Below are 143,605 nucleotides of genomic sequence, written 5' to 3' on the forward strand. Positions count from 1 at the left end.
TGCCCCAGGACACACAGCGGACCAGAAAGCAGATCTGCCCAGGTCTTGTTGTGCAGGACTGCGGGATTGACCGCTGGCGCACCGGGTCCCTAACCCACCCACGCATTCCTGAAGAGACAGGACAAGAACCCCCAGGCAGCATGATGAAGACACTCCGGGCACGGTTCAAGAAGACAGAGGTGAGTCTGCAGGCCTGGGGGAGGGGGTGAGCCCACCGCTCTCGCTTCCCGTTCGAACCCCCCCCCCACTGCAGCTCAGAACCCGTAGGCTCGTGGCTCCGCCTTCAGGTTCCACCGTATTCTTGCTGCCCCCTCTGGCCCCAGCTGCCCCCGCGGCTTCGTGGTCCAAGCATGCACGTGGGTCCACTGACCCCCACTACGGCCCAGGTCTGCTCTCCTTCCCCCATTCCGGGTCACAGTGGTCACCATGGCCTCCTCCCCTCCCCCAGGGATGGAAGCTGGGCCTTTGCACATGCTGGCAAGGTGTCCCCGAGATGCTCCCCAGCTCTCCACGCCACTGCGTTCATTCTATTCCCTCCAAATTCAGCGATTCCAGGATTCCAGAGCGATTCCCAAGTGTTCTGCGCTGTGAGCCCTGGTCTCGCGATCACGAATTCTTCAAGGAATAGACTTATATTGTCTGCATTTGACTTATATTGTTGCTTTTCTTTTTTCCTTTTTCTCTTTTTTCCAGACAGGGTTTCCCTGAGTAGCCTTGGCTGTCCTAGACTCACTTTGTAGACCAGGCTGGCCTTGAACTCACAGCGATCCACCTGCCTCTGCCTCCCAAGGGCTGGGATTAAAGACATGTGCCACCTGGCTTAAAAGTATATAATTTATTATTTAATGGATGTGAGAGTGTTGCCAGTGTGTCTGTGCTTATGGATGCAGTACCAACAGAGGCCAGCAGGGGGCTCTGATCCACATGCAGTTGGAGTCACAGGCAGTTGTGCACCCACCTTTGGGTGCTGGGAACCTAACCCGAGCCTGTAAGGGAGCAGCCAGTGCTCTAACAGTTGTGCCATCTCTCTTGAGTTTGATTCCCAGAACCCACAGGGTAGAAGGAGAAAAATGATTTCATAACGTTGTCCCCTGGCCTCTGCCTCCCTGCACGTGTGCACGGATACACACAAATATAATTTTTGTTTGTTTGTTTTTTTGTTTTTCGAGACAGGGTTTCTCAGTGTAGCCTTGGCCATCTTGGACTCACTTTGTAGACCAGGCTGGCCTCGAACTCCCAGCGATCCACCTGCCTCTGCCTCCTGAGTGCTGGGATTAAAGGCGTGCGCCACCACGCCCGGCACGCAAATGTAATTTCTAAATTAAATGATATTTTTCTGAGAAGCTGAATTAGGCTAGCTGTGATGGCTAAAGCCTATAATCCCAGCACTCGGGAGGCAGAGGCAGGAGGATCTCTGCGTTAGAGGTTAGCCTGGTCTACAGAGTGAGTTCCGGGACAGACAGGGCTATACAGAGAAACCCTATCTCGAAAAAGATCCATCTACTTAAAGAGATTAATTAGTTCAAAATCTTGCAGCCTATCCCTAGCAAGAGACGCCTAGCTTAGGACGTGGGTGTGTTTCTGTAAGGCACTGAATGGGCAGCGAGGTGGGGAGGGGCGGGGACGCTGGCGCTGGGCCAGCCTGGGCAGCAGATGGGAGCTCTGGATTTCCCATTCCTGCTGCACAAGCCTGCGCCCCCCCTTCGCCACCCCCCCCCCTGCTCCGCCACCGCCTGCCCTTCTCCAGTTTCCCCACAGCAGGCAGGGTGAAGCTGGCTTTTGTCGCCCTAGCCCCTAGGGAAGAAAGCAAACACCATGGCTGCCTGGAAGCCTCCATGATGCCCTGGGGCCCTGGGTCTCCTCCTGTAGTGGCCAAGCGCCAGGCCGCATCCCAGCAAATGTTAGCTTAGGTTCCGGTTCCCAGGCTCTCCTCCGAGACTCTAGCAGGGGCGAAGTAGGCTGTGGGCCTCAGTCTCCCTTGTATGCAATGGGAATTATCTTATTAGGGGCGCCCATGCCGGCTGGCCTTCGGATCCTATTTGAGAAAAATCCCCCCAGGGCAACGGCGGAGCCTCGTAAAGATTCCGAGGTGGTAACCGTCTATCCCTGGCCTTGAACTCACAATCCTACCACCTCAGCCTCCAGAGTGCTTGGATCAAGGCTGGACTGGCTGGGAGCATTTCCACTCCCTCTCTCTCCCTCTCTCCCTCCCTCCTCCTCCTCTTCTTCTTTCTCTTTCTTTCTTTCTTTCTTTCTTTCTTTCTCACAGGGTTTCTCTGTGGCCTTGGCCGGGAACTCACAGAGAGCCTCCTGCCTCTGTCTCTCGAATTCTGGGATTTAAGATATGCAGTACCACACCCAACTCAGTATTCTCTTTTTAAAAAGTTGGTGTGTGTGTGCGCGCGTGTGTGCGCGTGTGTGCATGTGTGCAAGGTGACCGAGTGAGCTCCTCACTTCACCGCAAGTTCTGCCTCTCTGGGAATTCCCATCCCACAGCTCCTGGCATGTGTCACTGTCCCCAAAGGAGCTTCTAAAGTGCCAACTACATGTGCAGAAGCCGTAGAGCCAGAAAGGCATCACTCACTCACTCACTAATGCTGAACAGGGTGGCAACACGGTGCCAACTACCCTGCCCTCCGTGCAGAGTGTCAGGCCATGGCCCAGGGATGCTTCCGTGGGTCTGCTGTGGAGGGCTCTAATTGCAGCCAAGGTGGGGAAAGTGCTCACAGACCCTGGAGACAGGAACGCGGGCTGCACCTCTCTCTTCAGTCGGTCTAGTGATGTCTGGTTCCCGCCATCCTGCCTGGGAGCTGTGCTCAGGTCCCTTGAGTGACGAGCAGCCTTTTATTGTATGCCAGGCCTGTACAGGGAGGCGCGTCCTGCGCAGGTTCAGCTGGGCCCTCTAGAGCTGTGTCCCGCAAATCTATAAGAACCCCACTGCGCACGTGAGGGGGGCGAGGGGGGGGTGGCCCGCAGGTGAGGTCTAGGTCAGTCCCAGAGGTGGATTGTGGCAGGCCTGGGGTTAAAGCTCAGAGTGTCTTGACAGCCACTGGATGGGGGTGGGAGGGTGGAGGGAGAGGGGTCCGCGGGGGGCGGGGGGAGTGAATGAATGAGAGGATGCGTGAGTGCGTGAAGGAATGAGTGAGCCAATGCATCTGCCAATGAAAAGACGGGTGAGGAAATTAGAGAGTGAACGGGTGAATGGAAACATTAGCACGTGCGTGAATGAGTGTGGGAGGGAATGAACGTGAGCAACGATGGGTGAACGTAAGGGTGGATGAAGATGACGGGCCACTTGCCAGGGACGAGCTTGAGGTGAGGAGCTGGCGGCTGACACTGGCTGGGGACCACGCCGGAGGAGCGGGGGGCGGGGCCTGAAGGTAGTGTAGGGATGGGATGGGGGTGGGCAGTGGGGGGTGTGGTGGGGAGAGCGGGTTACACGCGGGAGGGAGGGCCTGGAACAAGGAATGGATGTGGGCGGGGCCTGTGCCTGGGGAGTCGGTTAGGGGTTGGGGGGGACGGTGTTGAGCCTTGGGGAGAGGTGGGAGGGGCCTGGTGTGCCAGAGGGTGAGGGCGGGGCCCCGAGTGTGGGGGGGAGGGGCGTAGTGGGCGTGGTCTGCTCGGGGCCCGCCCTCCTCCCCATTCGCCATGAAGCAGCTGTGCCTGTGTGCAGCTGCCTCCTTCGCGGTAGGCGTTTGGGTCCTTCTGCGACTTCCCCTGATTCCTGGGAAGATGCTCGGCGGGGGCGGGGCACCTGCTGGGAGGGCGGCGCCGCGGGGAGTGTGTGCGGGGCGCAGGGTCTGCAGAGCACTGCGGGATGCAGGTCGTGGAGGGCACTTCGGACAGTGACTTGGGAACAGTCAGTGCTCCTGGGCGGGGAGCGCTAGCGGGCGATGGCAGGGCTTTGGCGGAGCAGTTGTGAGGGACAGGGAGGCGAGGTCCTGGGGTCAGTGGGCGCTGGAGGAAGATTTGGAAAAGGCCAGTCATCCCAGAATTCGGAGGCTGAGGCAGGGGGATCTTTAATTTGAGTCACATAGTGACACCCTGTCTCATAAAACTAAAAGACAGTAAAATACATAAGTGTGAGCGAGGAGCTTGGTTCAGTGGGCAGAGTTTAGCATCCACTGAGCCTTGGCTTCCACCCCCAGCACTTCCTAAAGCAGGTGTGATGGTCCACCTCTGTTATCCTAGCCCTGCGTAGGAGGAGGCCGGAGGATCAGGAATTCAAGGTCACCCTTGACTCACAGGGAGGCCAACCTGGGCCACATGAGACTCAAAAGCAAAAACAAACAAAGAAAAAAACCAGAGCTAGGGCATTGGGGACCTCGCTTTTAATCCCAGCACTTTGGGATAGAGGGGGTAGAGGCCGGCCTATCTCTTGAGTTTCGGGCTAGCCTGGTCTACAAAAGAGAGATGCTGCTTTTTTTTTTTTAAAGGTGGGACACTGACTTTGGATTAAGGCACACTGAGGGGAGGTGGTTTGAGGGTTGGTATTTGGAAACCACCCTGGTGGTGGGCCTGGAGACACATGCTGGGGGATGCAGGTTTCAGAGACGCTGTCTCGAAGCCCCCAGCCCAGGACCACCTACCCCACAGCTCCGGCTCAGCCCCACCGACCTCGGCTCCTGCCCGCCCTGTGGCCCATGCCCTATCCCGAAACCCGCAGCCAGAGGCAGGCGCCAGGCAAGTGCCCAGGGATGGGTGGGGGAGAGCCTGGAGCAACTGCCCCTGTTCCTTGTGGGGAGGGGACAGTGACCCACTCAGTCCCTTGCACTTCTGGGTGTGCCACCGCAGGGCCAAGACTGGGGCAAAAGTGACCAGCGCCTGCTCCAGGCTGTGGAGAACAATGATGTGGCCAGAGTGGCCTCGTTGATCGCCCATAAGGGGCTGGTGCCCACAAAACTGGACCCCGAGGGCAAGTCTGCGTGAGTGTCCAAGCCGTGGGGGCTGGGGTGGCTTTGAACACTCTTCTGGGAATGACCCCTGGACTCATGTCTCTAGGTTCCACTTGGCTGCCATGAAGGGCGCAGAGGGCTGTCTGGAGGTGATGCTGGCTCAAGGTGCTGATGTCATGAGCGCGGATGGAGCAGGTACTTTCAGACACACCCCTGGGTGGACCGCAGAGTTGTATCAGCTGCCCAGAGCAGGGACCACAGGTCAGAATGTAAGATCTCACTGTCCTTGCTGCGGCTGCCGCTCAGTAGGTCGGTTGGACAGATTCCAAACATAAGGGAAGTCCTGAGGTCTGTCCTCCCCACCTGTCATCCCCACCCTCGTGAGGAGGCACGAGGATCCGGAGTTCAAGGTGATCCTCAACTACTTAACGAACTGGAGGCTAACCTGGGCTCTATGAGACTGGATCAAAAATAAAAATAAAATACAACCTTCAATCGCAGCACCCAGGTGGCAGAGGCTGGCTGATGCCTGTGATTTCCAGACTCATCTTACGACACTGTCTCAAAAACAAAGAAAGAGGGGCTGGAGAGATGGCTCAGAGCTTAAGATCACTGACTTCTCTCCAGAGGACCTGAGTTCAATTCCCAGCAACCACGTATATAATGTGATCTAATGCCCTCTTCTGGTGTGCAGACGTACATGCCGGCAGAGCACTGTATATCTAATAAATAAATAAATCTTAAAAAACAAAACAACACAACAACAAAAAAACAAAACAAAGAAAGACAGCAAAAAAACAAACAGAGCAATAGAAAGGCCTATGAGAACAGACTGGTTTTGAGACGCAGCTGCATGTGGAAGTTCAGGCTCCGGAGGCAGCTGCTCACAGCTGGAGGACACTGCCCTCCTCTTTTTTTTCCCCCCTCAGGTTACAATGCGCTTCACCTGGCAGCCAAGTATGGGCACCCTGAATGCCTGAAGCAGCTTTTGGAGGTCCTGATGCCCACCCATCCTCTGTCCACATGGAATTCTAGCTACTCCCCCAGACCCCAGCTACTCCTGGCCCCCCGCCCTGCCCTGTTTGTTACTGTCATCAGAGAAGGGTCACCTGGAGGGGCTGGAACTTGGATTCTCAGGGAAGGGAGGTGGGGGAAAGGAGAAAGGAACCCGAGGGGCTGGAGAGTCAGCTCAGTGGTTAGAGCACTGGCGGCTCTTGGCCAGGACCAGGATGTGATTCCCAGCACCTTCATGGTGCCTCACAACCATCTGTAACCTCAGTTCCAGGCGATCTGGTGCCCCCTTCTGGTTATCTCAGGCACTGCACTCATACACACAATTTCAAATAGATCTTAAAACACGACTCTCTGGGTCAGTGAGAGATGTCTCAGCAGGGAGAAGCCTTTGTCCCGAGCCTGATGATCCAATTTTGTTCCCAGGGAACCACATGGAAGGGAAGAACTTGTTACCTTCCCCTCTGCGAAAAATGCTGTGCCCCGTGTGGGCATGCACACACACACAGGAACAAAGGCGAAACATGCTGTGCCCCCGTGTGGGCATGCACACACACAGGAACGAAGGCAGCAGAGATTTAAAGAAACGAACCTGAGATAACAGCAGAGCCCAAGGGAGCAGGGGAGGACTGGAGAAGTCAGTCATTCAGGAAATAAAGATGACATCACCTTTCACTCCTCCTCAGGCGTCCTGCGTGGTGGACATTGAAGACAGCAGTGGGTGGACAGCCCTGCACCATGCAGGTGGGTACAGCCAGGCCTCCCCAAATCCAGGGAAGGCTCTCTGCCAGTGGGCCACATCCCCCGCCCCTCACTGGGGGGTTCTAGGTTTACTTTGGGGGTGTCAGTGCCCAGAGGCACTCTAGGGGACTTTTAAAAATTAAATTGCATTTATTCATTTATCATGGGGGTAGGGACATTCGTGTCATGGCAGTCGGAAGACAAGTTTTAGGAGTTGGTTTTCTCTCCTACCAGGTGGATCTTGGAGAGGGAACTCAGGCTATCTGACAGCATGTTTACCCAACTGAGCTGTCTTTCTGATCCAGTTCTTTTTCTTTCTTTCTTTTGGTTTGCTTTGAAATTCTTGTTCGTTTGTTTGTTTTTCCGAGACAGGGTCTCTCTGTGTAGCCTTGGCTGTCCTGGACTTGCTTTGTAGACCAGAATGGCCTCGAACTCACAGTGATCTGCCTGCCTCTGCCTCCCAAGTGCTGGAAACAAAGGCGTGCGCCACCACGTCCGGCTCTTGGTTTTAAATTCTTGTAAGAAATACATTTTAAATTCTTTTATGTGTGTGAGCGTGTTTTGCTTGCATGTATGGCCGTGCTCCACTTAAGTGCCTGGTGCCATCAGAGGCCAGAAGGGGACATCGGATCTCCTGGAACTGGAGTGACAGAGGGTTGTGAGCTGTCATGTGGGTCTCTGCAGGAGCAGCCCGTGCTCTGGCTCTAACCACTGAACATTCGCTCCAGCTCTGAGGTTTTAGTTGAGGCGTGGTCTCACCCCATAGCCCAGGCTGGCCCTGAACATGCAGCCCACCTCCAGTCTAGCCCTCCCAGCTGCTGGGATGACCGGTGTTAGCTGCCATGCCACACTGTGAGTTCTAGGCCGGCCTTAGCTACAGACTGAGACTCCGTCTCAGCAATAAACACCATGGTGTTCCGGCCTGGCAGCTGCCTCTCCCACACGCTCTTCTCTCTCATCTTTCCCAGCGGCTGGTGGTTGTCTGTCCTGCTCGAAGCTGCTCTGTTCCTTTAAGGCACATATGAACCCCCGGGACCGGGTGAGCTGCTGGGATCTCATGGGGGCGTGTAACAATATATCTGTGGTAGGTTCCCACCATGGGCGTCATCCCAGTCATAAACTGCAAAGCGCGGGAGAGATTCTAGGGCAGCCATCACTCATGCCATGTCATCCTCCCTACCAGTCGGGCGCCACGCCCCTCATCATAGCGGCTCAGATGTGTCACACAGATCTGTGCCGCCTCCTCCTACAGCAGGGGGCTGCCATAAATGACCAGGACCTGCAAGGCAGGTGAGCACCTCCCCTCCTGACCTTTCCGTCATATGCTGTGTGACTTGGGGCAAGTATGTGGACCTCTCCGAGCTGGTGACTTAGTTGCCTTTTCTTCCTGGCCTGGGTGAGGAGATGGGTGTGGAGGGGGTTGGCAACCCCTTTGCCTCCTCAGCAGCCTCTCTACCCCACAGGACAGCCTTGATGTTGGCATGTGAGGGGGCCAGCCCCGAGACCGTTGAAGTACTCCTGCAGGGTGGAGCCCAGCTGGGTATCACCGATGCACTGGGCCAGGACGCCACTCACTACGGAGCCCTGACGGGGGACAAACTCATCTTGCAGCTTTTACAGGCGTCTGCACAGCGTCCTTCACCTCTCAGTGGTGTGCAAGCCCTGTCCCTGCTACCCTGGGCGGTTTCTAGTTATTCTCTTAATTGCTTGTCACTGACAGTTTTGAGGTACCCCAATCTACTGAGTCTGAACATTTTTCATGTTTCCCCTGCTCAGGGCACTTTCAAGGAGACCCAGTGGTCGGAGGATCCACTGTGATTTTTTTTTTTTTTTTTGGGTCGCCCTGAGTATAGAGACTTTTGTGTAAAAGGTGGCAGCCTCCTCTCGCCTCTCAACCCGGAATCTCCACTGCCCTCAAGTCTCTGGGAGTTTCAAGGCTTTCCCTACCCAGGGTACCGCCCATGTAGGGTGCCTGACTCAGAGGCTGACTTTTGTGGTGCCCAGCTATTAGATCTGAGTTTGAGCTGGCCTGGGCTACAGAGTGAGACAGACTCCCAGTCTGAACAAGAACAAACCCACTAATGCTTGGGAAGCTGTGAGAGCTGTCTGAGTACCCTGGGCTGGCCAGGGGCCTTCCTGGAGCCGAGAGCGCAGGGCTGGTTCCTGACTGCATCTCCCCTCTCTCCACAGCCTCTTTAGAGGATGACTCTGGAGAGGCCTCGTCTCAGGTAGGAATCCAGACGGTGTGACTGTGACAGCCACCCCCCCCCCCCCCCACCGCCCTGTGCACACACTCACTGCACCCTGCCCTAAAGGAAGGGACAGACCCGCATGTACAGCAGTTCCATCACGGCTCTCTCTGGAGAGAATTCCACTGCAGTGGTGGTCACGTGAATACCAGCAGCAATCCTTCACACTGGGGACCGTGGGGCTGGGCTGGGTGACAGGGGACAGGGGTTGCTAAGGGCTGATTTAGGCACAGGAAGAGGCCTGCCCGGCCACTTTCCCACTCCCCTGTGCACCCCCCCCCCACATCCCCCTTCTGTATCATAGGCTTCACAGGGAACGGATAGGGCTGGGGAAAGGGCACGCAGCTAGTGGTGGGGTCTGGGTTGAGTGGGGAGGGCACAGGGTCCATCACAGTTTACAGGAAGCCGGGCAGCTGGGGCTGCTGATGGCTGGGGCTCGTCACATTGCAACTCCTGTGTCCATCCTGGGTTGGGCCTTTTGTCCTACCTCCCCCTGTGCCCACACCAGAACTCAGTGTCCAGCCATGAGAAGCGAGGGGCTCCCAAGAAGAGGAAGGCACCCCAGCCTCCGGCCAGCACACCTGTTCCTGTGAGAGATGGGGGGGGGTAGCCTGGGGGGTAGGGTGGGGCTCCGCTTCACAGGGAGGACGGTGTAGCCCTAGGGACCTCACCTAAAGTGCTGTCCCCTGGTGGGGAGGGGACAGGACGATCGGGATGCTTATGAGGAGATTGTGCGCCTGAGGCAAGAGAGAGGCCGTCTCCTGCAGAAGATCAGGGGCCTGGAACAGCACAAGGAACGGAGGCGCAGGGAGGTTAGGAGGCTGCAGGGCCTGAGGTCTGGGTGGGGGAGCCATTCTCCGGGAAACTATACCACCTACCTTCCTGTCCTTCCTTCTCCCTCTCTTCCCCACTCTCCCTTTGCTCCTGACACTTGGCCACCTCACTGGCCTTCCAGCGGTCCAGGCTTCCGTCCTGCCCCAGGGCCTTTGCCTCTGCTGTTTGCGGTACAGATCTGCTGTCCCTCCAGCTGTCCCCCAAGGCTCCCTTCCTCATATCCTCTGCTCTTTACTGACCTATATCTCCCCTGCCCACCTTACTTAAAAATCGTACCCTCGTCTAAAGCTTCTTTCACCGCCACCATAGTGCTCTACCACTCAAAGGTACCCCCACGAGGGCAGGCCCAGGCTTGGGGGGAGTACCGAGTGCAGAGTGGATGAGTACCAGATGAATGACTGGCCCACGGCGAGGAGTGAATGCACGAATGGGTGGGCCTGGAACAGGATCTGCTACGGAGCAGGCCCTGGCCCAAAGCGCCTCGAGTGAAAAGAACAGAATGGGGTCTGGCGCACGGCGTGGATGCTCAGCGTGACACACAGTAGGTGCTCAGTGTACGTGGAGGATAGAGACCTGGCTGCCAGACACTAGGTGTCACATGGCTGTCCAGCCAGCCCCAACCGCTTCTACCCACAGCCCTTGGAGGCAGAGGCCAGCTCAGTGCACAGCTTGGAGAGACAGGTAGGTGAGGTGGGGAGGGCACAGCCAGTGGGGTCCTTGGATCCCAGAGTCCAGAATCCTCAGGTCCAGGGTCCTGAGGTGTTGACCTCGCCTCTGCAGGTGCAGGAGCTGCAACAGCTGCTAGCGGAGAGGCAGGAGGAGAAGGAGAGCCTGGGCCGGGAGGTAGAGAGCCTGCAGAGCCGCCTGTCCCTGCTGGAGGTAGGTGGGCCTAGGAGTAGTCTCAGAAGGAGGGGCCTGGGGGATTAGGGTGCTGCTGTGGAGGCGGGGCAAGAGCTGGGTGAGTTAGAGCCTGGGTTGGGGATAGAGGTGTAGGGAAAAGTCTGAGGCCCTGGAGAGGGCAGGGACAGGGACATGGTCAGAGTGTGGTGCCAGTGCTGGGAGCGGCAAGGCGCTGGGTCACTGCATAGGGCTGGGACAGAGAAATGAGACCAGGCTGGCCTCAAACTCACAGAGATCTGCCTGCCTCTGCCTCCCCGAGTCCTGGGATTACAGGCGTGTGCGCCGCCACCATGCCCAGTTAGGAGGTGGAAGGGCATTTTGGATGCTCAGTGAATTCAGCCACAGCCAGCTGGGAGCCCCCACGGTGTTGTGTAGATATATGGACCCTCGAGCCGGGCGTGGTGGCGCACGCCTTTAATCCCAGCACTCGGGAGGCAGAGGCAGGCGGATCGCTGTGAGTTTGAGGCCAGCCCTGGTCTACAAAGTGAGTCCAGGATGGCCAAGGCTACACAGAGAGACCCTGTCTCGAAAAACCAAAAAGAAAAAAAAAAAAAAAAAAAAAAGAAAAAAAAAGAAAAAAAAAAAAAGATATATGGACCTCACAGTCCGTTGTCAGTTTGGGAGGTAATGGGGGTACCAAGGGGTAAGACTTGAAGGTCAACTTTGTACCTCACCCCTAGAATGAGAGAGAAAACACCAGCTACGACATAGCTACCCTGCAGGATGAAGAGGGTGAGATGCCGGACTTTCCACGTGAGTTTTCACCACCTCCATCACACCCTCACTGCTGCCCACCTGGGATTCTGACGGGTGGATGGCTGAGTGGGTACAGAGACACGACCATAGCCTCCTGTGGAGGTGGAGCGTGATGCCAGGAGAGGGGCACGTGTACTGAGTGCCCCCCCCCACCTGCCTGAGGCAATGCTAGGTCCCCCCACCCCAGTGGCTCCTGACCATTGCCCTGATGGTGTGTGTGTGTCCCCAGCCTGACTCAGGGCTCTTCCCGACCCTGTCAGGAGCTGATGCACTGCTGTCAAAGAGTCTGAGTCCATCAGCTGAGGAGATAGTAGCCTCCCTACAGGAGCAGGTGGCTCAGCTCACCAGGCAGAACCAGGAGCTGCTCGAGAAGGTCCAGGTGGGGAAACTGAGGCAGTGGGCAGCTCTAGGGACCTAGGGGTGGGCAGGGAACATGGTGAGGCTGCCTCTTAGTCCACCCCCCCCCCGCCCTCTGCACTCCCAGATCCTTGAGGAGTTTGAGAAGGACGAGGCCCAGATGGCGGAAGACGGTCAGCCCGAGGTGGTCCCCCTGGTCTTGTATGACTCCTTGCGGGCGGAGCTTGAGCAGCTCCGGAGGCAGCACGCAGAGGCGATGGAGGCACTGCGGCGGCAGCGGCAGCAGCAGGAGCCGCCCAGGGCCCAGGGAGAAGAGACAGCACAGAAGGAAAGAAAGGACAAGGGGGTCACCATCCAGAACGGACACAGTGTCCCGGGGCTCAATGGTGCCACGTATCCAGAACCCACAGCAAATGGAATGGAACCCCACACAGGCGCCTCCGTGGGCACCGAGAACAGCGACGCCGGGGCTTCAAAAGCGGCACCCAGAGAGCCCGAGGCTGCAGCTTCACAGGCCACGGGGAAAGATGGAGCGGCAACCGAGGCCGTGGACACTAGAGCCACTGTGGCTGAGGCCCTAGATGTGAAAGCTGTAGGCGACAACCCTGAAAGTGAGCCGGTGGCGGTGGAAGCCACTGGAGGGAAAGATAATGTGGGACTGAAGGCGGACGGAGAGGATGTGGTGCAGCCAGGGCTCACAGGACCAGGGAGTGGACAGGACATGGAGGCCCCGGGAGTGCGGGATATGGCAGTTCAGGCCACAGGAGCAGAGGCCACGGCAGTGAAGACCACGGGAGTGCAGGCCACAGTGGCGGAGGTCATAGGAGTGAAAGTCACAGGGGTGCAGGCCACGGCAACGGAAGCCACTGGAATCAAGGCCATCACCCTGGAGGCCACAGGAGCCGAAGCCACGGAGGAGGCAGAAAGCCCAGGAGCGCAGGCCACGGAGGCAAACGCCACAGGAGCGCAGGCCACAGCCATGGAGGCCACGGGCACACAGGGCGGTGTGACAGAGGCCACGGGCACCCAGGCCACTGTGACAGAGGCCACGGAAGCCGAGGCCACCGGCATGGAGGGGCCCTGCGCTGCTGCGGTCCTGCACCCGGGGGAGGCGGCGGCGGCGCTGCAGACCGAGCTGGAGACCCGGATCCGCGGCCTGGAGGAGGCGCTGCGCCAGCGGGAGCGCGAGGCGGCGGCGGAGCTGGAGGCAGCCCGGGGTCGGTTTGCGGAGGCCGAGGCGGAGGCGGAGGAGGCGGCGCGAGGACGCAGCCGCGAGCTGGAGGCGCTTCGGGAACTGCTGGCCACGGCCACGGCCACGGGGGAGCGCGCACGCGCGGAAGCGGCGGAGCTGCGCGGGGCGCTGTCCGCCTCCGAGGCGCGGGTGGCGGAGCTGACCTCCGCCCAGGACGCGGCCCGCGAGGAGCTGGAGCGCGTGCGCGGGGCGTCGGTGCCCGCAGACGAGCACGAGCACGCCCTGGGGGCGCTGCGCGACCAGGTGACCCGGCTGCAGGCGCAGCTCGCCGAGCTGGCGCGCAGGCACGAGAGGACGAGCGCAGAGGTGTTCCAGGTGAGCGCCTGCGCCCGGGCTGCCCTAGCCGTGCTGTAGTTCCCGCGTGGGCGTGCGCGTGTGTCCGCGTGCCCGTTCTGTGCGCACACGAGCAGCGCCCTCGAGGCCAGGAGAGGGCGTCCGAGTCACGGAAACGTGGATTTACAGACGTGAGCCGCCGCGTGGATGCTGGAAACCGAACCGACGTCTTCTGCAAGAGCAGACAGTGCTCTAACCCCTTCCCCGTGTCTCCAGCCCCTAATATTTCTATTTAGATTTAAATTGTTATTCTTTTTTATGTGTGTGCACACAGACGGTATGTTGGGAAAGCCTGTGGGACCCAGTCCTCTCTTTCCACCATGTCCTGAGGACCAAACCAGGGCTGTCAGGCTTGAGTGCAAGCGCCTGTACCCGCTGAAGCATTGCCTAAGCCCTGGTCTTTTTCTCCTCTTTTATTTTTTGTTTTTTGCATTTTGTTTTGTTTTGGTTTTATAACAGGCTGTTGGGTTCCAGGCTGACCTCGAACACATGACCTTCTTGCCTCTACCTCCCGATTAGAAGGATGGCAGGGGTCCCCACTAAGACCTGTTTACCCAGAGGCCTGGTGCATGCTGGGCCAGCTCTCTACCCACTGAGTCCCATTGAGAACATTGATACAGCTGACTTGGTGATGCGCAGCTGCACATTGAGGCCCTGCCTCAACAAAACAAAAAGCAAACGAACAAACGCCCTTACAAGGGATTGTGTGAGTGTGTGTGTTTTGAGACAGAGACTCTCTGAGTACCTGGGCTAGCCTTGGATTCACACTGTAGCCCTCGAACTCCTGAGTCCCCTGTCTCAGCTCCCTGAGTACCTGGCTCACACAGGCTTGCTCCACCAAGTGAGGAGGCCAGGGCACAGAGCGGCCTAACTACCTGCCCGGGGACACACAGCTAGCAGCCAGTGGTTCTTGACAGGACCAGAATGTTCCTAGGGTCGGGTGGGACTCTAGAACCTTCCCTGAGGTGGACCAGCATCAGCTCAGCATGTAAGGGTGGCATGAGCCCCAGGATCCAAGCCTCTTTGGTGTCTAAGTGTCCCGAGAGTCACTTGTGGGCTTGGGCCACAGGTGCAGCGTGAGGCTTTGTTTATGAAGAGCGAGAGGCACGCAGCCGAGGCCCAGCTGGCCACGGCCGAGCAGCAGCTCCGCGGGCTTCGTACAGAGGCTGAGAGGGCGCGCCAGGCCCAGAGCCGAGCCCAAGAGGCCCTGGACAAGGCCAAGGAGAAGGACAAGAAGGTGGGTTCCCTCCTTGCTCGCTGTTGGCGCCCGCTGAGCAGAGATTAAGTACCGGCTGGGAAGGTCTTGTGTGAATTCAGCCCGTTTATCACATGGGAAACTGAGTCACAGAGAAGGAAGAAAATCTCAGCTAGAGCCACTCTGGGTGTGGATGCTCCAGCTGGCTATCGTCTCCATGGTAACAGATGTCCAGACCTTTCTGCTCTCCCTAACTGTCCCCATTGGGAGTAGCAAGCGCAGGGAGGTGATGTCACTCACACAAAGTCGCACAGTTAATACTTGGGATCATAAGGCAGGATTTGGGTCCAAGTTTCACATCTGTATATTAAGATTTTTTAAATTACTTGTACCTTACTTCTGTTGGGAAGGGGGCATGCGTGGGTGGAGGTCAGGGGAATCGTGCCTGAATTCGTCTTTCTCCTTCGACCACGTGGCTCCCAGAGATTAGACCGAGGCAGAGAGACAGGCTTAGTAGCATGTGAGCCTTCTCACTAGTCCCCAGTTGTGTCTTTTTGTGCCCTTTGTGTGCATGTGCATGTGTGGAGGTTACAGGTCAACCTTGGGCACCCCATAAAAGGGGATAAAAATCCTAATTTGGGTTTATATGTTACCGAGCATGTTCAGACAGTTCCAGAGTCTAGTTTTTCCTGAGAGGTGCCAACACCGACCCTAAGATCAGGGGAGGCAGGGTGTTTATTTTAATTTTATTTATTTTTGTTTTTCTTTTTTAAAGATCTGTTTATTATTATGTATACAATGGTCTGTTCGCATGTACACCTGCAGGCCAGAAGAGGGCATCAGATCACATCACAGATAGTTGTGAGCCACCGTGTGGTTGCTGGGAATTGAGCTCAGGACCTCTGGAAGAGCAGTCAGCGCTCTCAACCTCCGGGCCATTTCTCCAGCCTCTATTTAAAAATTTTTTTTTTATGAAGAAGAAAAAAAAACCCAAATCCAAACAAAACAAACAACCCCCCCAAAACAAAAGAAACCCCCAGTATTTATTGCCCTGTGGGCCACACAGTGTGTGGTTCCTGCTGTGAGCAGACAGGATCATGTCAGGATAAAACCTTATCGATAAATGTCACACTGTGTTTGGAATCCCTTCAAGGGTCACAAAATAGATTAAAAAAATAATAATTATTTTCTTCTCTCCAAACATTTAAAAATGTGAGAAGTGTTTTCAGCCCTGGGCTGTACAAGTTCGAGTTTGAGGTCATCAGCTCAGCCTTTAGCCTGAAACAGTGACTCTGTACCAAGCTGCCCAGGAAAGCTGCAGAGGCCCCCGGGTTTCTGCCTGCCTCAGAGTGGCCGCTCACGGAGCCCCCTCCCACGTACCCATCCCAGATCACAGATCTGTCCAAAGAAGTCTTCGCGCTGAAGGAGGCTCTGAAAGCGCAGCAGGCAGCCCCAGCCAGCTCCAGGGAGGAGGAGGAGGAGGCCCTGCGCAGCCAGGTGACGGCCTTGCAGCAGCAGATGGAGGTACTGGCTGTGTGTAGAGTCAGGGGTACAGGTGGGAAGGCCAGCAGGATGCAGGTGGGGCAGGGGACTTCACAGCCACCAGCAGCTGAGCCTGGGGTGTTGAAGACTTAGGGTGTGTCTCACTGTAGGTGGGCCTCCCCTCCCCTCTCCTTCCAAATCCCCTTTGATGCTCCCCTCCCCTACTTGGTCCCTTCCCCCCTCCACCCCTTTCTTTTGAGGCAGGGTCTCCTGTAGCCCAGTTGACCTCACACTCACTATGTAGACAAGGATGACCTTGTCCTCTGATCCCCTCCCACGTGTCCACAGGAGGAGGCCCGGGAGCATGGCGCTGTGGTGGCTTTTATACCGAACCCATCTCCTGTGTGCCATCCAGGTGAGTCCCCTGCCTCCTGCCTCCATCCCAGGGTGCCCACCCGGCTTCATCACTCCTCTGCCACTGCCTGGGCCTCAGCTTCTCCTGTTCAGAGCCAACCTGGGGCTTCTGGGAACAGGCCTGTGCTGGGACCTACCAGCATCAACTTGCAATGGGGCGGGGGCGGGGGAAAGGGGACAACACCCAGCAGGTGCAGCAGTGTGTGACTCTGCCTCTGTCTCCTCCCACCTCACCAGGGACAGATGGACGAGGACGTACAGTGCATTCTCAGCCAGATCCTGCAGATGCAGCGGCTGCAGGCGCAGGGCCGCTGAGGACAGAGCTCAGCTGTTCAGTCTCCATTTGTCACCTCTGCAAGCTGAAGCCCCAGACACCGGCATCCTCAGACCCCAGGGGGACGAACAGGACTGGACACACAGTGGGAGACCAGCCTGGGGCCTTAGCAAAGGTGCCCAGCTCACCCATCAGCCCACAGCTCCCTACACTCAGGTCCTCTTATGCCCATCACTACCCACATGATGTGTTCTGACTTCCGGTATGCCACTTACATCACAAACAACTACCCAGGTGTACAAGCTCAGAGGAGGAGAGAGAGAGAAAGAGAGAGAGAGCGCAGTGTGGGACACTGGGTGAGGGCATGCTTTGGGCACGGGGAATCAGAACACAATTTGAACTTCTGGATCCATTAACACAAGTCTGCAATAAATATGAGTGCAATGCAGTGTTTAAAGTTGTGCCTCAGGGGTGGAGACCCCACCTAGAACCCCCAGGAAGGGATGGGGGTGCGGTCAGTGGGGAGCCGTGTGACCACTCTGGAGGTGATGGGATCTGGCACAATGGCATTGATAATTAAGGCTGACTGGACTTTCATGCCATAACCAGCTTTATTCAGAGCCCCAGACTGTCTGTGCTCTGAGTTTTAAGAAAGGTTGCATGAGGACAGCCAGGGCTACACAAAGATATATTGTCTCCAAAAACCAGAAATAAAGATTAAAAAAAGAAAAAGACCCCTGTTCCACCCCTCCCCCCAACACCCCCCCCCCCCCCCATGGAAGAAGCATAAACATTTGTCTGAAGAACAGCAGCAAGCAATAGTGAGTAACGTGAACTAAACTCACTCCTTCCCAATAAAGCAGGAGGCGCATGAAAACACTCGGGTCACATCACTCTTGTTGTCGTGGAGTGTGCCCACAGGTTTTCAGGAGTCTCCTAAAATGACGCAATTCCTGGATCTTGTTCTGACGAGCAGGGGCCGGATCAGCTTATGCAAGACCTACTGATGCCAAACTTCCCCCCCTGACCCCACCCTCGGAGACTGGGTTTCCCGGTAGCTCTGCCTGTCCTGCAACTCCCTCTGTAGACCAGGCTGGCGTCCTGAATGCTGGCATCAAAGGGGTGCGCCACCACTAGCTGCCCATGACAACCCTTTATCTTTTCATCCCAGATCCTCACCCTGAAACCTCACCTTTTGGGACCCTAATTGCTTGGTCTCGGACCAAGCTGGTTTAAGCTTTTGATGTCCCGGCTCCTCCCCGCAAAGGCTGGCATGATAGGCCAGCGGCACCACAGAAGGCCGGGAAAGTGTTAATGTTTAGCTAATATTGTGCAGCTGAGAGAGCTGTGAGCCGTCCTAGGTGTGCCTCACTGCAGTTGCTGATGGGTGGTGCATTGTCAATCAGGTTGTTTAAATTTGACATGAATGGGTTGGAAGTCGTGGGTTCAGTTGTGAGGCAGGGGGATCACACAGTCCATTCAGTAATCGTTGTATGCTAGAGACCCTGCGCCTACACGGAGAAGCGCCTGCTGAGCGCAGGAAAAGTGCAGGACGACTTTGCAGTGCAGGCGCAAGTTCTACCGCGATGTCCAACTCCGCAGGTCTGGGCAGCTCTGTGCCTGAGGGGGAGGAAGCCAGGGCTGGGAACCGCTGTGCAGTGACTCTGTCCCTAAGGGAGCTGCTCCTGTCACTCAGGCCTCACTAGCCAATCAGGACCTCGAGGCGGACTGTCAGTCAGAATGGGGGCGGGCACTTCCGGTCCGCCAGGCTGTAACCTGGGCTGTGTCCGCCGAGCCTCTCGGATTCCGCGTGCCGCGCCGTGACCCGCTGCCGGGAGCTGTGAGGAGAGCGGGCCGAGCTCGGGATCCGCGCCATGGTGAGCGGGGCCGCCGTCCCCACGCGGGGAGGAGCCGCGGGAGCGCGCGTGGGGTTCGTCCCGGGGTGCGGGACGGCGGCGGCGGCGACTGCAGCGCCCGAAGTGACGCGGTTTGTCCCCCGCAGCTCCCGGGCGGAAGCGGGTCCCTCAGGGACTTAGTTCTCCCAGGTGCCGCTGCGCAGAGCGTGGGGAGCGGGAGCTGCTGCTTGGACGCTGTTCTTGTCGTCCTGCAGGGCGCGCGCATGCGCGGCTTTCATTGCCAGAGAAGGCAGATTGGCTGCCTCGCAGAGCCCTGGCTTCTCTAGTGTCTTCTAGAAGTTCGGGCGCTGGACACTTGACACTCAGGTGCAGGATCCGTGGGCAGTTGATTCCGTACAGGTGGAAAGCCTGTGTTGTGGAGGAGTTTGAATCCAGAAACATGGCTGCTGTGACAAGGGATCGCACCCCAAGACCTAGGTCTGTGTGACCTGTGTGAATGCAGACATGCCACACACCTTTAGTCCTCCTGGCTGCGTACGGACACGCCCTTAGCACACACCTTTCATCCCGACCGATGAAGGTGAATTCGTTTGCAGAAGGAAGCAGCGATGTTGGAAAGTGGTGTCTAATTGAGAAGCTGAGAGACGTGACTAATCAAAGAAAGATTTGAGAAAGTGGGCCAGAGATAGGAGACACCCACTCTCAGGAGAAGAGACAGGAGGAAGGATTTAGGAGAATAGGGGGAGGGGGAGAGGGTGGAGGCAGCTTTACTGGGACTGTTGGTTGTACAGAGACAGGAGAGACAGAGACAGAGACACAGGAGAGAGAGACAGAGAGAGACAGAGACACAGACATAGGAGAGAGAGAGACAGGAGAGAGAGAGAGAGAGAGAGACAGCGAGAGAGAGAGAGACAGAGAGAGACGCGAAGGAGAGAGAGAGAGAGAGAGGAGGAGGAGAGAGAGACAGGAGAGAGAGAGAGACAGGAGAGAGAGAGAGAGAGAGAGAGAGAGAGAGAGAGAGAGAGAGAGAGAGAGAGAAAACACGAGCCAGAGGGTGAGAAGGAGCCAGGAGATGGGGAGATTAAGTTAGTTTGAGACCCGGCAGAGCAATTCAGTCAGAAGCTGAGAGAAGCCGGATTGAATCACTCAGCTTGGAGAGGATTTTGAGCCACACATGGCTCAGTTGAACCAGCCAGCCAGAGTTTAGAAAGGGTGAGCTTATTCAGCAGTCAGCCTCAGTCTGTAAAGACTCTAGGCCTAGATTAGATTGGACCGAGACTGGAAGCTTCCAGGACTAGGCCTAGGTTAGCGGATGGAGGCGGTAAGCCTCCAAGAGGACTATTGAATCAAGCAATCAAGCAAATAAAAGATGCTATTATGGTGTGTTATTAATGCATTCTCAAGTAGATGCCAAGGTTGTCCAGCCACTGGTGTTGATAATACCAGACTTACTGTGTAAGTCTGTGGCCTTCTGTGTGAAATTTGGCCCACGATTAATTGTGGCTTTCTCTCGTAAATGATCTCTCATGTTCTGTTGATCTCTTCTATTCTTTCCCAAACAGCACAGTCTTATTGCAGGTGTGTGTGTGAGGTTCTGGAGTCAGCTGGTGTCACTGTGTGTGCTGGCTTTTCAGTCTTGTGTTGGTGTGCTTTCATTCATACGACCTTCTGGCATCAGTTTTCTTTTTTTTTTTTTTTTTTTTTTTAAAGATTTATTTATTATGTATACAGTGTTGTCTGCTTGCAGGCCAGAAGAAGGCATCAGGTTACATTATAGATGGTTGTGACCCACCATGTGGTTGCTGGGAATTGAACTCAGGACCTTTGGAAGCGCTCTTAACCACTGAGCCATCTCTCCAGCCCCTGGCATCAGTTTTCTGTTGTTCGTAGCGTACATTGTTAGACTCTTCGGTTTTTGGAGATAGAGTTTCTCTGTGTGGCTCTGGTTGTCCAGGAACTCTCTCTGTGGACCAGGGTGGACTTGAACTCATGGAGATCCGCCTGTCTCTGCCCCCAGAGTGCTGGGATTAAAGGCGTGCGCCACCGCTGTCCGGCTGTCATCATACTTTTCACTGGACTTTTGTCGACTCTATAGCTCAAAATCTGTAGTGAGATAATATTGAGGCTTCCTGTCTACAAATGTGGAACTTCTTTGATCGAGTTCCTTTATTCTTGTTGGTTTTTTGAGACAGAGTTTCTCTGTGTAACAGCTCTGGCTGTCCTGAAACTCACTCTGTAGACCAGGCTGGCCTCGAACTCACAGAGATCCACCTGCCTCTGCCTCCCGAGTGCTGGGATCAAAGGCGTGCGCCACCACTGCCTGGTTGAGTTTCTTGAATTTTTTTTTTCCTCGAATCTTTTAATTAAAAAGTTATAGTTTTGGCTATAGATATTTCATTTCTGTGTCGTTTTGGCTGTTTTGTCCACGGTGGCATATAAGAGATATGGAGGTCTGTAATTTTTAGTTTACTAAATTTATTTCATCTATATGATTCTTTTGTTTTAATGTATGTGTGTTTATCACTTGGGTGTTTGGTGCCCACAGAAGACAGAAGAATGTATCTGACGCCCTGCAACAGGATCTAAGGATAATTTTGTGCCACCATGTTAGTGCTGGGAACCAAGCCCAGGTCTTCTGCAAGAGCAGTAAGTGGGCTTTACTGCTAAGGTGCGTGTGTGTATGTGTGTGTGTGTGTATGTGTATGTGTCTCTGTGTGTTTGTGTGTCTACATGCACATGCTGAAAACTGAGTGTTAAGAGAATCGAGGTTTTTCTTAAAAATCTGTTTGGCATATTCAGTAGGTATGCTGGTTAGATTTGGTCAGCCTGACACAAGCTAGAGTAAGACTGGCCTGTGGGCAAAGGTATAGGGTGTTTTCTTGATTAATGATTGATATAATACTGCCTATTCCATGTGTTTGGTGCCACCCTGGGCAGGTAGTCTTGAGTTGTATAAGAAAACAATCTTAGGAGGCTATGAAATCAGGACGGTGTTTTAGTTGTCGTTCTATTGTTGTGAAGAGACACCATGACCACAACAATTCTTTTTTTTTTTTTGTTTGTTTCTCAAAACGGGGTCTCTCTATGTAATAGCCTTGGCTGTCCTGGACTTGCTTTGTAGACCAGGCTGGCCTCAAACTCACAGAGATCTGCCTGCCTCTGCCTCCCGAGTGCTGGGATTTAAGACATGCGCCACCACCACCTGGCCCCAGCAATTCTTATAGAGGAAAGCATTTAATTAGGGCTTGCTTACAGTTTCAGAGGTTTAGTTCATTGTCTTCAGGGAGGGTGTGTGTGATGGCACACGGGCAGACAAGGTGCGGGGAAGGTAGCTGAAATCTGTTACCAGATCAGCAGGCATCAAGAAAGGAGACACAGGGCCTGGCTTGAGTGTAGTGAGAATTCTGTAATTATGGTTACTTTAAAATTCACTGAAATGGGGGCTGGAGAGATGGCTCAGAGGTTAAGAGCACTGCATGCTCTTCTAAAGGTCCTGAGTTCAATTCCCAGCATCCACATGGTGGCTCACAGCCATCTATAATGAGATCTGGTGCCCTCTTCAGGTATGCAGGTGTACATGCAGACAGAACACTGTGTACATAATAAATAAATCTTTTTAAAAAAAATCACTGAAATGGCCGGGCGTGGTGGCACACGCCTTTAATCCCAGCACTGGGGAGGCAGAGGCAGGCGGATCGCTGTGAGTTCGAGGCCAGCCAAGGCTACACAGAGAAATCCTGTTTCGAAAAACCAAAAAAAAAAAAAAAAAAAAAAAAAAAAAAATCACAGAAATGTTATGGGAACATGTTTTGTTTTAATCTCAGGTGTGGGGGATATGGGGATGCTTCACAGAGGTGACTATGATTTGCCTCGTGCTCTAACAAGGACGTGATTTTGCCAGCTCCAGATAGTCTCTGTGAGTGTGTGACGTTCGAAATTGTGGGAACTTTTCAGAGAGTACATAAGTGCTAGGGCCTTGAGAAGTGTGTGGCTGGTCGGTGGTTGAATGCTGTTGGTTGCAGTCTGTCAAGAATTCCTGCACATAGAAATAAGGCAGGCTGAGAGACCCTGGGAGGCAAGCCAGTGCGCAGCACTCCTCCGCTGCGTCTGCATCGGCTCCTGCCTCCAGGTTCCTGCCCTGTTTGAGTTCCTGCCCTGACGTCCCTCAATGATGGAAGTCGGAGTGTATAATGAACAAACCCTTTCCTCTGCAGCTTCCTTCTTGCTCATGGTGTTGGATCAGTGCAACAGGAAAACTAAGACACCTGCATGACACATTGCTCTAAAAATAAACAAATGAAAAACCACTTTAGGAGAATTGAATGAAGGTCTTAATGACTCTGAAACAGTGCAGCATAGACGTGCATAGAGATTAGAGCAGTGGTCTATGTACAACAAAGAGTTAAAAGTGGCGCTGCGAGGCTGTGAGTGAGAATGACCCCCATAGGCCCATGTGTCTGAATGCCTGGTCATCAGGGAGTGGCACTGCTTGGAAAGGATTAGGAGGTGTGGCCTTGTTGGAGTAGGTGTGCTCTGAGAGGAAGTGTGTGACTGTGGACAGGATCTGAGTGTCCAGGGCCTAATCCCGGCCCATTGGCTTTCTTTCTTCCTGATGCCTCTGGATCTAGATGTAGAACTCTCAGCATCCCATCATGCACCATGTCTGCCTGGATGCTGCCATGCTCCATGCCATGGTGACAGTGGGATAAACCTCTGAAACTGCAAGCCAGCCCTAATTAAATGTTTTCCTTTCTAAGAGTTGCCATACTCATGGCGTCTCTTCCCAGCAATAGAACACTGAAGAAGACAGAAGCTGGTGCCATGAAGCAGGGTATTGCTGCGACAGGCCTGACCATGCTTTTTGGAGGAGGGGTCTTGTGTACTGTGTGTTCAAATACTGATTTTTGTGTCCTGAGATCTGTTTCAGTCAGGACATGGGCATCGTCATGAAAAGAGTGCTATGTCCTGTGTCAGTGTGGTGTAAGGAATGCTCCCAGTTATCTTTTATTGGGTAATAAAAGGCTCTCATTGGCTAATGGCTCAGCAGAGGAAAGCGGTAGGATGGGTTCTTATCCAAGCCAGGGGTCCCAGAGGGAGAGAGGAGGAAGAGGAAGAAGGGAGCCATGGCATGGAGTGAGAAAGAAGGTCATCACTAAGGCAGGATGGACCATGAAGATTCACCATGAAGACAAACATGGAGCAGAGTGAGCCAGGTCAACTCTAAGACAGGAAGTAACTTGAGGTGTGAGGCTGCAAAGTAGCAAGTGCAGCATCGAGGGTTGGGCTGCTCAGTTATTGTGCTTAAAACATGAGTGAATCTGTGTCATTATTGGGGAGCTAGCCATGATAGAAAAAGCTGCCCCTTTAAAGTTTCCTATATGCTGCTTGTAGCAGGACGTGAGCTTTGGGGCTTAGGGGCTTAGGAAAGCGGTTGAACACATTAAATAGGGGCTAATGGGCCATAATAGAAGAGGGTGGAAGACAGTAGTGCTGAGAGCTCAAGACTTTTCAGAGGAAATGTGGTGTTTTAAGTGAAAATCCTGAATGTTCTATTTTACCACTAAAGGCTCAGGAGACATGCTGGCGCGAAAACCTGCTAGCTCAGAGAGGCAGAGAAAGCACCCAGCTGACCTTCCTACTCAGCTCACATCCCAGAAGGCTCACTCTCTCAGCTGAAGAAAGGGCTAAAAAACCATAAGGCCAAAAGATTGCTAGCTCAAATTTCAAAAAGCCAAAAAGCCAAAGACCCAGGAGCGGAAGAGCTCAAAAGCTAAAGAACTAAAAGCCAAAGAACTTCTTCTTCTACACGCTGTCTTAAATACACTTCAACTCAGAGTCTCTCCTATTCTAATCCCTGTCAGCTGGTTTCTTGCTGCACCTAGGGTTAACACTATTAAATCCTGTGTACAGAAAGGTCCCAGATTAAAGGTGTGTGCTAGGGCTCAGACCCACCAAATGAGAGACAGGTTTCTTACAATTCATAATCTCAGGGATCACAGTGGCATCAGAGAGCCTGCAACAGTCATGGTGTCTCTTCATAGCAACAAAATGGTGACTGAGTGTCTTAGGGCTTCCATTGCTGTGAAGAGACACCATGCCCATGGCAACTCTCATAAAGAAAACATTTAATTGAAGCTGTTTCACAGTTTCAGAGGTTTAGTCCATTGTCATCATGACAGGAAGCATGGCAGCGTGCAGGCAGACATGGTGCTGGAGAAGAAGCTGAGAGTTCTGTCTTGATTGATCTTCAGGGAGCAGATAGGGGACTGTTTCACACTGGCCAGACTTGAACATTAAGACTAGCCTCTGCAGTGACACACTTCCTCCAGCAAGGTCGCACCTCCTAATAGTGCCACTCTCTCTGAGCCAAGCATTCACACACAGGAGTCTATGGGGGCCAAACCTAGTCTATCCACCACACTAAGCCAGATGCCAATACTTGGCTTTTAAAAGGGATGAAAATAACTAAAGAACACTTAGGTATATTGACACTAAAACAGACTAAGTTCTTTCCTGGTGGAGGGAATGCCATTAATAGGAGACCTCCCCCTGAGTGACACACTTCCTCTCCCAAGTGCAGTCTTGTCTGCATTTGGGACTATCCGAGATTAGTCCAATAATCAGTTTTAAGTGATTGATAAAGTACTGATAAATCCTGATTTTATTCCAGGTGGTGGTGGCGCACGCCTTTAACCCCAGCACTTGGGAAGCAGAGCCAGGTAGATCTCTGTGCGTTCCTGGACAGCGTGCTCTACAGAACTAGTTCCAGCAGAGGCAAGGCTAAAAGGAGAAATTCTGTCTCAAAACAAAAGCAAAGAGCAGAAGTACCCCAAAACACAAGCAAAACCCCAACTTTTAAAAAGGTCCACAGACCAGAGCAAATAAGAATATAAATAAACAAGTGAATTTCTTTTTTTTTTTTTTTTTTTCTGATCAAGCTGACAAAATTTTATTTTCTCCGTGAATTTCCTTCTTGAAACAAAATTATTGTAGTTACACTAGTTCAACCAGAACAGAAGAGCTGGACAGATTGGTGTGGCCCTGCCTAACTGACCTGTTGGTTTTCTGGCTCAACACATAGAGCCTGAGAGAAAAGGTTATCCTTGGTGTGCCCCAACATAAATTGTTAGTCCCTTGGGCACATGGGGCCATAAGGCCTTTTTCAGTGCTTTAAAATGTATTTTTGAGATCATAATTACTTCATTTGGCCTTTCCCTTGCCTCTCACGTGGCCCTCTCCTGTGGCCCTCCAGAGACTCTCTTTGCTTTTACATTCATGGCCCCCTTGCTATAATTGTTGTTCCTATTTGAATTTGACCTAAGGTTGGCTGCAGGACTTTTCAGGTCTGAAGTAAAGGGCTGGCTGCACTGGACCTTGGGGGTGTAATGGGCAGTGCACACTAGAGACCCTCGCCCAAGGACAAACATAAAGCTATCAGGGATTTCTACTGAAATGAAAACTTGTGGTATAGTTGATCTGTTTGCTTGGGAGAGAAGGTAGAGCTTGGAAGAAGCTGATGTTGTGTGATTCATTTCTCTGATCACACTGTAGGGGACTTGCTACTCTAGTGAGGCCTATGTGGCTGGGTGGCTCTTGCCAAAGAGGGTGGGTGGGCAGGCCTTGCAATGAGAGCAGCAGTACTGTGATCTTAACAACGTTCTTTTCTGAAGGCAACGGTGAGTCCACTGTGTCTCTGTGCTGCTATGTACCTGAGTATCTGGGCCACTTTCCCAGGAATCCGTGGTGTTGAGCAGGTGGATCAGGCACATTGCACCTTGTGTGTAGTAGCCTGTATGGCAGGAGGCAGGTGTTAAATTATCCTTAAGGTTGTTTTGAGTATGGGCATGTTAGAAGTAAGTTCAGCGCGGCCAAGAAAGAGACCAGCATTCCGACTGTATTGTCCGGACAAGGCAAGCTTTACTCCTGATTGAGAGGCTTTATCCCTGCCCTAGACAGAGGCGATATTTATGTTGTTGTTAATTTATAAGTAGGGCCTCATGTTTATTATTAGGCCTAGAGTTATTACGGCAGTACTTTCTAACCTGCTAGCAATCAATGAAGACCCAGACACCTGTTATATTTTAAAATAGCCTTAGTTAACCTGGGGCAGAGCAGATATCAATCCCCCAAACTACCTCCCATATTGGGGGGTGGGTATCTCATACCCTCCCTCAATCCCATGTGATCTGCTTCTAATAATTTCTATCCTTCACCCCCTGTCCACAGTCCCATATACTTGCTAATGCTGTTTGTCTCGGTTAAAGCCTCCATCTACGCCAGCCATGTACTTCTCCTCCACCTAATCCATGGCGTTGACTTTCCTTCTTCCTGCTCATCTCCTTTTTTTTTGGTCTCTCTCCCAAAAGCCTTTGAACCTCAGCCACACCTATCCCATTTACCCTGCCCAGGTGTATTGGCTTAAAAAAAAATACTTATTTTCATTTTGTGCATTGGTGTTTTGCTTGCATGTATGTCTATGCTAGGGTGTCAGATCTTGGAGTTACAGACAATTGTGAGCTGCCATGTGGGGTGCTGGGAATTGAACCCTGGTCCTCTGGAAGAAGAGTCAGTGCTCTTTACCACTGAGCCATCTCTCTGTAGCCCTGGTTGTTCTGGAACTCGCTTTGTAGACCAGGCTGACCTTGAACTCACAGCAGTCCATCTGCCTCTGCCTCCTGAGTGCTGGGATTATGTTGGCTTTTTATTGGACAATCAAGAACACGGTTTCAAGCAAGGTTACAAACATTTTGGGGTATGTGCGTCTGCTCATTTGGGCAGACCAGACCAACCTCCAACACACTTGGATTTTATTAAAAGGAAGGTGGTGGATGTATATTTTATCCTTGGCTGGTATCTGACTTCAATCTTATGTGCTTGGGTAGTCAAAAAAGTTGCTGCATAGGAAGTGAAAGAGGAAGGGGAAGAGAGGCACTGCTGTAAAGCGAAAGAGTCTCTGCTCCAGATCACTAAATTCCTAACAGGGAGAAGTGAATATTTGAGTAATCAATGGTTTAACTGGATGGGTGAAATTGAAAGGATTTGAATTCCTTGTTCCCTGAACAAGCTTAATAGTATTTGATGAAGAAGACTCATATTTGATTTTCTTTTCTTTCTTTCTTTCTTTTTCTTTCTTTCTTTTTTTTATTTTTCAAAACGGGGTTTCTCTGTGTAGCCTTGGTGTCCTGGACTCACTTTGTAGACCAGGCTGTCCTCGAACTCACAGAGATCCACCTGCCTCTGCCTCCCAAGTGCTAAGATTAAAGGTGTACGCCACCATCACCCAGCTTTGATTTTTTTGACAAATAACTTCTCTCTCTCTCTCTCTCTCTCTCTCTCTCTCTCTCTCTCTCTCTCTCTCTCTCACACACTTTTCTTCAAAGTCATTCACATCTTGGCACCTTGTCTTATATTGGAATAAGAAAATGAAATGGGCAGGGCGTGGTGGCGCACGCCTTTAATCCCAGCACTTGAGAGGCAGAGGCAGGCGGATCTCTGGAAGTTCAGGCCAGCCTGGTCTACAAAGTGAGTCCAGGACTGTCCGGGCTCTGTTAGACAGACAGAGAAACCAAAAACACCAAAAAACACAACAAAAATGGCGGGGGTGGAGAGGAGAGAGCCCCCATTTAGCATCAGTCCTCTAGTACAAAAAATAACTGTTACATCAAATCCATTAGTATGTTTTACAGTAAGCCTCCCACTTCATATGACGGGTCCTTATCACAGACACTGAACTACCTCCGTTGGAATGTTAGGCCTGTACCCAGGCTGTTGCAGGATATTTGATCACACTTCAAACCCTGAGATTGTGTTGGTCACTAGAAAAAAACCTGTTTTTAGTTGTGTGGATCAGTCCTAGCACGCACCTTTAATCCAAGACCTTTCTGCTTGGACGTTGTAAACAGCGTTCTATAAAGGCAGCCATAGGTCAGGAGGTGGAGCAAACAACCCGTTGACATAGGAACATAGGGAAAAACCATAGAGAGGAAGAGGAAGTCAGGTGGGTGGGTAGACGGATGGGGAGTTGAAGGGAGGTACACTCCGAGGGCTTTTGAGACTGCACTGGGAAGGAGGCTTTCTTCGTTTGGATGTTGGCTGAGCACAAAGGTCAGCTCGGTGCTTTCTCTGTGTCTTTGAGCTAGCAGGCTTTACACCAGCATCTGCCTTCCAAGTCTTTACTGGTAAAATTGAATGATAGAGATTTTGTTAAAAGCAACTCTTAACTATGCCCCCCACCCCCCGTGACGGGGTCTCTCTGTGTAGGCTTGGCTCTGTGGACTGGGCTTGCATCAAACTCAGAGATCCACTTGACTCTGCCTTACAAGTGCTGGCATTAAAGGTGTGTGTGTCACCACTGCCCAGCAAAATCAGTAAACATTTAATGGCTCTTAGTTAAAGAGGGTTTTGGCTCCCCCGAGGGATAGATGAGCTTCCAGTATTCTCTTTAAACATCTCCTTGACCCTCTTCTCCAAATTTATAACCCACCAATCTCTGTTACGTTCTAACTACAAGTAGAGCACAACAGAGCTCAGGCTAAAATCTCCTTTTAGAGGTGGCTTCGTAAGTGACGTTGCCTGGGTCAGAAAAGGTACAGTAGAGACAGCAACACTGCGGCTTGCACCGGTGCCCCAAGGGCCGGGGACACAGGAAGTGTCTGTACAGCACTGTGTCAGGGTGTGGCAGGAAGTGAGTTAGTAGGTGTGGAGCGATGGGAGGGTAGGGAGCCAGGAAATAGGTATGGGAGAAATGGAAGACGAAGATAAGCAGAATGTGTGCCATGAAACGAGGCAGAGCTGGAGATAAGAAGGTGGCTCCTGTTGTGTTTTCTTGGGAAATGGTGACTTACACTATCCATCAAAAGAGCCAGTGACAAACATAAGGGACAGTGGGCCTGGGTGCTCTTCCTTTGAGAAAGTCCACCACTGTGTGAGTCACCGTGACTCCCGGAGCAGCAGCTAGGCCAGGAAAAAAGGCAGTGTGTGCAGAGTGGAGAGCCACAGCTGAGTCCACATGTCCTGCTGTGTTCCCACCATTGGCCTATCTGCTAATCTCTCTAGTTGGTTGTGATGGTTCAACCATGACACTGGGCGGCTCTATGTTGAATTACAGTTTTTCTGTGCAGTGTTTAACTTTGGCAGAGATTTATTTCCTTTGAAGTCTTTGGGTTGGACAAACATTTGGAGACACCAGGTGTTAGGGTCTGAAAATCCAAAACAATTCAAGCAGACACAAGAGTCCATGCAAAGCAGGATCTTTTTTGAGTCAGGCAGCAAAACTGATCGTTCAGGGACAGCGGCACAGACTCGGGAGCTGCCTGCATCCTAAATGTTCATTTTAGTAACTGTTTAAATCACAGAGTCCACAAATATTTGGGCCAAGACAGTTACACATTTTCATCAATCAGAATCATTTGTTGTTTTGTGACTAGGACAGTCACACTTAGGGAACAAAAGAAGACTGAAGAGGGAGGTGTCAGCCATCTGGAAGGTTCCCAGCTCTCCTTGAACCTCGGAACTTGAACTGAATTTCATCTCATGATCAAAATTGACTCTGAATACAAAATGGCAGTACTCAGGGTACGTCTCATTTGTTTGGTCCCAACATTCCCTCTTTTCTTTGTACCTTATTCAAATCTTTGATTATCTTTGATTTCGGAGTAGAAGGTCCTCAGGGTCCTGAATTTAACTGTCCTTTCAGTGTTTGTGCCCTCCCCACACTTGTTTCTATGTTCCCTGCGGTTCAGACTGCGCAGCTTACTTCCTTTTCATGCAGCCACGCCACCACCGCCATGAAAGCCGCCATCCCTAGAAAATGTAAGGTAAAATATAGCAATTGCTTTTCCTTGCTAAGCTATTTTTCTAGCAGTATTATTATTATTATTATTATTATTATTATTATTATTATTATTATTATATTTGACTGATGGAATTAGCTTTTTTTTGTTGTTGTTGTTTTTTTGAGACAGGGTTTCTCTGTATACTCTCGACTGTCCTGGACTCACTTTGTAGACCAGGCTGGCCTCGAACTCACAGCGATCCGCCTGCCTCTGCCTCCCGAGTGCTGGGATTAAAGGTGTGCGCCACCACGCCTGGCTCGGAATTAGCTTTTTTGTACATGTCAAGCATTTATTCCAGTGTTGATCTTGACTCACATCGTGACTATCAAATTTTGGCCAAATGCGTTATTTCTTTTATCAGGAAAACATGCATGCATGACATTAATACTGAGTGTTCAGAACCATTGGGGTTTAACATTTTCTCCTTTTTGTGCATGCTTTTGATTTTTAGTAAATGTGCGTGAGTCTTTGGCGTATATATGTGTATGAGCACCCTTGTGGGCTCGGAATTCACTGAAGTCAGAGTGTAGTGTTGAGTTGGAGCGAATGGCTAGCTCTTTGGAGGAATTTTGAGTGAGCCCCTGAATGCTTTCTATCCCTGTTTTGTTTGTTTGTTTGTTTGAGAGGGTCTCACTATGTTACTCTGGATGTCATGGAAATCACTACATAAGACTAGGCTGACCTAGAAGTCACCAGAGATTCACCCGTCTCTGCCCTCTGAGGTCTGGGATTAAAGGTGTGCGTTACCTCGTCCATCTTGCCCATCCTTTTCTGAAGTTAGGGATTTTGATACAGTTTTTCTAGTGTATACGCTAATCTCTCTCTGCATTATCAGGTAGTAGTCATTTCTCTTGCATTGCCATGTTGAATTCATTGGGCCCATTTCCTTCTAAAATGATTTGGTGACACCATTTGGTATCTGTGATGTGGAGTGTATGTGTGGAGTTCCCAGAGATATAAACACCTTCTCAATGCAGTGTGTATGTACAGTGCAGTAAGACTCACCATTTCTTTTATGTACGTGTATGGTATATTTCAGGATGCAGTGACCTATGAGGATGTGCATGTGAACTTCTCTCAGGAAGAGTGGGCTTTGCTGGATCCTTCTCAGAAGAGTCTCTACAGAGATGTGATGCTGGAAACCTACTGGAACCTCACAGCTATAGGTAAGAGTGTTAGTTGTCCTTCACTTTCTAAAGCAGGTGACAAGCTTCTCTTGGTTATTGGTGCACTTCTGTGATCTCAGCTGTGGAAGAGGAAGAATATGGTGAATAATCAGACATGGTTCTCAGGTTCACCAAAGAGACTAACTGAAGATTTGCATAGTATTCCAATAATAGGTCATAAATTTTCTGGTTCTGTATTTTAGGCTACAAATTGGAAGACCAGAATACTGAAGAACATTGTGAAAGTTCTAGAAGACATGTAAGGTAAATTTCATGCACCCTGAAGATTTAAAGAAGCACGGCAGTGCAAATAAGCACGACTTTATGTATGTCGATGATTATTAAATTCTCACAAGACTGTATACTTCAATTTCAGGTAGCTGACCTGTGTTTGCAAGGCATTCCTCTAACAAATAAGACAAATAACAGTATTTTATAACACACGGCACTATTTTACTCATAACCATGTTGTAGAACTGTGAGTTCATCACATGGCTTACCATTCAATTAAAATAAAAGTTACACGCCCACTGATTAGGTGAGCAGTGTATGTCAAGACCTTTTTAAAATCGAATAGTCCATCAATAAGCTGTTGTTATTCATTTGGTGATAGGAACAGTTTGTGGGAGGGAAGAAGGTTGTTGTAGAGTAACCTGAATCCCTATAGCACATGTCCACGGGGAACAGAGAGTTAGCCTGTGTGGATGTGAAATGTCCTGCTTGTTATTTCTTCTTTAATAGGTATGACATCAGTTATTCTGGATACAACCCCTGTGAGCACAAGGCGTATGGAAAGAAGCCAAGTACCTTTGCACGGAACAGTTTTCTTCAGATATATGAAAGGATCCATACTGAAGAGAAACCCTATGCGTGCAAACTGTGTAGTAAACCCTTTGCAAATTTCATTAGTCTTCGAAAACATGAGAAAAATCATACTAGAGAAAAACCCTATGAATGTGATCACTGTGGTAAAGCCTTTCCGAGTCAGAGTTCTCTTCAAATACACACAAGAACTCACACGGGAGAGAGACCATATCAATGCAGCGAGTGTGGTAAAGCGTTTGCACGTCACAGTAATCTTGATATACACAAAAGAACTCATACGGGAGAGAAACCCTATGAATGTAATCTGTGTGGTAAAGGCTTTGCAACTCGCAGTCACCTTCAAATACATGAAATAATTCATACAGGAGAGAAGCCCTATGAGTGTACTCAGTGCGGTAAAGCCTTTGCGTATCGCAGTAACCTTGAAGCACATGAAAAAACACACACTGGAGAGAAACCGTACGAGTGCAATCAGTGTGGTAACGCCTATGCAACCCGTAGTAGTCTTCGAAATCATGAAAAACACCATACTGGCGAGAAGCTGTACGAATGCAGTGAATGTGGTAAAGCCTTTGCACGTCGCAGTAGCCTTGAAATACATGAAAGAACTCACACTGGAGAGAAACCTTATGGATGTAATCAATGTGGCAAAGCCTTTGCACGTCGCAGTCTTCTTCAAATACACGAAAGAAGTCACACCGGAGAGAAACCTTACGAGTGTAATCAGTGTGGTAAAGCCTTTGCAAGCCGTACTAGTCTTCAGAATCATGAGAAACATCACACTGGAGAGAAGCCCTTTGGATGCAATCAATGTAGTAAAGCCTTTGAATTAAAGTGCGATCTTCAGATACATCAGCGAGTTCACACTGGAGAGAAACCCTATGGATGTAATCAGTGTGGTAAAGCCTTTGCAAGTCGTCGTTACCTCAGAAATCATGAAAAACATCACACTCTTGAGAAACTGTATGAATGCAGTCAGTGTGGTAAATCCTTTGCATTTCACAGGTATCTTCAAAAACACAAAATAACTCATACTGGAGAGAAACCGTATGAATGCACTCACTGTGGGAAAGCCTTTGCATATCGTAGTAATCTTTACAGACATGAAAGAAGTCATACTGGAGAGAAACTGTATTAATGCAGGCAGTGTGGTAAAGCCTTTGTATATTACACTACTCATCATAATCACAGTGTCATATGGAGAAAAACCCTATGAATGTAATTGATGCAGTGAAGTTTTGGAATGCCAGTGTAATCTTCAGTACATCAGAGAGCTCATGCTGGAGATAAACCCCATGAATGTTTTCAATGTGGTAATGCCTCTGCATATTACAGTCTTCTTCAAATGCATGAAAGATTTCCTATTGGAGAGAAACACCGTGAATCTAATAAATACAGTAAAGCCTTGCACACCAAGCACTTTCTCACTGTTGTGCATATGAGATCATTAGAACCATTTCTTCATTAAAATATTGGCTTGTTTTCAAATTGTATATAAATTGTCATCCAAAGATAGAGGGACACAGAATGAATTGAATAATGAAACCTAATTTGCAAATGAAAATGTGTTTATACTACCATCCATTTTTATGGATTATATTTATTCTGAGGAATAAATCCTGTTCTTAACACTTTCTCAGAAACACAAATGAATGATGAAGAATTGTTTCAGTGGGCAAAGGTGGTTGCTGCTGAGCCTGATGACCTGAGTTTATTCTCCTAGATAATACCCACATTACTCATGCAAGTTTTTATCTGCTACACTTGGGCTGTGACATATGTACATAAACACAATAGCACATGCACATGACAGCACATACATACATACATACATATTTTTGAAACTTAAGGGCCAACGAGTTAACTCCCCCACTGAAGGCACTTGCTGCAAAACTTGAGTACTTAGGGTTGATCTCTAGAACTCACCTAGAGGAAATAGGGATGAGACACCTGTAAGTTGTCATCCTGACACACCTGTGAACACTCTGGATCAGGTGTGTACACAAAGATGAAGCAAAGAAAATAACCAAAATATTGAGAACATAAATGATTTATTGGGGTTGGAGAGATGGCTCAGAGGTTAAGAGCACTGGCTGCTCTTCCAAAGGTCCTGTGTTCAATTCCCACAACCACATGGTGGCTCATAACCATCTATAATGAGATCAGGTGCCCTCTTCTGGCCTGAGGGCACACATGCAGGATGAACATTGTATACATAATAAATAAAAATGAAAAAAAAAATGATTTACCCGTCATAATTAAGGCATTGTCGTGTTCTGGGAAATGCTCTGTTCATCAAAAGAGTGATGGTTCCATTTTAAATCTTAATTTCCTCTCATTCTCTGAATCAAAGATAAGTCATTTTAGAGACCTTTCAGCGGGGTGTGGTGGTTCATGTCTGTAATCCTAGCACAGCTTGATTTCTGGATTTGGGACGCTTTTGGACCACAGAGTGAGTTCCAGTATGGCATAGCTATGTAGAGAGACCCTGCTCGAAAAAATCGAAACAACCAACAAACCAACAAAAGCCAAAATAACAACCCCAAATCCCCAAACTAAGCAACCATATCTCCCATTATGGACCACGTCCAATGTGGTCTGGATGTAGGAGGATTTTGTAAATTTGTTTTCTTTAAAAAGAAACAGGGGTATGTTTTTGTTTTAATGTCAGGTTTTGGGCTATGGGGCTGGCTATGATTTATTTGCCTCATGCACTGCAGAGGTGTGATTTTGCCTGAGGTAGAAAGTTTCTGCAACTGTGCGACACTTGGAATTCTGGGGACTTTTCAGAATGTATATAAATGCTAAGACCCTGACAGATGGTGAGGGTTGCTGTTGGTCATGGTTTGTTACTGTCATGGTCGTGTGCAAAGAAACAACAAGAAGACATTAGATATCCTGATGATGAAGATCAAACTTGCCCCAAGGAACTCCATGCCAGCCCCTCAGCAGGCTGCAGTCCACTGATACTGTCGTCCCTTTTCCCCTGTGGAAGAAAGAAGCCACAAAGTAGCAAACACCACCTATGTCTGTACTCCTCTCTGCTTTACTGAATTTGTTGTCGTCCTCTCTTCCATTAAGAGAACCCTGTTGAGGCTGGAGAGATGATGGCTCAGTGGTTAAGAGCACTGTCTGCCATTCCAGAGGTTCTGAGTTCAATTCCTGGCAACCACATGGTGCCTCACAACCATCTATAACGTGATCTGATGCCCTCTTCTGGCTTGTAGGTGAACATACAAATAGAGCACTGACATATAAAATAAATAAGTAAATCTTAACAAAAGAGAGGACCCTGTTAAAAATGTCAGTGAGAAGCAATATGCAGAGTTCATTCACAGAGGGATAGCCATCCATTCAGTTCTTCAGTGTACCAGGACTGTCACCACTTGCAAACGAGAGAAGACAGGAGTAATGGGGCATCTTCATTTTCTGCATTATAATGACATATTTGGGGTCTGAAAAGTTGACTTCAGTAGTAATGCTCCTGTTAAGTGCTCAACCATGCTTCCTAGCACCCCCATCTGATGGCTCAAACTACCTGTAATTCCAGGTACAGAAGTTCTGATGCTCTTGGGCACCAGGTATGCAAATGTAAACTAACTAACTCTCTCTCTCTCTCTCTCTCTCTCTCTCTCTCTCTCTCTCTCTCTCTCTCACACACACACACACACACACACACACACACAGAGAACTCCATATTGTGAAATGTGCTTTTTTTTTTCCAACCATGTTTTTTTTTTTTTTTTTCTTCAGAAAATAAAACAATTTATTTCATTATTGGAACACAGTCCTGGAATACAGTCACGTGAAAAAGAATTCTGAATGCTTGTGAAAACACTCCAGGAAAACAAGAGGAGAGTCTGTGGTTTCAGATTCTGCAAATCACATGATTGCCTTTGGGCTGTTGTTTTTGTGCTCCTCTCAGGTGCAGCCGATAGGCTTGAGTGAGATTCCTCAGTATCGATTGCTGTTGTTAAATTAAAAGTTTAAGTTAGAGGCAGGCGTGGTGGCGCACGCCTTTAATCCCAGCACTCTGGGAGGCAGAGGCAGGGGGATCTCTGAGTTTGAGGCCAGCCAGGTCTACGCTGTGAGTCTAGTACAGGCAAGGTTACACAGAGAAACCCTGTCTCAAAAAGGGGGGTGGGGCTGGAGAGATGGCTCAGAGGTTAAGAGCACTGTCTGCTCTTCCAGAGGTCCTGAGCTCAATTCCCAGCACCCACATGGTGGCTCGTGACCATCTGTAATGAGATCCAGTGCCTTCTTGTGGCGGGAAGGTGCACAGGCGGGCAGAACACTGTATAAATAATAAACAAATCTTAAAAAATAAAACAATATATTTTTTAAAAAAGGTTTAAACTATGCTTTTATGGGAAAAACATTTTTATGCCACATGTGTGCCTTCCCTTGTCATTGTACACAGCTTGAATTCATGAGAACTTCACTCTAGTGATATGTTTAAAGCCTTAGAGCACAAGTTGACTCAGGCTGTGTATAGAGTTGGCTATTTCCTGAGACTTCAGTCCTTCCGTTGGCTCTGTTCTGCCAGGTTCCTCCATATCAAGAGCGGTGCCAAGAGGTGAACAGGGGCTGGAAGTGAGGAATGAGATGAGAGCGTCAGATCACATTATAGATGGTTGTGAGCCACCATGTGGTTGCTGGGAATTGAACTTAGGACCTCTTGAAGAGCAGCCAGTGCTCTTAACCGCTGAGCCATCTCTCCAGCCCTTTTTAGTTTTTTTTTTTTTTTTTTTTTTTAGACAGGGTTTCTCTGTGTAGCCTTGACTGTCCTGGACTCACTTTGTAGACCAGGTTGGCCTCGAACTCACAATGATCCTCCTGCCTCTGCCTCCCGAGTGCTGGGATTAAAGGCGTGCGCCACCATGCCCGGCTCCTTCCTCTCCCTTAACTGTCGTTTCTTTTAGACAGGGATCCTCCATTGTCTGAAAATCACTGTGAAGCATGGAGCAGGGAACTCGGTCACCACTCGGGTGCTAGGCTCCGCCCCCCGTGCCGCCCCTGCCCCGTGTCCTGACCCCCGTGTCCTGAGGGGGACTCAGGAGAGCCCGTGGAACCGCGAACTTTCCCACCTAGGCACGCAAGGCACACAAGGAGGAGGAGTTTGCTCACCACCAATTCCTTCCCTGCCATGAGCTGTACTTGATCCTTCAAGTAAATCTCAGCAAAGTCAAAGTGTTTATCACCTAATTGTGCACTAAAGCAATCGATTTGAAACATTAGAAGTGTAGATGGCATTGAACGGCCCTCACAGATGATCTTGCAAGGCAAGGGAAGAGCTACAGCTATTGGATTCAGACTAAAAGAGGCATTTGTGTATCCTGTAGATCCAAACTGCATTTAAACTTATTTTACCTATGAAACAGTTTCCTACAGGTCTCATAGTACCACATAATAAACCTTTGGAACGGATTTTTTTTTTTTTTTTAAACACAATAATGGTTAGAAAGAATTAACTGCTTGCTGAATTAGTAAGCCGGGATGGCCTGGTGCTGCCTGTCATCTCCCTGTGATTCTTGCTGCATTGTATTACCCGTAGCCAACAGTGAGTCTTTCGATGTTACACACTCTATGGATTTTCAGATTTTCATTGTGAATCACCACAGAAAGATAGGAAATCAGATAGTAAGATGTGGCATTCTTTTTTGTTTTTTGTTTTTTTATTTTTTCGAGACAAGGTTTCTCTGTGTAGCCCTGGCTATACTGGACTCCCTTTGTAGACCAGGCTGGCCTGAAACTCACAGCGATCCGCCTGCCTCTGCCTCCCGAGTGCTGGGATTAAAGGTGAGCACCACCACACCCGGCCCAGATGTGGGATTCTTGCATAGGAACTGAATTTGTGATTGCAAAAATTATCCAACCCTCTCCCATTCCACAGGCAGATACTAATTTTATTGATGGCTAATTAATGGTACAGAAGGGCTTCATGGTCCAGATATTCGTTATTCATCCATCTATTAATAGTTCTTTTTTCCAGCCCAACAGGTGGAACTGGCTGTTTTGGGTTCATCTGTTCTGGTTGATTCTGTTATGGTTAGTTAAAAAACCCTTATATATTGGTTCAGATTCTGCTTATGTTGTAGGGTTATTCCCAGCAATAGAAACTGCTTCGATTTCATCTTCACTTCCTGTTTTGCTCCCATTGCCACTGGAAATACAACATCTGGATAAAACTTGTCCACATTCTTTGCTTACTTCTCATGCACACTCTGATCTCCCTGGTTTTATTGCAGAAGGGAATGGTCCAGCTGATGTGCTAACCTGCCCTCCAGAACAGGAGCATCAACGCCTACACACTAATGCTGATAGACTTTACGCGCCACAGCCTGTTAGGATTCTGCTTCAGTCCACCTACTGGTGATGTCATTGCCTACCGGTGATGTCATTGCCTACCGGTGATGTCAGTGCCTACCGGTGATGTCAGTGCCTACCGGTGATGTCATTGCCTACCTGCCATAGGAGCGTGGCCCTTCCCAAGACTATAAAGGGCCACACACTCCTTGTGGCTCTCTCTTACCTCTCTTACTCTCTTACCTACCTCCTTTCTCTCTTCCTCTGTCTCTCTCTGTCTCTGTCTGTCTGTCTGTCTGTCTGTCTGCCTGTCTGTCTGTCTGTCTCTCTCTCTCAGGGTACCCCTCCCCCTTTCCTTCTTTCCTCATGCTCACTTAATAAACCTCATATAAATATCTGTTGCCTGTCATCTTATGATCTTATTTCTTATTATTAATGATAAAAGATCCCACTTAGACAAATGTGATAATTGTGCAGGAATGCCGTATGTGTGCTCCCTTACACGGTCACAGTCATATAGCTGGGGTTCACCCTAGAGGTAAAAATACTAATGAAGTACGGGCAAACGGACGCCGCTCAGTTGGCTCCGGTGCCACAGATGCCATCTCTGTATTTGTGCATTTTCAGTCATACATACATTTTCGGTTTTTTGTTCGTTTTTTTAGTTCTTCGGTCCTCAGAGAATGCTTCTGTAATGTGCTCTTTTCTTATACAAACTTTTGCTGTTATGGGAGTGCCCATTTTTATAAAATCCAACAATGAACCAGCTTATATTAGTAAAAAGGTTAAGTTTTAAAAACAAATGTAATATTAATGATATTACAGGCATTCCTTATAATCCAGGGCATAATTATAAGAGTACCTTGAATGTTAAAACACCAATCAACAAAAAATGAAAATGGGGGCAGGGCTGGAGAGATGGCTCAGTGGTTAAGAGCACTCACTGCTCTTCCAGAGGTTCTGAGTTCAATTCCCAGCAACCACATGGTGGCTCATAACCATCTATAATGTGATCTGATGACCTCCTCTGGCCTGCAGGGGTACATGCAGGCAGAGCACTGTACACATAATAAATAAACAAATCTTTTTTTAAAAAAGGAGAGAAAAAAAGAGGTCTCACGCATACACAGTCACTCAAAAGATAGATGAAACAAGAATTTTCAACCAAGTCCCCACAAGCTTACACAAGCAACCAAGTCCCCACAATCAACATGATGTTGATTTCAGATCGCATCTCCTCTGCAGAAAGTGCAGCAGGTACAGGGTGCCCTCAGGGAAAATCTCTTTTCTGAGCAGCTGTTATGGTGGTTTCCACAGGATCAGCACATGCGCATGCACACACAGACAAGCGATCAGACCTACAGACCTGTACATATTCATACGCATACTCAGCGGGAGACACAAAAGGCGTTCCTTACATACAGATAGACTGTTGACATACAGTCATGTAACAAAGGTACATAAAACCGATGGACTCATTCACATGCAAACATGGACGGAGCAAATCCCAGCAGGCTTCAACCACGTTTATTGTCTGGTCATAGTTTTTATACTTCCGAGACAAAGCTCTCTAGGTCAGAAAAGGAATTACATCATAGTAAAAAAGACAAGCACAAAACAGATTAACTAGAAAATACAACAAGTTACATGTGTTTTCATAAAAAACCCAATGTTTCTTAGCTTTGTATCCATTACATAAGTTCATAGTGAGTTCAGAGTGACAAAGCTTGGCAAGGTCTAAAGGTTAACAGAATCCAGGAGATTATACAGAGGTATATGTCTTTTCCAACTATCTCTTAGTTTATTGTGAGTTCAGGACAATAATTCTATCTGACTTTCATTCTGAGAGTAGAGAGGAATATTTATAATCTCCTTTTTGTAGGTGATAAATTTGAGTTTTTAAAGTTTGATGAACTCTTTCCAAAAAAGCTTGTCCTTGAGGGCTGTGGGCAATGTCCATTCCTGCCCCAGTCAATCAGCCACATTCACCCACAAATCCCTCCCCACTACTCAAGCTTTATTTTTATTTATGTATTTTAAATGAAGATTAAAAAAAAAAGGACTTATTTATTTATCACATATGAGTGCTTTATCTGCAGAAGAGGGTATCAGATTACATTATAGATGGTTGTGAGCCACCATGTGGCTGCCGGGAATTGAACTCAGGACCTCAGGAAGAACAGGTGCTCTTAACCACTGAGCCATCTCTCCGGCCCCTACTCAAGGTTTATAAATAAAGTTTGGCTGGCCTGATTGGTGGAGCACACCATTCCTCCTCCATCGTGACCATCTGAGACTCTATCTACTCTCGGGGAGAGCCGCTGCTGGATGCCCGGTGGTCACGGAGCAATGGTGGAGCTGCCTTGGCAGCCACGGGAGTATAAACTGTGGGAGGAATAATAAAATGGGTTGGAATCCTTTTTCATCTGTAAAAATGTGTCTATGTATATATGTAAATATGGTTGGAACTTGCTTCTTGGAGTGTGTATATATCTTATATATATCATATATATGTATATATACACACATATACTTGCAAATGTGTGTGTGTGTGTGTGTGTTTATGTGTCTTTGTGTGCTCTGCCTGCATATATTTCTGCAGGCCAGAAGAGGGCACCAGATCTCATCATAGATGGTTGTGAGCCACCATGTGGTTGCTGGGAATTGAACTCAGGACCTTTGGAAGAGCAGCCAGTGCTCTTAACTTCTGAGCCATCTTAACCTCCAGCTTGAGATTTTGGATTTAAAAAAAAAAAAAGCATGCATGGTTTTAGGGAAGGAGAGAGTCTTACTCTCATCCCTTTAATTTTTAATTGAATTGGGACTACCATTTAGCACTTAGGTCTATAGGGGGCAGAAACAACAAGGTGGAGGTGGGCGATACTACTTGGCCAACTAACTCCTTTTATTGTCACATTTTCTATAGATAATTTGTCTTTTTCATCAGATGTTTTATTTGTCCAGTGGTCTTTGGATTCCTTAGTTAGATATTTTTAGTCTCCTGGATGGATTAAAAACAAAACCCTGCCCCAACACTAACTCTGGAGGTTTTCTTTTCTTTTCTTTTTTGTCTTTTTGGTGGGTTGTATCTTTCCTTATGCAAAATGTATTTTCACAATAGAAAAAGTATCATCTCTCAATTGAAATCTTAAAAAATTAATTTTTCAAGTGGCTCTTAAAATTAAATTGCTGTAATTCCTATGCGCCTGCCCCAGTCCCCCAAGTGTTGAGATCAAAGGGACGTGCGTTACAAGTGCTGGGACTAAAGGTGTGAATCACCTCACCTGGATCTAAGTTTTTCTCTGCTTGGAACTTGACCTGTATTAGGCTGACCTTGAACTCAGTGATTTCCATGCTCTGTTTCCTGAGTGTTGGAATTAAGTGAATATCTCTCAAGTGCTGGGATTAAAGGTGTTGACCACCTGCACCCCTGTTGGTTGTAACTCTAGAATTTAGGAAGCAACTAACTTATAGGGCTCTGACTGTCTCTGCTAGGATTAAAGGCATGGGCTACCATTGCCTTCCTAAATGTTTTAATTTTAGGTCAGGCTTGAGTTTCAGTTCCTTAGAAAATAAAACTGCAGTTCCTGGAAAAAACCCTAAATCCTGAGCAACCAATCAGCTTCTGCCCTGACACCAGGCCTGAGTGAAAAATAATGAATTTATAACTACCCTGGAAAGTCCCTGTGTGCTGGGCCAATCCTGAGTGTCTCCGTTTCTCCTAGACCACTGCCAACCAGTCGCTGTGCCGGTTACCTAACCACCCTCTCTGTCTTTAAATTAAGCCTGTAAGCACACTTCAGGGTCACTATTTTGTGAAGGTGGTGACCCCCGGATGCGGGCAATCTCTGCAGAATAAATGCTCTTTGCTTTTGCATCCTGCCTGAGTCTGGGCTCTTCTTTCAGCAGCTCACACAGATCCCAACAAGTCTCATATGTTAGTTTGAACTGAATGACCAAGCTGTCTGATGAACTATCAGCTCTCTTCATACAGGAGATCGCTCCTATTCAAATCTAATCTTTATCAATTTGTGTCTACTAAACCTTCAATTCTGATGCTATTTATTTATATTTTTAGTTTAGGTCTCTGATAATTTACAGTAGTTTGCCAATACATTTGTTTTATGGTCTTTCTTGAACTTTTTGTTTTATCTATTGAAGCTGTTCTGTTCTTGATTACATCCGGATCAGTGCGGTTTTTAACAACAGGCACTAAATCTTTTAATTTCTCTGTGAATGAGTTTCTCCTACACTGACAGGGGATGATTGAATTGAATTGGATGTTGGGGCCTGCAGGAGGTCCCCTTCGGCATTCCCCAAAGACAATTTCTTGTTGATTTGTGCTCCTTAGTCCAATGTCTGCCTGTGCCACTCCAGAAGGCTGGGTCCCCTTTTTTGGATTATCTCTAGAAAAACCATTGTTTTTGGGAAAGCCATTCCTACCATTCTTTTTCAAATGGTCTTTCTTACCGCAATTAAAACATTTTTCATTTTAATATTTCCTGTCTTTTAGAAATTACTTCTCCTATCAGATTAACATCATAAACATGAGATCCAATATCAGTCATATGTCTAACCCATTTCTTTCCTGGTGCTGATTTTGCCTTTAAGAGTCTAAGTACTTTGCTGGGTAGTGGTGGTGGTGGCGCACACCTTTAATCCCAGCATTCGGGAGGCAGAGGCAGGTGGATCGCTGTGAGTTCAAGGCCAGCCTGGTGTACAAAGCGAGTCTAGGACAGCCAAGGCTACACAGCGAAACCCTGTCTTGAAAAAAAAAATCTAAGTACTCTTTTCAATTCTGAATTAGCATTTAAAAAAGCCAACGTTTCAACTAGCACTTTTCTGCCCACCAAATCTGATCCTATTCTACTCATAGCTGAAGTCAATCTTCGCAAAAGTTTCTTTTGGGCTTTGTGTAATTTTGGTAAATGGCGCAGCCCTCTTCCCCAATTCTTAAACCTTTTCCCCAGCACTTAAAGCTGCTATAGGTGTGACCCTCAAATTCCTACTGACTTTGTAAATCAACATATTGACCTTCACCTAGCAACTGACCCTGGGAGCTATCAATACCTCTGGCCTGATTTCATTGTTACGTGGACTTCATGTCATCTTTCCACCAAGATTGCCATTGTGACTGAGGACCAGGTTGTAATATTGCAGTTGGCAAATATTTCCTGTCTTTGAGCAAAATCTCATTCTGAGGTGATAATAAATATAACATCTGTTTAACATAGGATGAATGTATATTGTAAGAGATGATCAATTCCTTAAATCTCCTCAAATCTAACATATCTATAGGATGCCATTCAAATTTATTATAACCCTGGGGTGCCTTTCATCTCCTGGCATGTCTTGTATAGTACCTGATTATACTAAGGCCAGTTTTCTAACAACCGTAGACCTCCCCTTCCAGTTTTATTATGCTGTTGCCTGATAAGCTCTTGTTAAATTCCTCTGTGTGTATCTGACTATTTTTCTCAGGTCTTTCTCTAAGGTTTGTCTAAATTCCTGTATCTTTGTCTGAGTATTTTCCTTAATCTCATTTATAAGTCCCTTTAATTTCCCTGGTATGGCTCGTATGCACTTTGCATATTTCTCTTTTTTCCATGTATCTGTCAAGGTTAGAGAGATACAGAGATAGAAACACCTTAGAGAGGGTACGGAAAGCGGTTATGGCCATTAATCATCATAACTGGTATGGAGCCAATTTCATTTAAGTTACTTAGCTTTTCATTTAACGCTTCTACGTTTAGGCCCTCTGGAGTAGCACTGAGCAAGGTTCTACAGCCTTCTATTAAGTTCCAGCTACTTCCTTGTCAGGAGCCATAGGACCTTGCCTGACCTGCCCCAGTGGCTGAGAGGCCCTGCTGGCTGAAAGCCACAGCTGTCTGCATACTTGAGATAATTATTCTGTCTGGCAACCACAAAGATCCAGCCTGACCTAGAGAAAGAGAACATTCGGTGTATAATTCTGTATAATTGCCCCACTCCACACCTGCTGTCCTTGGGCCTGGCCCCGAAGATTTTGTCACTTTCCACTGCATTCCTTCCCACCCCGCCCTTTCAGAAGCTTACTATAAATTTGGATACCCCCTTACAATAAACGGCCCTCGATAAGCAAAGTTTTCCTGGGCTCGTGTCTCTCTTTCGTCCATTCTTTATTCACAGGTCGTGACCCTCCTCGCCACTCCACGAATAACTGAACCCGCGGGTCGGGAACACTTCCTATCCTCAACTCTCTATTTAAGGGTTTCCCAGATGACTTACCAAACCTGATGGCTTCTCAGTTTGTCTTCAGCTGGAGTGATCGCTCTGTCTGTTGAGTCATACCCAACATTGGGTACCAAAATAATAATAATAATAATAATAATAATAATAATAATAATAATAATAATAATAATAATAATAATATTATTATTATTATTATTGCTGCTGCTGCTACTACTACTATTATTATTATTAGATTTTCAAGACAGGGTTTCCCTGTGTAGCCCTGGCTGTCCTGGACTCACTTTGTAGACGAGGCTGGCCTCGAACTCACAGCGATCTGCCTGCCTCTACCTCCCAAGTGCTGGGATTAAAGGCGTGCGCCACCACTGCCTGGCTCAAAATCTTGTTTTAAATGAAAATCCCAAATGTTCTATTTTACCAATAAAGACTCAGGAGCAACATGCTGGGGCAAAAACCTGCTAGCTCAAAGACTTAGAGAAACCCATGTCCTGATGGAAGAGGCTGAAAAGGCTCACTAGCTCAGCTAACAGGCGAGTGAGAAAAGGAAAAAAAAAAAAAAACCACAAAAAACAAAACAAAACAACAACAACACTCAAGGCTAAAGTCTTCCTAATTCAAAATCCAAAGGCCAAGGAGTTGAAGAAGCTAAAGAGCTCAAGAGCTAAAAAACTCAGGGTTTTTTACTAAGGCCTACTGTTTACAATCAAATTAAAAGCAAGTAGGACTTCTGTGTCACTAGGACCAAATCCTGTTATTGCTCCCAAGTCACCCACCTCAGAGATATCCTCCCCGTCAACGTCCTTAGATACCACCTTGGCTGTCCCTCCACTAAAACCATTTCCAAATCCAAGTGCTGACCCCCTCCTCGAGTCAATATCTAACACCTTCATGGTGCTCAACGCCTCCAGACCTCATCTTACCGAGAAATGCTGGTTATGCCCTCCCGTGCTGCCCCCTTACTATGAGGCAATTGCTCCAAATGCTTCTTTTCCTCTCAACACCTCAGACCCTAAATGTTGCCGATGGCAGCAACATCACGATGCCCAGGTGTCTCTGCAATCCATTGTAGGCCAAGGTTTATGTATGGGAAAAGTGCTACCTCAACATAAGACTTTATGTTTAACAGAGCATATTCAACCTGAAAATGCCCATCCTGTTGTGTGCTACTTGCCCCCTGATCAGGCTTAGTGAGCTTGCTCTTCTGGGATGACCCCTTGTATACTCCACCACCCTGCAAGAGGACCTTTGTGTTCTGGTACAAGTGATTCCTAAGATTAACTATCACTCTTATGAGTCCCTTCTAGACACTTGGGAACCCAGAAACAGACAAGTGAAAAGAGAGGTTCTCACTGGACTAACTATTTCTCTCTTGCTAGGACTAGGCATAGCAGGAGCTGCCTCCGGAACTTCAGCTCTCATTATACAAGACAAAAGCTATCAAGGTTTAAGGACAGCCATAGATGAGGATATTAGACACCTCGAGCAGTCAATATCGCTCTAGAAGAGTCTTTCTCCTCTCTAGCCAAGGTAATCTCGCAGAACAGAAGAGGCTTAGACTTGCTATTTTTGCAGCGAGGGGGGTCTATGTGCTGCTTTCAAAGAAGAATGCTGTTTCTACACAGACCATTCTAGAGTAATTAAAGATTCCCAAACGAAAAAAGGAACGTGAGGCTTCCCAACGTTGGTTTGAATCCTGGTATAACAGTTCACCTTGGCTGACTACACTGATTTCTACCCTGATGGCCTCCTTCTCATCATTCTAATTGCTGTGACCTTCGGGCCTTATATTTTAAATCGGTTACTTGCCTTTATCAAAGAATGCATAAATACAGTATAGGTCATGATCTTAAGACAATAATATTTCAAACTTAATAATGAGGTTCATCTGAGAGAAAATGAGCTATAACTTTTGTTTCAGGATTGAAATAGTTACAATAAAAAATGGGGGAAATGGAGAGTCCAAGAAGCAATATCAATATTGAACCAAGGACAGCTAGTTTATGTTTAAAGATAATAAAAAGTCCAACATGACTCAAGGACAGCCAGCTGTGTCTAAAAATGTCCCACTGCCCCTGGAATGTACTTACCCCTCCCAGATAGCCTGATAAGTTCTGCTTTTGCAAAAAGATATAAAAAAGCACTTGCTTCTGCCTCTCAGAGTCTGCAACTCGAAAGAGCTTCACAGACCCCAACAGGTCATCTCAATAAATTCCTGTGTGTTTTGCATCAACATCAGACTGAGTCTCTCACTGAGGACTCCAGGAGTAGATTAAAGATATCTCTGGAGGTCTCAGTTTTACATGTTACGATTAAAAAATGAGATGCCATGCAAGCAATATGAATATGGAGAGATTTGTTTGGGGAGAAGGGAAATGGGGAGGAGTTGGGGCCTGAGTGGGTCTGAGGGTAGGGAGAGAGAGAGAGGGAGAGAGAGAGAGAGAGGGAGAGAGAGAGAGAGGAAGGGAGGGGCAGAGAGAGGGACGGAGGGAGAGGGAGAGACAGAGGGAGAGGGAGAGACAGAGGGAGAGAGAGAGACAGAGAGACAGAGAGAGAGAGACAGAGAGACAAAGAGAGAGAGAGACAGAGAGAGACAGAGACAGAGAGAGAGACAGAGAGAGAGAGACAGAGGGGCAGAGAGAGAGACAGAGAGAGAGAGACAGAGGGGCAGAGAGAGAGAGAAAGAGACAGAGAGAGAGACAGAGAGACAGAGAAGGAGGGGGGAGAGAGAGGCGGGGGAGACAGAGGGGCAGAGAGAGAGGGGGGAGAGAGAGAGAGAGGGAGGGGCAGAGAGACAGAGGGAGAGAGAGAGAGAGACAGAGAGACAGAGACAGAGACAGAGAGAGACAGAGAGACAGAGACAGAGGGGCAGAGAGAGACAGAGAGAGAGACAGAGGGGCAGAGAGAGAGACAGAGGGGCAGAGAGAGAGACAGAGACAGAGAGACAGAGACAGAGAGACAGAGAGAGATGGAGAAGGGGGGGGATAGAGAGGCGGGGGAGACAGAGGGGCAGAGAGAGAGAGAGAAAGAGAGGTGGGGGGGAGAGAGAGAGACAGAGACACAGAGAGAGAGACAGAGGGGCAGAGAGAGAGAGAGAGAGAGAGAGGGAGGGGCAGAGAGAGAGAGACAGAGGGAGAGACAGAGGGAGAGAGAGAGACAGACAGAGGGGCAGAGAGAGAGACACAGAGAGAGAGACAGAGAGAGAGAGACAGAGGGGCAGAGAGAGAGAGACAGAGACAGAGACAGAGAGACAGAGAGAGACAGAGAAGGAGCGGGGGAGAGAGAGAGGCGGGGGAGACAAAGGGGCAGAGAGAGAGAGAGGGGTGGGGAGAGAGAGAGACAGAGAGACAGAGAGGCGGGGGGAGAGACAGAGAGACAGAGAGAGAGAGACAGAGAGACAGAGAGAGACAGAGAAGGAGGGGGGGAAGAGAGAGAGACAGAGAGACAGAGAGAGAGACAGAGAGAGACAGAGAGACAGAGAAGGAGAGGGGAGAGAGAGAGAGACAGAGACAGAGAGAGACAGAGAAGGAGAGGGCGGCCTTAGAGAAACTGTAAGAGAGACATGCAAGTGTGTGTGAGAGAGAGAGACAAGGTGGCAGGTTGGCCCTTTTATCTTCTGTCACACACCTGGCAGCAGGTGATGAGGTCAGAGGTTGCTTGGCAGCCTAGAGGCCGCTTAGATGCCAACACATACAACAGCACTACACACATGAATGTTTTTGAGACTTTAATAAGGGCCGTGGGCTCACTCCCCCACTGAAGGCACTTGCTGCAAACCTGAGTACTTGGGGTTGATCTCTAGAACTCACCTGGAGGAAGTAGGGACGAGACACCTGTAAGTAGTCGGTGTGACACACCTGTGAACACTCTGGATCAGGTGTGTACACACAGGGGAAAATTACTAAAGCTGAAGTTAGGAAAGCCAAGAAAACAGCCAGAAGGCAAGCTAAATCGCAAAAAAGCCATCATCACCAGCAGCCTTCTTGAGGAGTTCTCCAGGAGCACTTCTCTCTCTCTCTCTGTCTTTCTCTCTGGGCTCCTGTTTATACCCTCTCAGAGTCCACACAAGGATGCGTTTCCATGGACAAAGGTCACGGGCCCTCCTCTCACCTGCCTGCATGCTGCCGCGCTTCCCACCGTGATGATGATGGACTAAGCCTCCGACATAGAGAGGCATTTGCATGTCAAGTTGGCAAAGGGTGGATCGTGATGGGGGCTTTTGGTTGTCAACTTCACTGTATCTGGAGTGAACTACATTCCAGCAATGGAGGGCACATCTGATCCGGATCTTGAGTCTGGGAGACAACATGTCTTTGATCCAGCCGTTATGTGCTGTGGATAAACTAAAGGAAGTTTTCCATTTCACACTTTTGATCAAAACAAAATATATTTATGTGACATAACCCAAACTTCCACTACATTCCTTCCATCCCCTTCTTGTTCTCTTCCCCCCTCCACCCCTTTCTTTTGAGGCAGCGTCTCATGTAGCCCATTTGACCTCAAACTCACTATGTAGACAAAGATGACCTTCAACTCTGATCACCTCCCCGTGATAGCACAGAAGAGGCAGGGAGACTCAGAACACAGTTGGATCTTCTGGATTCATAATAAAATTATGCATTAAATATGAATGCAATGCAATATTTAAAGTTGTGCCTCAGGAGTAGAGACCCCACCTAGAACTCCCAGGAAGGGATGGGGGTGTGGTCAGAGGTGGAGCCCTGTGACCACTCTAGAGAGGATGAGATCTGAAATAAGCAGTTGATAATTGAGTCTGACTGGAATCTCATGCAATCGCCAACTTTATTCAGAGCCCCAGACTGTATATGCTCTGAGGTTTAAGAAAGGGTCCATGGGGGCTGGAGAGATGGCTCAGAGGTTAAGGGTACTGACTGCTCTTCCAAAGGTCACGAGTTCAATTCCCAGCAACCGCATATTGGCTCACAACCATCTATAACGAGATCTGTATACATAATAAATAAATAAATATTAAAAAAAAAGAAAGGGTCCATGAGCACAGCCAGGCAAGAAGAAGAAGAAGAAGAAGAAAGAAGAAGGAAGAGAAGGAGAAAGAGGAGGAGGAGGAGGAGGAGGGGAAGGCGAAGGCGAGGAAGAAGAAGACGAAGAAGAAGGAGAAGAAAAAGAAGAAGAAATGTTATTTCTGACAGGCACGAACATTTCTTTGAGGAATAGCAGCAGGCAATAGTGACTAAGCGAAAGTAAACTCACTCCTTTCCAAGAACACTGGAGGAACATTAAACACTGGAGGACTCTTGTTATCTTGGTTTGTGCTCACAGGCTTTCAGGAGTCTCCAAAGAGTATGCAATTCCTGGTCCCTGTTCTGATAAGCAGGGATGAAATCATCTTACGCTTTTCTTCTATTTGAGACAGTTTCTCTGTGTAGCTCTCCCTGGACTGGAACTCTCTAGACCAGCTGGGCTTCCAACTCAGACGCCTGCTGCCTCTGCTGCCTTTAGTGCTGGGTTTAAAGGCCTGCGCCACCACCAACAGTCGATGTCAAACGTTTTTCTTTTCTTATCCCAGGTTCTCACCCTGAAATCTCCCCTTTGGGGACCCTAATTGCAGGTGTTTCCTGTCTCGGACCAATCTGGTTTAAAACTTTGGATGTCCTGTCTCCTCTTCGCAAATGTTGGGGCGGTGGCACCACAGAAGGCTGGGAAAGTGTTCGGCTCACGATGTGCAGTGAGAGAGCTGTGAGCAGTCCTGGCTTTGCCTGACTGAAATTGCTGATGGGTGGTGACTGTCAACCTGGTGGTTTAACTTTGGTGTGAATGGGCTGGACGTCACCACAGCTGAGACAGGGGGATCACGCAGGGCGCATTGAGTAATGATCTGCGGAAGTTAAGAGTCTCTGTGCCTAGATGAAAGAGAAGCGCCTGCTGAGTGCAGAATAGTGCAGGGACCACTTTCCAGTGCAGGCGCCAGTTCCACCGCAGTGCCAAACTCCGCGGGTCTTCAGAGTTCTGTTCCAGGAGCGGAAGCCAGGGCTGGAACCACACAGCACTCTGTCCCTAAGGGAGCAGCTCCTGTCACTTGGGCTCACTAGCCAATCAGGGCCTCGAGGCGGGCACTTCCGGTCCGCCAGGCTGCAGGCTCGGCTGCGTCTGTAGGAGCCTCTCGGGTTCCGCGCGCCGCGCCGTGACCCGCTGCCGGGAGCTGTGAGGAGAGCGGGGCGAGCTCGGGATCCGCGCCATGGTGAGCGGGGCCGCCGTCCCCACGCGGGGAGGAGCCGCGGGAGCGCGCGTGGGGCTCGTCCCGGGGTGCGGGAGCCGGCGGCGTCCGGTGTGATTCAGTTTCTTCACTGAGCTCCCTGCACCTCTCCGGGCTGAATCCGGACTTAGTTCTCTGTCCTGTGCGGGGCGCGCGCATGCGCGGCTTTCATTGCCAGGGAAGGCAGACTCGCTGCCTCGCAGAGCCCTGGCTTCTCTAGAGTCTTCTAGGAGTTCTGCGCTGGGCACTGGACACTCAGGTGCAGGATCCGTCTGCAGTTAATTCTGTGCAGGTGGAAAGTCTGTGTCACTAACACATTTGCATGTGGATGCCGCGGGGGTCCAGTGTGTTAGGAAGACAGGCTTCCTGCGTTTCCTGGCCGCAAGTTTAAAAATTGACCCTATATTAATTGGTTTTTCTCTCTTAAGTGATCTGTCCTGTTCTGTTGATCTCTTTATTCTTTCCCAAACAGCACAGTCTTTATTGCAGGTGTATGGGGAGTTCTGAGGTCAGGTGATTCTACTTTGTGTTCGGTTTATTCAGTCTTCTGTTGGTCGTGTTTTCAGTCATGATGACCTTTTGCCATCAGTTTTCTGATGTTCATAGCATAAATTGTTAGACTTTAAATTGGACTTTTGTTGAGCCTATAGCTCAGATTCTGTACTGAAAGAATATTGAGGCTTCCTGTCTATATGATGGTGGAACTTTTCTCCTTTGAACGACTCCCTTGTTTCTCTTAATTACAGTTATAGCTTTTACTACAGATCTTGTCACATTTGTATTCATTTCTGGCCATTGTATCCATGCTGACATATAAGAGACACGGGAGTCTGTGTTTTAATTTTAATTTCTTTCATAAGCTTGAGTGTTTTGCCTCTATGTATATGTGTTCATACCTTGGGTGTTTGGTGCCCACAGAAGACAGAAGAATGTATCAGACGTCCTGCAACAGGATCTAAGGATAATTTTGTGCCACCATGTTAGTGCTGGGAACCAAGCCCAGGTTTTCTGCAAGAGCAGTACGTGGTCTTTACTGCTAAGGCGCATGAGTGTGTGTGTGTGTGTGTGTGTGTGTGTGTGTGTGTGTATAACATGGTTTTTTTTTTCAGACAAGAATAGAAAGAACAGTGTGTACACAGCAGGGGTAAACAGGCTTTGCAGTAGCTGGGTTACAGTTGGTTCAAGTTTAAGTCAGTGAGCTGCAGGGGTCTCTGTTATATATCCTCTGATGTGGCAGGTGAGGGACTTCTGTGAACTTTCCCAGCATGCATTAATTCATACCCTATGAATGAAGGCAAACCAAATGGGTGAGTGTACAACTTGGGGAGGTTATCTCGGGCCAATGAAATTTCCAATTGGGCAACTCTCTCATATGGGTAAATACAAACCTGGTTGGCTCACTTCAGTCTGGTGAGAGGACTGAGACACACGGCATTTGGCTGTGGCCTGTCTGTCAGCATACAGCACTCAGCAGCTAACGTTTTTCACAGAGCAGGTCATACAGTCTCCTACTAATGGCGTTCCCTCTACCAGGAAAGAACTTAGTCTGTTTTAGTGTCAATATACCTAAGTGTTCTTTAGTTATTTTCATCCCTTTTAAAAGCCAAGTATTGGCATCTGGCTTAGTGTGGTGGATAGACTAGGTTTGGCCCCCATAGACTCCTGTGTGTGAATGCTTGGCTCAGAGAGAGTGTCACTATTAGGAGGTGTGGCCTTGCTGGAGGAAGTGTGGCCTTGTTCTAGAAAGTACGTCACTGTGGCGGCCAGTTTTGAGGTGTCCTGTATGTTCAAGTCTGGCCAGTGTGAGACAGTCCCCTCTTTTGCTGCCTGTAGATCATGATGCAGAGTCTCAGTTTCTCCAGTACCCTTTCTGTCTGGACGCTCCCATGTCTTTTGACATGAAGATAATGGATTGATCTTCTGAAACTGTAAGCCAACCTCAATTAAATGTTTTCTTTATAAGAGTTGCCATGTTCATGGTGTCTCTTCACAGCAGTGGAAACCCTAACTATCGCACTTAGTCATTATTTGTTTGGTTTTTGTTTCTTTTATTTTTGTTTGTTTGTTTTTCAATGAAAACACCATAGCGGCCGGGCGTGGTGGCGCATGCCTATAAACCCAGCACTCAAAAGACAGAGGCAGGTGGATCGCTGTGAGTTCGAGGCCAGCCTGGTCTACAAAGTGGGTCCAGGACAGCCAAGGCTACACAGAGAAACCCTGTCTCAGAAAACCAAAAAACAAAACAAAACAAAACAAAAAAAAAAAAAAAAAAAAAGAAAGAAAAGAAAAGAAAACACCATAGTGGAGTGATGAACAGCCAAAACTATTCTCAGTCTCCAAAGGCCCCGCCACCTCTTTTTGGCTCACATTTATACCTCCTCTCAGAATTTGTTCAAGGATGTTTTTCAGCTAGTTAATAACCAATCTCCTCCACTGCTGGTTCTGCTTCTAAGGGGATAAAAATTACCTGCTCTCTCCCAAGTCTTTTTCTCATCCCCCACTTGTGATCTAACAAAAACCATGTTTATCTCTCCTTCACACCCTGACCCTGACAGCTCTTATAATGGTAAGCATTTACGTGGGACTTGCTTACAGTTTCAGAGCTTTATTCTGTTGTTATCATGGTGAGGAGCATCGTGGCATGCAGGCACACATGGTACCAGAGAGTTCTACATCTGCTTAGCAGGCAGCAGGATGGGAGGAAGCCACTGGGCCTGCCTTGGGTCCTTGAAATCTCCAAGTTCACCCCAAGGGACACATTTTCTTATAAGAGACTACACCTCCTGATCCCCTCCAAGCAGTGCCACTCCCTCGTGACTTAGCATTCAGATCTATGACAGGAGTGTTTCTCTTTCATTCCACCACATTCCACTCCCTGGCCTGCATAGGCTTGTATCATATCAAAAGAATGTTCTTTAGGCCACTTACATTTGCCTTTGAAAACACTGGAGCCAGGTCATCCTGATCTATGTCGCTCTCAGCAGCACTGTATGCTATGCTCTTCCATGATGGCCCATAAAGCCCCATTTAAAGCACTCAATGGCTTCCCTAATCAAAAGCCCCAACGTCCACCTTCTGCCAAGAAGTGTTATGATCTGGCCTGTCAGAGAAATACTCTGCTTCCTGGTGCCAACTTTTGTCTTAGGCAGTGTTCTTTGTAAAGAGATACCATGACCATGGCAAATCCTATAAAGGAAAACCTTTGTTTGGACTTGATTACAGTTTTAGAGGTCGAGTCCATTGTCATGGCCAGCAGCATGAAGGCAGACATGTTGTTGGAGAGGTGGCTGAGAGTTCTCTATCCACAGGCAGCAGGAAGAGAGAAAGCCAGTGGGCCTGGCTTAGGCCCTTGAAGCTCAGATCATGCCCCTAGTCACACACTTCCCCTAAGACCACACCTACTCCAACAAGGCCTCCCCTCCTAGTCCTTCCACTCACAATGGGTTAGGCCCTCCCCATTAATCACTAATTAAAAAAAGCCTGCGAGGCCTGCCTACAGCCTAATCTTACAGAGGCATTTTCTGAGTTGAGGATCCCTCCTCGCAGATGACTGCACCCTGTGTCAGTTTGACACAAAACTATCCAGCATACTATGCCAGGGTTGCCTTGTACTATGTCAGTGAGAATTACTAACACCTAAACTGCCTCTGCTGCTCAGTGCTGGGATTACTGGTAGTCAAGTCAGAAAAAAGGAAAAGAGAGAGAGAGAGAGAGAGAGAGAGAGAGAGAGAGAGAGAGAGAGACGCGCGCGCAGGGGGCGTGGGGGGAGAGCCAAGACTATTATTGAGGAGATGTAGAGGGACCTGTATAAGAACTGGAGTTCATTGTCCAACTTGCTCAGTTTGTTGTCAGAGTAGAGAAAGGGAGGACACTGTAACAAGGTTGAAAGTTCATTTTTTTCCTACATTTTAGATAACCAAAGATTTCTACAGTAATCAATTTCAGGTGATTGATGAATGTACTGATAGTGTTTTAAGGGTTCACAGACCAGAGCAAACAAGAATGTGGCTAAGCAAGTGCATTTCTGTGGGCTTCCTACCTTTGTTTGGATTTATTTTTTGTTTTTGGTTTTAATTTTTATTTGAGAGAGAGGGTCTCACTATGTTACTCTGGGTGTCATGGAAGTGACTACATAGACTAGGCTGACCTAGAAGTCACAGAAATTTATCCATCTCTGCCTCCAGAGATCTGGTGTTAAGTGTGTGCCTCACCACATTCATCTTGTCCATCCGTTTTTGTCTAGGAATTTTGATTCAATTGTGCTGATAGAACTCAATAGTGTAGATCTGGGTTTCTCTTGTGTTGTCTGTTATTTGTCATGTTTCTGGCAGTGGCATATGGAATTCACTGGGCCCGGAATTGGGAGGTGTGATCCTCCTTTTCTGTTTCCTTCTAACATTTGAATTTCTGTTATCTGGAATAAATGTGTGGAACACCGTATTCTCTATGAAATGTACTTTTGTAGTGTAGTAAGTCTCACCATTTCTATTACATGAAATATGGTATATTTTAGGCTGTAGTGACCTATGAGGATGTCCATGTAAGCTTCTCTCATGAAGAGTGGGCTTTGCTGGATTCTTCCCAGAAGAGTCTCTACAAAGATGTGATGCTGGAAACCTACTGGAACCTCACAGCTATAGGTAAGAATATTAGTTTTCTTTCACCTTTTAAACAAGGAAACAAGCATTCCTTGGCTATTGATGCACTTCTGTGAATGAATAAACAGACTTGGTCTCAGGTTCACCAAAGATACTAACTTAAAATTTGCATAATATCCAATAATGTTTCATAAATTTTTTGGTACTATGTTTTAGGCTACAAATTGGAAGACCACAATATTGAAGAACATTGTCAACATTCTAGAAGACATGGAAGGTAAATGTAATGGGCAGGCTGATACAAATGTGTCACCGAAGATATTTTAATATGCCCTGATGTTTTAAAGAAAAGCAGCTGTATAAATAAGCACAGTTTTGTGTATGTTGATGATTATTAAATTCCCACAAGACCATGTACTTCAATTTCAGGTAGCTGACCTGTGTTTGGAATGTATTTTTCTTAGCAATAACAATGTTTTAACACATGACACTTTTAGTCATAGCCTGAAGAGAGCTGTGTTGTAAAAATGTCAATCCAGCTGGTTAGTGGTGGCACATGCCTTTAGTTCTGGCACTTGGGAGACCGAGGCAGGAGAATGTTTGAGTTTGATCTGGTCTACAGCATGAATTCCAGTGCCTAGACTACACAGAGAAACCCATGTTCAAAAAACCAAGAACCAAACCAGACTAAAAAACAAACAAAAAAACAAGAAAAATTCCCTAGCTTGTTAATCCATTTAGTTTCAAACCATTCAAATATCATAACAGGCATACACATTGATTAGGGCATTACTGTATGTCCAAGACTTTTTGTATCAAACAGTCCATAGAAAAACTGGTGTTACATACATATACTTTTGGGAATTTCAAAAGTTTAGTTAGAGGAACAGTTAATGAGGGTTGTAGTCATGGAGAAACCTTAACCCAATACACATGTGTATGGGAAACAAAAAGTTAACTGGTGTAAATGCAGTGTGAAAACCTTTTGTTATTTCTGTTTTAATAGGTATAACATCAGTCACTCTGTATACAAGCCTTGTGAGCATAATGGATGTGGAAAGAAGCAGTGTACCTTTAAACATAATAGTTTTCTTCAAGCATATGAAAGAATCCACACTGAAGAGAAGCCCTATAAATATAGTCAGTGCAATAAAGCCTTTGCAAATTTCAATAGTATTAGAAAACATGAAAGAAACCACACTAGAGAGAAACCCTATGAATGTAATCAATGTGGTAAAACCTTTGCAAGTTGCAAGGATCTTACAATACATAAAAGAACTCATAATAGAGAAAAGCTCCATGAATGTAATGAATGTGGTAAATCCTTTACAAGTCGCAGTTATCTTCCAATCCATAAAAGAATTCATACGGGTGAGAAACCCTATAATTGCAGTGAATGTGGTAAAGCCTTTGCATATAGCAATTCTCTTCAATTACACAAAAAAATTCATACAGGAGAGAAACCCTATAATTGCAATGAGTGTGGTAAAGCATTTGCACGTCTTGGTTCTCTTCAACTACACAAAAGATCTCATACGGGAGAAAAACCCTATTTTTGCAATGAATGTGGTAAAGCATTTGCACACCGCAGTTCTGTTCAAACGCACAAAAGAACTCATACAGGAGAGAAACCTTATAATTGTAACAAATGTGGTAAAGCATTATCAACTCGCCGTCTTCTTCAGGTACATGAAATAATGCATATGGGGGAGAAACCATATGTCTGTGATCAATGTGGTAAAGCCTTTGCTAGTCACAGTAATCTTCAAGTACATGAAATAACTCACACTGGAAGGAAGCCCTATGAATGTAATCAGTGCGGTAAAGCCTTTGCATTTCGTAGTATTCTTCAAATACATGAAAGAACTCATACTGGAGAGAAACCCTATGAATGTAATCAATGTGGAAAAGCCTTTGCATATAACAGTCGTCTTCAACTCCATGAAAAAACTCACTCTGGAGAGAAATCCTATGAATGTAATCAGTGTGGTAAAACCTTTGGAAGTCGTGCAAGTCTTCAAAATCATGAAAAGGATCATACTGGAGAGAAACGATATCGATGTAATCAGTGTGGTAAAGCCTTTGAACTGAAGTATAAACTTCACAGGCATGAAAAAATTCATACTGGAGAGAAACCCTATGGCTGTAAGCAATGTGGTAAAAACTTTGCATTAAAGTGTGATCTTCAAACACATGAGCGAATTCATACTGGAGAAAAACCCTATGCATGTAATCAATGTGGTAAAGCCTTTGCAAGTCGCAGATATCTCAGAAAACACAGACGAACTCATACCGGAGAGAAGCCATACGAATGTACTCAGTGTGGCAAAGCCTTTGCATGTCGCGGTTATCTTCATAAACACCAAATAACTCATACTAGAGAGAAACCATATGAATGTACTCAATGTGGTAAAGCCTTTGCACGCCGCTTTTGTCTTCTTATACACAAAAGATATCATACTGGAGAGAAACCGTATGAATGTACTCACTGTGGTAAAGCCTTTGCACGTTGTAGTTATCTTCATAAACACAAAAGAATTCATACCGGAGAAAGCATATGAGGACAAATTGTAGAGGCTTTGCTTGATAAAGGTCCAGAGTCCTCTGGTCAGCATGATCATTAGACATCCAGAACAGCTGTGGAGGCTTTGCTTGGCAAAGTTCCAAAGATCCCTGGCTGATCAGCACTGCCCTTAACTATTATTTATGGTCTATATCTATATATGGAATGATTTTGCCTAAAGACTAATTTGACATCTGCTTTTTCTCCTAAAACTGCCTTTCTCTCTGTTTCTCACTTACATTATGACTTTAGAACTAATGAAATTCACTGGAAAAATGTTCCCACAGACGATGAAAGGCATTGTGAACATCTAGGCAGAAACTGCTTGAAAAAAAAGTTAGTACTTTGTTTTTTTAGTTTTTGGAGACAGAGTCTCTTTGATATTACAGACCCTGGTTGGATATTGTTAGCTGTAGAAAAGTAAAACTTTTTCGTTAGAATCTGCTTTGAAAGCAATAGAAGGTGGGCTCGGAATATCATACTTTACAGGTATTTTATAACAGAGGACATCTTGGCAGTTAATTTGCAGATATTTTACAGTAGAGGACCAGTATCAGCCTAGCCTTGAATAAACATGGATAGCACACCTGTTGGTTTGGGATTGGTAGTTCTGTGGTAAGGGTATTTAGATTCAAGATATGTTGCTATGATCATGTAAACACAGTGGCTTAAGCCCAGGGAAATTTATGATTATACTTTCCCGAGTATTGTTTAAGAAATAATAATCAGGTCATGCTGACCATTGGTTGGACATTGATTGAATTTTGCTATGTTGAGTATACAGAACTGTTTGTATTTCTTTGTTAGATTGTTTTCTTGCTCTGTTAATTTTTAAATGCTCTACTGATTGTAAAAGATGAAAAAAAAAAAAAGATACGATCTGTAATGAAAAGAAATTGAACTTCACTTTAAATAAAGTACTGGGGTTAGCCCAAGGAGATGAGACAGAAAAAAGGGACAGAAGAAAAATAAAGTTCTCCTGGGCTAGAAGACCTTTCAGTTTGCACTGCAATTTAAGCCTGGGCCTTAATACTTCTTTTCTCCTCCAGTCCTCAGTCTCTCTTCAACAATTAGTTCTGCTAACTAATTGTTAACCAACAGCTGGTTGTTTTCACTGGCTGTTCACTGCCTGCTCCATTCTCCCTACCACGGAACCACCAAGACTTTCTCTTCTGTCACCCTGAAGTTGGTCAATGGGAGACTGCACTCAATGTGGTGAAGTCTTTGCATATTATGTTAGTGTTCGTAATCACAGAAAATGTCATCTCTGAGAGAAACCCTGTGGGTGTAATTGGTGCAGTAAAACATTAGCAGATCACTGTGATTTTCAGACTCATCAAAGTACTCATACTGGGAAGAAACTCTATGAATGTAATCAATATGATAATGCCTCTGCATGTTCAGGTTTCTTCAAAGGCATGAAAGAATTCCAACCAAAGAAACACAATGAATCTAATAAGTGCAGTAAAACCTTGTGCACCAAGCACATTTTCCCCCCACTGAGCCGTCTCACTGTTGCTCATGTAATATTAGTAGAACCATTTCTTCATTAAAGTATTTGTTTTGTTTTCAAATTGTATACAAATTGTCATCCAAGGATAGAGAAACACAAAATAATTTGAGTAATAAAATCTGTTTGCAAATGAAGATGATACTTGCACTGCCATCCATTTTATGGGGTATGTTATGTGGCACTTTGCTGGGCAGAGATCTGAGTCAGCTCCTATCTGGAGAAGCCAGTTTACCTGTGTGTGGAAAGAGGAAGCCCTCCCTCCTGTCTCCAGAAAGCAACCATGAGATCCCATTTGGCCTAAAGGTGGACTAACCTGGTTCTGTTTGATAAAACACTTAAAAGCTGCCTCTGAGTTACCAAGAGGACCCATAGTGGAGACAAGGCCTAGGAGATATCCTGAGCATGTCCTTTACATTTTACAGCCCAGGGCTTTAAAAATGTGGGGTCTCCATGTACGGAGCACTCTCTCATCCTTTTCTTTTGTTCTCGGCGCTTTGTCCTTGTCCTTTTTTTGATCCCTTTTTTCTTTAGCTCAGACTCTTGTTTTTAGATGGGACTATGGAACATAGTATGTGAATTAAAACCTAGGTTTTTGTTTCTTGGCTGTCACACTTTGGCGAAGCACACTCAGCTACCTAGCACTCCTTTAAGTCTCAGGTTCCCTTCCCTTGCAGGAAGAGGTGCAGAAACAGAGGCTTGTCCTGCAGAGGAAGGTGGGAACCTGGGCGCCCTCTGCTGTAGAACCCACTGATCTGCCTGCTCCTTAACCAGAGGAGCAACTGGCTTGCTGCCTCATCCCAGGCTGCAGTGTAAAGGTGCACCCATGCCCACCTCCTCCATGCAGAGCAGCCCATCCCCGGGACGACAGAGAACCAAAGAGGGAGACTGGCAAATCCAACAGTGTTAGTTTATCCTGTGAAATAAACATTTGTTCTTAACACTTTCTCAGAAACACAAATGAATGACAGGGAATTGTCTCAGTGGTAGGCCTGATGACCTGAGTTAAATGTCTGAGAAACTCATATCACTCATACAAGTTTTTTTCTGATCACTATACTTGGGTGGTAATATATGTGCACACACAACAACATAAACATATGTGCATGCATACATACATACATACATACTTACATAGTACATGTTTTAGAAACTTAAATAATGGCCAACTAGTTCACTCACCCATTGAAGGCACTTGCTGTAAACTTGACGACCTGGGTGTGATCTCTAAAACTTACCTAGAGGAAATAGGGACTAGACACCTGAAAGCTGTCATCTGACTGGCTTATGCACACTCTAGATCAGGTGATACACACTGATAAAAGTTATTAAATATGAAATTAGGAAAGAAAAGAATAACAAATATCAAGAACATAAGAAATTATTTACAGTCATTATTAATACATTATAGTATTCTAAGATGTGTTTCTGTTCATCAAAAGAATGATAGTTCTTGTTTAAATCTTACATTATACTTTCTCTAATTCAAAGATAGGTTATTTTTAAAGGAACTCAACTGGATATGGTGACTCAGGCCTGTAACTCTAGCATTTCAGAGACGAGGCAGGAGAATCTCACTGAATTTTAGTCTATCTTGGGCTACATAGTAAGTTGCAGGATAGCATAGCTATGTAGAGAGACCCTGCCTCAAAAAATGCAAACAAACAAAACTCAAAGCATCATTAAAAGCAAAAATCCCCCAAACCAAACAACCATATATCCCGTTATAGACAGTTTTCTATTAAAAGCTAAATGTAGTAAGAAATTTGTAATCTTGGATTCTTTAAAAAGGAGAAATGTTATGAGGATGTGTTTTTGCTTAAATCCAGCCGTGGAGATAAGGAAGTGCTTCACAGCAGTTGACTGTGGTCTAGCTTGTGCTCTAGCAGAGACATAATTTTCCCAGTGGCAGTTATTGCTTCTAATTATGTGATGTTTGGAAATTTGAGGAAGGACTGAAGGAACTAGAGAGGTCAAGGACAGCAGGAGAAAACCTACAAAATCAATTATCCTGGTTCCACAGGGGCTCACAGAGATTGAACCACCAACCAGAGAGCATGCCTGGGAAGACCGAGGCCCCCTACACGTATGTAGCCCATTCTCATCTTGGTCTTCATGTAGGACCTCTACCAGCAGGGGGAGGGGCTGCCTCTGACTGTGATTATTGCCTCCGGTTCCCTTTCCTCTAAGAGGATGGCCTCAGTACTAGATATTCCCAGTTGTGCTGTAATTTGGAATGCCAGGGCAAATTGATGTCCATGGGAGGCCTCCTCTTCTCTGAGGTGAAAGGTCAGGTGGATTGAGGAAAGTATGTAGGGGAAGGTCTGATTGGGATGTAAAGTAAATAATTAATGAAAATAAAATTTGTCCCACAGGCAATATATGTTCAAAATCCCAGAAACATTTGTCTACAGAGCATTCTGAACTGCCTTTAGATTGGCCTGTGTAGTTTAAACAATCTGAGACTTGGAAACCTTCTTGGCTGAAGAAAACTGTGAAGGGATATTTACTTGATATGGCAGATAGATCACTTGTGTGAAATGTATTTAAATTAGGTTAAAACGCTATAGGGGTCTTTGAATTAACTATATTATTTCACCAGAACCATTTGCTCATAATTGTCAAGAAAAGGAGCAATTTAAGAGTCCAGTTCCTGTGCCAGAGAGTCTGCTTCAAGGTGCTTTCAGTCAAGCCTTGTGACCTGAGCTCCACTTGGAATCCATAGGGACCAACTCCTGCACACTGTCCTCTGACCTCTACAGGTGCACTGTGGAATGTAGAGCCACTTTCCACCCGGCAGATGTGTGTACAAATTTATACCCACCCAGGAGAAATAATACACAAATGCATAAAAATGCAACAATATCAAGTTCTTCTCTGTGTGGTTTGGTAATGACAGAGCTCTTGTTCCTGTCAGTACTAATAGTCTTCACACACCAACGCCAAAGCACCAGGGTGAAGTGAATTCTGTTTCCATGGTTTAGAAAGGCTGGGCTCTTTCCATTCTATTTATATGTTCATTTATTTTTATGTAGGATATCGCACTGTAGTGTGCACTGGCCTGCAGCTGCTATATACCTCTGACTGGGCTGGAACTCATGGAATCCTCCTGCCTCTGCATTCTAAGTGATGAGATTGCATGAGTGAGTCAAGATGCTCAGTTTCCATCCACCACCTTGCAAGAACACTTTCGTGTTCTGGTACAACTGATTTCTAAGATTAAGTATCGCTCTTATGAGTCCCTTCTAGACACTTGGGAACCCAGAAATAGACAAGCGAAAAGAAAGGTTCTCACTGGACTGTTTCTCTCTTGCTGGGACTAGGCATAGCGGGAGCTGCCACCGGAACTTCAGCTCTCATTATACAAGACAAAAGCTATCCAGGTTTATGGGCATCCATAGAAGAGGATATTAGACACCTAGAGCAGTCAATATCACATCTAGAAGAGTCTCTTTCCTCCCTATCCGAGGTAATCTCGCAGAACAGAAGAGGCCTAGACTTGCTATTTTTGCAGCGAGGGGGTCTATGTGCTGCTTTCAAAGAAGAATGCTGTTTCTACACAGACCATTCTAGAGTAATTAAAGATTCCCAAATGAAAAAAGGAACGTGAGGCTTCCCAACGTTGGTTTGAATCCTGGTATAACAGTTCACCTTGGCTGACTACACCAATTTCTACCCTGCTTGGGCCCCCTTCTCATTATTCTAGTTGGTGTGACCTTCGGGCCTTATATTTTAAATTGGTTACTTGCCTTTATCAAAGAATGCATAAATACAGTATAGGTCATGATCTTAAGACAACAATATTTCAAACTTAATAATGAGGTTCCTCTGAGAGAAAATGAGCCGTAACTTTTGTTTCAGGATTGAAATAGTTACAATAAAAAATGGGGGAAATGGAGAGTCCAAGAAGCAATATCAATATTGAAGCAAGGTTCAATATCAGATCACTGTCTGTGTCTGGGACAGCAGGGAGAGCTACTTGGCCCCCCTTGTAGAGTCCAGCTTGTCCCAAGGACAGCTAGTTTATCTTTAAAAATAATAAAAAGTCCAACATGACTCAAGGACTGCCAGCCTGTGCTCAGGGTCTAGCTTGACGCAAGGACAGCCAGCTGTGTCTATAAATGTCCCACTGCCCCTGGAATGTACTTACCCCTCCCAGCTAGCCTGCTATATTCTGATTTTGCAAAAAGATATAAAAAAGCATTTGCTTCTACTTCTCAGAGTCTGCAGCTTGAAAGAAATTGACAGACCCCGATGGGTCATCTCAATAAATTCCTGTGTGTTTTGCATTGACATCAGACTCTGTCTCTCACTGGGGACTCCGGAAGTAGATTAGAGATCTCTCTGGAGACCTCTCTTGAGGTCTCAGTCTTACATGTTACGATTAAAAATGAGATGCCGGGGCTGGAGAGATGGCTCAGCGGTTAAGAGCACTAGCTGCTCTTCCGAAGGTCCATGAGTTCAATTCCCAGCAACCACATGGTGGCGCCCAACCATCTATAATGAGATCTGGTGCTCTGTTCTGGCTGGCAGGCACATATGCAGGCAGAGCACTGTATACATAATAAATAAAAATAAACCTTTAAAAAAAATGAGATGCCATGCAAGGAATATGAACAGGGAGAGATTTATTTGGGGAGAAGGGAATTGGGGAGGAGTTGGGGCCTGAGTGGGTCTGAGGGTAGGGAGAGAGAGAGAGAGAGGGAAAGAGAGAGACACAGAGAGAGAGAGAGAGAGACAGAGAGACACATAGAGAGAGACACAGAGAGAGAGAGACAGAGAGAGAGAGGGTAGCAGGTTGGCCCTTTTATCTATGTCACACACCTGGCAGCAGGTGATGAGGTCAGAGGTTGCTTGGCAGCCTAGAGGCCGCTTAGATGCCAACACATACAACAGCACTACACACATGAATGTTTTTGAGACTTTAATAAGGGCCCGTGGGCTCACTCCCCCACTGAAGGCACTTGCTGCAAACCTGAGTACTTGGGGTTGATCTCTAGAACTCACCTGGAGGAAGTAGGGACGAGACACCTGTAAGTTGTCGGTGTGACACGCCTGTGAACACTCTGGATCAGGTGTGTACACACGGGAAAATTACTAAAGATGAAGTTAGGAAAGCCAAAAACAAACAAACAAACAAACAGCCAGCATCAAGCTAAACCACAAACAGCAGTCAGCAGCAGCCTTCTTGAGTTCTCCAGGAGCACTTCTCTCTCTCTCTGTCTTTCTCTCTGGGCTCCTGTTTATACCCTCTCAGAGTCCACACAAGGATGTGTTTCCATGGACAAAGGTCACGGGCCCTCCTCTCACGTGCCTGCATGCTGCCGCGCTTCCCACCGTGATGATGATGGACTAAGCCTCCGACATAGAGAGGCATTTGCATGTCAAGTTGGCAAAGGGTGGATCGTGATGGGGGCTTTTGGTTGTCAACTTCACTGTATCTGGAGTGAACTACATTCCAGCAATGGAGGGCACATCTGATCCGGATCTTGAGTCTGGGAGACAACATGTCTTTGATCCAGCCGTTATGTGCTGTGGATAAACTAAAGGCAGTTTTCCATTTTACACTTTTTTTTTTTTTTTTTTTTTTGGTTTTTCGAGACAGGGTTTCTCTGTGTAGCCCTGGCTGTCCTAGACTCACTTTGTAGACCAGGCTGGCCTCGAACTCACAGCGATCCGCCTGCCTCTGCCTCCCTTGTGCTGGGATTAAAGGTGTGCGCCACCACGCCCAGCCCCCATTTCACACTTTTAATCAAAACAAAATATATTTATGTGACATAACCCGAACTTCCACTACATTCCTTCCCTCCTCCTTTCGTTCACTTCTCCCCTCCACCCCTTTCTTTTGAGGCAGGGTCTCATGTAGCTCAGTTGACCTCAAACTCACTATGTAGACAAGGATGACCTTGACCTCTGATCTTCTCCCACGTGTCCACAGGAGGAGGCCTGGGAGCATGGCGCTGTGGTGGCTTTATACCGAACCCATCTCCTGTATGCCATCCAGGTGAGTCCCCTGCCTCCTGCCTCCATCCCAGGGTGCCCACCTGGCTTCATCACTCCTCTACCACTGCCTGGGCCTCAGCTTCTCCTGTTCAGAGCCAACCTGGGGCTTCTGGGAACAGGCCTGTGCTGGGACCTACCTTATGGAGCGTTGGCTCCCTTGGGTTTGAGTAGAGACTTGCAATGGGGCGGGGGACACCCAGCAGGTGCAGCAGGGTGTGACTCTGCCTCTGTCCCCTCCCACCTCACCAGGGACAGATGGACGAGGACGTACAGTGCATTCTCAGCCAGATCCTGCAGATGCAGCGGCTGCAGGCGCAGGGCCGCTGAGGACAGAGCTCAGCTGTTCAGTCTCCATTTGTCACCTCTGCAAGCTGAAGCCCCAGACACCAGCATCCTCAGACCCCAGGGGGACGAACAGGACTGGACACACAGTGGGAGACCAGCCTGGGGCCTTAGCAAAGGTGCCCAGCTCACCCATCAGCCCACAGCTCCCTACACTCAGGTCCTCTTATGCCCATCACTACCCACATGATGTGTTCTGACTTCCGGTATGCCATTTACATCACAACTGACCACCCAGGTGTACAAGCTCAGAGGGGGGAGGGGGTGAGAGAGAAATAGGAGGGAGGGAGGGGGGGGGAGAGAGAGAGAGAGAGAGAGAGAGAGAGAGAGAGAGAGAGAGAGAGAGAGAGAGAGAGAGAGAGAGCGCTCAGTGTGGGACACTGGATAGAAGAGTCAGGGAGACTCAGACTACAGCCTGGTCTTCTGAATCCATAATACAATTACGAAATAAATATGAGTGCAATGCAGTATTTAAAGTTGTGCCTCGGGGGGTGGAGACCCCACCTAGAACCACCAGAAAGGGATGGGGGTGTGGTCAGAGGTGGAGCCATGTGACCACTCTAGTGGCGATGGGATCTGAAACAAAGGAGTTGGTAATTGAGGCCTATAATTGAGGCAGGATCTCATGCAATCGCCAACTTTATTCAGAGTCCCAGACTGTATATACTCTGAGGTTTAAGAAAGGGTCCAAGAGCACAGCCAGGCAAGAAGAAGGAAGAAGGAGAAGAAGAAGAAGGAGAAGGAGGAGGAGGAAGAAGAGGAGGAGAAGGAGGAGGAGGAGGAGGAGGAGGAGGAGACAGGCACAAACATTTCTTTGAAGAACAGGAGCAGGCAATAGTGACTAATCTAAAGTAAACTCACTCTTTTCCAAGAAAGTTGGAGGAATATGAAAAACTGAGGTCACATGACTCTTGTTATTTGGTTTGTGCTCACAGGCTTTCAGGATTCTCCTAAAATGACACAATTCCTGGTCCTTGTTCTTATAAGCAGGGGTGAAATCAGCTTCTGCAAGACCCCAACTTTTCCTTTCTTTTCTTTTCTACTGCCTTTATGCTGGGTTCAAAGGCGTGCGCCACCACCAACAGTCGATGTCAAACGTTTTCCCCAGGTTCTCACCCTGAAATCTCCCCTTTGGGGACCCTAATTGCAGATGTTTCCTGTCTCAGACCAATCTGGTTTAAAACTTTGGATGTCCTGTCTCCTCTTCGCAAATGTTGGGGCGGTGGCACCACAGAAGGCTGGGAAAGTGTTCGGCTCACGATGTGCAGTGAGAGAGCTGTGAGCAGTCCTGGCTTTGCCTGACTGAAATTGCTGATGGGTGGTGACTGTCAACCTGGTGGTTTAACTTTGGTGTGAATGGGCTGGACGTCACCACAGCTGAGACAGGGGGATCACGCAGGGCGCATTGAGTAATGATCTGCGGAAGTTAGAGTCTCTGTGCCGAGATGAAAGAGAAGCGCCTGCTGAGTGCAGAATAGTGCAGGGACCACTTTCCAGTGCAGGCGCCAGTTCCACCGCAGTGCCAAACTCCGCGGGTCTTCAGAGTTCTGTTCCAGGAGCGGAAGCCAGGGCTGGAACCACACAGTACTCTGTCCCTAAGGGAGCTGCTCCTGTCACTCAGGCCTCACTAGCCAATCAGGGCCTCGAGCTGGACTGTCAGTCAGAATGGGGCGGGCACTTCCGGTCCGTCCGGCTGCAGGCTCGGCTGCGTCTGCGTCTGCGGGAGGCTCTCGGGTTCCGTGTGCCGCGCCGTGACCCGCTTCCGGGAGCTGTGAGGAGAGCGGGGCGAGCTCGGAATCCGCGCCATGGTGAGCGGGGCCGCCGTCCCCACGCGGGGAGGAGCCGCGGGAGCGCGCGTGGGGTTCGTCCCGGGGTGCGGGAGCCGGCGGCGTCCGGTGTGATTCAGTTTCTTCACTGAGCTCCTGTCATCTCCCCGGGCTGATTCCGGACTTAGTTCTCTGGTTGCGCTTGCGCACAGCGTGGAAACCGGTAGCTGATTGATCTGTTGCTGTCATCCAGGGCGCGCGCATGCGCGGCTTTCATTGCCAGGGAAGGCAGACTCGCTGCCTCGCAGAGCCCTGGCTTCTCTAGAGTCTTCTAGGAGTTCTGCGCTGGGCACTGGACACTCAGGTGCAGGATCCGTCTGCAGTTAATTCTGTGCAGGTGGAAAGTCTGTGTCACTAACACATTAGCATGTGGATGCCGCGGGGGTCCAGTGTGTTAGGAAGACAGGCTTCCTGCGTTTCCTGGCCTCATTCGTCAGCATTGACCTAATATTAATTGTGGTTTTCTCTCTTAAGTGATCTCTCATGTTCTGTTGATCTCTTTATTCTTTCCCAAACAGCACAGACTTTATTGCAGGTGTATGGGGAGTTCTGAGGTCAGGTGATGTCACTGTGTGTGTGATTTATTCAGTCTTGTGTTGTCATGTTTTCAGTCATGATGACCTTTTGCCATCAGTTTTCTGATGTTCATAGCATAAATTGTTGGACTTTCGATTGGACTTTTGTTGAGCCTATAGCTCAGATTCTGTACTGAAAGAATATTGAGGCTTCCTTCCTATGATCGTGGGACTTTTCTCCTTTGAACGACTCCCTTGTTTCTCTTAATTACAGTTATAGCTTTTACTACAGATTTTTGTCACATTTCTATTTATTTCTGGCCGTTTTATCCATGCTGACATATAAAAGGCATGGGAGTCTGTGTTTCTAATTAAATTTTAATTTGTTTCATGTGCTTGAATGTTTTGCTTCCATGTATGTGTGTTCATCACTTCAGTGTCTGGTGCCCACAGAAGACAGAAGAATGTATCAGACGCCCTGCAACAGGATCTAAGGATAATTTTGTGCCACCATGTTAGTGCTGGGAACCAAGCCCAGGTCTTCTGCAAGAGCAGTAAATGGGCTTTACTGCTAAGGCTGTGTGTGTGTGTGTGTGTGTGTGTCTGTATCTGTGTCTGTGTGTGTCTCTGTGTATGTGTGCGTGTGTCTGTGTGTGTCTGCATGCACATGCTGAAAACTGAGTGTTAAGAGAATCAAGGTTGTATTAAAGATCTGTTTGGCATACTCAGTAGGTTCGCTGATTAGATTTGGTCAACTTGACACAAGCTAGAGTAAGACTGGCCTGTGGACAAATGTATAGGGTGTTTTCTTGATTAATGATTCCATGTGTTTGGTGCCACCCTGGGCAGGTGGTCTTGAGTTGTGTAAGAAAGCAATCTCAGCAAGCTATGAGATCAGGGCAGTGTTTAGTCAGACTTCTTTGCTATAAAGAGGCACAATGACCATGACAATTCTCATAAAGGAAATCATTCATCCAGGGCTTGCTTCCAGTTTCAGAAATTTCATTCCATTATCATCAGGGTTGGGAGTATGGTGGCTCAGAGGCAAACACAGTGCTGGAGAGGTGGCTGAGAGTTTTCAATCCAGATCAGGCAGCGGGAAGAGAGACACTAGGCCTGGCTTGAGCATTTGAAATTCCAAATCCCACCTCAAATGACACACTTCCTCTAACAAGGCAAGACCTAATCCAACATGGCTAACGGTCCTAACCCTTGTCAAGTAGGCCCACTCCCTAATGACCAAGCATTGAAATCTTTGAGTGTGTGGCACCATTCTTATTCACACCACCACAGGCGATCAGCAGCATTTCCCAGATTGACAGCCTATGTGGAGTGCATAAGCCTGTGGCGTATAGTTCTATAAGTTAGCAAACTGTTAGCCAGAGCTGGAGAGTTGTTATTATCAAGTGATTTTTATTTGCTAATCACTAAGTGTATGGTGTGATTCCACATTGGGAAGGCACATTAAATCCAGTATAGTTTCACTTCCGGGCTTTCAGAAAAAAATATATTCATGACAAAATCTTTTATGTAGACTCAGGTCGCCTCCTCCCCACTACACTGTGAAGCCACACAGGCCTTGCTGCTCTTTTGAGTCAACCTCCTCAATTCTAGGATTAAAGGTTTGTAGTACCTCAGATTTCGAAAAATATCCATTTGAGTCATTGAGTGCACTGTCCATATCAGTAACAGGAAAAGGTGTGAAGCATGGCTTCTTTTTGAGACCAGAACAGAAGGATTAGTTTCGTGTGTACACAGCAGGGGTAAACAGGCTATGCAGTAGCTGGGTTGCAGTTGGTTCAAGTTTAAGTCAGTGAGCTGCAGGGGTCTCTGTTATATATCCTCTGATGTGGCAGGTGAGTGACTTCTGTGAACTTTCCCGGCATGCATTAATTCATACCCTATGAATGAAGGCAAACCAAATGGGTGAGTGTACAACTTGGAGAGGTTACCTCGGACCAATGAAATTTCCAATTGGGCAACTCTCTCATATGGGTAAATACAAACCTGGTTGGCTCACTTCAGTCTGGTGAGACACACGGCATTTGGCTGTGGCGTGTCTGTCAGCATACAGCACTCAGCAGCTAACGTTTTACACTGGGCAGGTCATACAGTCTCCTATTAATGGCATTCCCTCTACCAGGAAAGAACTTAGTCTGTTTTAGTGTCAATATACCTGCGTTCTTTAGTTATTTTCATCCCTTTTAAAAGCCAAGTATTGGCATCTGGCTTAGTGTGGTGGATAGACTAGGTTTGGCCCCCATAGACTCCTGTGTGTGAATGCTTGGCTCAGAGAGAGTGTCACTATTAGGAGGTGTGGCCTTGCTGGAGGAAGTGTGGCCTTGTTCTAGAAAGTACGTCACTGTGGAGGCCAGTTTTGAGGTGTCTTGTATGTTCAAGTCTGGCCAGTGTGAGACAGTCCTCTCTTTGCTGCCTGCAGGTCATGATGTAGATTCTCAGTTTCTCCAGCACCCTTTCTGTCTAGACGCTGACATGTTTTTTGACATGATGATAATGGATTAACCCTCTGAAACTGTAAGCCAACCTCAATTAAATGTTTTCTTTATAAGAGTTGCCGTGTTCGTGGTGTGTCTTCACAGCAATGGAAACCCGAACTATGGCACTTAGTCATTGTTTTTTTTTTTTCCAGTGAAGAAACACCATGACCCTTATAATGGTAAGCTCACCATGAGCTCTTATAATGGTAAGCATTTACATGGGACTTGCTTACAGTTTCAGAGCTTTATTCTGTTGTCATCATGGTGAGGAGCTTGGTGGCATGCAGGCACACATGGTTCCAGAGAGTTCTACATCTGCTTATGCACGCAGCGGGATGGAGGAAAGCCACTAGGCCTGGCTTGGGTCATTAAAACCTCAGAGTTCACCCCAAAGGACACACTTTCTTGTACAAGACTACTCCTCCTGATCCCCTCCAAGCAGTGCCGTTCCCTCCTGACTTAGCATTCAGATCTATGACAGGAGCGTTTCTCTTTCATTCCGCCACATTCCACCCCCTGGCCTGCATAGGCTTGTATCATATCACAATGCCCAATGCAGCCAGTCTGATGCTAAAGCTTCTCATCATCCATCATACCTCCAACATTGTGTAAAAGTTTAAAGTTCAAAGTCTCTTCTGAGATTCATGCATTCTCTCAACTTTAATCTTATTAAATTCAAAATAAAAAGAAATCCCATACTTCTAACATACAATGGCACAGGATATACATTACTATTTCAAAATAGTAGAAAAGAACCACAGTGAGGAAATATTAGACCAAAGTAAGGACCCGAAAAGGAACTGGACAAACTCTGATCTCTGCATCTCCATTTCTGATGTCAAAGTGTAGTTCAGATCGCCAACTGCTCTCAGCTCTGTTAACTACAGCTCCCGTCTCTGTCCTGTGCTGGTTCCACTGGTTTCCTTGACTGGTAACCCATGTCTCTCGCATCTCTTACATATTCAGGGTCTCAAGACAATCCAGGGACACCCTTGACATATGCCTGTCCTCGGAGGCCTCTCTTAGTCTTCGAGAGAGATTGCATAACCCGTGTATCCTTGACTCTAAAACTAGAACCTGGGTCTAAGCTGCTGAGTCCTGATGCTGGGGCTGGAGCTTCTTTTCCTTCTTCCCCTTCAGCTTCGAAGAAAGCCTTCTTTCTTTGTTTCTTTCCCTATTTAAGATTCTCTTTAATACCTTTTCACAAACTGGAAGTTTAGCCGGTTGGGGTCTTGACCTGACGTCACCACTATCTTTATTCCATTTATCATCAGACTTTTTTTTTCTTTTATTCTTTTTTTTTCAATTTTATTTTATTTTAAATTTTTAAAAATTAATTTATTCAGAGTACATCTCAATTGTTATCCCATCACTTATATCCTCCCATTTCTCCCTCCCTCCCACTTTTACCCTATTCCCCTCCCATAGGTCTATGATCGAGGGGGACCTCCTCCACCACTTTATGGTCATAGGCTATCAAGTCTCATCTTGGTAATCTGCTTATTCTTTCTTTGAGTGTCATCAGGCCTCCTCACCAAGGGGAGGTCATCAAATATGGAGCACCAGAGCTCATGTCAAAGTCAGTCCCCGCTTTCCACCCAACTTTGGAGAATGTCCTGTCCATTGGCTAGATCTGAGTAGAGGTTCGACGTTTACTACTTGTAATGTCCTTGGTTAGTGCAATAGTTTGAGCAGACACCCTGGACCCTGAACCACCTGTCACAATGTTCTTGTAGGTTTCTAAGATCCTCTGGATCCTTCTATTTCCCATCTTCTTTATTTCTCTTACCAAGAGTCCCAGTGTGATGTCCTCACATCTTTCCCAATCTCCTGGTAAGTGAAGACTTTCATGGGACATGCCTTTTGGGCTAGTGCTCACTTATAAGTGAGTATATACCATGTGATTCTTTCTGCTTCTGGGTTAACTCACTCAGTATGATCGTTTCTAGTGGCATCCATTTGTCCACAAATCTCGGGATTTCCTTGTTTTTTAAAGCTGAGTAGTATTCCATACTGTAAATGTACCATAGTTTCTTTTTCCATTCTTCAACTGAGGGACAATTAGGCTTTTTCCAGGTTCTGACTATTATGAATAAGGCTGCTTTGAACATGGTTGAACATATGTCCCTGTTGTGTGCTGGAGCATTTTCTGGGTATATTCCAAGGAGTGGAATAGCTAGGAACATCAGACTTTTCTTTAATGTTTTAATCTTTCTGTGACATGGACTATGCTCTGTTATACACCCTGGTGTTCCTTTGCTTTTCAAATCGTATATTTTGTATTTTCCACACTCATTTTCCTTATAAATCTCCATTAGAGTAATCGCTAATAGCCATATGACAGAGTCACTGCCAGGCTGTATTGAAATCTCCTCTGCCAATGCCATTAATCCAAATTCTTCAATTTGGCCTCATGGACAGTTTTTGAACAAGGGCAGACAGCAGCCATATTATTCACCAAAATATCAAAAGAATGTTCTTTAGGCCACTTACATTCTCCTTTGAAAACACTGGAGCTGGGCCATCCTGATCTACGTCGCTGTCAGCAACACTGTATGCTATGCTCTTCCAAGATGGCCCATAAAGCCCCATTTAAAGCACTCAATGGCTTCCCTAATCAAAAGCCCCAACGTCCACCTTCTGCTTAGAAGTGTTATGGTCTGGCCTGTCAGAGAAATACTCTGCTTCCTGGTGCCAACTTTTGTTTTAGGCAGTGTTCTTTGTAAAGAGATACCATGACCATGGCAAATCCTATAAAGGAACACCTTTGTTTGGGGCTTGATTACAGTTTTAGAGGTCGAGTCCATTCTCATGGCCAGCAGCATGGCAGCATGCAGGCAGACGTGTTGTTGGAGAGGTAGCTGAGAGTTCTCCATCCACAGGCAGCAGGAAGAGAGAAAGCCAGTGGGCCTGGCTTAGGCCCTTGAAGCTCAGATCATGCCCCTAGTCACACACTTCCCCTAAGACCACACCTACTCCAACAAGGCCTCCCCTCCTAGTCCTTCCACTCACAATGGGTTAGGCCCTCCCCATTAATCACTAATTAAAAAAAAGCCTGCGAGGCCTGCCTACAGCCTAATCTTACAGAGGCATTTTCTGAGTTGAGGATCCCTCCTCGCAGATGACTGCACCCTGTGTCAGTTTGACACAAAACTATCCAGCATACTATGCCAGGGTTGCCTTGTACTATGTCAGTGAGAATTACTAACACCTAAAACTGCCTCTGCTGCTCAGTGCTGGGAATACTGGTAGTCAAGTCAGCTAAAGGAGGGGGGGGGGAAGAGAGGGACAAGCGGATGAGTGTTTTACTGGAGCTAAGACTATTATTGAGGAGATGTAGAGGGACCCATGTAAGAATTGGAGTCTATTGTGTACTTGCTGGGTCTTGTTGTCAGAGTAGAGAAAGGGAGGTCACAGTAACGAGGTTGAAAGTTTTCATTTTTCTTTGCATTTGGGATAATCAAAGATTTCTGCAGTAATCACTTTCAGGTGATTGATGAATGTGCTGATAAATGGTGTTTTAAGGGTTCACAGACCAGAGCAAACAAGAATGTGGCTAAGCAAGTGCATTCTGTGGGCTTCCTACCTTTGTTTGGTTTTGTTGCTTGTTTTGTTGTTTAGTTTTTATTTGAGAGAGGGTCTCACTATGTTACTCTGGATGTCATGGAAGTGACTACATAGACTAGGCTGACCTAGAAATCACAGAAATTTACCCATCTCTGCCTCCAGAGATCTGGGGTTAAGTGTGCATCTCACCACATTCATCTTGTCCATCTGTTTTTGTCTTTAGGGATTTTGATTCAATTGTGCTGATACAACTCAATAGTGTAGATCTGGGTCTCTCTTGTGTTGTCTGTTATTTGTCATGTCTCTGGCAGTGACATATGGAATTCACTGGGCCCGGAATTGGGAGGTGTGATCCTCCTTTTCAGTTTCCTTCTAACATGACTTTGTGACTGCATTTAAGTTTCTGTCATCTGGAATAAATATGTGGAATACCCAGAATTATGTAAATATATTCTCTATGAAATGTACTTTTGTAATGCAGTCTCTCCATTTCAGTTAAATGAAATATGGTATATTTTAGGCTGTAGTGACCTATGAGGATGTCCATGTAAGCTTCACTCATGATGAGTGGGCTTTGCTGGATCCCTCCCAGAAGAGTCTCTACAAAGATGTGATGCTGGAAACTTACTGGAACCTCACAGCTATAGGTAAGAATATTAGTTTTCCTTCACTTTTTAAACAAGGGAATAAGCATTCCTTGGCTATTTATGCACTTCTGTGAATAAGCAGACTTGGTCTCAGGTTCACCAAAGATACTAACTTAAAATTTGCATAATATCCAATAATGTTTCATAAGTTTTTTGGTACTATGTTTTAGGCTACAAATTGGAAGACCACAATATTGAAGAACATTGTCAACATTCTAGAAGACATGGAAGGTAAATTTTATGTGCTGGTTGATACAAATGTGTCACTGAAGATAATTTAATATGCCCTGATGTTTTAAAGAAAAGTAGCTGTATAAATAAGCACAGCTTTATGTATGTTGATGATTATTAAAATCCCACAAGACCATGTACTTCATTTTCAGGTCGCTGACCTGTGTTTAGAAGGCATTTTTCTTAGCAATAACAATATTTTAACACATGACACTTTTAGTCATAGCCTGGAGAGAGCTGTGTTGTAAAACTGTCAATCCAGCTGGTTAGTGGTGGCACATGCCTTTAATCCCAGCATGTGGGAGACCGAGGCAGGAGAATGTCATGAGTTTGATCTCAACCTGGTCTACAGAGTGAATTCCACGACCAACACTACAGAGAGAAACCCACTTTCAAAAAACCAAGAACCAAATCAAACTAAAAAACAAACCAACCAACAAACAAGAAAACTCCGCAGCTTGTCAATCCATTTAGTTTCAAACCATTCAGATATCATAACAGGCATACACATTGATTAGGGCATTACTGTACGTCCAAGACCTTTTATAAGCAAACAGTCGGTAGACAAGCTGGTGTTACATATACTTTTGGGGGATTTTAAAAGTTTAGTGAGAGGAACAGTTAATGGGGCTCAAGAAGGTTGTTGTCATGGAGAAACCTTAACCCGATAGCACATGCCTATGGGAAACAAAAAGTTAACTGGTGTAAATGCAGTGTGAAAACCTTTTGTTATTTCTGTTTTAATAGGTATAACATCGGTCACTCTGTATACAAGCCTTGTGAGCATAATGGATGTGGAAAGAAGCAGTGTACCTTTAAACATAATCGTTTTCTTCAAGCATATGAAAGAATCCACACTGAAGAGAAGCCCTATAAATATAGTCAGTGCAGTAAAGCCTTTGCAAATTTCAGTAGTCTTAGAATACATGAAAAAATTCATACTAGAGAGAAACCCTATGAATGTAATCAATGTGGTAAAGCCTTTGCAAGTTGCAAATATCTTACAATACATAAAAGAACTCATAATAGAGAAAAGCTCCATGAATGTAATGAATGTGGTAAATCCTTTACAAGTCGCAGTTATCTTCCAATCCATAAAAGAATTCATACGGGTGAGAAACCCTATAATTGCAGTGACTGTGGGAAAGCCTTTGCATATAATAATTGTCTTCAATTACATAAAAAAACTCATACAGGAGAGAAACCCTATAATTGCAATGAATGTGGTAAAGCATTTCCACATCACGGTTCTCTTCAAAAGCACAAAAGGTCTCATACGGGAGAGAAACCCTATTTTTGTAATGAATGTGGTAAAGCATTTGCACACCGAGGTTCTCTTCAAACACACAGAAGAACTCATACGGGAGAGAAACCTTATAATTGCAATGAATGTGGTAAAGCATTATCAACTCGCCGTCTTCTTCAGGTACATGAAATAATGCATATGGGGGAGAAACCATATGTCTGTGATCAATGTGGTAAAGCCTTTGCTAGTCACAGTAATCTTCAAGTACATGAAATAACTCACACTGGAAGGAAGCCCTATGAATGTAATCAGTGCGGTAAAGCCTTTGCATTTCGCAGTAATCTTCAAGTACATGAAAGAACTCACACTGGAGAGAAACCCTATGAATGTAATCAGTGTGGAAAAGCCTTTGCATATGAGCGTCGTCTTAAACTCCATGAAAGAACTCACACTGGAGAGAAACCCTATGAATGTAATCAATGTGGTAAAGCCTATGCAAGTCGTGCAAGTCTTCAAAATCATGAAAAACATCATACTGGAGAGAAACCCTATGGATGTAATCAGTGTGGTAAAACCTTTGCACTGAAGTATAAACTTCACAGCCATGAAAGAATTCATACTGGAGAGAAACCTTATGGCTGTAAGCAATGTGGTAAAAACTTTGCATTAAAGTGTGATCTTCAAACACATGAGCGAATTCATACTGGAGAAAAACCCTATGCATGTAATCAATGTGGTAAAGCCTTTGCTAGTTGCAGATATCTCAGAAAACACAGACGAACTCATACCGGAGAGAAACCATTTGAATGTACTCAGTGTGGCAAAGCCTTTGCACGTCGCAGTTATCTTCATGTACACAAAAGAAGTCATACTGGAGAGAAACCGTATGAATGTACTCAGTGTGGTAAAGCCTTTTCATGTCGCAATAATCTTCATAAACACAAAAGAATTCATACTCGAGACATATGAATGTTGTCACAGACATGAGGACAAGTTGTAGAGGCTTTGCTTGATAAAGGTCCAGAGTCGTGGTCAGCATGATCATTAGACATCCAGAACAACTGTTAAGGTTTTGCTTGGCAAAGTTCCAAAGACCTCTGGCTGATCAGCACTGCCCTTAACTATTATTTATGGTCTGTATCTATATATGGAATGATTTTGCCTAAAGATCAATTTGATATCTGCTTTTTCTCCTAAAACTGCCTTTCTCTCTATTTCTCACTTACATTATGACTTTAGAACTAATGAAATTCACTGGAAAAAAATTTTCCCCACCGAGAATGTTGAAATAAGGCATTGTGAGCAACCAGGCAGTAACTGCTTGAAAAGAGTTAAGGCTTTGATGTAACAGTACCTGGTTAGCTATTGTTAGCTGTAGAAAAGTAAAACTTTTTTTTTTTAGAATCTGCTTTGAAAGCAACGGAAGGAGGGCTTGGAATGTAATGCTTTATAGATATTTTATCACAGGGGATGTCTTGGCAGTTAATTTGCAGGTATTTTACAGTAGAGGACCATTATCAGTCAGCCTAGCCTTGGATAAAGATGGATAGCACACCTGTTGGTTTGAGATTGGCAGCAAGTCAAACCTTTTCTGTATTAAGGACATTTAGTTTCAAGATATGTTGCTATGATCATGAAACACAGTGGCTTAAGCCCAGGGAAATGTATGATTATCCTTTCCTGAGTATTGTTTAAGAAATAATAATCAGGTCATGCTGACCATTGGTGGGACATTGGTTGATTTTTGCTATGAACTTTATTGTTGGGTATACAGAACTGTTTTTATTTCTTTGTTAGATTGTTTTCTTGCTCTGTTAATTTTTAAATACTCTACTGATTGTAAAAGATGAAAAAAAGATACGATCTGTAATGAAAAAAAATTGAACTTCACTTTAAATAAAGTACTGTGGTTAGCCCAAGGAGATGAGACAGAAAAAAGGGACAGAAGAAAAATAAAGTTCTTTTGGGCTAGAAGACCGTTCAGTTTGCACTGCAATTTAAGCCTGGCCTTTAATATTTCTTTTCTCCTCCATTCCTCAATCTCTCTTCATAAATTAGTTCTGCTAACTAATTGTTAACCAACAGCTGGTTGTTTTCACTGGCTGTTCACTGCCTGCTCCATTCTCCCTACCACGGAACCACCAAGACTTTCTCTTCTGTCACCTGAAGCTGGTCAACGGGAGAATGTACCCAATGTGGTAAAGGCCCAGGAGAGGAATTTAAACAAAATCTATCCACAAATCCAGCCATACAGAAAACACAAGAAGAAAAACTCCATCCCAATTAGGGTAACTAGATCCAAGAAAACACAGGAAATAAGTAATTCCACACCAGCAAAAACAAAAGAAGGGAAACACACACACATACACCACCACCATTACCACCACCATCAAAATAACAGGAATTAACAGTCTTTGGTCATTAATATCTCTAGACATCAAGGGCCTTAATTCACCAATAAAAAGACACAGGCTAACAGAATGGTGTGAAAACAGGATCCATCATTCTGCTGCCTCCTAGTACCACATGTTAGCAACAAAGATAAACATTACCTCAGCGTAAAGGCCTGGAAGGCTGTTTTCTAAAGCAAACAGACACAGGAAGGAAACTGGTAAGCTATTATACTATTTAATAAAATACACTTTTAACCAGAACTAATCAAAAGGAAACAGGAGAAGACACTTCATACTCATCAAAGGAAAAATCTACCAAGATAATGTATCAATTCTGAACTTGTATGCACCAAATTCAAGGGCACACATATTCTTAAAACAAGTATTACTAAAGCTTATACCACACATTAAACACCACATCTTAATAGTAGGAGACTTCATCACTCATCTCTCATTAATAGACAGATAACTGAGACAGACGCTTAAACAGAGAAATGATGAAAGTAACCAATGTTATGAGTCAGTTGGACCTAACATATCTCTGCAGAAGATTCTATCTAAACAAAAAGAATATACCTTCACAGAACATTGTCCAAAACTGATCACATACTTGGTTACAAAGCAAGCCTCAACAGATAAAGAAAATTGAAATAACACCCATATTCTGTCAGATCACCATGGATTAAAGCTGGGCTTCAACAACAACAAAATGCCTACAAACTCATGCAAACTGATCAACTCTCTACTCAGTGATCACTGGGTCTGGAGGAAATAAATAAATAAATAAGTGAAAAAGAGGACATACCAACAGACATTGAGGAAATCCAAAGAATCATTATGTCTTACTTAAAAATCCTGTATGCCACTGAATTGCAAAATCTAAATGACATTGATGATTTTCTTGATAGATAGCACTGACCAATGTATATATAATTTTGTAATCATTCACTATGCCAAATGGATATATTGACCAATAATCCTCAAGGAAATAGAAGTGGTCATTACAAGTCTCCCAACTAAAAATAGGCTAGGGCCAGATGGTTTCAGCACAGAATTATACCAGAATTTCAAAGAAGAGGTAATACCAACACTGCTCAAATTAGTCCACGAACTAGAAACAGAAAGAATATTGCCAAACTCATTCTATAAGGCACCCTGATACTTGAATGATTCAATGACCCAGCAAAGAAAGAGTCTTTCAGATCAATTTCCCTTATGTATTGATAAAAAGAAATAGTCAATAAAATACTCACAAACAGAATCCAGGAATACATTAAACATATCATCCATCATGACCAAGTGGGCTTCATGTCAAGGATGCAGGGATGGTTCAACATGTGAAAATCCATCAATGTAGTCCACCATATAAATAAACTGAAGGGAAATAACCACACATGATCATCTCACTAGACACCATAACAGATTTTGACAAAATCCATCACTTCATGTCTAAAGTCTTGGGAAGATCAGAGATACACAGCCCATTCCTAAACACAATAAAGGCAATATACAGCAAGCCATTAGGCAACATCAAGCTAAATGGAGAGAAAATTAAAGTAATTCCACTGAAATCAGGAGGCACAAGACAAGTCTTCCCACGCTCTCCGTATCTCTTCAATATAATTCTTGAAGTCCTAGGTGGATCAATAAGACAACTAAGGAGATGGAGGGGATACAAATGGGAAAGAAAGAAGTCAAAGTATCACTATTCATAGATGATAACATAGTATACATAAGTGACCCCGGAAATTCTATGAGGGAACCCCTACAGCTGATAAGCTCCTTCAGCAAAGTGAATTGACACAAAATTCACTAAAAACAATACAAGTTAGCCATCTGATATACAAGCACTAAACGGACTGAGAAAGAAAACAGACAAACAACACCCTTCACAACAGCCATAATTAATATAAAGCATCTTAGTGTGACTCTAACCAAGCAGACGAAAGACCTGTGTGACAAGAACTTCAAGGCTCTGAAGAGAGAAATTGAAGAAGATATCAGAAGATGGAAGGATGTCCTATGCTCATGGATCATTAGGATTAACATAGTAAATTACCAAAAGCAATCTACAAATGTAGTGTAATTCCCATCAAAATACCAACACAACTCTTTACAGACTTTAAGAGAAAAATTCTCAACTTCGTATGGAAGAGCAAAAAATACAGAATAGCTAAAACGATCCTGTACAACAAAAGAACTTCTAGGGATATCTTTATCCCTGATTTCAAGCTGTATTCCAGAGCTACAGTAATAAAAACTGCCTGGTACTGGCATAGAAACAGACTTGTGAATCAATGGAATTGAATTAAGACCCAGAAATAAATCCACACACCTAGAGACCCTTGATTTTTGACAAAGAAGCCAAAACTGCACAATGGAAAAAATGATGGCATCTTCAACAAATGGTGCTCGTCTAACTGGATGTCTGCATGTAGAAAAATGTAAATCGATTTATATTTATTACCCTGCACAAAACTCATGCCCAAGTGGATTAAAGACCTCAACATAAAACCAGATATTAGAGAAAGTGGGAATCAGTCTTGAACTCATTCCCACAGGAGACAACTTCCTGAACAGAACACCAATAGCTCAGGCTCTAAGATCAAAAATTGATAAATGGGACCCCATAAAGTTTAAAAGCTTCTGTAAGGCAAAGGACACTGTCAGCAGAACAAAATGGCAGCCTACAGAATGGGAAAACATCTTCACCAACCCTCCATCTGAGAAAAGGCCAATGTCCAAAATATATAAAGAACTCAAAAAATTAAATTCAGCAAACCACGTAATCCAATTAAAAATGGAGCACAGAGCTTAGCAGAGAATTGTTTTATAGCCTCTTTTTCATTATTACTTTTCCTTTTTTACATACACATTTATATTATTTTATACCACACACACACACACACACACACACACACACACACACACACACACACTAAACTGCCTACAGCAAGATGAACCACGAAACGAAACAATCTGGTGCTGTCTATTGGCATTCAGGAACACATTTGGGCAGAATACTGATTGTATAAATAAATAAATCTTTAAAGATGGCCTTGTGGACCTGTGCCACGAGGGAAATTACAAATGGATTCCTAGCTAGGATGTCTCCTGGGGTATGGTCATCCTGCCCAGCATCCTGGTCTGGGACTGTTTTAGGCCTGCCTGGGTGGGCAGCCTGTTGCCAAAGAGGGGGAAAGAGAAGCCAGAGAGGCTGAAGAGTAGAAGGGAATGTGGTTTGTGGATTGGTAGTGTTATCGAAATAGTGGAAGAATCATCTGGTTTGGGCCTCACAGCTAGGAGGAGTTGTTTGTTTGTTTGTTTGTTTGTTTGCTTGCTTGCTTGCTTTATGCCATTGAGAGACCAGAAAGAATTAAAATCCATATCCCAGGGTCAACAAGGCAAGGTTTTAAGAAACAGGCTTAAAGGCCCAGGAACAGCTGCAGGGAGGGCTGACTTGGCCACATTCCCTCCCTGCTCACCAGAGATATGGTCTCTAGGAAACCAGACCAAAGGGCCCCCAGCTCACGACTAAAGTCATGTAGGCCCGCTGTGCTATCACCTTTCTCCCCTGGCCACAGCCAGTCAGCACGGGACAGGACATTCCAACCAAAGCCCGAGTCCAGATATTCTCCCCACCCCCACAACAAAGAACAAAGAAGTCCAGAGCCATTTGTGATTGTGGCACTCTCTCGTAACCTATCATTTTAAAACCCAAAACCCCCTTATGTATCTTAACCAATAGGCGGTTGCCAAGCTGGGGCCTTTTCCGCCCTCCTTTCCCCTACCCCAACCCCCAGGCTTCGGGGTTTGTCGGGGAAGAGACCAGAGTGCTTGGGGAGGCAGGCGCCTCCGGACACCACTGCGTTGCTGATGGTTGAGGCTCAACTCAAGCTGCAAATGAAGATCTTCGTGTCCTTGCACTGGTTTCTACTCCTGGTGATTTTGGGGGTATCCGAGAGACGGGGACAACACCATGTCGTCACTTTTCATCAAGACAGGAGTGAGGTCACATGGTGAGCCCGTCCTTTCCAAAGCTAGCATAGATTGTTGTCTGCCATGTGGCTGCCTTAATGCTGCTGGGGGAAGAGCCGCCAAGATGCCAAAAGCCGTCTGTTTCCCACGCATACAATTTTAACTATCAGCCCCTGTGGGACTGCAGCCATCCCTGTCAGGGCTGAATTCACCGCCATCCCAGGCCATTCAGGTGGTTGTTCTGCTATGGTTGTAACAGAGACAACAACAGTTCCAGGGTAGATTCATCTTGTAAAAGCTTTTCCTCATAGTTACGTACAATAATGGTTTATCATTCCTCTTCAGGAATGTGCTTAAACTACAGTTTTATCTATGTTACCAGAGTCTCCCCTATGAAGTGAACCACATATTCCTCGGGAAGTGTTGTGATCATCTTTCTGTGCACTGTGTCCAGGCCATCTTTGTGTTATTCAGATGTGGTTTTCTGTATGAGCAGAGAGTTGAGTGCAGCCAGGTTTTTGGTGTTGTTATTTTAATGAAGCATCATGTGACTTTTAGTAACTGTAGTTTGTAGCCTTGAGGTGCTTGGTGTGTGGGCTCTTCTCCTAACTCTCTCCTAACAGTGTCTTTGTTGGCTCAGCTCAGCTTCTCCTGCTCAACGGTCACCAACTGTCTTCAGCTCTCTCTGCCAGCCCAATCCACTTCCAGCCTTCCCTTCACTCTGCTCGGTCTTGTCTTCTTCTCTCTAGCCTTACTCAGTCTTCTTTCTTCTGGCATCAACTGTCTTCTCTGACTTTACTCTTTCTGTCTCCTGGACCCTCCTCCTGCCTGTTCCTCCTCCTAATCTCTCCTCTCCACCTCCCAGCTCTCATCCTCTGCTGGCTTTCTATGTCCTCCAGTGTTCCCAGAAGTCCAATAGGCAACTGACCCTGAAGGACATGGGGTCATTTAAAGGGCCAGGCACATAAAACCTTTTCTGTAGCAGCAGAGAGTTGAATCCAGGCAGGATTTTGGTAGTGTTAGTTTTTTGGAGCAGCACCTGTCTCAGACAGGACAGGAAAGGTGGGACTCCTGAGCAGAGATAGGAATGGTGGGAAGAGCTGAGAAGCTGGAGATTTGCCAGGCGGACAAGAAGAAATTAGACATACTGAGACAGGTAAGAGACAATGGACCACATGGCAAATAAACTGGATTAATTAAGTTTTATGAGCTCGTTGGGAATGACCCTAAGCTAGAAGGCCTAACATCTCCATGTCTTCTTTCCATCTGCATCTGTGATGAGGAAGGGGATACATAGGGCAGTAATAATAATTGTGCAGTTTTTCTCCTACTTTATAGTGGCAGTCAGTGGGCCCTTTGATTATGGCATGTCATGGCACACATGTGAAGGTTAGAGGACAAGCTGCAGGAGTGGGTTCTCTCCTGGGTATTGGCCTCAGGATCCTCAGACGTGGTTGCAAGTGGCCTCTCTCACAGTTCTCCCTTCAAAACCACTTGTTTCAGTCTTTCGGGGAGAGGATACTGAGCAGTCATTGTCGAGTCCTTTGTAAGCGTCTGTCCACTGAGCGTTAAATGAAAACTGATTTTTAAGGCAGTGTCTGGTTGTTTCCCAAGTTTTTACATCAATTCAATCTGTAGCTACAACAGGCCTTCAACTTGATCCTGCCTCAGCCCTCCCCGTGGTGGGATTGCAGGACACCTCAATTCTCAGATTGAAGTTCGTGTGAGTCTGTCTTCTTTTTAAAAGTCGTATCACCAGAAGCATGCCAATTAGTATTTAAAAACTGACTTTCAGGGCTGGAGAAACGGCTCAGCCATTAAAGGCTAGGCTCACAACAAAAAATTAACTTTCAATTATCATTAATACTTTTTAATTTCTGTTATGTGAATTTAACATGCAATCTTTCTTTTTAAGCCCTTTCAGTGCATTCATACTTTTCTTTCCATTTTCTTTAAGTAATTTATTTAGATTACATCTCAATTGTTACCCCCTCACTTGTGTCTTCCCGTTCCCCACTCCCTCCCTCTTTCACCCTATTCCCCTCCCCTAGGTCTGTGACAGAGGAGACATCCTCCCCCCACCATATGATCACAGCCTATCAGATCTCATCCACCCTTCCTCTGTTTGTTTGGGTTGGAGGCGGATCTTTTTGGGAGCCTAACCAATCCAAGGCTTTCTCAGAGGCACTAGTTCTTTGTCCTTGACCACGGGCAGACTTGGCAAGGTCTGTTTTTCTGCTTGATGCATAATCTTGAAAGAGTCAAGGGAACACTTCTTTTTACCTGAGGGGCTGAGGTCCTTAATACTAGTGTGAAATATTCTATGCTCTTCGTGCCAACATTGCTTTAAATAGCTTTCTGTTGACTCTGTGCAGCCCCTCCCACGCACACACCCTCTGCAATTCCTGTATCAGAGATGTACTTCTTTATATACTTACTTAGCACGAGCCATCAGGTTATGCAGGACCTGCGGATACCTCTCAGGACACCTCCCCTTTGGAGACCGTAATTCTTAGTGTTTGGAGTTATAGACCAAGCTGGTGTCAAGTTTTGCGTCCTCCCTCCACCTCCCAAATGCCGGCACGATAGGCCAGAGCCACCACAGAAGGCTGGGAGAGTGTTAATGTTTGCCTAACAATGTGCAGGTGAGAAGGCTGTGAGCCGTCCTAGGTGTGCCTCACTGCAATTGCTGACGCCTGGTGCACGTCAATCAGGCGCCTTAAACTTGACCTGGATGTGCTGGGTGCTCTTTCAGTTGTGAGGCAGGGGGATCACACAGTCCAGTCAGTAATCGTTGTATGCTAGAGACCCTGCGCCTACACGGAGAAGCGCCTGCTGAGTGCAGGAAAAGTGCAGGACGACTTTGCAGTGCAGGCGCAAGTTCTACCGCGATGTCCAACTCCGCGGGTCTGGGCAGCTCTGTGCCTGAGGGGGAGGAAGCCAGGGCTGGGAACCGCTGTGCAGTGACTCCGTCCCTAAGGGAGCTGCTCCTGTCACTCAGGCCTCACTAGCCAATCAGGGCCTCGAGGCGGACTGTCAGTCAGAATGGGGGCGGGCACTTCCGGTCCTCCAGGCTGCAGGCTGGGCTGCGTCTGTAGGAGCCTCTCGGGTTCGGCTGCCGGGAGCTGTGAGGAGAGCCGGGCGAGCTCGGGATCCGCGCCATGGTGAGCGGGGCCGCGGTCCCCACGCGGGGAGGAGCCGCGGGAGCGCGCGTGGGGTTCGTCCCGGGGTGCGGGAGCCGGCGGCGTCCCGTGAGGTCCCGGCAACTCCCTCTGCCGGCGGCCTCTGAACATCTAATATCCCGGGACTGCGCCAGCACAGAACGCCGGGATTGGGGGGCTGTGCTGCCGCGCTTCCGTATTGATGACGTCATCCCGCAGTGGGTGCGCAGGCGCGGCTTTCCTTGTCCTAAGGGAAGGCTGATTTGCGAATTCCCAGAGCTCTAGTGTATTCTAGAAGTTCTGCACTTGGCACTTGACTTTCAGTTAATTTCTCTGCTAGTGGGAAGTCTGTGTTATTAACACATTTGCATGTAGAAGCCACGGTGGTCCAGTCATGTGTGTTAATAAAGCCAGACTTACAGAGTTTCCTGGCCTCTTGTGTAAAACTTGGCCCAGCAGTGTGTTTTTCTCTCAAGTTTTCTCTCATGTTCTGTTGATCTCTTTATTCTTTCCCAAACGTCACAGACTATATTGCAGGTGTATGGGGAGTTCTGAGGTCAGATGGTGTCACGGTGTGTGCAGTTTATTCAGTCTTGTGTTGTCAGGTTTTCATTCAAGATGACCGTTTGTCATCAGTTTTCTGATGTCCATAGCATAAATCGTTAGACTTTTTATTTAACTTTTGTTAAATCTACATGGCTTTGATTCTATAGTGAAATAGTATTGAGGCTTCCTCTCTAAGATAATAGAACTTTCCTTTGAACGAGTCCCTTGATTTTCTTAATTACAAAGTTACAGTTTTTACTATTTATATTAGTCACATCTCTATGCATTTCTGGCCATTTTATCCATGCTGACATATAAGAGACACGGGAGTCTATTTTTAACTTACTAAATTTTTTTCGTGTGCACGAGTGTTTTGCTTCCATGTATATATGTTTGTCACTTGGGTGTTTGGTGCCCACAGAAGACAGAATAATGTATCTGATGCCCTGCAACAGGATCTAAGGATAATTTTGTGCCACCACGTTAGTGCTGGAAACCAAGCCCAGGTCTTCTGCAAGAGCAGTAAGTGGTCTTAACTGTTGAGCCATGTCTCCAATCTAAACATGACAGGTTTTCCAAATGTTACACATGTGTGCATGTCCACATGCACATGCTGAAAACTGAGAGTTGAGAGAATTGAGAATTGTTTAAAAATCTGTCTTTTGGGGACTGGGAGATGACTCAGTCTGTATGCTAGTTAGATTTTGTTATCTTGACACCAGCTAGAGTGATAGTGGCCTATGGGCAAATGTTTAGGGTATTCTCTTGGTTAATGAGTAATTTAAGAGTGTTCCTCCCACTGTGGTCGGTGCCACCCTGGGCAAGTGGTCCTGAGTTGTAAAGGAAGCCAACGTTGAGCAGGAGGACGGCAATCAGCATTTCTGCAGGTTTATGTCACGTGGGAAATGCATCGGCCTATGCGTACAAGTCATCGACTCTGTTCCTGGGCAGCTGAGGCTTTTATTTACTGAAGAGATTTTTCTTTATTAGACTCTAAGAGAGTGACATAATGTTTCCTGGATCCCAGTATGCAGCCCCACAGGGCACTGGTGGTACCTTCCTCTGGCTCTACCACTCAGTTCTTGGAATAAAGTTTTGTAGCACCACGCAATTTGATATCTGCCCCTTTGAGTCATGGAGTGGGCGTTCCATTTCAGTAACATGAAAAGGGGTTGTGTTGGGAGCATGGCTTCTCCCTTGAGGTCAGAATAAATGGAAGAGCTCATTGTATACACTGCAGGGGGAAACAGGCTGTCCAATGGCTGGATTACAAGTTCTGTAGGTTTAAGGCAGTGAGCTGCAGGAGTCTCTGTTATACAGAAGAATCTGAGGGCTCAGGATGAGTGACTTTCTGTGTACTTTTCCTGTATGGGTTAATTCATACCATTGGAACGAAGGGAATTGAATTGGTAGGTGTACAGTTTCTGGAGGTTAGCTTGAGCCCCTGCAGTTTCCAGCTGGGCAACTCACTCATATGGGTAAGTGCAGACACAGTGAGAGGATTGAGCCATAAGGAATTTGGCTGCAATATGTTTGTCAGCATACAGCACTCAGCAGGGAACATTTTGTAGGAGGCAAGCTCATATATTCTCTTGGTAATGACAGTCCTTTTTCCACAAAACGTCCGATTTTATTTTACAGTCAGTAATTTGTTTTAGTTATTTTTATCTCCTTTGAGATGCCAAATATTGTTATATGTGTTTGTATTCTGTTGCTGTGAAGAAAAACTGTGACCACTGAAGGAGAGATAAACCTGTTTTTGTTATCCCAAGTGCGGGATTGGAACGGTCTCGTGAGAGAACAGGTGAGGTTAATCTACTAGAAGACCAACCACCTCGTGCAGGAGCTTGATTGTTGCCAGCTGAAAAGATCCCGTGAACAGACTCTGGGAGGAGATATATAAGTGAGCCTAGAACTGGAGGCGGGGCCTTTGGAGACTTGGGATAGTTTTGGCTGTTCATCGTTTCACTTCAAGAAGCTCCTAGAGAGAACCGCTTGAGGGAAGGCTTCGGGGCTATGGGCTCCTGCTGAGGTTCTGGGTTCTGGTTACTCCAGGTTCCAGCAGAAGAAATCCTGCTGGCAACGCCAGGAGAATCATTCCTCGGAACTGATATCCTTACAGTTTTGTTATTCTTTAATCCTCTTTTCCTATGGTTTTGGTTAGTCGGGTTATAAGGGACGTACACTCGGTTAATAAGTTCATAATAAAATATATTGGTTAAGAAAACTGAGCCTACAGACCACAGCAACATTTAATTGGGGCTTGCTTACATTTTCAGAGCTTTAGTCATGGAAAGAAGGGAGCCATGCACATAGTGAAAGAAAAAAAAAATTAAATCTAAGCTTGGAGACACATTTTAGTCTCTTATTAGACAGGGCAAGGAGGGTTATATTAAGGAAGCCTGTAACCCAGTCAGAGGAGTTGGCTCCTTCCTATTTCTGTGCAGTGTTTTCTTTTTTAGGTCTCTCTGTCTCTCTCTGTCCTCCCCATCCCCATCTCTCTTTCTGTTTCTCTCATTTTTTTTTTTCTTTAGAGCTCTTTCTACTCAGGTTATATTTCTGTCATGGCTTAAATCATTCATCAGCTTCCAGCTCCTGGGTTTGAATGCTTGGCCCATATATAGTAGAAGTAATTGTGTAAGATTAGTAGGTATTCCCTTGTGGGATAGGTGTGTCCTGTTTGTTAAGGAGCATCACTGTATGTGGGCTTTGAGGTTTCAAAAGACCACTGCAAGGCAAGGGTTTCTTCCTGCCTGCCTGCCTGGGTATCAAGATGGAACACTCAGCCCCATGCCTGCCCACAGTGATGCTTCCTTTCATAATGGCAATGGATGAAACCTCTGTCACTATAGTCAATCTCCAAATTAAAAGCCTTCCATTATAAGAGTTGCCTTGGTCATGTTTCTTCACGTGACCACACAGTCAATAAGATTGATTTTATTTTTTGTAATATTTTGCCATATTATCTGTCTGTATTCTGTCTGTGTCACCTGAAGTCGAGGAAGCCTGAATGGAAGAGTAATGGGCTGATTTCTTGACAAAACATTCAGTCTGCAGCATGGTTTTCATTGATGACTCATGCAGAAGAGCAGCAACAGAAGCAGAGCACTGAATAGTTTAGATGGCTGTCGCGTGCTGAAACAGAGGAAGCAGTTACCATGGAGATGAGCGCCACAAATGAGAAGGCACCTGCCCTAGAATAGATGTTGTAAGTTACGGCACCACCCCGCTAAGCATGTGACTATGAAAGGGACAGCAAAGTGATTCCTAATCCCATGGAGCAAGTTCATATAGAGCCTACTGCTGCTCTGCTCCAGTGGGCTCAGGTCCATCCAAAGCTAGAAGCCCATGTCTTGGCGTCGTTTGTAAGTTACTGTTTCTTGAAAGAAAAAAGATATAAAATTTAAAGGATTTATGGATTCTTCCTCTTTTAGTTCAGCACTGTTGCAGCCATCTGCTTGGCAGAGTATGATCCCTAGTGAGAAGACTATGAGGGTTCATTGTATGCAGTCTTGAAGATGAAACCTTTGTTGGCATCTTGAGGCCACAAAGTGTTAAGATACCCAAGACACTTTTCATGAACAGCTGCATGCAGGAAGTGGAAGTAGCCAGGGAGCTGTGTGAAAAGTTGCAGTGAGAAAAAGCTATCTAAGACCTTTGAACCTGAAACCCTGGGTGTCTGATATGGAGCTGCAAGATTTGATGTTTGCTTAGCAGGGTTGGTTTCAGGCTTCCCTTGGCCAATCTTTTGTTATTTCATTAAAAATGTGTATTCTGTGCCACTGTATGTTGGGTAGATATAATTCGTGTTTAGAATTTGCAGGATGTCACAGCCAAGAGCTTGAGTGTTAAAAGAAACTTTGGACATTTAAACAGTGTTGGGTCTGTGACATAATCTGGGGGTTTTGAAGTTAGACTAAACGCATCGTCGGTGACCTGTGTGAAAATGTGGGTTAAATGAAAAATCTTGAATGCAGGATGATGTATGTGAGCATTTGTTTCTGTCTTGTGGCTTTCATTGGAGTGTGTGCATTGAAAATTTAGGAGGAGCCTTTCTGGAGGAAGTTAATCTCTGGGGGATGCACTTTCATTGTTTATCTTTCCTGTTGTTATAATGAATGAAAATCCCAACCATCTGATTTAACCAATGAAGACTCAGGAGCCAGATGCAGGAGTGCCAGAGCCCACTCTGGACAATATCGAACAGATCCTAGACCAGGGAGTGAGGATTGAGAAATAAAAGAACAGAAATAAGAAACGAAGGCAAGACATAGTCAGAAACACAAGGCAGGCATGAGAGGGCCTGCAGTCAATACCACACAACCCCTCAACTTTCTTCACCAGCTGTGTTGTCTCCTATCATTTCTCTTACATATATTTCAGAGTGCCCAGAAATGAGAGGTGTGATCCTTCTTTTTCTGTTTCCTTCTAAATTGACTTGGTGATTGGCAACTGCATTTCAAATTCTGTGATGTGAAATAAATGAATGAAGTACCCAGAATTATATAAATATATTTCCAATGAAGTGTACGTTTACAATAAGTCTCACCATTTTTATGACGTACGTGTATGGGATATTCTAGGATGCAGTGACCTATGAGGACGTGCATGTCAACTTCACTCATGAAGAGTGGGCTTTGCTGGACCCTTTCCAGAAGAGTCTCTACAAAGATGTGATGCTGGAAACCTATTGGAACCTCACTACTATAGGTAGGAATATTAGGGTTGTTTTTTTTCTTACCGCTTTTTTTTTTTTTTTTTTTGCAATAAGGGGACAAGCATTTCTTGATTATTGATGTTCTCTGGGATTTCAGTTGTGAAAGAAGAATATGCAGACTAAATCAGGCATGGTTCTTAGGTTCAATGAAGATAGTGACTTAAATTTTGAGTAATGTCCAATAATATGTCATACACTTTTTTTGGTACTATATTTTAGGCTACAAATGGGAAGACCAGACTATTGAAGAACATTGTCAAAATTCTAGAAGATATGAAAGGTAGTTTTAAAAATTCTTTAAATTTATTAATTTATTTACTTTATATCCAGACTGTAGTTTCCCCTCCCTTCTCTGCTCCCACTCCTTTTCCTTCATCTTCCTTCTCCCCACCAAACTGCTCTTCCTCCTTTTCTCTACTGAAGAAAGGGAGCCCTCCCATGGATTTCAACCCACCTTGGCTATCAAGTTACAGTAAGATTGTGCACATCTTTTCCTATTGAGGCTAGAACAGGCAGCCCAGTAGGGGGAAGGGATCCCAAAGGCAGGCAGCAGAGTCAGAGACAGCCCCTGCTACTGCTGTTAGGGGTCCCACATAAAGACCAAGGTACACAACTCTTCCATATGTACAGAGAGTCCAGGTCAGTTTCATGCATTCGTCCTGGTTGGTGGTTCAGTCTCTTTGAGCCTATAAGCCCAGGTTAGTTGGTTCTATAGGTTTTCTTATGGTATCCTTGACCCCTCTGGCTCCTACAATCCTTCTTTTCCCTGAGCATATACTCAAAGGGTCGTGGAGCATAGATTGAGTAGATCTAGGGCTTGAGGTAGATCTACTCCCACTTTTCTGAGGAACTGCTGAATTAATTTCAAAGTGGCTGCACAAGTTTACACTCCTATCAGCAGTGGCAGAGTGTTTTCCTTACTCTACATCCTTGCTGGCATGAGCTTGAGTTTTTGGTTTTAGCTGTTCTAACAGGTTTAAGATGGAATCTCAGAGTTCTTTTTATTTGCATTTCCCTGAATGGCCAAGAATGTTGAACATTTCTTTAAGTGCTTCTCAGCCATTAGAAGTTCCTCTGTTGAGAATTCTGTTTAGCTCTGTACGCCACATTTTAGTTTAGTTATTTGGTTGTTGATACCTAGTTTTTTGAGCTCTTGATAATATTTTTTTTATATCACCCTCTGGCAGATGTGGGTTTGATGAAGCTCTTTTTCCATTCCATAGGCTACCATTTTGTTCTTTTGTTTTGTTTTGTTTTGTTTTCGAGACAGGGTTTCTCTGTGTAGCCCTGGCTGTCCTGCACTCACTTTGTAGACCAGGCTGACCTTGAACTCACAGCGATCCGCCTGCCTCTGCCTCCTGAGTGCTGGGATTAAAGGCATGCGCCACCACGCCTGGCCCATTTTGTTTTTTTGATGGTGTCCTTTGCCTTAGAGAAGGTTTTCAGTTTCATTTTATTCCATTTATTAAGTGTTGATTTTAGTGTCTGAACTGTTGGTGTTCTATTCAGGAAGTTGTCTCCTGTGCATTCAAGTCTATTTCCCACTTTTTCTTCTGTTAGGTTTAGTGTATCTGGCTTTATGTTGAGGTCCTTGATCCACTTGGACTTGAGTTTTGTGCAGGACCAGCAACATTTGTTGAAGGTGCTTTCTTTTTTCCATTGTGTAATTTTGACTTCCTTGTCAAAAATCAAGCATCCAATGATGTGTTGATTTATGTCTGGGTCCTTGATTCAATTCCATTGATCAACCTCTCTGTTTTTATGCCAATACCATATTGTGTAGTGTAGCTTGTATTAAAAGATGGTGATACCTTCAGAAGCTAATTTATTGGGCTGGATTGTTTTAGGTATCTTGAGTTTTTCTACTTCCATATGATGTTGAATATTATTCTCTCATGGTCTGTAAAGAATTGTGTTGGAATTTTGATGGCAATTGTGTTTAATTTTTAGATTGCTTTTGATAAGATGGCCATTTTTACTATGCTAATCCTGTCGGTCCATGAGCATGGGAGATCTTTCCATCTACTGATGTCTTTTTATGTGCAAGTTGATACATATGTACCTCTGAAGAAATTGTAATGTACCCTGAAGCTTTAAGGAAATAAAGCACTGTAAAGAAGTACAGCTTTGTGATTAGTATTCAATTCTCACAGAACAGTGTGCCTCACTGGCAAGTAGGTGACCCATGTTTTCAAGGCATTCCTCTAAGAAAGAAGACAACACGAAGCCTTAACGGATGTCACCATTTTAATCATAGCCGTATGAGAACCATGTTGTAGAACTGTCGATCCATTTAATTTAGTACCATTCAAGTATTGTAAAAGGTGCATACAATAGGGGATCAGTGTCTGTCCAAGGCCTTTTGTAAGCAAATAGTCTATATGAAAGCAAGTGTTCCTCATATACTTGCCGTGACTTACCATAGTTTAGTGAGAAGAGCAGTTTATGAGAGACAAGAAGGTTGTTGTAGTAGAGAGACCTGAATTCCTATGTCACATCTCTCTGAGAGACAAAAGGTTAGACTATGTGAATGCAATTTGAAAACCTTTTATTTGTTATTCTTCCTTTAATAGGTATTTCATCTGTCACTCAGGATACAAGCCATTTGATCATAAGGGATGTGGAAAGAAACAGGGTACCCCTCTCTCTCCTACAGCAATGAGAAGATACATAGCATTCCCTGCTATGAGTAGACTTCATGAATGTGATAGGAGTTTACAAGTAATTGGTGTTCCAACTACAGTTGGAATACATCAACCAATTCATACTGAAGAAAAGCCTTATGAGTACAGGGAATGTGGGAATTCTTCTGTTTTTCCTGGTTCACTTTGCACGTGTAGTGTGACTCACACTGTAAGAAAATGTTCCGAATGCACTCAGGGTGGTAAAGCTCTGAGTTCTTCCAGTTCTGTTCAAAGATGTGAAAAAACTCACATGGGAAAAGGAAATGAGAAACATGAGCCTTTTACTAAAGGCTTTAACTCTCACAGATATCTTCACATTTACAGAGGAAGCAATACTGAAGAGGATCCCTGTGAATATAATCAGTGGGATAAAGCCCTTGGATCTGATTCCTCTTTACAATTACACAAAAATTTCACTCATTTGGAAGTAAAACCCTATCTTCAAGTACATACTGGAGAGAAACTCTATGAATGTAATCAATGTAATAAAGCCTTTGCAAGTCGCCATAATCTTAAAATACACGAAAGAATTCATACTGGAGAGAGGCCCTATGTGTGTAATCAATGTGGTAAAGCCTTTGCACATTTCACTAGTCTTCGAAACCATGAAAAAATTCATACTGGAGAGAAACCTTATGTATGTCATCAATGTGGTAAAGCCTTTGCATGTCGCAGTAATCTTCAAATACATGAAAGTTCTCATACTGGACAAAAACCCTATGAATGTAATCAGTGTGGTAAAGCCTTTGGACATATAATTTATCTTCAAAGGCATGAAAGAAGCCACATTGGAGACAAGCCCTATGAATGTAATCAGTGTGGTAAGCGCTTTACACATTTCAGTCGTCTTCAAAAACATTTCAAAAATCATTCTGGAGAGAAACCATATGAATGCAATCAATGTGATAAAGCCTTTGCAAGTCGCAGTAATCTTCAAACACATGAAAGAATTCATACGGGAGAGAAACCCTATGTATGTATTCAGTGTGGTAAAGCCTTTGCAAGTCGCCGTAATCTTCAAATACATGAAAGAATTCATACTGGAGAGAGGCCCTATGTGTGTAATCAATGTGGTAAAGCCTTTGCACATTTCACTAGTCTTCGAAACCATGAAAAAATTCACACTGGAGAGAAACCTTATGTATGTCATCAATGTGGTAAAGCCTTTGCATGTCGCAGTAATCTTCAAATACATGAAAGTTCTCATACTGGACAAAAACCCTATGAATGTAATCAGTGTGGTAAAGCCTTTGGACATACCATTTATCTTCAAAGGCATGAAAGAAGCCATTTTGGAGACAAACCCTATGAATGTAATCAGTGTGGTAAGCGCTTTACACATTTTGGTCGTCTTCAAAAACACTTGAAAACTCATACTGGGAAGAAGCCATATGAATGTAGTCAGTGTGGCAAAGCCTTTGCAAGTCGCAGTAATCTTCAAACACATGAAAGAACTCATACTGGAGAGAAACCGTATGAATGTAGTCAGTGTGGCAAAGCCTTTGCAAGTCGCCGTAATCTTCAAATACACGAAAGAATTCATACTGGAGAAAAACCCTATGGATGTAGTCAATGTGGTAAAGCCTTTGCACATTTCACTAGTCTTCGAAATCATGAAAAAATTCATACTGGAGAGAAACCCTATGGATGTAATCAATGTGGTAAAGCCTTTGCATGTCGCAGTAATCTTCAAATACATGAAAGTTCTCATAAAGGAGAGAAACCCTATGTTTGTAATCAGTGTGGTAAAGCCTTTGGACATGTAATTTATCTTCAAAGGCATGAAAGAAGCCATTTTGGAGACAAACCCTATGAATGTAATCAGTGTGGTAAGCGCTTTACACATTTTGGTCGTCTTCAAAAACACTTGAAAACTCATACCGGGGAGAAACCATATGAATGTAGTCAGTGTGGCAAAGCCTTTGCAAGTCGCAGTAATCTTCAAACACATGAAAGAACTCATACTGGAGAGAAACCGTATGAATGTAGTCAGTGTGGCAAAGCCTTTGCAAGCCGCCGTAATCTTCAAATGCATGGAAGAATTCACACTGGAGAGAAGCCCTATGGATGTAGGCAATGTGGTAAAGCCTTTGCATGTCAAAGTAATCTTCAAATACATCAAAGTACCCACACTGGAGAGAAACCTTATGGGTGTAGTCAGTGTGGTAAAGTCTTTGCACATGTCATTTATCTTCAAAGGCATGAAAAATGTCATACTGGAAACAAACCCTATGAATGTAATCTATGTGGTAAAGCCTTTGCAAGTCGAAGTAATCTTCAAAAACATGAAAGAAGTCATACATGAGATAAACCTTATGGATGTAATTGATACAGTAAAGCTTTGGCACATCAGTGTAATCTTCAAACATGTCAAAGAAATCATATTGTGAGAAACTCTACAAGTGTAATCAATGTGGTAATGCCTCTGCATGTTACAGTCTTCTTCAAAGGCATAAAAAAATTCCTATTGGAGAGAAACAAATGAATCTAATAAGTGCAGTAAAGCCTTGCACACCAACACTTTCCCCCACTGAGCCATCTCAGTTATTCATGTAAGAGTAGCAGAACCATTTCATCATTAAAATGTTGTCTTGTTTTCAAATTGTATACAAAGTGTCACCAAAGGATAGACGCACACTGAACAATTTGAATAATGAAACCTATTTTCAAATGAAAATATTTATACTGCCATCCATTTTTATGGGTTATGTTTATTCCGAGGAATAAATACTTGTTCTTAATGGTTTCTCAGGAACACAACTGAATGACAGAGAATTGTCTCAGTGGGTAGAGGTGGTTGCTGCTGCGCCTGATGACATGAGCTTACTCTCTGGAAGGCCCACACTACTCATACAGGTGTTTCTCTGATCATTGCACTTGGGCTATATGCACACCCACATCCCAGCATATACATACATAAGGTCCACTGCAGTCATTCAGCCATTCAAGGCACTTGCTTACAAACTTGACTGCTTTGCTTTGATATTTAGTACTGATATAAAAGAAGTGGAGAATAGGCACCTGTGAGTTTTCCTCTGCCCTAAACATGTATACTATAGCACAGGCATTTACATACTGGTAAAGTTCTTTAGATGAAATTATCAAAGCAAAGAAAATAACCAAAATATTGAGAACATAGGAAACGATTTACCAATCGAAATTAATGCAATGTAGCATTCAACATGGTGTTACTGTTCAACAAAATGATGGTTCTTGTTTAAATCTTAAATTACTTGTTTTTGATTAAAAAACAGGTCATTTTATGACATATCTCAGCTGGGCCTAGTGGTGCATTTTGGAGGCACACAAATATATCTTTTTTAGATTGAGGCCATGTTGGTCCATATGGTGAGTTCCAGGACACACATAGCTATGTAGAGCGATCCTGTCTGAAAAAACAAAAGTAAGTAAATGTAGTAAAAGTAAAAGTTGTGGAACTTTCACTAATATACTCTTGGACTCGTCTATACTCAACTAAACTCTTCCTTGTCTTTACTCATATGAAGAGAATGATGCTACCAATCATAAAAAGCAGTGTGCCATGTCCATTCACAGAGGGAGAGTAATCCATTCAATACTTTGATGACCGTGAGGCAGAGGCTGTCATCACATTACAAGTGATAGAACGTGGAGGAGTAATAGGTCATCTTCATCTTCTGCATTATAATGGCATATTTGGGTGATGCACAGTTGTCTCAGTAGTACTGATCCTGTTGGGTACCCAAGTTTGGTTCCTAGCATCCACATCAATGGCTCAGAACTACCTGTAATTCCAGGTCCAGAAGATCTGCTGCACTATTCTGTCTTACTTGGACACCAAGTGTGTAAATGGTCTAAAGAAATATATACATTTTATGTATTAGATATTTTGAATTAACAAAAATTACCTTGAAGCCCTCCAAAAAATAATGGATTCAAAGCCGGGCGTGGTGGCGCACGCCTTTAATCCCAGCACTGGGGAGGCAGAGGCAGGCGGATCGCTGTGAGTTAGAGGCCAGCCTGGTCTACATAGTGAGTCCAGGATGGCCAAGGCTACACAGAGAAACCCTGTCTCGAAAAACCAAAAAAAAAATGGATTCATTTTATACCTATTTTTATAATATATATGGAATATGTATTATATAACTATTTAAAGTGATGTGTTTTATATGTGTGTGTGACTACATATTATAAAAAGGGCTTTATGTATTTTTCTCAATTTCAATAAAAATTTAAGTGTACTGTCAGAACATGGTCCTGGGATGGAGTCATCCCAGTGCTTGTGAGAACAGCCCAAGAATACAAGAATCTTGTGACCTAGGTTTCTTCAAAACAGAATTGTTCTTGCATGTGTTTTTGTCTTTCTCCCATGTGCAGCGGATAAGAGTGAGTTTTCTTCGGATTAGTCGTTGCTTGCTGTTGTTATTCAATTAAATGCTAAACTATCTTTTGTGTGCCTTAAGGGAAAAACTTGTTTTCCATGTCTGGTTTGTCCTTGTGATTGTATACAGCTTGAAGTCATGAAGACTTTACCCATTTGACCATTCTTAACCCTCAGATATAAAGTGTATTGGGCCCTGAATAAAGTTGACCATTGCATGAGACTTTAGTCGGCCTCATTTATTGGCTCCATCCTTCCAGATCCCCTGTAGGACGATGACAAGTGCACTCAACAGGGACAAAAAGTCAGCTACAAAAGAAGAGTGTGGGGCCCTCAGAGAAGGAGGTGAGAGAGAATGATAAGGTAGAAACCAGAAAGGCTTTGAGTTTGTCAAGCTTGTGAAAAAAAATTTTTTAAAGAAAAGATAGAGCACAAGTATTAAAACCACAACTATTCAATTGCCTGCAAATTTAGTTGAAGATGTATGGGACAGAGTCTGGAACAATATTAAAAAGGAAGATGAACTAGGTGAAAAGACTTCTGTCAAGCTTACTTAACTCATATGGATAATATACTGTTGGTGACCTTCAAAGAGGAAGAGCTACAATGATACGCTACCTAAAAATGGGCTGCTTATTGCACCTGAAAAGTTATAATGACTAGACACTGCAATATTTGGGACAGCTGGTAACTAGACCAACTGTTAAACTTAAAAAAAAAAAAAAAAAAAAAAAAGTCCATTAAATAAGACAATTTAAAAATTCTTTCAGAAATGATTAGGGGTGTTAATTGGATGCATCCTATGTTTGGAATACCCAGTTATGCACTAATGATACCATATAAAACTAGAAGGTGAGACATGACTTCACAGTTCTCACATAGTATCTCCTGAGGCAAGAAAACAACTACAGCTATTAGAATCCAGACTAAAAGGGAGATTTGTGTATCATGAGGATCCTTTGCTGCCTTTAAACTTAGTTGCTTCTCCCACTAAATTGTCTCCTACAAGTAGTACAGCACAAGAGAGTAAACACTTGGAATGGGTTTATTTCCATCATAAGGGCCACGGAATACTGCTTTCTTTACTCTTGTTGCTGAATTATATTACCCATAACAATGTTTAAGAGCATTACACAACTCTATGGGTTTTCGAGGCCGGGCGTGGTGGCGCACGCCTTTAATCCCAGCACTCGGGAGGCAGAAGCAGGAGGATCGCTGTGAGTTCGAGGCCAGCCTGGTCTACAAAGGGAGTCCAGGATAGCCAAGACTAAACAGAGAAACCCTGTCTCAAACAAAACAAAACAAAACAAAACAAAAAAACCCTACCCAGATCTAGCCAATGGTCAGAACATTCTCCACAGTTGAGTGGAGAGTGGGATATGACTTCCTCACATACTCTGGTGCCTCACATTAGGCCATGTCCCCTGGAGGGGGAGACCTGGTGGCACTCAGAGGAAGGACAGCAGGTTGCCAAGAAGAGACTTGATACCCTATGAGCATATACAGGGGGTAGTAATCCCCCTCAGGAACAGTCATAGGGGAGGGGAATAAGGGGAAAATGGGAGGGAGGGAAGAATGCGAGGATACAAGGGATGGGATAACCATTGAGATGTAACAAGAATAAATTAATAATAATAAAAAACAAAACAAAACCCAACTCTATGGATTTTCATATTTTATTTGTAGATTACCATAGAAGGATAGGAAATTGTTATCCAGCTGGCAAGATGTGGCATTTTCTCATATGAACTGAATTCGTGATTATAAAAATTGTCCAGCTTCCTCCTACTCCGCAGACAGGTACTTATGTTACTGATGGCTCATCTAATGCTGTAGGAGGGATTCGTGGTCCAGATACTCATCAATCAATCCATACTTCTTCCTCAGCCCAACAGGTGGAACTGTTGTTTGCTTCATCTACTATGGTTCATTCATGAGCCCTTGAATAACATTTCAGATTTTCGCTATGCAGTTGGATTGTTTTCAGCAATAGAAACTGTTTCTGTTTTGTTTTCAAATCCTGTTATGCTCCCATTACTATTTCTGGTTGAAACTTGCACATATCCTTTGTGTATTTCTCACACTTGTGCACACTCTAACCCTCCCTGGTTTTATTGCAGAAGGGAACAGGAAAGCCGATGCACCAACCGGCCTTGTATTTACTTCTCCACAAAAGGAACATCAACACACACACACACACACACACACACACACACACACACACACACACAAATGCTCATGGACTTCATGTGTCACACCCCACTTAGACAAACCTGACAGTTGTGCAGGAATGGCCTTTGTGTGCTCTCTTACACTGTCATGGTCATATAGCCGAGGTTATTTCCAGAGTTAAAGTACCAATTCAGGTAAATGGAGGTCACTCACATTGCTCTTGTTCCTCAGATACCATAACAGCATGTCTGCGTTGATACATATTCCAAGAATTTGGGGGCTATGCCTCAATCCTCAGAGAACGCTTGTGCAGTATGTTCTTTTTCATAAACACATTTTTGTTATGGGAGCATCTACTTTTATATAAACTGACAATGAACCAGTCTATACTAGTAAAAGTTTAAGAAGTTCTTTAAAGAATCCAATGTTAATTGTATTATAATCATTACTTATAATCCTCCAGGCCAGGATATAATTGAGAGAGCACACAGAACATTAAAACAACAATTAACTAAGGCATAAAAGGGGGAGACCAAGGGATATTCTTGCACTTATTTTTAAAATTTGCCTGCATGTGATACATGTTTGAGAACTAAAATACATTTCTGAACAGAGCACTCTAAACTGCCTTTAAACAGGCCTGTGTGGTTTAAACAATTTGAGACTTTGAATCCTGGCTGGCTGGAAAAATTGGGAAGGGGTATTTGTCATTGCTGATGGATCTACTGAAGTATTACGGAAGCCTCCTCAGCTCTTCTGGCTGTGGGCCATCAAAGACAATGGTAGAGGGTGAGCAGACAGCGGAAGTCACCAGAAAGATAGCAAATCTTCAGTTAAAGAGCAAAAGGAGATAGTGAGCATATCATCAGAAGTCAAGTCTGTCCACTTGGGGTCTAGGAAAGGCTGTATGTACCAAGGGAGAGTCTTTTCTAGTGACGCTATCTGTCCTGGCCATGTGCATCTGCCGTGAGCATCCCTGAACATGTGCATTGTTCTTCCTCATCCTTTACTTCACCCTGTAGTTTGGACAGATCCAGCTCCTGCTATCTTTACTAATGATAATATGTTTATGACTGGACCTTGGGAGCATAACAGACTCATCCATATGTGTGAAGAAGGGACTGTGTTTAATTTTTCCTTGGGATGCAATTTACTTTCCATCTGTATAGGACATCATAACATTCATATTGTTACTAAAGGCAAATATTGGTTTATTTTCTACAAGATACCAGAACTAGTAATCACATGGGTCTCTTTTTAAGCTATTTTCTCTAGATTTTTCTGATAAGTATAATAATATTACTGATAGTACTGGACATGGTTTGCATCCCTATTCCTGGTAACAGACTATTGCACACAACGCTTTCACTTTTCTAATATTATTCATAATTTTCTCACTTATAGGGTACTCGTGTGTCAAATAACAATTACAGCACCTTAAGGCAAAGCCACTCTGGATATCCTGTGTTTAAAAATAAAAAAAAGGGATAGATGATGGAGCATGGTCCAGGAATAGAGTCATGTCACTTCCCATCCTGAATCATGTGTGACATATGCCCACACAGAATAGACACAATAAAAATAAGTAGATAAATAAATAAACTTAAAATGCCCCAGTATTCTAAGTGGTGAGATTGCAGTCATGAGTCAAGATGCCTATATTTTGTCTCTAAAAAGCATCAGACTAATAGCCTGAGGTAGGACCACTTCTAGATTTGATCATTTGTGTATTTCCTAAAATTAAAAAAATAAATAAATCAAGCAACAAAACAAAACCCAGAATATAAATGACAAATGCGCCATGAACTCCACTTGTCCAAGTGTGTGGTACATAAACATTGTGTCAGGGACAGAGGGATGTGCAGGAAGAGCAGCAAGGTTAACACGAGGGGCTGGAGAGATGGCTCAGCGGCTGAGAGTACTGACTGTTCTTCCAGAGGACCTAGGTTCACATTCCTCTTTGGGCAGAGCTCATGCTTGAGCCCTTCCAGGCTGGAGCCCATCTGGGCCGCGACACACTTCTTCTCAGCCCCCACTTGGAGCTCATAGAAATTCCCTCTAGACTACAAACAACACACATGATTTCCAAATTCTCACAAATCATAACAACTTCCACTATGCAAATGATACCCAAATCTCATATACCTAAACTTGCTCTCTTCTATACTTCCTCTATGTCTTACTCTTAAAATCTTTTATCTCTATGATTTCTCTGCAATCTGCTCTTTAAAAATCTCTTAAGACTATGCTGCAAACTTTCTCAAGATTTTTAAGATCATTGGGTATGGTTAAAAATCTATATGCTAATTTACTATAGCTTTCTATATATGTGATTTAACTCTTGTTTAAAAATAGATATTTTATGTAGGTACCACAGGTACATGCTATATGACTTCACCATCTTAAGATGACTACATGGTATAAGTCAACTAAGGCGGCACCTATAGAACATCTTAGTCCTACTGAGCCCTCCGCTTACCAGTGTATCTCCTTTTTAGACTAAGTAGATAATATCAGGTTTCCAAAGTATTTTGGATTGGCATGTATTTTTGTATCATAAATGTTTAAATTTATAAAGATCTACTCATACTAACAAAAGCTGACTTAGAGATTTACACCGAACAACTAATGTCTTTGCTAACTTCAACACCAGGCTTCTAAAGAACTTAGATAAGTGACAAAACATATCCTTGATAAATAAGGTTATACATTCCTCAGGCTGATTCAAGTTCACAATAATATTTGTCTACCTTCTTTGTCCTTGCCCACTGTGTTAACCTTTGACTATCTGGATAAACTGAGTCATACAATAAAGTATAATAGTCTAAAATGGATCAACAAAAGGATCTGAAAGGATGAATAAAGTCCTCAGTCTCTCTGTGGACTGCACTTATGGTTTAAAGTTTTATTTTAATATTAAAGAATCTTCAATGAAATCTTCAAATCAAAATTTTAAGGCTTAAACTTAACAGGGATAAATCTGTAAAATCCTAATCTTATATAAGCTCCTAACTTATAAACTGTTAAAGATGATTAAGACATACATATAAATGTATTTTCAAAGTTAAGCCTAAAGCAAGTAGCAAAATCATGTATACTTAACAGATAATGGTCCTCAAACTCGTCAGAGATCTGATGAATGAGCAGATTTATTTACTTATTTAACATTTAAAATTCTTCATAACAAAGCTTCTCATAATAGACAGACATGCCAGCTCCTAGCAGGAACCTTAAGGTCTACAAAGAAGATAAGTGTGCGCCACCTGGATTGTGGTAACTCTAGCCACTGAGAAAAAAATTGCCCCATATCTCTCTGCTGCCAAGGCTCTACCTAAGCTCCAGTGGACGCTTTTGGGTTGATTGCCCTACTCTGCCTGATCAAAGTAGGGTCAGCTCCCCAAATTCCTTCTCTGTAGGAAAATCTCTCAGACCTGGAACTGGCAGCTGAAGGCCAATGCTGCTCTCTGTGGCAGCCAAAGATTAAATACTGTCCTGTAAAACAGCCAAAGACTGGCCACTGCCCCCAACACAGCCATCTTCCCTGGCAACTGTCTAGGTATCAGGTAAGTCTCTGTAGTTCTAAGTGCTCCTTGCGCCTATCTGGATTATATTTCCGGCTATAACCCATCTTTCTCAGATTTGTGGTGATATTGACTAACAGGCAAGCACTCACCTCCTCCCCCAGGATCCAGCTGCCTTCTCTTCATATGTAAAAATACGGCCTGAGGCATCTTTCCTGGAGTGCTAGGACCCCAGCTGAGAAAGACAAAAAATTTACCTTGCTATCAGTCTCCAAAGAGAGAAACTCACAAAAACAGGTTCAAATGTAACTTTTTACAATTTCTTTATTTAAAGGAACTTGATTTGCAATGGCTGCTCCTGTCTCATGGTTAAGTTTAAAGTTCATGTAAGTTCTGAGATTCTGAGAATGTGTTCTAAGATATAAAAACTCAAGTTATAAAGGTCTCAGAAAGCCACTTACGGTTGATTTCTGTTGCTGTGAAGAGGCATCACAACCATGGCAATCCTCATGTAGGAAACATTCAGTTGGGACTAGCTTCCAGTTTCAGATGTTTAATCCATTATCATCATGGCAGGAGTCTTGGCAACATACTGGCAGATGTGGCTGGAGAGGTAGCTGTGAGTTCTAAACTGAAATTGGCAGGCAACAGAAAAAGAGTGTGACACACTGACCAGGCTTGAGAATCTGAGACCTCAAAGCCCACCCCAAGTGGCATGCTTTTTCCAACACATTCTAAAAGTGGCACTCCATACGAGTCTATGGGGGCCATAGTATGTGTGTTTAGGTCTGAGGATATGAAAGCTTAAGTATACAAGGTATAATACATAAAGGTATAACACTGTTCCAAATTTCTGGTCTTCTCTATGCTATTATTATAGTGAAACTTTTAAAGTTTAAAATCTCAATATCAATGGAGTTCTGAGTACAGAGTACTATTATCAGTCACAAGCTCAAGATTTTAAATTTCCTTTGGTTGCCTTCTAAGAATAGACTTAAAAGTACTTCTCTGCCAGCACTCCGGAGGCAGAGGCAGGTGGATCTCTGTGACTTTGTGGCTAGCCTGGTCTACAAAGCAAGTCCAGGACAGCCAAGGCTACACAGAGAAACCCTGTCTTGAATAACCAAAAAAAAAAAAAAAAAAAAAAAAAAAAAAAAAAAAAAAAAAAAAAAAAGTGCCTCTCAATTGTTGTGCTGAAAAACATCTGTCAAATCTATATATCCTGCTCTCAGGAAAGAGCGTTAACAATTTTAACCCAGAATATTTTTTGGGTCCCCAAGTTTTTACTATGACTCAAAGGCTTGAGTCTACTGCTATTTCTACAATGCAGATTTCAATACAGATTACAAACACTAGTAATCTAACATATCTAAAACTTTTCGCTGTTTTTATAAATTTCAAAAATTCTTGTAAGCTTTAGAGAATTGACTTGGATCCATCTTTCACAGATCAAATGGACTCTAGAGAAATACTCCTAACTTTCGCTAGCTGCCTATTTCTCAGGGTGGGATATTCTCTCTCTCTCTCTCTCTCTCTCTCTCTCTCTCTCTCTCTCTCTCTCTCTCTCTCTCTCTCTCTCCCCCCTCCCCTTCCCCAACCACAAGGACTGTGGGACTGGAAGTTTCAAATATACACCTGGGCAAAAATGTCCCCCTAAACTCCTATCCAGATTTAAAATCATCTGTAAACTGCTCCAGCGACTCAACAGTCCCAGGTGTTCCCTGAGAATCTACATCCCAGGTGGCTCCAGAGTGGCTAGGCCAGGTTCTCCAGCCTCGCAGACTGATGCAATGCAATGCTGCCTACATTTGCCAACCCCCAAGATGGTCCTGCAGAGCCTGGGCAGCAAGTGAAATAACCTGTACTTCCCAGCTGTGGCCAGCAGTCCAGTTTTCTAAGGTCCCCAACAACAATGCCACAAAAGAGGAAATAGTCATAGAAAAGGTTGTTTTTATGTTTAATATTAAAAAATAAGATGTAAAGAAAATGAGATATAAAGCAATAAGATAATAAGTTACCAGGCAGCAGATATTATGCTATAGAGGTGTTTATTAAATGAGCATGGGGGAGAGAAGAAGAGGAGGAGGGGTACCCCAGAGAAGGGGGGGAGACAGAGACAGAAAAAGACAGAAAGAGTAAGAAGGAGAAAGAGGGAGGTAGAATAAGAGGAGGGTGAGGGGGGCTGGAGAGATGGCTCAGAGATTAAGAGCACTGACTGCTCTTCCAGAGGTCCTGAGTTCAATTCCCAGCAGCCACATGATGGCTCCCAACCATCTATAATGTGATCTAATGCCCTCTTCTGGCCTGCAGGTATACATGAGGCAGAGTATTGTATACATAAAATAAATCAATCTTAAAAAAAAAGAGTAGGGTGAGGTAGGCGGGGCCACACTCCCATAGCAGGTAGGCAATGACATCACATTGGCAGACGGAAGCAGAATCCTAACATTGGATTATTTTTATATAAAGGTAAGTTAAAGTATATAAATGTAGGTAAGGGAGAAAAGAGAGAGAAAAGGCAGTAGCAACAAAATGTCCAGATAATATGGTGAAGAGGAAGGAAAAGTTCTGCCCTGAAAGTTTAAGGTAGAGGGTAGTGTGTGTCAGCCATGTCCCTGCATCAGATAGGGACCGAGGAATGCTGGGGGAACCTGGAGCTGTTTGCCCTTGGCCTGGAGCACACCATCTCAGCCTTTTTTTTTTTTTTTGGTTTTTCGAGACAGGGTTTCTCTGTGTAGCCTTGGCCATCCTGCATTCACTTTGTAGACCAGGCTGGCCTCGAACTCACAGCGATCCGCCTGCCTCTGCCTCCCGAGTGCTGGGATTAAAGGCGTGCGCCACCACGCCCGGCATTTTTTTTTTTTTTTCCATCTCAGCCTTTTGTAAATGGATAAAGGGGTGAAGTAATTGTCATAACTACTTCCTGCTGGCAGTGGGGCTGCGATAGGGGGTTTAAAAGGCTGAAATGTTGGCCAGGTTCCAGAAGAACAGGCTGTTGCATTTGCTGTCAAGGGTCTGAGAACATCTGCAGCTGGGAAGGGCAATGCAGGTCCAGCTCGCACACTCTCTGAGGTTGCGCTGGAGCACACGGTAGCTGCTTTGACGATGTCCCAGATGCAGGAAACAGGATACTAGAACACATATGTGTTAAGAAGACAAAGTTAATAGGTTAGGGAGAAAATTCCCTTTAGGTGTACATTTGAAACTCTTGGGCAAGCAAAGGAAAGAGAGGCTTGAAAATAAGGAAAGAGAATGCTGACAATGCTTGAAAACTTTGCAAGGGCAAAGAAAAGGTTTGAACGTGGGGAACTTTCTTCCATTTTACCGAATTGTTGGCAATAGTTAAAACAGTTTAGCTTTGCATCTGTTCAAGTTTGGTTACAGAAGCATGTACGTTTAGAGGCCCTTGACGTGGGGATAGGTGTAGACTCAATTTTCTTTCTTTCTTTTTTTTTTTTTAAAGATTTATTTATTTTATTTATTGCATATGAGTGCTTTATCTGCAGAGGAGGGTATCAGGTTACATTATAGATGGTTGTGAGCCACCATGTGATTGCTGGGAATTGAACTCAGGACCTCTGGAAGAGCAGGTGGCACTCTTAACCACTGAGACTCAATTTTCTTAACCAAAATATTTTATTAACAACTTATTGACCGAGGCTATGTCAATTATAACCCGATTACCAAAACAGTAGGAAATGAGGATTAATCGACACAACAACAAAACCTTAAGGATATCAGTCCCGAGGAACGATTCTCTGGTCGGGAGCCACAGGATTTCTTTCACTGGAACCTGGGGTAACCAGACCCCAGAGCCTCAGCAGGAGCCGGAGCTCTGAAGCCTTCCCTCCAGCAGTTTTCTCTAGGAGCGTCTTGAAGGGCAGTGATGAACAGCCAAATCTATCCCAAGTCTTCGATCCCTCCGCCGCCAGTTCTGGGCTCAATTATGTATCTCCTCCCAGAGTCTGTTCCCAGGATCTTTATCATCTGGTAGCAATTAAGCTCCTGCACGAGGTGGCTGCTCTTCTAGTGAATTAACATCACCTGTGCTCTCACGAGACCGTTCGAGTCCCACCTTTGGGATCCTAAAGAACAGGTTTCTCTCCTTCAGATAGGGACTTAAGAGTCCCTGAAAGATACCCCAAAGGTGTGCTAGGCGGAACAGGCGTCTGAACATTTCCAATGGGGAGGTGAAGCCAGTAATCCATTAGAGTGTCCCCGAAAATGGATAGTGACTTAAGGAGAAACAGGTCCAGACTGTTCAGCAGCTTGTCAGCACTGACCAGCGACCAGAGGAGCACAGGTCAACGGCAGACGAACTGGCCTGGAGACGCCGCCACCCAGGGCACTGGGGTTTGGACAGTGGCTGCAAACGCAAAGACAGCTGTGGGAAAGAAGCTACGTCTGAAAACTCGCCCGATAGGAAAGGTCCTGATGGTAGGTCGGCAAGAAGAACCAGCCTCAGTCATGCAGACCAGGGTCGGGGACCCTCCGCTCCCAGTGAACCAGAAAGGGACAAAGGGACAAAGGGAAGCATTTACACAAGCAGGAGGGAAGAATTCAGCTTGTGTTGGGTGCAGAGAGGGGGTAATCAGGTAGTTAGGGAGAGGAGACTCCCCAAAGCCAGTGAAAGGGGGAGGAGTCCTACGCTCAGAGATAGACAACGGGTGACAAACCTAGGCTTTGGATTGACAGTATTTATCTGGATTCCATTGGACCTGAGAGATGGATTTTCTGTAGCTTACAAGAATCCTTTTAAGTTCATAAAGGGAGATACATTTTAGACATGTTAGCATCATCATCGTTTGAAATCTGCAGTGAAAAACACATTGTTGGACATGTGCACACATTGTGGGAAAAGGCAGTAGGCATACAGCATAGCAGACGCTTGGGAAAAGAACTTTGTGTTAAAAGCACAACTACTCTTTGAGGTGAGCTCAGGAGAGGCAGAAGCCTGATGGAACCCTTCTGACACCTGTAGAACAGCAATATCGGGAGGACAGAAATCTCCCCTAGGGCAGAAGGCAAAATCCCAGTTCAGCATCACTTCACATCATGAAAGAGGGGCTTCTTCCCTGTGTTCAGAAGACTGGAAGCATGTAATTTTAGTACAATAGGAGACATTTTAAGAAAAAGACAAACAAAAGGAAACTTAAGTTTTTGAGCTTGGATTAATATAGGATTAATTAATTAATTAATTAATAGGATTAATTAATATAGGATTAATATAGGATTGTATAGTGGAAGTTTTTTTTTTTTTTTTTTTACCATAGTTAGACTAATAAATCAGAGCTCCATTGATTAGTGTCAATACTTTGAACAGTTAAATCAACAACAGCATAGCAACAGGGTGAATAAAACATCTTTTTAGACATTTTAACCGTTACAACTTGCATTTACCAACTTAAATCACCTTCTTAGACCATCTAAACATTTAACTTCTAAACACCTTCTTGGAAGCTTTAAGACATAGGTGAAATTGCTGTAAACAGTCACTGTCCTTTAGCTAAAAGAATGGTAACAAGCCGGGCGGTGGTGGCGCACGCCTTTAATCCCAGCACTCGGGAGGCAGAGGCAGGCGGATCGCTGTGAGTTCAAGGCCAGCCTGGTCTACAAAGTGAGTCCATCCAGGACAGCCAAGGCTACACGGAGAAACCCTGTCTTGAAAAATCAAAAAAGAAATAAAAATAAAGAACGGTAACAAGGTAGACTGTATCGAGACTTGACAGTTAAAGTTTGGTCTCCTGCTTATGAAGAGGCTGGGAAGGTATCTGAAGCCTCCCAGGATAGAAGTTGGCCATGCAACTGTGTAGCCGGGGTATGAAATTAAAAGAGACCTGCAGCATTACCCTGGGTGTGGTGAGGCTGCTGAACCTAAGAGCCATCTGTACTGTACCAGGTCAAGGAGCTTGAAGGCTAGAAATGTCTAGAGCCCTTGTGCTGTTTGACCCTCCAGCGCCTGGGCACAGAGAACAAGCCTCCACAGGCTAGTTTGCCAGCAGGCATGTCTGTGGGACCAGTGTCCCATTCTGGCTGTGGCAGCTGTGGGACCAGTGTCTCCTTTTTGGCTGCATCTGAAACAGGTCCCTGGTGGCGCTGGCTCAGGCTGGACCCCAGAAGGAGGGGGCATTGCAGACCCCTGTTTTCTTCCCTCAGGGGTAGTGGGTAAAGCCTGGAGTATAGTTGTGTTGTAACTGAGCCTGTCAGGAAGGCTCCTCTTGGCTTATTAAAGATTTTACCAGTTCCTATATGGGGGTTCAGGAAACATCCTCAGCCTTTTAGTTAAGATGGCAACGAGACCATGGCCTTATATATCTTAAGAATGTTTAGATAGACAAACTTTGTTTATAGTTTGTCTTAATACTTAAAGACTAAGACTTTAGGTTTTATACCTGCTATGTTGGAGCATTAAAAACATAAAGACTGTCCATAAAAAGAGAGCAGAACAGTTTTCCTGTATGATCAATAACATCATATTTAGAATTACAGGCTAAACATGTTTCAAGGCAGTGATTAAATCTTAACATTGAAAACAGATGAATGTTAATACAGTAGAACATTATAGAATAATTTAAAAAACGTATCAAACTCATTAGCCAGGAAGCCTATAGTTGAATCCAGGTTACCTGGTGACAGTAGGAACAGCATTTATTTATTTATTTTTAATTTTTTTATTAATTTATTCATATTACATCTCAATGGTTATCCCCTCCCTTGTATCGTCCCATTCCTCCCTCCCTCCCATTTTTCCCTTACTCCCCTCTCCTATGACTGTGACTGAGGGAGACTTCCTCCCCCTGTATATGCTCATAGGGTATCAAGTCTCTTCTTGGTAGCCTGCTATCCTTCCTCTGAGCGCTGCCAGGCCTCCCCATCCAGGGGACAAGGTCAAATATGAGGCACCAGAATACGTGTGAAAGTCATACCTCACTCTCCACTCAACTGTGGAGAATGTCCTGTCCATTGGCTAGATCTGGGTAGGGGGTGCCATAGTTTGAGCGGGACCCCTGGGCCCAAATCTGCCTATCGTAATGTTCTACTTGTAGGTTGCTAGGACCCTCTGGATCCTTCAACTTTGCTATTCTCCCATACTTCTCTCATTTAGAATCCCAATAGGATGTCCTCCCCTCTGTCCCAGTTTCCTGGTTAGTGAAGACTTTCATGGGACATGCCCCTTGGGCTAGTATGCAGATATAAGTGAGTATATACCATTTGAGTATTTCTGCTTCTGGGTTAACTCACTCATTATGGTAGGAACAGCATTTATTTAATTGTCTATGAATTTATAAAGGCATAAATTAGAGACAAAAACGTCTTGGATCTGGCCTTCCCTGGCCCCAAGCGGGGCGAAGGAGTAGAGACTGTGAAAGGGCCGCCAGCAGACCCTTTCTGGGAAAAGGGGAGGGGCCTGGATAGGAAGCCCCCGGCTGCCATGTGTTTGACTGGAACAAAGATGGCGGCCAGTCACCTGGATGCCCTCAAAGATGGCATGGAGAGCGCATGCTCCACCTCCTCCATCCCAAACCAACATGGCAACTGCCACGTGGTGTGAGGACCCAGTAGCAGGCAAATTTGAAAACGCTATCAGGCTGTAGTGACCAGGCTGTGCAGTGCAGCCAGGGAAGTTCGGTGGCAGTGGTGGCAGCTGTGGGGTTTCTCTGGTGACTCCATCCCACCTAGGCTTTGTGTAGCCCATGGGGCAGGAATAACCCAGAGACACGCAAGGGTAGGGGGAATAGCGGTGGAGGGTGTACCTACATGCTGGCTGGCAGAATGCGGCCCATTCAAAGTCACTCGAATCAGCGGGACCTAAAATTAGCCACACTCTGTGGTTGGCATTTGCTTACCAATAATAGAAGGTCTGCCAGTCCGCTAGTCCACACCTGGGTTCACCTCAAACAGAGCCATTGGCGGGGAGGTGCCCAACCATGCAGCAGAGTGGATCACCTGTGCTCCACGCTGGGCCAGGGAGAGGGCAAGGCAGCAGAAATTTACCTCAGCTTAGAATCACGGTCTCAGTGGCAGTCTTGAAAAGCTCGTTGGAAAGGCTTCTTCACAGGTGTCCTGGGGCACGCGTGGGAGGTGAGAGAGCAGGACTTAGATAAAGAAATTTAGACAATGGAATGGTCCTATGGGTTTCGTTTCAGAGTCCCGGGCACCAATTGTATATTTAAGAATATAGGAAAATGATTAGAGGGCGATAAGATACCAGGCAGCAGATATTATGTTATAGAGGAGTTTAATAAGTGAGCATGGGGAAGAGAAGGAGAGGGGAGAAGCGTACCCCAGAGAGAGAGAGAGAGAGAGACAGGCAGACAGACAGACAGAGAGACGGAGACAGAGATACTGGGGGGGGGGGGGGGAAGGAAGGGAGAAGGAGGAAGAGGGAGGTAGGACTATTGTTTTTAAATTATCTGTATTACCAATAGGTCCAGGTAGGTCCGGGTAGTGATCAGTGAAGACAATGACACTGGATATGTTTTAAAATAGCCTTAGTTAACCTGGGGGCAGGGCAGACATTAATCCTCTAAACTATTTCCCATAGTGGGGCAGGCATGGGATCCCTGTCTCAATCCCATGCCATCTGTTTCTAATAACTTCTACCAAGCTAACCCATGGCGGCCTCCTACTCTTCCTTCCTCTTGGGGTCTCTCCTTCTTCCTCGTGGTCTTTCTTCCTTTTCTTCCCAGGATTCCTCTCTCTCCTTCCGGCACCTTAGCCACACCTTTACCTCCTCTGCCCTGCCCAGGTGAGATGGCTTTTTATTAATTAGCATCAAAATACACCAGACCGTCCCGCAATATAGGACTGTCCTTTTACACAGGCCTGGGCAGGGCCACACCCCTGTAGCAGATAGGCTATGACATCACAGGTAGGGCAGACTGAAGCAGAATCCTAACAGCTGCACCAGCACTTTTCGCTTATTATCAATGAAAAGGCTGGGAAGTTAGATCTCAAACCTGGGACAAATGGCAAACTAAGGTAACTACTTAACATATCAAAGCAGGCATGGCTTCCAGTGTATCCTAGCATGCCACAGTCACTACCTGTTATAGAGTAAGGCTGGCATGTTCTACCCCTACCCTAAACTTCTCCAGCCCAGGGACTGGGCTGCCCTCCCCGATATAATCCAGCCATTTTGCTTACCTGGCTTTTTTCATCTATCCTTTACTCTCTTGGCTCTTCTCTCTTGCTGCTCTTCCTCACATGGTCTGGCTTAGGGTCACATTCACTCTGGACTCTCACAAATGTCACTGCCTCAAGCTGTGCTCTCCCCTTTTATCTAAAATAAACCTTCTCCAACATACCTAGGAACAGTCCTGTCCTCCCTTTCATATTTAAAATTTCACCCACCTAGCTGGGTGACCCTTGCCAACGAGGGTCTCTGGCCTGGCCTTGGAGTGGAAGCTTCAGTGAGCAGTGACATATTGGTTCTTTCCAGGGTTTGGCTCCAGGGCCAACATCTGAGTCTATGGTGTCTCCTGTGCCGCTACGTACCTGAGTATGTGAGCTGCATTGCTTTCCCAGGAATCCGTGGTGGTGAGCAGGTAGATCAGGCAGATTGCACCTCGTGTGCAGTAGCCTGTGTGGCAGGAGGCGGGTGTTAAATTATCCTTAAGGTTGTTTTGTTTGTGTGCGTGTGAAAAGTAAGTTCAGGGTGGCCAAGAAAGAGACCAGCACTCCAACTGTAGTGTCTGGACAAGCCAAGCTTTACTCTTGCCCTAGGCAGAAGCTGAACTTGAAATCGTTCTAAGGAAAGTAGACTGTATCTTTGTCCTTTGGCTGGGACCCGAACTTAGTCGTATTCCTTTGGATAGTCTGGAAAGAACTGCTGCAGAGCACATGGGGCAGGAAAGGGAAGAGAGGCACTTCTCTAAGGAGAAAAGAGTCCCTGCTCCAGGTTATTAAATTCCTACCATAGGGAAGTGTACCTTTGAGAAAAAAAAAAAACAGTTTTACTGGATAGGAAGATTAAAAATATTTGAATTCCTCCTTCCAAATCCAAGCATAATTGTTGGAGGTTGGTCTGATGTATTTTGATACTAATTACTGGTCCCTGAGGTCTGCTTGCTGTGCCCCAGGTATTCTTGAATAACCTTGCCTAAAAACATATTCCTATTTGACCAAAAGAAAGCTAACACACCTGGGCGGGCAAATGAGATAGCTGAGGTTAAGGTTTATGGGCCTTTGAAAACAGGGAGGATCTTGGGAAAGGGAGATAGATGGAACTGAGGAGGAAGAAGGAGGAGAATTGCCATGGGAGAAGAAAAGAGCCAAGTGGGCCCAGAAGAGGAACTCTGAATTCCTCATGGAAAGAGATGGCCCAGATGAACAACTTTAGCAAATATTTTGGGATTACGGATGAGTGGTAGACCAGATAGAAATGATTAGAAGCAGATGGAATGAGATGGAGGCCGGGAGATAGTGTAAGATTGCTTAGGAGGTAATATCTGCCTTGCCCCAGGGAAAGGCTTATTTGAAAATACATCAGGTGTCTGTGTCTTTATTGACTGTAAAAGTGGGCTAGATAATACCACTCTCATGACTACAGCCTAATAATAAGTATTTACTAGGCCATACTTTTAAATTAACCGCAACACTTAATAGTATTTGATGAAGAAAAAAACCCCACATATTTGATTTTTAAACACATTTCTATGTCTTTTTTAAAAAGATGTATTTATTTATTATTTATACAATCTTCTGCCTGCATGTCAGTTTGCACCCCAGTAGAGGGCACCAGATCTCATTATAGATGGTTGTGAGCCACCATGTTGTTGCTGGGAATTGAACTCAGGACCTTTGGAAGAGCAGCCAGTGCTTTTAACCAGTGAGCCATCTCTCCAGCCCTCTATGTCTTTTTTTTATACACTATTAACTTCAAACTCATTAAGATGTTGTTGCTACGTCCTAAGTTGGAATAAGAAACTGCAGTGGGAAGCTGGACGTGGTGGCACATGCCTTTAGATCCAGCACTCGGGAGGCAGAGGCAGGTGGATCGCTGTGAGTTCGAGGCCAGCCTGGTCTACAAAGTGAGTCCAGGACAGCCAAGGCTACATAGAGAAACCTTGTCTTGAAAAACCAAAAAAAAAAAAAAAAAAAAAAAAAAAAAAAAAAAAAGAAAGAAACTGCAGTGGGGAGGGAGCATTTGTTTAGTATTAGTTGATTCAAAATCCTGAGACAGATCATGAGTAAAAAAGGAACAATTATTGCATCTATTTCATTAGTGCTGTTTACTGCGCAGCCCTGCTTCATAGGCACATTCCCTTGGTCAAGTCATTGACCTGTCCCTAGTAGAGTGTTCAACCTGCACCCAGGCCAGAGATTCTGTTCTCCGGCTCATGGGGCTTTTTCTCTTAACAATATTTCATTGATACTTTAAACTTTCCTCCTTCCCAAAGCCCCTAGAGTCACTTAGCTCAGAGATCAGAGCTCTGAAAACACTTTTGGCATCTTTGAACTCTGGTAAGGATGAAAATACTAACAGTTCCAGTGACACTTCTGGCTTTCAGTCAAGAAAGCAACAGGTTCATTTACTTTGAGGTCTTTTCATCTAAAAGTACCTAGCCAGGCTCCGCCTCCTCTCCCACCCTCTCTGAGGAGCTTACCCTACGATTATTGGGGCAACATCCCATCTGGCTTCTTCTAGCTGTAGTTGGGGTGTTGGGGAGCAGTGTTGGGGTTTCCCACCAGAGGCCCTCTGTGAAAGATCTCAACTGTCAGACGTAGAAAGACAGGTGATCCCTGACTGGTATCTTGAAAGGATTAACATGTTCAAAGGCCTACAAGAGCCCCTTAGCCAATCCTTGAAACTGTTCATCTCGCCAACTTTAATACACTGTACAGTCTCATCCTTTGTGTTCCTTAAATGGCGAACTGAGACCTTCACGACTCACAAAAAATATATTTTACTAATTCATTCATATTACTTCTCAATTGTTCTCTCTTAGTCTTGAGACATCCAACCATTTTAATCTAAATCCTTCATACTGAGGACATTTCCAGGTTTGGATCATTCTAGCATTTTCTTTTCTTTACCGGTATTTTTCCTTACTGCCATGAGACAGAAGAACATTAACAAATACATTTATGAGATGGTCTCCTTTTCTGATGTGTGCCTGGATACCTGTGTTCTCCTCCCTTCCTTTAGGGATCAAGAAGATGAAAGACGGTGCTCAGTTTCTCTGCCCTTCAAGATGTGACTCTGGGATACCTGGAAATACAATGAATTCTCCTTGTATTTTTGTCAGTGTGATTTTAGCTTGTCTGTGCTCAAACTTCACGTAGCCAAACCTGAGTGTATATATTGAACATGCCAAAAAGACCAGTAAACTTTTAATGGCTGTGAATTAGGAAGGATTTTGGCTCCCTTGAAAAATTTGATTCCAATATTTCCAAGGAAATACATATTTCCTTGATGCCAAGTATTTGAGAGGCCAGAAGAAAAAATCGCGTTTCAGGGACACTGGGGCAAAGTTTAAGAAATAGCCCTGAACACAGCTGCGAGGACGGACCAACCTCACGGTATTCCTTTCAGCCTACCAGAGATATGGTTGCTAGGAAACTGGACCAGAAGGCCCCAGCACATAACCTAGCTGCGCTATTGCCCGACTCCACAGGATGTTCCGACTGAAGCCCAAGACCAGATGCTGCCCCCTTGCGGGAGAGAACAACGAAGGCCAGAAACCCCGTTCTGTATCTTAACCAACAGGAGTTTCCTAAATTGAGATCCCCCTGCTTTGGGGGTGCTGGGAGGGAAAGGAACCTATAAATTACCCTCAATCCAGCGCTCCAAGTGTTGGTCACAGTTGGAAACCCCGCTCGAGCTGAGAATAAAGATCCTCTTCTGCTTGCATTGGTTTCATCTCCTGGTGGTATTTTTTGGGTTCCGAGTAATGGGCCTAACATATTAATGGTGAACACTTTTAATCTCAGCAATGAGAAAGCAGAGACCAGAGGATCTCTGTGAGTTTGAGGCCAGCCTGGTCGACAGAGTGTGTTCTAGCACAGCCAGGGAAACAGAGAAACTCTGTCTCGAATAACAAAAAAAAATTTGAAATAAACATTTCCTTGACCTTCTCCGATTCATAATGCATCCATCCCAGTTACAACCTTCAATCTAAGTACATGTAGTGCATAAAAAGAACTCAAACTAAATTTCCCCTTTTAGAGATGGTTTTCTATAGATCAGGCTGCCTGGGTTAGAGAAGGTACAGTATAGTTTACCCTATGCAATCTGGGACTAAATTCTCATTCATAGAAAAAAATTTAAATTAAGGGAGAAGGAAACCATAGTAGGATGTTTTCCCCATAGCTTGTTTATGTCAAAGCAAACAGAAAATGAAAATAAAAGCATGGGTTCCCAGGGCATGCTTGAGCTGACAGAACAAAGGAAATCGAAGGTTGAATATAGGAATCATTAGTATCTTAGGAAAAAACAGTCATGGAGTTGTTACCAGTTATGGGTGGGGCAGAGGTGTGAGGTGAGTCATTAAGACCCGGTGTAGCCTGTATCTGCAGGTTCCGGCTGTCACAGCTGCTCACTGTTAGCAGCCTGTCTGGCACCTGGCAATCTCTTCTTTCAGTTCCCTGCGGATGGATGCTTTCCCAAGGCTGGCTCTCCAGGTTGATGCAAATTCACATGAGCCTTCAAAGTCTGACCATTGTAGACGGTTAGGGACTTTGTCTGATATATAGATGTTTGTTGGAGGCACGTGGCTAATAACATTTGCATAATTTTACAATTATGTACCTTTTTCCGGTACTATATTTGAGGCTACCAATGGTTAAGGCCACAATATTGAAGGACATTGTAAAAATTCTAGAAGACATGGAAGGTAATTTTCTTTTTTTTTTTTTAATTATTTATTTATTTATTTATTTTTTTGGAAGGTAATTTTCGTGTGCAAGCTGATACATGTGTGCCTCTGAGGAAAATCTAATGTGCCTTGAAGTTTTAAGGAAAAGCACCAGTTTAAATAAGCACAGCATTTTCACAACGCCATATGCCTCAGTGTGCGGCAGATGATCAGTGTTTGCAAGGCATCCCTCTAAGAAACAAGACAAGGACAGAATGCCCTAACAGATGTCAAAATTTTAATAACAGACACATGAAAGCCACACTGTAGAACCCTCTTAGATTTGTACTATTCAAGCATTGTAAAAGGTATATATATTAGCGAAGGGATCAGTGTCTGTCCAAGGCCTTTTGTAAGCAAATAGTCTTTATCAAAGCTACTGTTCCTGATATACTCATAGAAACTTACCCTAGTTTAACGAGAGGAGCAGTTAGTTTGTGAAAGAAAAGAAGGTTGTGGGGGTGGAGAGTCCTGAATCGCTAGGCCACATCTCTCTGAGACACAATGGTTAGACTATGTGGATGTGTAGGGGACGGGCTGTATGGCCAATGTTCAGCCATCTTGTCAGAGCATAGGTTCCTATTTCTCCAGCAGTCTGCCATTCACCAGACACCAGCTGACCTTGTCGTAGGTCGGCAGTTAGACACCTGTTGTGGTTTATTGGGGGGGGTTGGTCATTCTAGACCCCTGAGCTACTCCTTTTCCGGTAAGACTACTGATAAGATCAGATTAAAGGCCAGCTGCCTGCGAGCAGCAGTCCTGGGAGCTTTTTCCTGACTAACCAGATCCTTCATGACTTTACTGGAATTTCTCTCTCTGCAATTATAGCAGTTGTAAAGGTAGACACCTACCGAAGCATTCCAGAGTTAGGTATCCATAGCAACCCTTGCTTACGCAAATACCCATGCCTCTGTGCCTATATAAACTCTGTGAAATTTTTCAATAAAGGAAGTTTGATCAGAATGCAGACTTGCCCCCTTCTTCGTGTCTAGTGTTCTGTCCCTATACAGGAAAATTCTCCTCCCGAGCGTTAGTTGAACCCCGGCGGGCTAGGGCATGGATGCAATGTAAAAAACCTTTTATTTGTTGTTATTCCTTTAATGGGTACAGATCTGTTACCCTGCATTCAAGCCAATTGAGCTCTTGCTGCCAAAGCTGACTGCCCGTGTTTCATCTCTCGCACTCACATGAAGGACGTGGAGAGTAAACACCTGTAGATTGGCCTCCTCTGACTGGCATACGGACACCATGGCACAGGCGCATACACACATCTTTCTGAAAAGACGAAAGTAACAAAACAAATAACCAAAATATTGAGGAACACGGGACACAATTTACCACTTGAAATTAATACATTATAGAGTTCCAAGATGTATTTTTGTTCATAAAAAAAAAAAAAAAAAAGATGGCTCCTGTTTAAATCTTATATCATCTTTTTATTGTCTCATTCAAAGGGAGGTCATTTTAGAAACACCCCAGTTGGTTGTAGTGGTGCACACCTGTAATGCTAACACTTGGGAGACAGAGGCAGGTGGATCTCTCTGAGGTTTGGGGCCAGACTGGTTCGCATAGCGAATCCCAGGATGGCCATAGTTATATAGAGATCCTGTCTCAAAAACAAACCAGCCAACCAAAAAAAACCCAAACCAAAACCTCAGCCTATATCACATTACGGAACTTTCCCTAACGTAATCTGGACTCATCTCTACTCAACTGAATCTTTCAGTCTTCTCACATCAAAGAACTGTGTTAAAAATAAAACGCAATGTGCAGAGTCCACTCACAGAGGGATCGAAATCCACCCGACTGTACAGTGACCATGTAGCAGGAACTTTCCTCACATGCAAGTGATAAGAGGCAGAAGGAATAACGGGGCATCTTTATGTTCTTGTTGTTATGGCCTCTTTGGGAGCTGGAGAGAAGACTCAATAGTACTCCTGCTGTTGGGTACCCACGTTTGGTTCTAGAACTCATGTCAGATGGCTTAGAACTACCTGTAATTCCAGGTCCATAAGTTATGATGCACTTTTCTGACTTCTTTGAGCACATACTTTTAAATATTATATACACCTAAGTTAAACTATTTTGATTTTCATATATATATATATACACATATATATATATAAAGAAAACACATTTAGCAGGATGCAGATGTGTGTGTGTGTGTGTTAGAGAGAGAGAGAGAGAGAGAGAGAGAGAGAGAGAGAGAGAGAGAGAGAGAGAGAGAGATTCCATATTAGGAAAAGGGCTTACTTCATGCATAAGGCTTCTTAAAGTTAAAATTAATATATTTTAGGTGTGTTGTCAGAACACAGTCCAGGAATGAAGTCATATGAAAATTCTGAGTGCTTGTGAGAACACTTTAAGAAAAAAAAGACTAGAGTCATGTGACCTTGGTTTCTTCAAACCACGGAACCACGGATTGTTCTTGGAATGTTTTAATACTCCTCTCTGGTGGAGCAAAGAGAAATGAATTTACTTCAAATTACTAATTATTGTTAGCTGCTGTTATTCAACTAAAAGTTTAAAGTATCCTTTTTATGCCTCTATGGAAACTGTGTTTTGCTACCTGTGGCTTTTTCTTTTCGTTGTATTCAGCTTGAACTCATGAGAACTCACATGACCATTCCTTTGTTTCCTCCAGACAGGGTCTCTTTGCGTAGCCTTGGCTGTCCTGGAACTCTCTGTAGGCCAGGCTCGACTGAAACACAGAGCTCCACCTGCCTCTGCCCCCCGACTGCTGGAATTAAAATTGTGCACCCCCTGGGGGCTGGAGAGATGGCTCAGTGGTTAAGAGCACTCACTGCCTGCTCTTCCAAAGGACCTGGGTTCAATTCCCAGCACCCACATGGCAGCTCACAACTGTTCTATAACTCCAAGATCTGACACCCTCACACCAACGCACATAAATTAAAATGAAATGTTAAAAAAAACAAAACAAAACAAAATTGTGCACCCCCCCCCCCACCACCTGACTTAATACGACTTTTATTAACCCTCAAAGTAGAAATTGTCTTGGGCTCTGAGTAAAGTTGGCTTTATTCAGACTTTAGTCTGCCTCTTATCAGCTCCATTCTTCCACGCCCCACTGAGTGTACAGTTGGCAACAAATGGCACATGGAATAGGGACGTGAAGTTGACAGTGAGATAAGAGAGGGAAGACCCTAGGGAAGGAGATGAGAAGGGGGGAGGGGAACAGGGAAGTCCTTGCCTTATGTTAAGCTTGTGTATCATTTTTTAAAGAAAGGAGGAACATGAGTATTATAACCACAGCCATAGACTGCTGTAAGGCGTTGATGGTTATAACTCCTGGTCTTTGCAAGAAGTTTAGGTGAAGAAGTGTCTGAAAGGACACTGAAAAGGCATATAAACCAGGAGAAAATATCCATGTTCAATTTGGGTTACCTGGACATTAATTCAGACTGCTATGAAAATACTTTAGGAAGAGAAGGACAATATATTGAATTAATCTAAAATGGATGATCAAACTAGATTAAGAAGTAAAAAAATTTTCCCTTTTTTAGGCAGAATGAATGGTATAAATGGCACTACTGACAGCAGTGCCAGTTGATGGCTCCTTCAGCACCATTAATGACGCCTCCTTTAAATACGTGTATCCCCGGATGCCTGAAAATGACCCTGAAGCATGAGATGAGATATTTGATAATCAATATAATCTTGAATCCTCTTCACTTTTTGATGAGGTTTTAGGGGAGTCTGTAAAAAACCTAACCATACAACATAGGCAAGTTAGGGCACACGACAAAGAAGAGGAAATGCTTACCAATTTTTTCCCAGCCTCATGAGGTGTTTCCTAATTTGCTGAAAATTTTTTTCTTAGCCCCTTCCAATTTCTTCAATGCTAAATGTGGTTTGTGGATGAAATACCTAGTAAGTTCAGAAACTAGTACTAAGGAGTAATCCTGGGAATGTCCCATATGAAACAGGAAGTGGGGTGATGGGGACCAGTAGATTTCCAGTAGTTAAAGCTCTTGCAGCCCTACCACATGTTAGGGACATAGCCAAGGCTGCCTGGATGAAAACAAACACAGGGCCCGATGCCAGAGCCCAGCAGCCGAGGGCTTCAGGGCCTGAGGAGGTGCGCAGTATGCCTGGGAAGAATGGAGGGAAGCACAGGGGCCTGTTGGTCACACACTGTCTGCCAGCACTCAGAGATATAAAGCGGTAAATAATAACATATGCCAGAAGGTAATATGGCGGCAGTTTCCATGAAACAGCTAGTTTTACAAAGGATGACACACAGGAACTAAGATGTATTGTCAAGCTGTAGGCACTATGCTCGGCAGGTTATAAGACATTCTAACCCGACTGCCCTCAACATCTGCACAGAAGCCAATCACTTGCCAATCTAGAGACTTCTGGGTGGTGTCTACACCCTCAGTCTGTTGCCATGGTGCTCTCCCTCATGCTCCTGCTCCATGCAGTCCAGTCACTGAGCTCCGTCCTTCTCTTCTCTTGCCTTGGTCCCTCCTAGACCCCAAGCCTGGGAGCCTCAGTCCCACCTACTTCTCTTCTGTTCAGTCACAGGCTTCAGCATTTTTTTTTTTTTAACAAATCAAGGATAAATAGGGAACATTCTTTACATCACACGGATACAAAGAGATGGTTCAACATACATAACAATGCCTATGACAGATCTCAAGACACCGAAATCAGTATCCGAAAACCACAGTGCACAAGACCCTCCAACACAGAGAGAAGCTCTTTTATTTCTCTTTTTAATAATGGAAGAACTTTCAAGATTACACCACAATGTTCTCCAAGCCTTCTACCCCCTTCCTCCTTCCATGTCAGGGGAACAAAGGCTTAGTCACAGGCTACCCACACGGCATTTAAATAGCTCCACCGGTCTCTGCAGGTCTGGCAGAAAACACCTGGCTCCTAAGGTTAGCAAACAACTAGGTCTTTCTATACTGGCTAACATATTTTTTTTTTAATTTCGTAACTGAATATATTTTTTTTTTAATGGCAAGGGAGTCACTTCCCTTGCCTTCTTTTTATCTATTTATTTTTTATTTATTACATATACAGTGTTCTGCCTGCACACCAGAAGAGGGCACCAGATCTCATTACAGATGGCTGTGAGCCATGATGTGGTTGCTGGGAATTGAACTCAGGACCTCCGGAAGAGCAGACAGTGCTCTTAACCTCTGAGCCATCTCTCCAGCCCCCTGAATATTTTTTTATTATTAATTTATTCTTGTTACATCTCAATGGTTATCCCATCCCTTGTATCCTCCCATTCTTCCCTCCCTCCCATTTTTCCCTTATTCCCCTCCCCTATGGCTGTTCCTGAGGGGGATTTCCTCCCCCCGTATATGCTCATAGGGTATCAAGTCTCTTCTTGGTAACCTGCTGTCCTTCCTCTGGCTAACATATTTTGTCTGGTGCCAGACACCGAGTCCTGGGAGGCTAATCTCAGAGTTATTTCTATTACTCAAGAGGCTTGATGCAGCAGCTGCACCCTAGTTCAGCATAATAAGCTGTTGGGAGCCAAGAGACCCCTGGCTGAACCGGACTCCAGCTGGCCTCAAGCCTACTGTTGAAAGAACTTATCAAACATCCTGCTTGGCCCTGAGAAGAGGAACATTCAGCGTACTGTGACTTCTGAGAAAAGCCACCTATTTCCTCCCCCTCCCCACACATTATCCTGGGGTTCTTACCCCAGAAGATTCTGTACTTTCCCACTGCACTCCTTCCTACCCCAGCCCTCCCCGAACCATGCTTTAAATTCAAACACCCGCTTTCAGTAAACGACTCTTGACAAGTTATACTTCCTTGAGTCCTGTCTTCTCTCTCGCCTGTTCTTCATTCACAGGTCGTGACCCCCTTCAACCCCCCGAATAACTGGACCCGTGGGTCGGGTCAATAAGCATTCAGCTGTTTCTGAAGTGCACTGCTTTGTGCCTTAGTTCTACAAGCCAACGCTGTTCTCCTTATATGTTCCCAAAAGGGAAGACTTTTATAGTCTACTCTTTCCATTATGACATACTATCCTAACCCCCTCTGAGCATTCCCATGTATATGGCTGAGAGGGAACAAGCCAATCCACCTTCTTAACAGAATCCCTCCTTCTGGGTACACACCGATTTCTTCCTGCTGATTGATAAGCTGCATAGCCTGGAAACTTAGACCTGATTGCAGCCACCGCTCTTTTAGGTTTAATTGAAAGTGTGCCTCCCCTTCCCCACGTCCCTTTGATCCTGTGCCACCTATTCTAGGCACAAGTGTAGACTTTAAGCGCTGCCCTGGGCAGTCAGATGCTCTCAAGATTCCGCTACCCAGCGTACCAGTGAAGTTTCCAATACCGTTTGTCTGTAAAATGTTTCCTGGAATCAGTGCCTCTCAGAATACAATCAACAGGATATGTTATAGATTCTTCAGTGAGTTCAGATAAAGTAGCTTCTCTTACAGTGATCGGGGGGATCGTACAATCAGGCTGAGTAGGACTGAGAGTGGCATAGAACTTTCATCTGTTTCCGTAGTGTTCCCCTTCAGTTGCATCATCTCTGACAGTCCTCTCAGGAATTGTTCTCCATTTCCCCATAACACCCCCTCCTTATTTTCCTGTGCAAAAATCACCTTGAAAACCCTGGTAGCAACAGCAACGAGACAAAGAGAGACCCAGGGCCAGACATCACTCCAGGGAGTCACAGGAGATAGAGTGAAATCTTCCTTCATGGTTTCTGTCACACAGGAAGGAGCTCAAAGGGCCTTTGCCATCAGGCGACCTGTTCCCTCTATACGCCTGAGCTGATCCTGGCCATGCATGGCTCCCAATCAGTCCTACTTATTATAAAGATTACGCAATGTCCCTCTGAGCCTTGTGCTGATTTTATAGGGAGACTCAAAGATGCTATTGAGAAACAAGTAAAATGGGAACTAATTCAAGAGTTATTATTAAAACAGCTGGGTTCTGATAATGCCAGTGAAGACTGCCACAGATTAAGCAAGCCTTGGAGAGAGGCAGGGAATGGTACAGACTTTCTAAGTTATGTAGAAACATGGGGACCTTCAAACATAGGACAAAATTATCTGCTTCAGAACCCTATGCTGGCCAGGCATGGTGGCTCATGCCTTTAATCCCAGCACTCGAGAGGCAGAGGCAGGTGGATTGCTGTGAGTTTGAGGCCAGCCTGACCCAGGACAGCCAAGGCTACACAGAGAAACCCTGTCTTGAAAACAAAAACAAAAACAAAGAAAAAAAAAACAAACACTATGCTGTTCAAAGACACACATTGACAGAGTATTTGAATGGCAGATGATCTGGCCACTTAAAAGACGTAAATTGCCCTTACAACAAATGAATACTCAGAATCTAGCGGCTCATAGCTTATGCCCTAAATGCAAGAAAGAAAATGACTGGGCTAAAGAATGCTGATCTAACAATCATAAGGATGGCTGTGCATGGCATAGCAACTATAGCAATACAAACCAAGAAGGAGGAAGTGGACTGAGGCTTCCCCTTCATGCTCCACAGAACTAAAATGGTTAAATCTCAAAGCAATAACATATGTGCCAGCTTCAGGTTGACATCAGTCTGTTTTGTCATTACAAGCTGGTGCACAAGGAAGTGCTGTTATTGCTATTCCTTGCCATTTCCGATCCAAGATGGCAGCATTTCAGATCCAAGATGGCGGCCCCAATCATGATCATGTGTCTGATCAGTGGAACTGAGCCGAGGGACCAGGCTGGAAACTACAGAGCACCAGAGCTGGAGTGCCTGGGGCAAATGGATGGAACTAGAAAAGATCATCATGGGTGAGGTAACCCAGACCCAGAAAGACACGCAAGGTATATACTCACTTATACGTGGATATTAGCCCAATATAAGTGTCCTTGGATTCCACGCAATGGGGTATCAGGACAGATGCTGGGACTCCGCTGCTGGACTCCAGGTAAGAGTGGTATGGAAGAATGGGGGGAAGGAAAAACCCAGAGGGTTCAAGAACCCCACAAGGAGACCATCAAGGCTGGTGGATTTGGACCCAGATTGGGGGGGGGGCTGTATAAACTGTTGCACCCAGCAAGGACAATACATGCAGTTAACCTAGACCCCCTGTTCAGATCTAGCCAATGGGCAGCTCATTCTTCATGGGTGTGGGGAGAGCAGGGACTGCCTCTGATATGAACTCTGGTGCCCTCGATTTGATAGCTTCCCCTTGGCGGGGAGGCTCGAGGGCACACAGAGGAAGGAGAAGCAGGCTACCCGGATGAGACCTGATAGGCTGTGATCATATGGTCAGGGAGGAGGTTCCTTTTGGTCAGAAGTCTAGGGGAGGGAAACGGGGCAGAACAGCGAGGGTGGGAATGGGAAGATACAAGCAAGAGGATAACAATCAGGATGTCGTCTGAACAAAGTATAATAGATTTTTTTAAAAAAAGGATACTGCCATTTCAATTCTGTGGGCGGTATCCACAGAATTACGTATTCCTCCCCCCCCTAGTTTGGCCTATGACCTTTATTGAGCTTATCCACCAGCGAGGAAATAATGTCTGTACAAAACCAAATGTTTGTTACTGTAACTTATGCATCACAACTAAAGCCCAAACAGTTTTTTTTTAAACAGTCAACTCAATCAAAACTCAATAGCTTCTTTAAAGCCACAGTAACACTTAAATATGGTTAAGACTTGAATGCAGGAATTTGGTTGGTTGGAAGGCTAATTAAGCCTTCAACTTGCTCGAATAGAATGACAAAAAGGCAAGTTCATGTTTTTCAGAGAGATACAATCCATTGGAATCACCATCACTGGGCAGATGCTAAGAATATCTAGAGTCCTGAGACAATACGGAACCCAGGCATCCTTCAGTGGTCTTCATTTCCACAAACAGCAAGTTGCAAGGGGTAGTGCGCTTTTACCTTGAAGTCTTTCGATGCACTTTCCTGCCAATCCAAGCATCTCTGTGGTGAGGTGCTCCAGATGGCTGCCGCACCGCTGCCGCCCTGCACAGCGGCAGTCCCTCCCACACGTCCCAGGTCGATTGTCCTAGATTTTCAGTGTGGATGGATACTGCCCACAGGGAGCTGCAAGCCTGCTCGCTGCCACTGGGAAACCGCCTTTGTCTCGGCCTTTCCGGAGTCCTTTCCAGCCTTACCCCAAGCCATCTCAGACTGTGCTGAAAGCTTCTACAAGCCTGGAAGAGAGGAGGCCAGGCAGACGCACCGCGAGATCCCCGGCGTCCACGCCTCTGTCGTTCCGCGATTCAAACTGCCCTCTGCTTCACACCGACACTGGAGGCCTGTGCTGCCAGAAACAGTGGGACTTTCATTCAGTCTCAGTAGTTTACCCATGAACGGAATCATAGCTCATGCAGGAGTCATCAATGAAGATTATCCAGTGGAGTTGCAGTCACGACCACAGTTCCAACTGATTTCTAATAGGAAGTAGGAGAAGAAAATACACAATTATTATACTGCCTTACATAGTCCCTTCATTATAATGAGACTCTTTTTGGACCAGCCACAGATAGAATGAAGGCATGGAGACTTTTTTTTTTCCTTTTCATCTTTTTTTTTATTAATTTATTCATATTACATCTCGATTGTTAGCCCTTCCCCTGTTTCCTCCCATTCTTCCTTCCCTCCCATTTCTCCCCTTCTCCCCTCCCCTATGTCCGTGACCGAGGGAGACCTCCTCCCCCTATATATGCTCTCAGATATCAAGTCTCTTCTTGGTAACTAGCTATCCTTCCTCTGAGTGCCACCAGGTCTCCCCATCTGGGGGACATGGTCAGAAAAGGGGCACCAGAGTTCGTGTGAGAGTCAGATCTCACTCTCCACTCAACGGTGGAGAGTGTCATGTTCGTCGGCTAGGTCTTGGTAGGGGGTTCGAAGCTTACTGCCTATATTCTCCTTGGCTGGTGCCTTAGTTTGAGGAGGACCCCAGGATCCAGATCTGCCTGTCGTAAAGTTCTTCTTGTAGGTTTCCAGGACCCTGTGGGTCCTACTATTTCCTCTTTCTTCCATGCTACTCTTGCCTAAAGTCTCAATCGGATATCCTCTCCTCTGACCCACTTTCTTGGTAAGTAAAGATTTTCATGGTACGTATCCCTTGGACTAGTGTTTTGATATAAGTGAGTATATACCGTTTGTCTCTTTTTGCTTCTGGGTGAACTCACTCATTATGATAATTTCTAGATCAATCCATTTGTCCACAAATTTTGGGAATTCCTCGTTTTTAATAGCTGAGTAGTATTCCATCGTGTAAATATACCACAGTTTCTGAGACTTTTTAAATGAAAGCTTAGGCTTTAGAGATTAGGCTTATTCCCAGTGATTTTATATAACTGAGTTAATCCAGTCTATACTAGTCCACATTTGCCATGTGGCCCATTACCTCTCCTCAGCCTCAGGACTTCTGTCTAGCCGACCTCCAGCTTCTCAGCTCTTCCCACATTCCTATCTCGGCCCAGAAGTCCCACCTGTCCTGTCCTTCCCAGCTATAGACAATCAGGTCTTTATTAAACCAGTCAGAGGTAAGGGAAGTGTGCTTACAAAACACCGAGACAGGTGCTGCTCCAAAAAAATAACACTACCAAAATCCTGCCTGGATTCAACTCTCTGCTGCTACAGAAAAGGTTTTATGTGCCTGGCCCTTTAAATGACCCTATGCCCTTCAGGGTCAGTTGCCTATTGGACTTCTGGGAACACGGAAGGACATAAAAAGCCAGCAGAGGATGAGAGCTGGGAGGTGGAGAGGAGAGATTAGGAGGAGGAACAGGCAGGAGGAGGGTCCAGGAGACAGAAGAGTAAAGTCAGAGAAGACAGTTGATGCCAGAAGAAAGAAGACTGAGTAAGGCTAGAGAGAAGAGACAAGACCGAGCAGAGTGAAGGGAAGGCTGGAAGTGGATTGGGCTGGCAGAGAGAGCTGAAGACAGTTGGTGACCGTTGAGCAGGAGAAGCTGAGCTGAGCCAACAAAGACACTGTTAGGAGAGTTAGGAAAAGGACCCACAAACAAAGCACCTCAAGGCTGGATAGATGGCTCAGAGGTTAAGAGCACTGTCTGTTCTTCCAAAGGTCCTGAGTTCAATTCCCAGAAACCACATGGTGGCTCACAGCCATCTATAATGAAATCTGGTGCCCTCTTCTGGCCTGTAGGCACACATATGGGCAGAATACTGTATAAGTAATAAAAACAATCTTTAAAAAAAAAAAAAGACAAAGCTACATTAAAAAAAAAAAGCAACTCAAGATTAAAAACTAGAGTTACTAAAAGCCACATGGTGCTTCATTAAAATAACATCAAAAACCTGGCTGCACTCAACTCTCTGCTCATACAGAAAACCACATTTGAATAACACAAAGATGGCCTGGACACAGTGCACAGAAAGATGATCACAACACTTCCCGAGGAATATGCGGTTCACTTCATAGGGGAGACTCTGGTAACATAGATAAAACTGTACTTTAAGCACATTCCTGCAGAGGAATGATAAACCATTATTGAACGTAACTATGAGGAAAAGCTCTTACAAGATGAATCTACCCTGGAACTGTTGTTGTCTCTGTTGCAACCATAGCAGAACAACCACCTGAATGGCCTGGGATGGCGGTGAATTCAACCCTGACAGGGATGGCTGCAGTCCCACAGGGGCTGATAGTTAAAATTGTATGCGTGGGAAACAGACGGCTTTTGGCATCTTGGCGGCTCTTCCCCCAGCAGCATTAAGGCAGTCACATGGCAGACAACAATCTATGCTAGCTTTGGAAAGGACGGGCTTTGCCATGTGACCTCACTCCAGCCTTGATGAAAAGTGATGACATGGTGTTGTCCCCGTCTCTCGGATACCCCAAAAATCACCAGGAGTAGAAACCAATGCAAGGACACGAAGATCTTCATTTGCAGCTTGAGTTGAGCCTCAACCATCAGCAACGCAGTGGTATCCGGAGGCGCCTCCACCTCTGGTCTTAGGGTTACTTACAGGTCTCTTCCCCGTCAAATCCCTAAGCCTGGGAGGGGGGAGGCCCTAGTTTGGCAAACGCCTATTGGTTAAGATGCATAAGGGGGTTTTGGGTTTTAAAATGATAGGTTACGAGAGGGTGCCACAATCACAAATGGCTCTGGACTTCTTTGTTCTTTGTTGTGGAGGTGGGGAGAATATCTGGACTCGGGCTTTGGTTGGAATATCCAGTCCCGTGCTGACTGGCTGTGGCCAGGGGAGAAAGGTGATAGCACAGCGAGCCTACATGACTTTAGTCGTGAGCTGGGGGCCCTTTGGTCTGGTTTCCTAGAGACCATATCTCTGGTGAGCAAGGAAGGAATGTGGCCAAGTCAGCCCTCCCTGCAGCTGTTCCTGGGCCTTTAAGCCTGTTTCTTAAAACTTTGCCTTGTTGACCCTGGGATATGGATTTTCTTTTGGGTCTCTCAATGGCATAAAGCAAGCAAGCAAGCAAACAAACAAACAAACAACTCCTCCTAGCTGTGAGGCCCAAACCAGATGATTCCTCCACTATTTTGACAATACTACCAAACCACAAACCACATTCCCTTCTCTTCTTCAGCCTCTCTGGCTTCTCTTTCCCCCTCTTTGGCAACAGGCTGTCCACCCAGGCAGGCCTGAAGCAGTCCGGGACCAGGATGCAGGGCAGGATGACCATACCCCAGGAGACATTCTAGCTAGGAATCCATTTGTAATTTCCCTCGTGGCTGTAATTTCCCTCGTGGCTCGTGCCCACAAGGCTACCTTTTTTTTTTTTTCATTAAAGATTTATTTATTTATTATTTTTACAGTCAGTATTCTGCCCAAATGTGTTCCCGAATGCCAATAGAGGGCACCAGATTGTTTCGTGGTTCATCTTGCTGTAGGCAGTTTAGTGTGTGTGTGTGTGTGTGTGTGTGTGTGTGTGTAAAATAATATAAATGTATATGTAAAAAAAAAAGAAAAATAATAATGAAAAAGAGGCTATAAAACAATTCTCTGCTAAGCTCTGTACCCCATTTTTAATTTGATTACTTGGTTTGTTCAATTTAATTTTTTGAGTTCTTTATATATTTTGGACATTGGCCTTTTCTCAGATGGAGGGTTGGTGAAGATGTTTTCCCATTCTGTAGGCTGCCATTTTGTTCTGCTGACAGTGTCCTTTGCCTTACAGAAGCTTTTCAACTTTATGGGGTCCCATTTATCAGTTTTGATCTTCGAACCTGAGCTGTTGGTGTTCTGTTCAGGAAGTTGTCTCCTGTGGGAATGAGTTCAAGACTGATTCCCACTTTCTCTAATAGACTTTGTGTCTGGTTTTATGTTGAGGTCTTTAATCCACTTGGACATGAGTTTTGTGTAGGGTGATTAAATATAAATCTATTTGCATTTTTCTACATGCAGGCATCCAGTTAGACAAGCACCATTTGTTGAAGATGCTATCATTTTTTCCATTGTGCAGTTTTGGCTTCTTTGTCAAAACTCAAGTGTCCGTAGGTGTGTAGATTTATTTCTGGGTCTTAATTCAATTCCATTGATTCACAAGTCTGTTTCTATGCCAGTACCATGCAGTTTTTATTACTGTAGCTCTGGAGTACAGCTTGAAATCAGGGATAAAGATATCTCCAGAAGTTCCTTTGTTGTACAGGAAAGTTCTAGCTATTCTGTGCTTTTTTTACTCTTCCATATGAAGTTGAGAATTGTTCGCTAAAAGTCTGTAAAGAGTTGTGTTGGTATTTTGATGGGAATCGCATTACATTTGTAGATTGCTTCTGGTAATTTACTATGTTAATCCTAATGATCCATGAGCATGGGACATCCTTCCATCTTCTGATATCTTCTTCAATTTCTCTCTTCAGAGCCTTGAAGTTCTTGTCACACAGGTCTTTCATCTGCTTGGTTAGAGTCACACTAAGATGCTTTATATTAATTATGGCTGTTGTGAAGGGTGTTGTTTGCCTGTTTTCTTTCTCAGTCCATTTAGTGCTTGTATATAAGACAGCTACTGATTTTATTTTTAGTTAATTTTGTATCCATTCACTTTGCTGAAGGAATTTATCAGCTGTAGGAGTTCCCTGATAGAATTTCCGGGGTCACTTATGTATACTATGTTATCATCTATGAATAGTGATACTTTGACTTCTTTCTTTCCCATTTGTATCCCCTCAATCTCCTTAGTTGTCTTATTGCTCCACCTAGGACTTCAAGAATTATATTGAAGAGATACGGAGAGCGTGGGAAGACTTGTTCCTGATTTCAGTGGAATTACTTCAAGTTTCTCTCCATTTAGCTCGATGTTGCCCAATGGCTCGGTGTATATTGCCTTTATTATGTTTAAGAATGGGCTGTGTACCTCTGATCTTCCCAAGACTTTAGACATGAAGAAGTGATGGATTTTTGTCAAAATCTGTTTTTGGAGTCTAGTGAGGTGATCATGTGTGGTTATTTCCCTTCAGTTTATTTATATGGTGGACTACATTGATGGATTTTCACATGTTGAACCATCCCTGCATCCCTGAGATGAAGCCCAGTTGGTCATGATGGATGATATATTTAACGTGTTCCTGGATTCTGTTTGTGAGTATTTTATTGACTATTTTTGTATCAATATACATAAGGGAAATTGGTCTGAAATACTCTTTCTTTGTTGGGTCATTGAATCATTTAAGTATTAGGGTCCCTGTGGCCTCATAGAATGAGTTTGGCAATGTTCCTTCTGTTTCTAGTTCATGGACTAGAGTATTACCTCTTCTTTGAAATTCTGGTACAATTCTGTGCTGAAACCATCTGGCCTTGGACTCTTTCTGGTTGGGAGACTTTTAATGACCACTTCTATTTCCTTGGGGATTATAGGTAAATTTATATTGTTTCCCTGATCTTGATTAACGTTGGTCAGTGGTATCTATCAAGAAAATCATCAATGTCATTTAGATTTTGCAATTTTGTGGCATACAGGCTTTTGAAGTAAGACCTAATAATTCTTTGGATTTCCTCACTGTCTGTTGGTATGTCCCCTTTTTTACATTTCATTTTGTTAATTTGGATACTATCCCTCTGCCTTTCACTTAGATTGGCTAAGGGTTTGCCTATCATGTTTATTTTCTCAAAGAACCAGCTCTTGCATTTGTTTCTTCTTTGTATTGTCCTCTTTGTTTGTATTATATTGATTTCAGCCCTGAGTTTAATTATTTCCTTCCATCTACTCCTCTTGGGTGTAGTTGCTTCTTTTTGTTCTTTTAAATTGCTAGCATGAACTCTCTCCAATTTCATTATGAAGGCACTCATTGTATGAACTTTCCTCTTAGCAGTAGTTTCATAGTGTCTCATAAGTTTGTTATGTTGTATCTTCATTTTCATTGAATTCCAGAAAGTCTTTAAATTTTTTATTTCCTCCTTGACCCAGTGATCATTGAGTAGAGAGTTGTTCAGTTTGCATGAGTTTGTAGGCATTTTGTTGTTTCTGTTGTTGTTGAAGCCCAGCTTTAACCCATGGTGGTCTGAGAGAATATGAGTGTGATTTCAATTTTCTTGTATCTGTTGAGGCTTGCTTTGTAACCAAGTATGTGATAAGTTTTGGAGAATGTCCTGTGGGGTGCTTAGAAGAAGGCATATTCTTTTTTTGTTTGGATGGAATGTTCTGCAGAGATATGTTAGGTCCAACTGACTCATAACATTGGTTACTTTCATCATTTCTCTGTTTAAGCTTCTGTCTCAGTTATCTGTCCACTAATGAGAGATGAGTGATGAAGTCTCCTACTATTAAGATGTGGGGATTACTGTGTGGTTTAAGCTTTAGTAATACTTATTTTAAGATTATGTGTGCCCTTACATTTGGTGCATACGTGTTCAGAATTGATACATCATCTTGATGGATTTTTCCTTTGATGAGTGTGAAGTGTCTTTCCCCATCTCTTTTGATTAGTTCTGGTTAAAAGTCTATTTTATTAAATATTATAATAGCTTACCAGCTTCCTTCCTGTGTCTGTTTGCTTTAGGAAACCTTTTTCCAGCCTTTTACGCTGAGGTAATGTTTATATTTGTTGCTGATATTTGTCTCTGGTATGCAGCAGAATGATGGATCCTGTTTTTACAACCATTCTGTTAGCCTGTGTCTTTTTATTGGTGAATTGAGGCCTTTGATGTCTAGAGATATTAATGACCAAAGACTGTTAATACCTGTTATTTTGTAGTAGTAGTAGTTGTTGTTGTTGTGTGTGTGTGTGTGTGTGTGTGTTCTTTTGTTTTTACTGGTGTGGAATCATTCATTTCCTGTGTTTTCTTGGATCTAGTTACCCTCATTAGGATGGAATTTTTCTTCTAGTATTTTCTGTATGGCTGGATTTGTGGATAGATATGGTTTAAATTTCTTCCCTGGGCCCTTCTGGCTTTTAAACTCTCTGATAATAATTCAGTTGTCATTCTGATAGGTCTGTGTTGGGGACGGGCTATATGGCCAATGTTCTTTCAACTTGTTAGAGCCTAGGTTCCTATTTCTCCAGCGGTCTGTCATTTGCCAGAAACCAGCTGACCCTGTCGTGGTTCAGCAGTTAGACACCTGTTGTGGTTTATTGTGGGGGACAATCATTCTAAGACCCCCGAGCTCATAGTAAGAGCTACTCCTATCTGGCTATAAACTAGCTTTTCCAGTAAGACTACTGGTAAAATCAGATTAAAGGCCAGCTGTCTGCGAGCAGCATTCTGGGAACTTTTTCCTGACTAACCAGGTCTTTTACAACTTCCCTTTCTCTCTGGAATTTCTTCCTTTTCTGTGATTATAGCAGCTGTAAAGGTAGATACCTGCTGGAGCATTCCAGAGTTAGGTATCCATAGCAACCCTTGCTTACACAAATACCCATGCCCCCCATATCTATAAAAACTCTGTAAAATTTTTCAATAAACGGGGCTTATCAGAATCCAGACTTGCCCTCATTTCTTTGTGTCTCCTGGCCCCCCACTTGTCTGCCCCCTCCTCAGGTACCCATTGAAGACCCCGAGGGCCAGGTCAGGTCTGCCTTTTTATGTTGCCTTGCCTTTTTCTCTTGCAGCTTTTAATATTCTTTCTTTGTTCTGTAGGTTTAGCATTTTAATTATTATTGGCTGGAAGATTTTCTTTTCTGGCCCAGAATAATTGATGTTTTATATGCTTCTTGTATATTTATAGGCATGTCTTTCTTTAGGTTGGGGAAATTTTCCTTTGTTGAAAACATTTTCTGGTTCTGGGAGCTGGGACTCTTCACCTTTTTAAATATCTATTATTCGTACATTAGACCTTTTCATAATATCAAAGATTTCCTGGATGTTTTGTATTTGGCATTTTTTTTTTTAATTTAACATTTTCTTTGACTGATGTATCAACTTTTTGTATTGTATGTTCTACATCTGAGGTTCCCTCTTCCATCTCTTGGATTCCGTTAGAGATCCTTGCATCTGTTATTCCTGTTGCTTTCCCCAGGATTTCTATCTCCAGGATACCTTCAGATTTTACACTCTTTATTCCTTCTACTTTTACTTTCAGTTTTATTGATTTCTTTCACTGGTTTAATTGTGTTTTCCTGTATTTCTTGAAGGGATTTATTCATTTCTCCTTTAGAGACCTCTATCATCTTTTTAAAAAATATATTTTATTAATTTTATTTATATTATATCTCAATTGTTATCCCATCCCCTGTATCCTCCCATTCCTCCCTCCCTCCCATTTTCTCCTTACCCCATTTCCCTATGACTGTGACTGAGGGGGACCTCTTCCCCCTGTATATGCTCATAGGGTATCAAGTTTCTTCTTGGTGACCCCTATCATCTTTATGAGACTGGATCTAAGGTAATTTTCTCTTTCCTCAGTTATGTTAATATTCTGGGCTTGTTGTAGTATACTTGGGTTCTGGTGTTGCCATATTGCTCAGACTCTTGTTATGTATGCTCTTCTGTTGGCCTTTAGCCATCTGGTTGTCTCTGGTATTGAATAGTGGTCATCCTTGGGGGCCACTGGCTTCCAGAAATGCACATAGGTGTGAGGGCCTCAGTGGCCACCTGGAGAAGACAGGTGTGATCTCCACAAGCCGACCCCCTACTTGCACCAGGCTACTGGGCAAATACAGCAGCAGCAAGCTACGCCTAGCACCCTGTGCCTTCCATCTACTGAGCCTTACCCCTATATGCATTCTGGAAGTGACCACTATACACTAGGGAAAACACAGCAGTGGTGAGCTATGCCTGGCCTCCTGCACCCTCCATCTACAATGGGAACTACTAACTCCAAGGCAAGTAAATAAGGCAATGCAAAATCACAATGCATAGGTCCAGAAGGCGTAGCGGCAGCTCCATTGCCGTATGTTACTTATGCTCCTATTAATCTCTGGGGAACAGATATTCTACAAGAAAATACTATTAGTCTCAAGCAGAAGATATGGGAAGGGAGCCTTGGGAACAGCTGGAGGGACAGCATACAGCTCCTGTACTGCAAACAGCGTGGGCAAAGGCCCTGAGGCAGGGCAGAGACTGGACTGTTGGAAAGTCATTGAGGGGCCTGAGTGTCAGGAGCAAAGGGAGGGCAGGGAAGAGAGGGAGAAGGAAGGATGGGTAGCATTAGGACCCCAGGGAATTGCTCCCTCATCCAAACAGCATGCTCTGCAGCCTCCTAAGCTCCTTCCTCCTCTGTTCCTTGTGATGTTCCAGGCTCTTCTCCAGGACCCACCCTTTCTCCTGCCTCAGGCACACAACCTTAGTATAAGCCTCCTGTACCCATCACCAGGGAATACCACCTTAAGTGAGGTCTCTAGGGCTGCACCATCTTGAGTTGCAGGCAGAACGCCATACCACCCTAGGCTACCCCAGCTCTTATGGGAACAGGTGTGCTTAGATGGAGGCATGAGGAAATGCCTCTTCTTTGAGGCCCCTCACTCTTCTTCATGGTTGGACACTGAGTTCTTGGCACAGGGGAAGACCGGACATGGAGGCCAGGCCAGGATCCAGACAGGGGGGGGGGGTACAATGTTGAACTCTTGCCTCATGCTTTGCACAGCGAGTGTGCTTTCCCTGTGGGCCCCTCCTGCAGTTCCTTTATAAGTGATTTGCATGAAAGCCTTGAGTCCCCCTTTTCCTGGGCTTTTTCACATGTGTATTTTGTTCTATGGAGTGTCCAGGTGGGGAAAGGTTTCCAGTCTTTCTCTTCCAATTGGCTTCTCTTCTTGTTTGTTTGTTTGTTTGTGATGAGACAGGGTCTCGTGTAATCCAAGAAGACCTGAAACTCAGCAGTGTGGCTGAGGATGACCTCAAATTCCTGAGCCTCCCACTGTTGCCTCCCGAGTGCTGGATGACAAAAGCGAGCCAGCATACCTAGGTTTTGCTATGCTGATGATGGAGGACAGGGCTCTGCAGGCAAGCAGTCTGCTAACTGAGCTTCAGCCACAGCCCCTGGATTCCTTCACATCTTAGACTTGATGCCTCTCTCTGCACAGCCCCATGTTCCTCAGGCAATATTAGCATACCACACTTGGCCAAGAAATGGATCGTGACAAACCCATCAGTGAGATTCTGGAGTCTGTGCTGGAAATACATAAATTATAAAATCACAAAATTGTTCTCCCTTGGGCTGTCTGTTGCTTTTAAGGAGATGGAAACTGAGCATCTTGACTCACTCGTGCAATCTCACCACTTAGAATGCTGAGGCAGGAGGATTCCATGAGTTCCACCCCAGTCAGAGGTATATAGCAAGTGCAGGTCAGTGTACACTACAGTGCAATAAAAAATAAATGAACACAGCGATGGAATGGAAAGAGTCCAACCTTTCTAAACCATGGACTCAGAATCACTTCACCCTGGTGCTTTAGCATTGGTGGGTGAAGACTATTAGTACTGACAGTAGCAAGAGCTCTGTCATTACCAAACCCACAGAGAAGAACTTGGTACTGTTACATTTTTAAAAATGCATTTGTGTATTATTTCTCCTGGGTGGGTATAAATGTGTACACACATGCTGCTGGGTGGAAAGTGGCTCTACATTCCACAGTGCACCTGTAGAGGTCAGAGGACAGTGTGCAGGAATTGGTACTCTATGGATTCCAAGTGGAGCTCAGGTCACAAGGGTTGGCTGTAAGCACCTTGAAGCAGCCTCACCAGCACAGGAACTGGTCTCCTAAGTTGCTCTTTTTCTTGACAATTATGAGCAAATGATCTTGGTGGAATAATATAGTAAATTCAGAGACCCTTATAGTGTCTTTTTTAAACCTAATTTAAATATATTTCACACAACTGATCTATCTGCCATATCAAGTGAATATCCCTTCACAGTTTTCTTCAGCCAAGAAGGTTTCCAAGTCTCAGATTGTTTAAACTACACAGGCCAATCTAAAGGCAGTTCAGAATGCTCTGTAGACAAATGTTTCTGGGATCTTGAACATATATTGCCTGTGGGACAAATTTTAGTTTCATTAATTATTTACTTTACATCCCAATCAGACCTTCCCCTACATACTTTCCTCAATCCACCTGACCTTTCACCTCAGACAAGAGGAGGCCTCCCATGGACATCAATTTGCCCTGGCATTCCAAATTACAGCACAACTGGGAATATCTAGTACTGAGGCTAGACAAGGCCATCCTCTTAGAGGAAAGGGAACCGGAGGCAATAATCACAGTCAGAGGCAGCCCCTCCCCCTGCTGGTAGAGGTCCTACATGAAGACCAAGATGAGAATGGGCTACATATGTGTAGGGGGCCTCGGTCTTCCCAGGCATGCTCTCTGGTTGGTGGTTCAATCTCTGTGAGCCCCTGTGGAACCAGGATAATTGATTTTGTAGGTTTTCTCCTGCTGTCCTTGACCTCTCTAGTTCCTTCAGTCCTTCCCCAAATTTCCGAACATCACATCATTAGAGGCGATAACAGCCACCGGGAAAATTATGTCTCTGCTAGAGCACAAGCTAGACCACAGTCAACTGCTGTGAAGCTCTTCCTTATCTCTACGGCTGGGATTAAAGCAAAAACACATCCTCATAACATTTCCCCTTTTTAAAGAATCCAAGATTACAAATTTCTTACTACATTTAGCTTTTAATAGAAAACTATCTATAATGGGATATATGGTTGTTTGGTTTTGGGGATTTTTGTTTTTAGTGATGTTTTGAGTTTTGTTTGTTGTTTTGCATTTAAAAAAAAAAAGAAAAACATGGGGTCTCTCTACATAGCTATGCCATCCTGCAACTCAGTATGTGGTCCAAACTGGACTAAAATTCAGTGAAATTCTCTTGCCTGTCACCCAAATGCTACAGTTATAGGCCTGTGTCACTATACCCAGCTGAGATAAAAAACAAACAAACAAACAAAAACCCATCTTTGATTTTATAATGAAAGTACAATGTAAGATTTAAACAAGAACCATTATTCTTTTCATGAACAGAAACGCATCTTAGAATACTACTATTAATAATGACTGTGAATAATACATTCTCAATATTTTTGTTGTTTTCCTCGCTTTCCTAACGTCACCTTTAATAACTTTTATCTGTGTGTATGCACCTGACCCAGTGTGTATGGGCCAATCAGATGACAGCTTTCAGGTGTCTAGTCCCTATTTCCTCTAGGTATGTTTTAAAAGATCATGCCCAGGTAGTCAAGTTTTGCAGCAAGTGTCTTCAATGGGTGAGTGAACTTGTTTGCCCTTTTACGTTTCTAAAATATGTATGTATGTATGCATGCACATATGTTTATGTTGTTGTGTGTGCACTTATGTTACCACCCAAGTGTAGTGATCAGAAGAAAACTTTTATAAGTGATAGGAGTTTCTCAGACATTGAACTCAGGTCATCACGCCTAGCACTGAGACAATTCTGTCATTCATTTGTGTTTCTGAGAAAGTGTTAAGAACAAATGTTTATTTCACAGGATAAACTAACGTCGTTTGACTTGCCAGTCTCCCTCTTTGGTTCTCTGTTGTCCCGGGGATGGGATGCTCTGCATGGAGGAGGTGGACATGGGTGCACCTTTACACTGCAGCCTGGGATGACGCAGCAAGCCAGTTGCTTCCCTGGTTAAGGAGCAGGCAGATCAGTGGGTTCTACAGCAGAGGGCGCCCAGGTTCCCACCTTCCTCTGCAGGACAAGCCTCTGTTTCTGCACCTCTTCGTGTAAGGGAAGGGAATCTGAGACTTGAAGGAGTGCTAGGTAGCTGAGTGTGCTTCGCCAAAGTGTGACAGCCAAGAAACAAAAACCTAGGTTTTAATTCACATACTATGTTCCACCGTTCCACCTAAAAACAAGAATCTGAGCTAAGCTAAAGATAAAAGGGATCAAAAGAGAACAAGGACAAAGCACAAAAGAAAACAGAACAAAAGAAAAGGATGAGAGAGTGCTCCGAACTTGGGGACCCCACGTTTTTAAAGCCCTGGGCTGTAAAATGTAAAGGACATGCTCAGGATATCTCCTAGGCCTTGTCTACATGATGGGTAACTCAGAGGCAGCTTTGAAGTGTTTTATCAAACAGAACCAGGTTAGTCCACCTTTAGGCCAAATGGGATCTTATGGTTGCTTTCTGGAGACAGGAGGGAGGGCTTCCTCTTTCCACACACAGGTAAACTGGCTTCTCCAGATAGGAGCTGACTCAGATCTCTGCCCAGCAAAGTGCCACATAACATACCCCATAAAAATGGATGGCAGTGCAAATATCTTCATTTGCAAACAGATTTTATTACTCAAATTATTTTGTGTTCCTCTATCCTTGGATGACAATTTGTATACAATTTGAAAACAAGACAATATTTTAACGAAGAAATGGTTCTACTAATATTACATGAGCAACAGTGAGATGGCTCAGTGGGGGGAAAATGTGCTTGGTGCGCAAGGTTTTACTGCACTTATTAGATTCATGGTGTCTCTTTGGTTGGAATTCTTTCATGCCTTTGAAGAAACCTGAACATGCAGAGGCATTATCATATTGATTACATTCATAGAGTTTCTTCCCAGTATGAGTACTTTGATGAGTCTGAAAATCACAGTGATCTGCTAATGTTTTACTGCAACAATTACACCCACAGGGTTTCTCTCAGAGATGACATTTTCTGTGATTACGAACACTAACATAATATGCAAAGACTTCACCACATTGACTGCAGTCTCCCATTGACCAGCTTCAGGTGACAGAAGAGAAAGTCTTGGTGGTTCCGTGGTAGGGAGAATGGAGCAGGCAGTGAACAGCCAGTGAAAATAACCAGCTGTTGGTTAACAATTAGTTAGCAGAACTAATTGTTGAAAAGAGATTGAGGATTGGAGGAGAAAAGAAATATTAAGGCCCAAGCATATATTGCAGTGCAAACTGAAAGGTCTTCTAGCCCAGGAGAACTTTATTTTTCTTCTGTCCCCTTTTTCTGTCTCATCTCTTTGGGCTAACGCCAGTACTTTATTTAAAGTGAAGTTCAATTTTTTTTCATTACATATCGTATCACTTTTTTTCATCTTTTACAATCAGTAGAGCATTTAAAAATTAACAGAGCAAGAAAACAATCTAACAAAGAAATACAAACAATTCTCTATACCCAACAATAAAGTACATAGCAAAAATCAATCAATGTCCAACCAATGGTCAGCATGACCTGATTATTATTTCTTAAACAATACTCGGGAAAGTATAATCATAAAGCTCCCTGGGCTTAAGCCACTGTGTTTACATGATCATAGCAACATATCTTGAAACTACATGTCCTTAACACAGAAAAGGTTTGACTTGCTGCCAGGCCCAAACCAACAGGTGTGCTATCCATCTTTATCCAAGGCTAGGCTGACTGATAATGGTCCTCTACTGTAAAATACCTGCAAGTTAACTGCCAAGACATCCTCTGTTATAAAATATCTATGAAACATGACATTCCAAGCCTACCTTTCAAAGCAGATTCTAAAGTTTTACTTTTCTACAGCTAACAATAGCTAACCAGGTACTGTTACATCAAAGCCCTAACTTTCTTTTCAAGCAGTTTCTGCCTGGTTGCTCACAATGCCCTCTTTCAACACTCTCAGTGGGGAAATTTTTTCCAGTGAATTTCATTAGTTCTAAAGTCATAATGTAAATGAGAAATAGAAAGGCAGTTTTAGGAGAAAAAGCAGATATCAAATTAGTATTTAGGTAAAATCATTCCATATATAGATATAGACCATAAATAATAGTTAAGGACAGTGCTGATCAGCCAGGGATCTTTGAACCTTTGTCAAGCAAAGCCTCCACAACTTGTCCTCGTGTCTGTGACAACATTCATATCATTTCTCCAGTATGACGTCTTTTGTGTGTATAAAGACTACTGGGACATGAAAAGGCTTTACCACACTGAGTACATTCATACGGTTTCTCTCCAGTATGGCATCTTTTGTGTGTATAAAGATTACTGCGAAATGAAAAGGCTTTACCACATTGAGTACATTCATACGGTTTCTCTCCAGTATGACTTCTTTTGTGTACATGAAGATAACTGCGACGTGCAAAGGCTTTGCCACACTGAGTACATTCAAATGGTTTCTCTCCGGTATGAATTCTTTTGTGTTTTCTGAGATATACGCGACTTGCAAAGGCTTTATCACATTGATTACATGCATAGGGTTTTTCTCCAGTATGAATTCGTTCATGTATTTGAAGATCACACTTTAATGCAAAGTTTTTACCACACTGGTTACAGCCATAGGGTTTCTCTCCAGTATGAATTTTTTCATGCCTGTGAAGTTTACACTTCAGTGCAAAGGCTTTACCACACTGATTACATCCATAGGGTTTCTCTCCAGTATGATGTTTTTCATGATTCTGAAGATTAGTACGACTTGCAAAGGCTTTTCCACATTGATTACATTCATAGGGTTTCTCTCCAGTGTGAGTTCTTTCATGTACTTGAAGATTACTGCGACATGCAAAGACTTTACCACACTGATTACATTCATAGGGCTTCCCTCCAGTGTGAGTTATTTCATGTACTTGAAGATTACTGTGACTTGTGAAGGCTTTACCACATTGATCACCTGCATATGGTTTCTCTCCCATATGCATTATTTCATGTACTTGAAGATGACGGCGAGTTGAAAATGCTTTACCACATTCATTGCAATCAAAAGGCTTCTCTCCTGTATGAGTTCTTTTGTGTATTTGAAGAGCACCACGGCGTGCAAATGCTTTGCCACATTCATTGCAATTATAGGGTTTCTCTCCTGTATGAATTATTTTATGCCTATGCAGGACACTCTGACGTGTAAAGGCTTTACCACACTGATTACATGCATAGGGTTTCTCTCCAGTGTGATGTTTTTCATGATTTTGAAGACTTGCACGACTTGCAAAGTCTTTATCACAGTGATTACATTTAAAGGGTTTCTCTCCAGTGTGAGTTCTTTTGTGTATTTGAAGACTACTGTGACATGCAAAGGCTTTACCGCACTGATCACATAAATATGGTTTCTCTCCTGTATGTACTATTTCATGTACTTGAAGGTAATGGCGAGTTAAAAATGCTTTACCACATACATTGCAATTGTAGGGTTTCTCTCCCGTATGAGATCTTTTGTGTACTTGAAGAGAACCGCGATGTGCAAATGCTTTACCACATTCATTGCAATTATAGGGTTTTTCT

At 44.9% G+C, this 143,605-nt stretch overlaps 4 protein-coding genes and 1 long non-coding RNA gene across 6 annotated transcripts in view; 4 read left to right on the forward strand and 1 right to left on the reverse strand.

The window, feature by feature from the left end:
* The first annotated feature begins 3,648 nt into the window (after positions 1–3,648).
* Positions 3,649–66,364, forward strand: Ankrd24 (ankyrin repeat domain 24). Its single transcript, XM_051172676.1, has 20 exons — positions 3,649–3,687; positions 4,597–4,683; positions 4,795–4,925; positions 5,002–5,090; positions 5,825–5,889; positions 6,593–6,650; positions 7,616–7,686; positions 7,831–7,937; positions 8,111–8,298; positions 8,838–8,875; positions 9,405–9,485; positions 9,601–9,708; positions 10,367–10,411; positions 10,511–10,609; positions 11,311–11,383; positions 11,647–11,765; positions 11,871–13,310; positions 15,913–16,047; positions 65,750–65,815; positions 66,064–66,364. The coding sequence occupies exons 1-20, from the start codon at positions 3,649–3,651 to the stop codon at positions 66,139–66,141; spliced, it is 3,117 nt and encodes a 1,038-aa protein (XP_051028633.1). The 3' UTR covers positions 66,142–66,364.
* Positions 18,478–96,618, forward strand: LOC127212579 (zinc finger protein 431-like). Of its 2 annotated transcripts, XM_051172665.1 has the most exons (5): positions 18,478–18,570; positions 31,423–31,549; positions 31,753–31,813; positions 32,291–33,280; positions 94,658–96,618. In XM_051172665.1, the coding sequence occupies exons 1-5, from the start codon at positions 18,568–18,570 to the stop codon at positions 96,468–96,470; spliced, it is 2,994 nt and encodes a 997-aa protein (XP_051028622.1). In that variant the 5' UTR covers positions 18,478–18,567; the 3' UTR covers positions 96,471–96,618. The 2 variants fall into 2 exon arrangements, with proteins under 2 accessions (XP_051028622.1, XP_051028624.1); XM_051172667.1 differs by lacking the exons at positions 31,753–31,813; positions 32,291–33,280; positions 94,658–96,618 and adding an exon at positions 55,955–56,019.
* Positions 68,181–77,024, forward strand: LOC127212589 (zinc finger protein 844-like). The gene is made up of 4 exons (XM_051172678.1): positions 68,181–68,286; positions 68,951–69,051; positions 75,083–75,209; positions 76,188–77,024. Exons 2-4 carry the CDS (start codon positions 69,010–69,012, stop codon positions 76,877–76,879), a joined length of 861 nt encoding a protein of 286 aa, XP_051028635.1. The 5' UTR covers positions 68,181–68,286; positions 68,951–69,009; the 3' UTR covers positions 76,880–77,024.
* LOC127212591 (uncharacterized) lies at positions 86,172–94,598 on the forward strand. The gene is made up of 3 exons (XR_007833594.1): positions 86,172–86,221; positions 91,348–91,474; positions 94,055–94,598. It is a non-coding gene; the product is annotated as an uncharacterized LOC127212591 (long non-coding RNA).
* A 45,576-nt stretch (positions 96,619–142,194) lies between the features above and the next one.
* LOC127212640 (zinc finger protein 431-like) overlaps positions 142,195–143,605 on the reverse strand; it is an 8,329-nt gene continuing 6,918 nt past the window's right edge. The window contains exon 4 of the mRNA XM_051172728.1: positions 142,195–143,605. This exon is cut by the window's right edge and continues 366 nt beyond it. Within this exon, the coding sequence (XP_051028685.1) occupies positions 142,249–143,605 (1,357 nt within the window). The 3' untranslated portion in view covers positions 142,195–142,248.

The sequence above is a fragment of the Acomys russatus genome, chromosome 31 (assembly GCF_903995435.1).
Source record: "Acomys russatus chromosome 31, mAcoRus1.1, whole genome shotgun sequence".
Classification (NCBI taxonomy): Eukaryota; Metazoa; Chordata; class Mammalia; order Rodentia; family Muridae; genus Acomys; species Acomys russatus.

Coding starts and splice junctions, on each gene's coding strand:
- LOC127212589 (XM_051172678.1), top strand. CDS start 69,010: ATGTTAGTGCTGGGAACCAAGCCCAGGTCTTCTGCAAGAGCA. Junction 69,052..75,082: donor CCAGGTCTTCTGCAAGAGCA/GTAAATGGGCTT, acceptor GGTATATTTTAG/GCTGTAGTGACCTATGAGGA. Junction 75,210..76,187: donor CTGGAACCTCACAGCTATAG/GTAAGAATATTA, acceptor CTGTTTTAATAG/GTATAACATCGGTCACTCTG.
- Ankrd24 (XM_051172676.1), top strand. CDS start 3,649: ATGAAGCAGCTGTGCCTGTGTGCAGCTGCCTCCTTCGCG. Junction 4,684..4,794: donor CAGCCAGAGGCAGGCGCCAG/GCAAGTGCCCAG, acceptor GTGCCACCGCAG/GGCCAAGACTGGGGCAAAAG. Junction 6,651..7,615: donor GACAGCCCTGCACCATGCAG/GTGGGTACAGCC, acceptor CATCTTTCCCAG/CGGCTGGTGGTTGTCTGTCC.
- LOC127212579 (XM_051172665.1), top strand. Junction 31,550..31,752: donor CTGGAACCTCACAGCTATAG/GTAAGAGTGTTA, acceptor TCTGTATTTTAG/GCTACAAATTGGAAGACCAG. Junction 33,281..94,657: donor TGTAATCAGTGTGGTAAAGC/CTTTGCAAGTCG, acceptor ATGTAATAAAGC/CTTTGCAAGTCGCCATAATC.